This window comes from Rhinoderma darwinii, chromosome 1 (genome assembly GCF_050947455.1).
Source record: "Rhinoderma darwinii isolate aRhiDar2 chromosome 1, aRhiDar2.hap1, whole genome shotgun sequence".
Classification (NCBI taxonomy): Eukaryota; Metazoa; Chordata; class Amphibia; order Anura; family Rhinodermatidae; genus Rhinoderma; species Rhinoderma darwinii.
Window position 1 is genome coordinate 480,649,245 of NC_134687.1, and position 144,179 is coordinate 480,793,423.

The 144,179-nt window shown below is 45.2% G+C and overlaps 2 protein-coding genes and 1 long non-coding RNA gene across 4 annotated transcripts; 2 read left to right on the forward strand and 1 right to left on the reverse strand.

Annotated features, from left to right (window-relative positions):
• Nucleotides 1-32,444: 32,444 nt before the first annotated feature.
• On the forward strand, nucleotides 32,445-80,609 carry ANAPC5 (anaphase promoting complex subunit 5). Of its 2 annotated transcripts, XM_075834437.1 has the most exons (18): nucleotides 32,649-32,714; nucleotides 41,262-41,449; nucleotides 46,698-46,777; nucleotides 47,263-47,372; nucleotides 47,487-47,718; nucleotides 47,974-48,040; nucleotides 50,667-50,768; nucleotides 51,429-51,619; nucleotides 61,721-61,802; nucleotides 62,613-62,705; nucleotides 65,033-65,214; nucleotides 67,385-67,520; nucleotides 67,656-67,730; nucleotides 75,025-75,146; nucleotides 75,231-75,338; nucleotides 76,160-76,307; nucleotides 76,976-77,138; nucleotides 79,602-80,609. In XM_075834437.1, the coding sequence occupies exons 2-18, from the start codon at nucleotides 41,357-41,359 to the stop codon at nucleotides 79,811-79,813; spliced, it is 2,196 nt and encodes a 731-aa protein (XP_075690552.1). In that variant the 5' UTR covers nucleotides 32,649-32,714; nucleotides 41,262-41,356; the 3' UTR covers nucleotides 79,814-80,609. The 2 variants fall into 2 exon arrangements, with proteins under 2 accessions (XP_075690548.1, XP_075690552.1); XM_075834433.1 differs by lacking the exon at nucleotides 41,262-41,449 and having other exon boundaries at nucleotides 32,445-32,714.
• On the reverse strand, nucleotides 46,594-51,844 carry LOC142658833 (uncharacterized). The gene is made up of 3 exons (XR_012850199.1): nucleotides 51,749-51,844; nucleotides 46,970-47,076; nucleotides 46,594-46,807 (listed from the first exon to the last, which is right to left on the reverse strand). It is a non-coding gene; the product is annotated as an uncharacterized LOC142658833 (long non-coding RNA).
• A 32,490-nt stretch (nucleotides 80,610-113,099) lies between the features above and the next one.
• LOC142743757 (anaphase-promoting complex subunit 5-like) lies at nucleotides 113,100-126,323 on the forward strand. Its single transcript, XM_075854767.1, has 7 exons — nucleotides 113,100-113,234; nucleotides 113,370-113,444; nucleotides 120,739-120,860; nucleotides 120,945-121,052; nucleotides 121,874-122,021; nucleotides 122,690-122,852; nucleotides 125,316-126,323. The coding sequence occupies exons 1-7, from the start codon at nucleotides 113,103-113,105 to the stop codon at nucleotides 125,525-125,527; spliced, it is 960 nt and encodes a 319-aa protein (XP_075710882.1). The 5' UTR covers nucleotides 113,100-113,102; the 3' UTR covers nucleotides 125,528-126,323.
• Nucleotides 126,324-144,179: the final 17,856 nt, after the last annotated feature.

The following is a 144,179-nucleotide window of genomic DNA, read 5'->3' on the forward strand; positions in this document are numbered from 1 at the left end:
ATGTGCGCATATAGGTCTATTCGTAATAGGTAAGTTTAATATAATGTGTGGGTAGGTCTGTATGCTTATGTAATTATATACATAGTGTGGCAATCCACACTAAAACATTCTGGACAGGGAATTTCTTTATTTAGAATGCACTTTAATGTAGGGGGTATTTGGAATATCGGAATTGTTTTAGTTTATTATTAGAATAATTTTCAATGGCGCGATACACCGCAAAACACCATGAACCCCGTCTCCCCACGACGCATATGTCTTTGCCACAAAACAGGGAACCTGTTGTTAAAAATTTGACTCCCACCCCTGGGTACGATCCAGTATCCGACCATATGTAGTGACGGTCGGGTACTGGGGCGGCCGCAGGCTGGTATTATTAGGCCGGGGAAGGCCAAAAACAGTGGCCCTTCCCATCCTGGTAATGCTAGCCTGCTGCTGCTATGTTGTATCTGGCTGGTTCTGAAAAATTGCGGAACCCCACATCATTTTTTTTTTTAAATGGAATAAACGTTGTGCGGTCCCCCCCATTTTCATAACTAGCCAGATACAACATAGCAGCAGTAGGCTAGCATTACCAGGGTGGGAAAGGCCACTGTTTTTGGCCTCTCCCAGCCTGGTAATACCAGCCTGCGGCTGCCCCAGTACAAGACCTTCACTACCTCTGCACCGGCTAACACCAAGTTTTGCCTTAGGAATGGACGCTGTCAATCATCCAGCAGACATTACTAAGTTGGTAGTAATAAAGTTTAAAAAATACAAGGCTATAGAAAAAATATTTTATTGAAATAAAAAACCCACACATCCCTGATTAACCATTTTATTGAGAATAAAAATGCCATCATCGAAATAGTCCTTGAATCCGACATAGTCCAACAACGAAACCTGTACAAAAAAAACACAAACACACCAAAAAAATTTGGAACACATAAAAAAGCAAAACAATTATTATTCTTACCTTTCCTGGATCCAGCACTGGAGCCCCAATGTCAGCGACCTGGGCCCTATATCTAATCCTATCATGTGTGATACTGTCTGCTGAGCCACTGTATGTAATCCTATCCATAGCTATAGGGTCAGAGTGATATAGATATGCTGTCTCATATATATATATATATATATATATATATATATATATATATATATATATATATATATATATACACTACCGTTCAAAAGTTTGGGGTCACCCAGACAATTTTGTGTTTTCCATGAAAACTCACACTTATATTTATCAAATGAGTTGCAAAATGACTAGAAAATATAGTCAAGACATTGACAAGGTTAGAAATAATTATTTTTATTTCAAAATAAGAATTTTCTCCTTCAAATTTTGCTTTCGTCAAAGAATGCTCCATTTGCAGCAATTACAGCATTGCAGACATTTGCCATTCTAGCTGTTAATTTGCTGAGGTAATCGTGAGAAATTTCACCCCATGCTTCCAGAAGCCCCTCCCACAAGTTGGATTGGTTTGATGGGCACTTCTTGCGTACCATACGGTCAAGCTGCTCCCATAACAGCTCTATGGGGTTGAGATCTCGTGACTACGCTGGCCACTCCATTACAGATAGAATACCAGCTGCCTGCTTCTTCCCTAAATAGTTCTTGCATAATTTGGAGGTGTGCTTTTGGTCATTGTCCTGTTATAGGATGAAATTGGCTCCAATCAAGCGCTGTCCACAGGGTATGGCATGGCGTTGCCAAATGGAGTGATAGCCTTCCTTATTCAAAATCCCTTTTACCTTGTACAAATCTCCCACTTTACCAGCACCAAAGCAACCCCAGACCATCACATTACCTCCACCATGCTTGACAGATGGCATCAGGCACTCTTCCAGCATCTTTTCAGTTGTTCTGCATCTCACAAATGTTCTTCTGTGTGATCCAAACACCTCAAACTTCGATTCGTCTGTCCATAACACTTTTTTCCAATCTTCCTCTGTCCAATGTCTGTGTGCTTTTGCCCATATTAATCTTTTCCTTTTATTAGCCAGTCTCAGATATGGCTTTTTCTTTGCCACTCTGCCCTGAAGGCCAGCATCCCGGAGTCGCTTCTTCACTGTAGACATTGACACTGGCGTTTTACGGGTACTATTTAATGAAGCTGCCAGTTGAGGACCTGTGAGGCGTCTATTTCTCAAACTAGAGACTCTAATGTACTTGTCTTGTTGCTCAGTTGTGCAGCGGGGCCTCCCACTTCTCTTTCTACTCTGGTTAGAGCCTGTTTGTGCTGTCCTCTGAAGGGAGTAGTACACACCGTTGTAGGAAATCTTCAGTTTCTTGGCAATTTCTCACATGGAATAGCCTTCATTTCTAAGAACAAGAATAGACTGTCGAGTTTCACATGAAAGCTCTCTTTTTCTAGCCATTTTGAGAATTTAATCGAACCCACAAATGTAATGCTCCAGATTCTCAACTAGCTCAAAGGAAGGTCAGTTTTATAGCTCCTCTAAACAGCAAAACTGTTTACAGCTGTAATGGCAGGAAGGAGGTGAAGGGAAAGTGAGCCCTAATTTACCCACCGCCCTGTCCCTGCCTACTTGCAACGACCCGCCCTAGGCGACGAGGTACAACTGGGCGGCGGTCCCTACGCTGTGTAAGTGCACAGGAAAACAAACAGGGAACATGCAAGGGAAGGGGCAGTAGCCACAGAACGCCACGAGGAAACGGAGCGGCGAACGGACAGTCAGGACCAGGACGAAGGGAGTACACCCAAGCGGGCAAGGAGACAGAAGCAAGCCAGGGGCAAAGCAAGGCAGGTCAAGCAGAACTGCAGCAAGGCAGAAGCACGGCAGAAGCAGGCTGGAGCAAGCAGCAGTGGGGCCAGGAATCCAAAAGAATTACAAGCACTGAGGGAGAGAACAGGGCAGGTAATAAAGGACAGCGGGCGGCGCTAACTACGACAGACCAGGCCGCGATAGGCTCTCCCACTCCTGAGCCTGCCACCCTGGTTGGTGGGAGATGGTGTCAGTCGAACAGGTCTGGCCTCAGGTGTGGATTGATTAATCCCAGGAGTATACCTAGATGAAGTACCTGGCAGATCCCTAACAGTACTCCCCCTTTTATGAGGGGCCACCGGACCCTTACTAAGGGGACCCGGTTTAGTGGGGAAGAGAAGGTGGAACCTCCTGATCAATACCCCAGCGTGAACATCACGGGCAGGTACCCAAGTCCTCTCCTCCGGCCCGTATCCTCTCCAATGGACCAGGTACTGGAGGGAGCCCTGGACCATCCTACTGTCCATAATCTTGGCCACCTCGAATTCCACCCCCTCAGGGGTGAGAACGGGAACAGGAGGTATCCTCGAGGGGGACCAGGACGGGGAGCAGCGTTTAAGGAGGGAGGCATGGAAGACGTCATGTATGCGAAATGATGGGGGGAGCTCCAGACGGAAGGATACAGGGTTGAGGACTTCAATGATCTTATAAGGTCCAATAAATCGGGGAGCAAACTTCCTGGACGGGACCTTAAGGCGCAAGTTCCTGGACGACAACCAGACCAAATCCCCGACGACAAACCGGGGGTTAGCAGAACGTCTACTATCCGCCTGAATCTTTTGTGCGCTCTGGGACGCCTCTAGGTTCTTCTGAACCTGGGCCCAGACAGTGCACAGTTCCCGATGAACATCCTCTACCTCAGGATTATTGGAACAACCAGGGGAGACGGAGGAGAATCTTGGGTTAAACCCGAAATTACAGAAAAACGGGGAGACCCCTGACGAGTTACTGACCCGGTTATTCAAGGAAAATTCAGCAAGGGGAAGGAATGAGACCCAATCGAATTGACAGTCAGAGATGAAACACCTTAAATATTGTTCCAGGGATTGGTTGGTCCTTTCCGTTTGGCCATTAGTTTCGGGATGGAAGGCGGAGGAGAAGGACAGATCAATCTCCAACTTTTTACAAAAAGCTCTCCAAAATAAGGAAACAAATTGTACCCCTCTGTCAGAAACGATATTGACTGGGGCCCCATGGAGACGCAGGATGTGTTTCACAAACAAAGAAGCTAACGTCTTGGCGTTAGGTAGCTTCTTAAGGGGCACAAAGTGGCACATCTTGCTGAAGCGGTCGACTACCACCCACACCACCGACTTGCCCTGAGATGGAGGCAAATCGGTGATAAAATCCATGGAGATATGGGTCCAAGGTCTCTGGGGAATGGGCAAGGAACGTAGTAGGCCCGCAGGTCGGGACCTAGGGGTTTTGGACCTAGCGCAAACCTCACAAGCGGCGACGTAAGCCCTAACGTCTTTAGGCAACCCAGGCCACCAATAGTTTCTGGTAATGAGGTGTTTGGTGCCCAAGATGCCAGGATGACCAGATAGAGCGGAGTCATGGTTTTCCCTGAGTACCCTCAGCCGGTATTGCAGGGGAACAAACAGTTTGTCCCCAGGGACGTTCCCGGGAGCTGCACCCTGATCAGCCGCGATATCAGAAGCTAAATCAGAATCCGTGGCAGAGACGATTATACCAGGGGGTAAAATACAAGCAGGATCCTTCTCAGAAGGAGGATTGCCCATGAAACTACGTGACAGAGCATCAGCCTTAATATTCTTGGACCCAGCCCTATAGGTAACCAAGAAATTAAATCTGGTAAAGAATAGTGCCCACCGAGCTTGTCTAGGATTAAGCCTCCGGGCCGATTCTAGGAAAACCAGATTCTTGTGATCCGTAAGGACCGTTACCTGGTGTCTGGCCCCCTCCAGGAAGTGCCGCCACTCCTCAAAAGCCCATTTAATGGCTAGAAGTTCGCGGTTGCCAATATCATAGTTACTCTCCGTGGGCGAAAACTTCCTAGAGAAGTAAGCACAGGGGCGGAGATGGGTGAGGGAGCTGGTACCCTGGGACAAGACGGCCCCCACTCCCACCTCGGAAGCGTCAACCTCCACAATAAATGGCTCCTCTTGGTTGGGCTGAATCAGCACGGGGGCCGAGATAAAGCACTTCTTGAGGGTCTCAAAGGCCTGGACGGCCTCAGGGGGCCAATGGAGGACATCAGCACCCTTGCGGGTAAGGTCCGTAAGAGGCTTAGCGACGACCGAGAAGTTGGCAATAAATCTCCTGTAATAGTTGGCGAACCCTAAAAAACACTGTAACGCCTTAAGGGAGGCAGGTTGGACCCATTCCGCCACAGCCTGAACCTTGGCAGGGTCCATGCGGAATTCATGAGGAGTGAGGATTTGCCCTAAAAATGGTATCTCCTGTACCCCAAAGACACATTTTTCAGTCTTAGCAAACAGATTATTCTCCCGAAGGACCTGGAGCACCTTCCTGACATGCTCCACGTGGGAGGACCAGTCCTTGGAAAACACCAGTATGTCATCAAGGTACACAACAAGAAAATTACCCAGGTACTCTCTCAGGATTTCATTAATAAAATTCTGGAAGACAGCAGGGGCATTACACAACCCAAAGGGCATGACCAGGTATTCGAAATGACCCTCGGGTGTGTTGAACGCAGTTTTCCACTCATCCCCCTCTTTGATGCGGATAAGGTTATATGCCCCCCGTAGATCGAACTTAGAAAACCATTGGGCTCCCTGAACCTGATTAAAAAGATCCGGAATCAAAGGAAGTGGGTACTGGTTCCTTACTGTGACCTTATTCAGGTTACGATAATCAATGCACGGCCTAAGACCACCATCCTTCTTCCCCACGAAGAAGAAGCCAGCACCTACAGGAGAAGTCGAGGGGCGAATGAAACCCTTGGCCAGGCATTCTTGGATATACACCCTCATGGCTTCACGTTCAGGACATGAAAGATTAAATATCCTACCCTTAGGAAGCTTGGCACCAGGCACCAAATCGATAGCGCAATCGTAATCTCTATGGGGGGGCAACACCTCGGAGGCCTCCTTAGAAAACACATCGGCGAAGTCCTGAACAAACTCAGGAAGCGTGTTTACCTCCTCCCGGGGAGAAATAGAGTTAACAGAAAGACATGACATAAGACATTCATTACCCCATTTGGTGAGATCCCCAGTATTCCAATCAAACGTGGGATTATGCAACTGCAACCAGGGAAGGCCTAAAACCAGATCAGACGATAATCCCTGCATCACCAGTACAGAGCACTGCTCCAAATGCATGGAGCCAACCAGGAGTTCAAAAACAGGAGTATGCTGAGTAAAATAACCATTAGCAAGGGGAGTTGAGTCGATTCCTACTACAGGGATAGGATAAGGTAAATCAATACAAGGCATCTTTAGAGACATAGCAAATTCCACAGACATGATATTAGCAGATGAGCCAGAATCCACGAAAGCACTGCCCGTGGCAGACCGGCCAGCAAACGAGACCTGAAAGGGAAGCAAAATTTTATTGCGTTTCACATTAACGGGAAATACCTGTGCGCCCAAGTGACCTCCCCGATGATCACTTAGGCGCGGAAGTTTTCCGGCTTCTTATTCTTGCGCCTGGGACAGGTGTTCAGTAGATGCTTGTCGTCCCCACAGTAGAAGCAGAGACCATTCATTCTGCGAAACTCCCTACGTTGTCGAGGGGACATGGAGGCCCCGAGTTGCATAGGTACCTCCGAGTCCTCCGTGGAGGGGCGAGGAGACGGGACCTCGGGGGGGAATCGCAGAAAAGTCAGAGGGGAGCACACTGAAGCGTTGTAGCTGACGTTCCCTGAGACGTCGGTCAAGTCGTACTGCTAGGGCCATAACCTGGTCAAGGGAGTCAGACGAGGGGTAGCTAACCAGCAGATCCTTGAGGGCGTCAGGTAATCCTAACCTAAACTGGCACCTTAGGGCCGGATCGTTCCACTGAGAAGCTTCGCACCACTTCCTAAAATCAGAACAGTATTCCTCAACCGGTCTCCTACCCTGACGTAAGGTCACCAGCTGACTCTCGGCTAAAGCAGTCCTGTCAGTCTCGTCGTAAATGAGTCCGAGGGCAGAGAAAAAACGATCAACAGAGGAAAGTTCAGGGGCGTCAGGAGCCAAGGAGAAGGCCCACTCTTGGGGCCCTTCCTGGAGTCGGGATATGATGATACCCACCCGCTGGTTCTCGGAACCTGAGGAGTGGGGCTTTAGGCGGAAATACAGTCTGCAACTCTCCCGGAAGGAGAGAAACGTCTTACGGTCCCCTGAGAACCGGTCAGGTAACTTGAGGTCGGGTTCTAGAGGTGAGGTGAGGGGTACTACTAAAGCAGCGTCACCCTGATTGACCCTTTGGGCCAGGGCCTGGACCTGTAGGGAGAGGCCCTGCATCTGCTGGGTCAGGGTCTCAAGGGGGTCCATGATAGCGTCAGCGTAGGAGAAATGGTAGACTAGGTAAAGGCTTGTAATTATGTAATGGCAGGAAGGAGGTGAAGGGAAAGTGAGCCCTAATCTACCCACCGCCCTGTCCCTGCCTACTTGCAACGACCCGCCCTAGGCGACGAGGTACAACTGGGCGGCGGTCCCTACGCTGTGTAAGTGCACAGGAAAACAAACAGGGAACATGCAAGGGAAGGGGCAGTAGCCACGGAACGCCACGAGGAAACGGAGCGGCGAACGGACAGTCAGGACCAGGACGAAGTGAGTACACCCAAGCGGGCAAGGAGACAGAAGCAAGCCAGGGGCAAAGCAAGGAAGGTCAAGCAGAACTGCAGCAAGGCAGAAGCACGGCAGAAGCAGGCTGGAGCAAGCAGCAGTGGGGCCAGGAATCCAAAAGAATTACAAGCACTGAGGGAGAGAACAGGGCAGGTAATAAAGGACAGGGGGCGGAGCTAACTACGACAGACCAGGCCACGATAGGCTCTCCCACTCCTGAGCCTGCCACCCTGGTTGGTGGGAGATGGTGTCAGTCGAACAGGTCTGGCCTCAGGTGTGGATTGATTAATCCCAGGAGTATACCTAGATGAAGTACCTGGCAGATCCCTAACAACAGCAGTTCGAACATAATTGCACAAGGGTTTTCAAGTGTTTTCTAATCATCCATTAGCCTTCTAACACAGTTAGCAAACACAGTGTTCCATTAGAACACTGGAGTGATGGTTGCTGGAAATGGGCCTCTATACACCTATGTAGATATTGCATTAAAAACAGACGTTTGCAGCTAGAATAGTCATTTAGCACATTAACAATGTATAGAGTGTATTTCTGATTAATTTAATGTTATCTTCATTGAAAAAAACTGTGCTTTTCTAAGTGACCCTAAACTTTTGAACGGTAGTGTATATATACATATATATATGTATATATATATATATATATATATATATATATATATATATATATATATATATATATATACTAGTCCTTCTCAATGACTTAGAATATCATCTAAAATTTAGTTTATTTCAGTAATTCAATTCAAAAAGTGAAACTCATATATTAAATAGATTCATTACACACAGAGTGATCTATTTCCAGCATTTTTTTTCTTTTAATGTTGATGATTATGGCGGACAGTTAATGAAAACCCAAAATTTAGTGTCTCAGAAAATTAGAATATTAAATAAGCCCAATTTCAAAAATGATTTTTAATACCGAAATATTGGCCTACTGAAAATTATGTACAGTATATGCCCTCAATACTTGGTCAGGGCTCTTTTTGCATGAATTACTGCATCAATTCGGCATGGCATGGAGGTGATCAGCCTGTGGCACTGCTGAGGTGTTATGGAAGCCCAGGTTGCTTTGATAGCGGCCTTGAGCTCGTCTGCATTGTTGTGTTATATCAAGTCCAGAGTCAACGCCGCCGTCTACGAGAAAATTTTCGCGCACTTCATGCTTCCATCTGCTGACAAGCTCTATGGAGATGCTGATTTCATTTTCCTGCAGGACTTGGCACCTGCCCACACTGCCAAAAGTACCAATACCTGGTTTAATAACCACAGTATCACTGTGCTTGATTGGCCAGCAAACTCGCCTGACCTAAACCCAATAGAGAATCTATGAGGTATTGTCAAGAGCATGGCCGGCCTTAGATACTTTTTACCAGTGCGGTCGCACAGGGCACCAGCTGCCACACTGCAAGAGGGGCGCCAGCGGGTGTGTGTATACCCGCGCCGTTGCAACTACCGGCGGGTCAGGTGCCACTCGCTAACTTCACCCAGGGCCGGCCTTAGGCAGCCGCCTTTCCGCCTGGGCGCTTCTTCACTAAGTGGCCGTCGCTACCGCTGTAGCAGCCATAGCGGTTGTTAGCGGCGATACCGGGCATGAGGGCGGCGGCGCCACTAGAAGTCGCTGCGGCTGCTATAGCGGTAGCGACGGCACCATAGCAGAGCAGGGAGGTATCGCCCTGCTCTGCTATCTACTAGTGCCACTGTAGCTCCCTGAAGGAGCGGAATCCCCATGTGGCCGGGGATTCCGCTCCTGGAGAGCTGCTTGATGTCTCTGTCCATATATGGACAGTGACATCAGGGGAAACTCCTGAAGCGGAATCCACACTGTGAACGGGGATTCCACTCCAGGAGAAGCCAATGACGTCAAGGACACAGATGACAGGAGCTTCTCCTGGAGTGGAATCCCCGGTCACAGCGTCGGCAACGCTGTGGACGGGGATTCCGCTTCAGGAGTTTCCCCTGATGTCACTGTCCATATATGGACAGAGACATCAAGCAGTGCTCCAGGAGTGGAATCCCTGGCCACATGGGGATTCCGCTCCTTCAGGGCGCTACAGTGGCGCTATCTATACTGGAAGGGGGGGTTTGCTATGTACAAAAGGGCTGTGGGCTGTGTGGCACTACCTACAAAAAAGGACAACTGTGCAGGAGCACACAAAATACCCAGCTTTCCCGGCTATCAAATAAATGTGTGGAAATAAACTAAGTTAAAACTTTTTTTTAATCTAGCTAAAAGGATTAATCCTTTTAGCTAGACTAAATAAAAGTTATATCAGTTTATTTCCACAGATTTATTTGATAACTGGGAAAGCTGGGTATTTTGTGTGCTCCTGCACAGTTGTCTTTTTTTGAATGTCTATTGCCCGCCAGCTATCAGGGTAATTTCGTAGTCCTTGCACTACCTACAAGGGGGCTGTGGGCAGCGTGGCACTACCTATCAGGGGGCTGTGTGGCACTATCAACCAGGGAGCTGTGGGCTGTGTGGCACTACCAACCAGGGGACTGTGGGCTGTGTGGCACTACCAACCAGGGGTCTGTGGGCTGTGTGGCACTCCATAGCAGGGGGCTGTGTGGCACTTCCTACAAGGGGGCTGTGCGAAACTTCCTACAAGAGGGCTGTGCGGCACTTCCTACTGGGGGCTGTGTGGCGCACTCTACAGGGGGCTGTGTGGCGCACTTTACAGGTGGCTGTGTGGCGCTATCTACAAGGGGGCTGTGTGGCGCTACCTACAAGGGGACTGTGTGGCACTACCTACAAGGGGTCTGTCTGGCGCTACCTGCAAGGGGGCTGTGTGGCGCTACCAACAAGGGGGCTGTCTGGCGCTACCTACAAGGGGGCTGTCTGACACTAAATACAAGGGGGCTGTCTGGCGCTACCTACAAGCGGCTGTGTTGCGCTACCTACAAGGGGGCTGTGTGGCGCTACCTACAAGGGGGCTGTGTGGCGCTACCTACAAGGGGCTGTGTGGCACTACCTACATGGGGGCTGTCTGGCGCTACCTACAAGGGGGCTGTGTGGCGCTACCCACAAGGGGCTGTGTGGCGCTACATACAAGGGGCTGTGTGGCGCTACCTACAGGGGGAATTTGTAAGTGGTGGGCTGATGGTCATTTTACTGTGAGTGGTGGGCTGATGGTCATTTTACTGTGAGTGGGGGGCTGATGGTCTTCAAGTGGTTTCCACCTCTGACCTCCAATTGAAATTAATAGGAGGCAGTAAATTCCTGCGTCGCCTGTTTGGAGCTTTTTTCCCTGCGACTTTTGCATTCGCTTCAACGGCTTAAGAAAAAACACAAAAAAAGGTCACACAACGCTGTCAGTTCCTGAAGGAATTTTGAGGCAGATTTTTTTTGCCTTACAAAAAACATGTGTGAACATACCCTACGAGTGTAGTGCTTGTTCTTAGCCGTTTTCTGTCTTTCTCGAAACTTTGGTAGGGGTGCCCTGAGGAAATTTTATTTTTCCCAGTGCTGCCTCGAGTCCGAAAAGGTTGGGAAGCTCTGTACTAGGCTACAGGATCACACAGCTCAGGTCGCAGTTGGAGCAGCTCAGTTCATCATGGGAACGGGGCCTAGGTGAGTACAATTTTTGTTTTTGTTTGGGTGCACTGTCTACAAGGGGGAGGTGGGGGACTGTATTGCACGATCTACAAAAAGGAGGTGGGGGATTATGGCACTGTCTACAGGGAGGCTATATGGCAAAATCTACAGGGGGCACTATACTGTGTGGGGGCCACTAAGCGGACATTATACTGTGTAGGGGTACTATAGGTGGCATAATACTGTGGGCACAATTAGAGGACAAAATACTGTGTCCTTGAAGGGGTTGTAATATATTATTAACTATTATTATTATTATACTGTATGGGGGCACTAAAAGGGCATTATAATTTTTTTATGGGGCATTTTTATGGTCAAGAGGAAGATGAGACACCAGACCAAACAATGCAGACGAGCTGAAGGCCGTTATCAAAGCAACCTGGATTTCCATAACACCTCAGCAGTGCCACAGGCTGATCTCCTCCATGCCACGCCGCATTGATGCAGTAGTTCATTCAAAAGGAGCCCCAACCAAGTATTGAGTGCATATACTGTACATACTTTTCAGTAGACCTACGTTTCAGTATTAAAAATCATTTTTAAATTTGGGCTTATATAATATTAACATTTTCTGAGAGACTAAGTTTTGGGTTTTCATTAACTGTTAGCCATAATCTTCAACATTAAAAAAAAATGCTGGAAATAGATCACACTTTGTGTAATGCATCTATATAATATGAGTTTCACTTTTTGTATTGAATTACAGACATAAACTAACTTTTTCATATTCTAATTCATTGAGAAGGACTAATATGTATATATATATATATATATATATATATATATATATATATATATATATATATATATATATATATATATATATGTATATATATATATATATATATATATATATATATACACACACACATACATACAGACACACACACTTTTTTTGGGGGGGGGGGGTGGACATATGTTAGTACAAGGATACTTAATGCTGGGGCCCTGTATCTAAGTATGATGTATGATAATGTCTGCTGGGCCATGTATCTGAGCCTATCATGTGTGATACTGCCTTCTGGGCCATGTGTCTAAGCCTATCATGTGTAATACTGTCTACTGGGGCACTGTATCTAAGTCTATCATGTGTGATACAGACTGCTGGGGCCCTGTATCTAAGAGTATCATGTGTGATACTGTCTACTGGGACCATGTATCTTAGCCTATCATGTATGATACTGTCTGCTGACACAAGGTGGGTATGTGGGACTACCTACAGGGGACTGCATGGTACTGTCTACAAGGGGGATGTATGGCAGGGGGACTGTATATGGAACCATACAGGGATGTTCGTGACACTATATACAGGGGGCATTGTGTGGGAGGGTTAGTACATGGAAACTAACTGCTCGGGCCCTGTATCTAAGGTTACATTCACACGAGCGTGACAGATGTATGTGCGTAAAAAACACACGTAAATCTGTCTGCGTTGCGTTTTGCATCAGTGTGCTTCGCGTGTGGCATATGTTTTTCACGCACTCGCAAGCACTTTTGGGTTTTTTTCAGTGTAATTGATGCATGAAACACGGAGAGCACTCGCATGTCATCCATGAACTGTCCGTGGTTTTCACACACCCATTGACTTTAATGGGCGACTATGTACGTGAAAACGCATTAATATAAGACATGCAGAGAGTTTCACGCAACGCACTCTCGCTGCGTTAAAACTCACGCATGTGTGAATAGCCCCATTGAAATGAATGGGTCTGTGTGCTGTGCGTTGTTTCAATGCACAGCACACGGACGAGAATCACGCTCGTCTGAATGAGCCCTAAGTCTATCATGTGTGATACTGTCTGCTGGGGCCATGTATCTAAGCCAATCATGTGTGATACTGTCTGCTGGGGCCATGTATCTAGGTCTCATGTATGATACTGTCTGCTGAGACAATGCATTCAATTCTATCCACCGGTGTAGCTATAGGAGCCTTAGTCTTATAGATATGCTATCTCCGATATGTATGTAAAAATTTATTTTTTTAGGGGGAGTAAATATATGACTCGGGGCTTGTGCCCCTGATCTTTTAAGACCCTAGCAACGCCCCTGCTAAAGCCCATGTGACCGCTGCAGCCTGTGATTGGCTGTAGCGGTCACAGGGGATGAAACGTCATCCCAGAAAGCCGGACTGGAGGAAGAAGCAGGGAGTTCTGGGTAAGTATGAATTTAGTTTTTTTTCTCTGAGTTGTGATTCCGCCGCGACATTCGCAACACTTTTGCTTTCTGTTGCAGGTTTTGCATCCCCATTGAATTCAATGGGAAAAACCCGCAACATAAAACCAATGAAAACACAGCATAAATTGACATGCTTCGGATTTAAATTCTGCACTGCAGGTCAATTTATGAACATTTTCGCTGTGTGTTTTTTTCTGAAGCGTGGGTATGACATTTTCTAAATCGCATTCACTTTTGCTGCTACTGTAAATGCTGTGGTATTTTCGCACAGAATTCTGTTGCGGAAATTCTGCAGCATTTAGGCTACGTGCGAACCCTGGCCTTATAGACAGCTTTATTCCTTTCCCCATTCCCTCCTTCAACTGACTGCTTTCAACGTAGCTTCTATTCACTTACTAAATTCTGTAATGATCTTTTGGCTGCTGTATCTAAAGGTCATTATGCTTTATTACTCTGCAACAATCTATTACTATTGATGCATTATACCATTGCTTATTCATAAAACACTTTGACTCTTTGGGCTTTAGGAACTTGGGACTTATCCATCATAACTGAGCTGTTCAGAGCTATACTTTCACACGCAGTTTCCAATCTGAGAATGACCTTAAAGGGAACCTGTCACCAGCATTTCACCTATTAAACCGGAAATACCTGGTGGTAGTGGGTGAAGAATAATTTCTATATAACCTATAATTGTCTCCTTAGTCGGCTCTGTAGCTTTAGTATTCAGTTTTTTTGTGTTCCCACTCCTTATGCTAATGAGCAGAAAAGAGTCATATCTTCATTCCTCAAGTCTTTCCGAGTTTACCCCGCCTCCTTACTTTTGATTGCCTTTCCCCAGCACACGCGAAATCCCGGACTTGTGCATTGATATCCTCTTCTGGTGTGTGCGCACAAAGGGACACCGGATTATTACAAAAAAAGACGTGAAATGCTTGCAGACCGTTATTTACAGTCGGAGGAGGAGTTTAGGAGAGGGGATAACGGCAATGAATTTTTTACAGCAGCGGCCAGTGAGGGATATGTAAAGTTCAATAGGTGAAATGCTGGTGACAGGTTCCCTTTAAAGGCATTTACACGCTCCCATCTTCTTACACTATTGATTAAGGCTGGATTCACACGAGCATGTTCGGACCGTAAAGGACGGGACGTATTTCGGCCGCAAGTCCCGGACCGAACACACTGCAGGGAGCCGGGCTCCTAGCATCATAGTTATGTACGACGCTAGGAGTCCCTGCCTCTCCGTGGAAATACTTTCCCGTACTGAAAACATGATTACAGTACGGGACAGTTGTCCTGCAGCGAGGCAGGGACTCCTAGCGTTGTACATAACTATGATACTAGGAGCCCGGCTCCCTGCAGTGTGTTCGGTCCGGGACTTGCGGCCGAAATACGTTCCTTCCTTTACGGACCGAACATGCTCGTGTGAATCCAGCCTAACAATAGTTGACTCCAGTAATTTTTCTGACCGTTCTACAATTAATTATTTTCCCAGCATTTTTTTCTGTTCCGAGTTGATTATCCTAGAAATACTATACTCACATGAGTAGCATAGTTAGCATTGATGGAAATGAGATTTATGTCAGTGCTAGGGAAAACGTTAATGCAAACAAAAGTTAATGGGTTGTGCCAGCTAAAACATCCTTTCTCGAAAGCAAGCTGCCCTGGTGATGCCAAGATGCCACTGTGTTATCATAGGTTAAAGCTGCAGGTGTCCACAAATTGCCCCTGCAGGGTAAATGTAGCATTAAATGGCACTATTCAAATTAGTCAACCAGATTAAGAGGCACTCTTGGCAATGGCTTTTCACTTTGGCTCATAGAGTGGGATCCTAAGCGGGAGACTTCCCTCTATGACGTCCCTAAGCCCTATTATTACATACGGATAGGAATTGTCCACTTTAGGTTTTAGTTAAAGAGGCTCTGTCACCACATTATAAGTGCCCTGTCTCCTACATAAGGAGATCGGCGCTGTAATGTAGGTGACAGCAGTGGTTTTTATTTAGAAAACCAATCTATTTTTACCACTTTCTGAGCGATTTTTTGCTTTATGCTAATTAGTTTCTTAATGCCCAAGTGGGCATGTTTTTACTTTAGACCAAGTGGGCGTTGTACAGAGGAGTGTATGACTCTGACCAATCAGTGACCAATCAGTGTCATACACTTCTCTCCATTCATTTACACAGCACTAGCGATATAGTTATATCGTTATGTGCAGCTACATACACACACTATAAAATTACTGCAGTGTCCTGACAATGAATATACATTACCTCCAGACAGGACGTGATGTTTATTCAGAATCTTGACACGTCTGAATCTTTTCTGTGAGATTTCCAGCAAGGCAAATGTAATCTCGCGAGATTACGATGTAAACTGTCATTTAAAACGTGATTACGTTTGCCTTGCTGGAAATCTCACAGAAAAGATTCAGAAGTGTCAGGATTCTGAATACACATCACTGAATACACATCACGTCCTGGCTGGAGGTAATGTATATTCATTGTCAGGACACTGCAGTAATGTTATAGTGTGTGTATGTAGCTGCACATAGCGATATAGCTATATTGCTAGTGCAGTGTGACTGAATGGAGAGAAGTGTATGACACTGATTGGTCAGCGTCATACACTGCTCTGTACAACGCCCACTTGGTCTAAAGTAAAAACACGGCCACTTGGGCATTAAGAAACGAATTAGCATAACGTTAAAAACCGCTCATAAAGTGGTAAAAATAGATAGTTTTTTTAAAATAAAAAGCACTGCTGTCACCTACATTATAGCGCCGATCTCCTTATATAGGAGATAGGGCACTTATAATGTGGTGACAGAGCCTCTTTAAGTTTGGCTCCCCTAAAAAATGTTCTTTTAAGAACTTTAGTGATGTGCAGTTTTTAGGGTTTCTTTTGGCTTAATTATTCCAGATCATGGCAATTTAGCACTAAGAAGTGTTTTGCTTTTTCTCTCCATGCTATCAATCCACCTGTCATTTCCCTGATATTTAGATGTTCTATGCTTCCATAGAACTGGAGGGTTATGCCCCTCCTTGGACTTGTGTATCTATTTATTAAGGGCTCATATTTAGTTCCTTCTAAATTTGCCATATTTGTTGACACCCATGTACTGGAGTTCTGATTGTACTTGGTACTGGAAACACTCTGAATCATCCAGCAGAGTTCAATGGGTACAGTGTGTATACTGTGCAGCAAGCATCATCTCCTTGGCAACAATCATTAACCAGCAGTGAAAAATGCTTCTAAATGGATACAGAGGGACCAGTAACATAAAATATATTATATTATTGTTCTGTAATAACATGTAAGAAATCGATGAATAACTCATGGGTGATAAATGTGTCTGAAACATAAAAATAGATTGATGACTTTATGCATACAAATGATATCAAACTAACTGAGAAAACAATGATTGCATTTCTTCAGATAAATTAAGCTTCAACAGTGTCCTGCAATCCAGAGATTAACTAATACAGTGCCCTGTGGGGATACCCTGGTGCAGTTTTTATCAGTGGCGATCAGTACCAATCGCTTGTGATCTAGTCATTTAGCTGTCATCTATTGTGGCCTAGTTCTGATCTCCCTAATAATCTCCTGTTTTTAGTGTCTTTTTCTTGTGATTTATTTTTTTTTGTTTCTAACTCTGGTGATCTAGTTAGGCCGGATTTACACGAGCGTGTGCCTTTTACGCGCGCAAAAAACGCTGCGTTTTGTGCGCGCAAAAGGTACTTAGGTCCGTGTGACAGCTGCGTATGATGCGTGGCTGCGTGATTTTCGCGCAGCCGCCATTATTATGACACTCTGTTTGTATGTTTGTAAATAGAAAAGCACGTGGTGCTTTTCTGTTTCCATTCATAATTTTTACTGCTGTTGCGCGAATCACGCGCATCACACGGAAGTGCTTCCGTGTGCTGCGCGTGATTTTCACGCACCCATTGACTTCAATAGGTGCGTGATGCGCGAAGAACGCACAAATAACAGACATGTCGCAAGGTTTTCGCAGCGGACACACGCTGCGTGAAACTCACGGACATTCTGCACGGCCCCATAGACTAACATAGGTCCATACGAGGCGCGTGAAAATCACGCGCGTTGCACGGACGTATTACACGTTCGTCGAAATAAGCCCTTATTGGCGGAAACTTAGTGGTTTAGTTTTCATCCCTTAATTTAGTGGTAATATTTGAGAACTCCAGTTCGCAGTAATGTTTGGCTTCTTCTTCTCGCTCCAGTCTTTGTAGTGCCAAAAAAATCAGTGCAGGAGAGGGAGTCCAGAGTGGCTGTCAGATGACAGACAATCTGTTTCCTATGATCTGCCTGATTTTTACAGAAGAATAGTAAAGAGGCTCTGTCACCAGATTATAATGTAAAGGATCTGCCAGACACAGCTTCTGTGTCGACGCCCGTGGTTACTCACTCTGCACCTGCTCCTAAGTCTGGTTGAGTGACCCCTTCTTCCACCAACCAGCCTGGGAGGCTGAGGAGTGGGAGAGCCTATCACAGCCTGGCCAGATGGAGCTAGCTCCCGCCCTCTGTCTATTTATACCTTCACTTCCTGCTCCTCCTTTGCCTGTGATTCTTTCAGTCTGTTTCCTGGCTTGCTGCTGCTGCTTACTACTTGTCTTCTGCTTCATATTGACCCTGGCTTGACTGACTATTCTCCTGCTCTGCGTTTTGTACCTCGTCCACTCCTGGTTTGACTCGACTCGTTCACTAGTCTCCTGCTCTGCGTTTTGTACCTCGTCCACTCCTGGTTTGACTCGACTCGTTCACTATTCTTGTTGCTCACGGGGTTGCCGTGGGCAACTGCCCCATTTCCCTTAGCTTCTGTGTACCCTTGTCTGTTTGTCTGTCGTGCACTTAGTGAGCGTAGGGACCGTCGCCCAGTTGTACGCCGTCGTTTAGGACGGGCCGTTGCAAGTAGGCAGGGAATGAGTGGCGGGTAGATTAGGGCTCACCTGTCTGTCTCCCTACCCCGCCATTACATAATCACATGCCCATATACCTTTTCTACCCTGGTCCCTGTCACAACTATGGACCCCCTTGAGACCCTGGCTCAGCAAATGCAGGGCCTCTCCCTACAGGTCCAAGCCCTGGCTCTGAGCGGCAACCAGCAAGATGCTACCCTGGTAGTGCCCCCCACCTCACCTCTTGAACCCCACCTCAAGTTGCCTGACCGGTTCTCAGGGGACCGGAAGACTTTTTTCTCCTTTCGGGAGAGTTGTAGGCTCTATTTCCGTCTAAAGCCCCACTCCTTAGGTTCCGAGAGCCAGCGAGTGGGCATAATTATGTCCCGGCTCCAGGACGGGCTCCAAGAATGGGCCTTCTCCTTGGCTCCCAACGCCCCTGAACTTTCCTCTGTTGACCTTTTTTTTCTGCTCTCGTGCTCATATATGACGAGACTGACAAGACTGCCTTTGCCGAGAGTCAGCTGGTGACCTTACGTCAGGGTAAGAGACCCGTTGAGGAGTACTGTTCGGACTTTAGGAAGTGTTGTGTAGCTTCTCGGTGGAATGACCCTGCCTTGAGGTGCCAGTTTAGATTGGGTCTGTCGAACGCCCTGAAGGACCTGTTAGTTAGCTACCCCTCTTCTGACTCTCTAGATCAGGTTATGGCTTTAGCGGTATGACTTGACCGACGTCTCAGGGAACGACGACTTGAACGTTTTTGTGCCTTCTCCTCTGACTTCCCCTTGATGGCTCCCGAAGTTCCGTTGCTTCGTTCTTCCACGGAAAACTCGGATGAACCAATGCAACTCAGGGCCTCCGTGTCTCCCCAACAACGTAGAGGCTTCCGCAGGAAGAATGGCCTCTGCTTCTACTGTGGGGAGGACAGGCATCAAGTGAACAACTGTCCTAGGCGTAAGAATAAGCAGCCGGAAGAACTTCCGCGCCTAAGTGATCATCGGGGAGGTCACTTGGGCGCACAGGTATTTCCCGTAAATATGAAACCTAACAAGATCTTGCTTCCCTTTCAGGTCGCTTTTGGTGGTAGGTCTGCTGCCGGCAGTGCCTTCGTGGATTCAGGGTCTTCTGCTAATATTATGTCTGTGGAATTTGCTATGTCTCTAGCTATGCCATTGATTGATTTGCCTAAACCTGTCCCGGTAGTGGGTATCGACTCCACTCCTTTTGCTAATGGTTATTTTACACAGCATACCCCTGTTTTTGAACTCCTTGTTGACTCCATGCATTTGGAGCAGTGCTCTGTACTGGTTATGCAGGGATTATCGTCCGATTTGGTTTTAGGCCTTCCCTGGTTGCAGTTGCATAATCCCACGTTTAACTGGAATACTGGGGATCTTACCAAATGGGTTAATGAATGCATGACGTCATGTTTTTCTGTTAATTTTATTTCTCTCCCTGAGGAGGTGAACACTCTACCTGAGTTTGTTCAGGACTTCACTGATGTTTTTTCTAAAAAGGCCTCTGAAGCGTTACCTCCTCATAGAGAATACAATTACGCAATCGATTTGGTACCAGGAGCTAAGCTCCCTAAGGGTAGGATATTTAATCTCTCTTGTCCCGAACGTGAAGCCATGAGAGAGTATATCCAGGAATGCCTGGCCAAGGGTTACATTCGCCCCTCTACTTCGCGGGTAGGTGCTGGCTTCTTCTTCGTAGGGAAGAAGGATGGTGGTCTTAGGCCGTGCATTGATTACCGAAACTTGAATAAGGTCACTGTAAGGAACCAGTATCCCCTTCCTTTGATTCCTGATCTCTTCAATCAGGTTCAGGGGGCCCAATGGTTCTCTAAGTTTGATCTACGGGGGGCTTATAACCTTATCCGCATCAAAGAGGGGGATGAGTGGAAGACTGCGTTTAACACACCCAAAGGTCATTTCGAATACCTCGTCATGCCCTTTGGGTTGTGTAATGCTCCCGCGGTCTTCCAGAATTTCATAAATGAGATTTTAAGAGACTACCTGGGGGTATTTCTTGTAGTGTACCTTGATGACATCCTAGTGTTTTCCAAGGACTGGTACTCCCACATTGAGCATGTCAGGAAGGTGCTCCAGGCTCTTCGGGAAAACAAACTGTTTGCTAAAACCGAAAAATGTGTGTTTGCGGTGCAGAAGATACCATTTTTGGGTCAAGTCCTCACTCCTCATGAATTCTGCATGGACCCTGCCAAGGTTCAGGCTGTGGCGGAATGGGTCCAACCTGCCTCCCTGAAGGCGTTACAGTGCTTCCTGGGGTTTGCTAATAATTACAGGAGATTTATTGCTAACTTCTCGGTCATCGCTAAGCCTCTTACGGATCTCACTCGCAAAGGTGCTGATCTCCTCCATTGGCCTCCAGAGGCGGTCCAGGCTTTTGAGATCCTTAAGAAGTGCTTTATCTCGGCCCCAGTGCTGATTCAGCCTAACCAAATTGAGCCATTTATCGTGGAGGTTGACGCCTCCGAGGTGGGAGTGGGTGCTGTCTTGTCCCAGGGTACCAGGTCCCTCACCCATCTTAGTCCCTGTGCCTACTTCTCCAGGAAGTTCTCACCCACTGAGAGTAACTACGACATTGGCAACCGCAAACTCTTAGCCATTAAATGGGCATTTGAAGAGTGGCGCCACTTCCTGGAGGGGGCTAGGCACCAGGTTACGGTCCTTACCGACCACAAGAATCTGGTTTTCCTAGAATCTGCCCGGAGGCTAAACCCGAGACAAGCTCGATGGGCGTTATTTTTTACTAGATTCAACTTTTTGGTCACCTATAGGGCTGGGTCTAAAAATATTAAGGCTGATGCACTGTCACGTAGCTTCATGGCCAGCCCTCCTTCAGAGGAAGATCCTGCTTGTGTTTTGCCCCCAGGTATAATTATTTCCTCTGTTGATTCTGACTTAGTCTCCGAAATTGCGGCTGATCAAGGTTCAGCCACCGGGAACCTTCCTGATAACAAGCTGTTTGTTCCCCTGCAATTCCGGCTAAGGGTACTCAGGGAAAATCATGACTCTGCACTATCTGGCCATCCAGGCATCCTGGGTACCAAGCACCTCATTGCCAGAGACTTTTGGTGGCCTGGGTTGCTTAAAGACGTTAAGGCCTACGTCCCCGCTTGTGAAATTTGTGCAAGGTCCAAGACTCCCAGATCCCGACCAGCGGGCTTACTATGTTCTTTGCCCATTCCCCAGAGACCTTGGACCCATATCTCCATGGATTTTATCACTGATCTGCCTCCATCTCAAGGCAAGTCGGTGGTATGGGTGGTAGTGGACCGCTTCAGTAAGATGTGCCACTTTGTGCCCCTCAAGAAACTACCCAATGCTAAGACGTTAGCTACCTTGTTTATCAAACACATCCTGCGTCTCCATGGGGTTCCTGTCAATATTGTTTCTGACAGAGGGGTACAATTTGTTTCATTGTTTTGGAGAGCCTTCTGTAAAAAGTTGGAGATTGAGCTGTCCTTCTCCTCGGCCTTCCATCCTGAAACTAATGGCCAAACTGAGAGGACTAATCAGTCTCTAGAACAATATTTAAGGTGTTTTATCTCTGACTGTCAATATGATTGGGTCTCCTTCATTTCCCTTGCTGAATTTTCCCTTAATAACCGGGTCAGTAACTCGTCAGGGGTCTCCCCCTTTTTCTGTAATTTTGGATTCAATCCACGGTTCTCCTCCGTTTCACCTGGTGGTTCCAACAATCCTGAGGTAGATGTCGTTCATCGGGAACTGTGCACAGTCTGGGCCCAGGTTCAGAAGAACCTAGAGGCGTCCCAGAGCATACAAAAGACCCAGGCAGATAGAAGACCTTCTGCTAACCCCTTGTTTGCGGTCGGGGATCTGGTGTGGCTGTCTTCAAGAAATTTGCGCCTTAAAGTCCCGTCCAAAAAATTTGCTCCCAGGTATATAGGGCCGTACAAGGTCATTGAAGTCCTTAACCCTGTCTCCTTCCGACTGGAGTTACCCCCGTCTTTTCAAATACACGACGTGTTTCATGCCTCCCTCCTGAAACGCTGCCCCCCGTCCTTGGCTCCCTCGAGGAAACCTCCGGTCCCTGTTCTCACCCCTGAAGGGGTAGAATTTGAGGTGGCCAAGATTGTGGACAGCAGGATGGTCCAAGGCTCTCTCCAGTACCTGGTCCATTGGAGAGGATACGGGCCTGAGGAGAGGACTTGGGTACCCGCCCGGGATGTTCACGCTGCAGTATTGCTCAGGAGGTTCCATCTTCGGTTCCCATATAAGCCAGGTCCACCTAGAAAGGGTCCAGTGGCCCCTCATAAAAGGGGGGGTACTGTAAAGGATCTGTCAGACACAGCTTCTGTGTCGACGCCCGTGGTTACTCACTCTGCACCTACTCCTAAGTCTGGTCGAGTGACCCCTTCTTCCACCAATCAGCCTGGGAGGCTGAGGAGTGGGAGAGCCTATCACAGCCTGGCCAGACGGAGCTAGCTCCCGCCCTCTGTCTATTTATACCTTCACCTCCTGCTCCTCCTTTGCCTGTGATTCTTTTAGTCTGTTTCCTGGCTCTGTTGCGGCTGCTGCTTACTACTTGTCTTCTGCTTCATATTGACCCTGGCTTGACTGACTATTCTCCTGCTCTGCGTTTTGTACCTCGTCCACTCCTGGTTTGACTCGACTCGTTCACTATTCTCCTGCTCTGCATTTTGTACCTCGTCCACTCCTGGTTTGACTCGGCTCGTTCACTATTCTTGTTGCTCACGGGGTTGCCGTGGGCAACAGCCCCATTTCCCTTAGCTTCTGTGTACCCTTGTCTGTTTGTCTGTCGTGCACTTAGTGAGCGTAGGGACCGTCGCCCAGTTGTACGCCGTCGCTTAGGACGGGCCGTTGCAAGTAGGCAGGGACTGAGTGGCGGGTAGATTAGGGCTCACCTGTCTGTCTCCCTACCCCGCCATTACACTCCGTGTCTCCCCAACAACGTAGAGAGTTCCGCAGGAAGAATGGTCTCTGCTTCCACTGTGGGGATGACAAGCATCAAGTGAACAACTGTCCTAGGCATAAGAATAAGCAGCCGGAAAACTTCCGCGCCTAAGTGATCATCGGGGAGGTCACTTGGGCGCACAGGTATTTCCCGTAAATATGAAACCTAATAAAATCTTGCTTCCCTTTCAGGTCTCTTTTGGTGGTAGGTCTGCTGCCGGCAGTGCCTTCGTGGATTCAGGGTCTTCTGCTAATATTATGTCTGTGGAATTTGCTATGTCTCTAGCTATGCCATTGATTGATTTGCCTAAACCTGTCCCGGTGGTTGGTATCGACGCCACTCCTCTTGCTAATGGTTATTTTACGCAGCATACCCCTGTTTTTTAACTCCTTGTTGGCTCCATGCATTTGGAGCAGTGCTCTGTACTGGTTATGCAGGGATTATCGTCCGATTTGGTTTTAGGCCTTCGCTGGTTGCAGATGCATAATCCCACGTTTAACTGGAATACTGGGGATCTTACCAAATGGGGTAATGAATGTATGACGTCATGTTTTTCTGTTAATTCTATTTCTCTCCCTGAGGAGGTGAACACTCTACCTGAGTTTGTTCAGGACTTCGCTGATGTTTTTTCTAAAAAGGCCTCCGAAGTGTTACCTCCTCATAGAGAATACGATTGCACAATCGATTTGGTACCAGGAACTAAGCTCCCTAAGCATAGGATATTTAATCTCTCTTGTCCCGAACGTGAAGCCATGAGAGAGTATATCCAGGAATGCCTGGCCAAGGGTTACATTCGCCCCTCTACTTCTCCGGTAGGTGCTGGCTTCTTCTTCGTAGGGAAGAAGGATGGTGGTCTTAGGCCGTGCATTGACTACCGAAACTTGAATAAGGTCACTGTAAGGAACCAGTATCCACTTCCTTTGATTCCTGATGTCTTCAATCAGGTTCACGGGGCCCAATGGTTCTCTAAGTTTGATCTACGGGGGGCTTATAACCTTATCCGCATCAAAGAGGGGGATGAGTGGAAGACTGCGTTTAACACGCCCGAAGGTCATTTCGAAATACCTCGTCATGCCCTTTGGGTTGTGTAATGCTGTCTCCTTCCGAATGGAGTTACCCCCGTCTTTTCGAGTACACGACGTGTTTCATGCCTCCCTCCTTAAACTCTGCTCCCCGTCCTTGGCTCCCTCGAGGAAACCTCAGTTTCCTGTTTTCACCCGTGAAGGGGTAGAATTCGAGGTGGCCATGATTGTGGACAGCAGGATGGTCCAAGGCTCCCTCCAGTACCTGGTCCATTGGAGAGGATACGGGCCTGAGGAGAGGACTTGGGTACCCGCCCGGGATGTTCACTCTGGGGTATTGCTCAGGAGGTTCCATCTTCGCTTCCCCAATAAGCCAGGTCCACCTAGAAAGGGTCCAGTGGCCCCTCTTAAAATGGGAGGTACTGTAAAGGATCTGCCAGACACAGCTTCTGTGTCGACGCCCGTGGGTAATCAGTCTGCACCTGCTCCTAAGTCTGAGAGAGTGACACGATCTTCTACCAGTCAGGCTGGGAGGCTGAGGAGTGGGAGAGCCTATCACAGCCTGGCCAGATGGAGCTAGCTCCCGCCCTCTGTCTATTTATACCTGCATTCACTACTCTCATTGCTCATGGTGCTGCCGTGGGCAACTGCCCCATTTCCCTAACTTCTGTGTACCCTTGTCTGTTTGTCTGTCGTGCACTTATTGAGCGTAGGGACCGTCGCCCAGTTGTACGCCGTCGCCTAGGACGGGCTGTTGCAAGTAGGCAGGGACTGAGTGGCGGGTAGATTAGGGCTCACCTATCTGTCTCCCTACCCCGTCATTACAGGGGGGCTGTGTGCGGCGCTATCTACAACATGGGGGCTGTGTGGTGCTATCTACAAGAGGGGCTGTGTGTGGTGCTATCTACAAGGGGGACTGTGTGTGGCTATCTACAAGGGGAGGCTGTGTGGTGCTATCTACAAGGGGGCTCTGTGCGGCGCTATCTACAACATGGGGGCTGTGTGGTGCTATCTACAAGGGGGTCTGTGTTTGGCTATCTACAAGGGGGGGCTGTGTGGCGCTTTCTACAAGGGGGGCTGTGTGTGGCTATCTACAATGGGGGCTATGTGTGGCTATCTACAAGGGGGCCTGTATGTGGCTATCTACAAGGGGGGCTGTGTGGAGCACTATTTACAAGGGGGGGCTGTGTGTGGCTATCTACAAGAGGGGGCTGTGTGTGGCTATCTACAAGGGGGGCTGTGTGTGGCTATCTACAAGGGGGTTGCGTGGAGCCATTCTACAAGGGGGAGCTGTGTGGCGCTATCTACAAGGGAGGGCTGTGTGGTGCTATCTACAAGGGGGGCTGTGTGGCTATCTACAAGTGGGAGCTGTGTGTGGCGCTATCTACAAGGGGGGCTGTGTGCGGCGCTATCTACAACATGGGGGCTGTGTGGTGCTATCTACAAGAGGGGCTGTGTGTGGTGCTATCTACAAGGAGGGCTGTGTGTGGCTATCTACAATGGGAGGCTGTGTGGCGCTATCTACAAGGGGGGGGGCTGTGTGCGGCGCTATCTACAACATGGGGGCTTTGTGGTGCTATCTACAAGGGGGGCTGTGTGTGGCGCTATCTACAAGGGGGTCTGTGTGTGGCTTTTTACAAGGGGGGAGCTATGTGGCGCTATCTACAAGGGGGGCTGTGTGTGGCTATCTACAATGGGGGCTGTGTGTGGCTACCTACAAGGGGGCCTGTGTGTGTCTATCTACAAGGGGGCCTGTATGTGGCTATCAACAAGGGGGGCTGTGTGGAGCGCTATCTACAAGGGGGCCTGTGTGTGGCTATCTACAAGGGGGGCTGTGTGTGGCTATCTACAAGGGGGTTGCGTGGAGCCATTCTACAAGGGGGAGCTGTGTGGCGCTATCTACAAGGGAGGGCTGTGTGGTGCTATCTACAAGGGGGGCTGTGTGGCTATCTACAAGTGGGAGCTGTGTGTGGCGCTATCTACAAGGGGGGCTGTGTGCGGCGCTATCTACAACATGGGGGCTGTGTGGTGCTATCTACAAGAGGGGCTGTGTGTGGTGCTATCTACAAGGAGGGCTGTGTGTGGCTATCTACAATGGGAGGCTGTGTAGCGCTATCTACAAGGGGGGGGGGGCTGTGTGCGGCGCTATCTACAACATGGGGGCTTTGTGGTGCTATCTACAAGGGGGGCTGTGTGTGGCGCTATCTACAAGGGGGTCTGTGTGTGGCTTTTTACAAGGGGGGAGCTATGTGGCGCTATCTACAAGGGGGGCTGTGTGTGGCTATCTACAATGGGGGCTGTGTGTGGCTACCTACAAGGGGGCCTGTGTGTGTCTATCTACAAGGGGGCCTGTATGTGGCTATCAACAAGGGGGGCTGTGTGGAGCGCTATCTACAAGGGGGCCTGTGTGTGGCTATCTACAAGGGGGGGGGTTGTGTGTGGCTATCAACAAGGGGGGCTGTGTGGAGCGCTATCTACAAGGGGGAGCTGTGTGGCACTATCTACAAGGGGGAGCTGTGTGGTGCTATCTACAAGGGGGGCTGTGTGGCTATCTACAAGTGGGAGCTGTGTGTGGCGCTATCTACAAGGGGGGCTGTGTGCGGCGCTATCTACAACATGGGGGCTGTGTGGTGCTATCTACAAGAGGGGCTGTGTGGCGCTATCTATGAGGGGGGCTGTGTGTGGCTATCTGCAATGGGGGCTGTGTGTGGCTATCTACAAGGGGGTAGGTGTGTCTATCTACAAGGGGGCCTGTGTGTGGCTATCTACAAGGCGTCCTGTGTGTGGCTATCTATAAGGGGGGGGGGCTGTGTGGAGCGCTATCTACAAGGGGTCCTGTGTGTCGCTATTTACAAGGGGGGGCTGTGTGGAGCGCTATCTACAAGGGGGGCTATGTGTGGCTAACTACAAGGGGGGCTGTGTGTGGCTATCTACAAGGGGGCTGTGTGTGGCTATCTACAAGGGGGGCTGTGTGTGGCGCTATCTACAAAGGGGGCTATGTGTGGGTAACTACAAGGGGGCTGTGTGTGGCTATCTACAAGGGGGGCTGTGTGTGGCTATCTACAAGTGGGCTGTGTGGAGCACTGTCTACAAGGGGGAGCTGTGTGGCGCTATCTACAAGGGGGAGCTGTGTGGCGCTATCTACAAGGGGGTCTGTGGGGCTATCTACAAGTGGGACCGGTGTGTGGCGCTATCTACAAGGGGGGGTTGTGTGCAGCGCTATCTACAAGGGGGCCTGTGTGTGGCTATCTACAAGGGGGCCTGTGTGTGGCTATCAACAAGGAGGCATGTTTGTGGCTATCTACAAGGGGGGCTGTGTATGGCTATCTACAAGGGGGGCTGTGTGGAGCGCTATCAACAAGAGGGAGCTGTGTGGCGCTACCTACAAGGGGGGGCTGTGTGCGGCGCTATCTACAACATGGAAGCTGTGTGTGGCGCTATCTACAAGGGGAGGCTGTGTGGCGCTATCTACAAGGGGGGCTGTGTGTGTGGCTATCTACAAGTGGGGCTGTATGGCTATCTACAAGGGGACTGTGTGTGGCTATCTACAAGGGGGGCTGTGTGTGGCTATCTACAAGGGGGGCTATGTGGAGCGCTATCTAGAAGGGGGAGCTGTGTGGCGCTATCTACAAGGGGGAGCTGTGTGGCGCCATCTACAAGTGGGTCTGTGTGCCGTGTTATATGCAGGTGTCACGGTTACTGAGGGGGCACTTTTATTATGCCAAGCACTGAGGGATCATTATTACCATCTGGGACACTGTGGATTATGAGTTTGTATAGATGATGGTGTATAGGTGGGGAGGGTGCTGGAAAAGCGAGAAACCAACATGTCTGTGCCATGTTCATGGCCGTAAGGCTCACTCACCTCCTGACGGCCGCAGCCATGGGTCTGCGAGCGCTGGCCCCAGTCTCCTCCTCTGGATATGCCAGCGCTCACTTCCGCTCACCTCGGCCGGGTCCCGTAGTAAGTCTGACTTTAATTTAAAATTAGCCCATGAGTACCCTGGACTATAAGAAGGGCCCACCCCCTTCCTCCCATGCCTGAGCGTTGTTGTCGTACCCAAAGTTTGTCTATGCAAATGGTCTCCTCGTGTTTTCCAGTTCACAGTGTTTCCCGTACCTGTATCCCGTGCTATCCTGGCCAAGTGCCGTGCTGAGCTGTAGTCGTCTTGTGCTGCATACCACGCCTGTCCTGCTACACCACGCCTGACGTCTGCCTGCTGCACCACGCCTGACGTCTGCCTGCTGCCTAGTCCCAGCCGAGCCTACCTTGCTACTGTCCGAGCTGCCACACGTACACTATACGAACTATAGACTGTGACCTGCTCCCTGTTGGCCAGCTGCCATACCGTCAAGACGGTACGGCCCAGTGGGTCCACGAACCCAACGTGACAGTCTGTGTGTCAAATTGTGCAGAGACAAGTCGTAGCTGGCATAAGTCGTCACAGTGGTCTGGGCCGGATGGAGAAAAAAGGGGAAAGTGAACGACTCTAATCAGAGAAAACATCACCTAAGTTAGCGGGGGAAAGCTACAAGCGGAGCTATGACTGGTGAGTCACTCCTAGTATACCGCACAGTGCACAGGCAATGATTTTGTAATGTTTTCGTAAAAATTTTGGTCTGTCCGTGAATTTTAGTTTAGTTGTCCAGAAATTTTAGAAGTAGGGGTTGGCAACCCTGCCCACTGCCCTTCAGCCTTTGATTGACACTGTTCTCCCTATGCACAGCAATAGGTAGAAAAGTGTCAACAGTGGCTGGAGCATGAAAATATGAATATACTTGGACTCATGCCTCTGTAGCTAGCTGCAAGCATAAAATGTAAATACTTCTAAACTAAACTACTGGACATTACTAAATAGTGATAGCACGTTAAAATCAGCCAGGGCAGCATAAAGAAGTGATAGATCTGCTTTAAAGGGGCTGTCCACTATCGGACAACTGATGACCTATCCACCTGATAGGTCATCAGTTTACGATCGGTGGGGGTCCGACACCCGGACCCGCACCGATCAGCTGCCTGCGGGCACCGGATGTCAATGCACAGTATAAAATGTACGGAGCCGGAGGCAGTTGGCTCCGTACATTGCATAGTGAACGTGCTACTGAACTGCAGCTCTGCTCATATGCACTTGAACAGGAGCAGAGCTGTAGTACTGTAGCTCGGCCACTATTTCATGACAGGAGCCATCTGCATGGATGTCTTGTGCCCAGAGGCAGCCGTAGCAGCAGATCGGTGCGGGGTCCGCGTGTTCGACCCCCACCGATCGTATACTGATGATGACCTATCAGTTTTCAGGTAGTGGACAACCCCTTTAAGCCAAAAGCCAGGAGTGGTTACGAAGGAGAGAATTAGTCTTTACAATATAATTTTCCTTACTTTTGTATCCACTCCTGACTTTGGCTTAAATAACTAAATCAAAGTTGTATGTGTGAATCCAGCCTAAGGCTTATTCACAAAGTGCAGCTTTTGAAACCCCAACCAGGAGCAGTTTGTAAAGGGAGGGGATGTTAATAAGAAAGATTCTACGTTTCTGTAGCGCCCATGGCCGCGGGCCGTCGGGTTCACTCACCTCCCGACGCCCGCAGCCATGGATCTGTGAGCGCTGGCCTCCGTCTCCCTCCAAGGAGATGCCAGCGCTCACTTCCGCTCCGTCCGGCCGGGTCCCGATGTGCTGGCATCGATCCCAGTGAGAACACCGCCGCAAGACTCCTGCCTTCTTCTGATCGCTACTGCAGTCATCTGCCATGCAGAGCGCCTGTCAGCAGCAATCAGCTGATTTGATACAGCTGCAGCACCCAGCGGGACATTTTGCAGACCGCCCGGGACGGCGGGACCCCGGTGAGAAACTCCCGCCTTCTTCTGACGGTGAGTGACGTCAAAGCAGATTGGAGAGTGGCAGCAGTAGGCTACCTCTACCGCTCTCCGCTCTGGCGGCATTGTGGCACAAAGTATAAGGGGTTGTGTTGCACTATGTATAAGGGGGAGGGGGTTAGTGTGTGGCACAAAGTATAAGGGGGTTGTGTTGCGCTATCTACAGGGGGGGCTGTGTGTGGCGCTATCTACAGGGGGGCTGTGTGTGGAGCTATCTACAGGGGGCTGTGTGTGGCGCTATCTACAGGGGGGCTGTGTGTGGAGCTATCTACAGGGGGGCTGTGTGTGGAGCTATCTACAGGGGGGCTGTGTGTGGCGCTATCTACAGGGGGCTGTGTGTGGCGCTATCTACAGGTGGGCTGTGTGTGGAGCTATCTACAGGGAGGCTGTGTGTGGAGCTATCTACAGGGGGGTCTGTGTGTGGAGCTATCTACAGTGGGGGCTTTGTGTGGAGCTATCTACAGGGGGGCTGTGTGTGGCTCTATCTACAGGGGGGCAGTGTGTGGAGCTATCTACAGGGGGGGCTGTGTGTGGAGCTATGTACATGTGGGCTGTGTGTAGCTATCTACAGGGGGGCTGTGTGTGGAGCTATCTACAGGGGGGCTGTGTGTGGATCCCTCTACAGGGGGGCTGTGTGTGGAGCTATGTACATGGGAGCTGTGTGTGAGGCTATCTACAGGGGGGCTGTGTGTGGCGCTATGCACAGGGGGGCTGTGTGTGGAGCTATCTACAGGGGGACTGTGTGTGGAGCTATCTACAGGGGGGCTGTGTGTGGAGCTATGTACATGGGGGCTGTGTGTGGAGCTATCTACAGGGGGGCTGTGTGTGGAGCTATCTACAGGGGGCTGTGTGTGGCGCTATCTAAAGGGGGGGCTGTGTGTAGCTACCTACAGGGGGGCTGTATGTGGAGCTATCGACAGGGGGGCTGTGTGTGGATCTATCTACAGGGGGCTGTGTGTGGAGCTATGTATATGGGGGCTGTGTGTGGAGCTATCTACAGGGGGGCTGTGTGTGGAGCTATCTACAGGGGGGCTGTGTGTGGAGCTATGTACATGGGGGCTGTGTGTGGAGCTATCTACAGGGGGGCTGTGTGTGGAGCTATGTACATGGGGGCTGTGTGTGGAGCTATTTACAGGGGGCTGTTTGTGGCACTATCTACAGGGGGGCTGTGTGTGGAGATATGTACATGGGGGTTGTGTGTAGCTATCTACAGGGGGCTGTGTGTGGATCTAACTACAGGGGGGCTGTGTGTGGAGCTATGTACATGGGGGCTGTGTTTGGGGCTATCTACAGGGGGCTGTGTGTGGCGCTATGTACAGGTGGGCTGTGTGTGGAGCTATCTACAGGGGGCTGTGTGTGGAGCTATCTACAGGGGGGGCTGTGTGTGGAGCTATCTACATGGGGGCTGTGTGTGGAGCTATCTACAGGGGGGCTGTGTGTGGAGCTATCTACAGGGGGGCTCTGGTGGATGATTTTTCCATTGACCGGTAGCAGAGTTACACAACTGGAAAAATCAAATCCCCATCATGTAACTCTGCTACCTGTCAACAGAAAGTCATCCACCATAGGGGCTCCCTCTTGACTTTCATTGTTCTCAGCCTTTTGGTTTGTCCTGCTGCTGCCGCCGTGATGAGAAAATGTTATACCCAAGATAGGAAAAGTAACACAAAGACGATATAACCGGATCCATAATATCTGTGATATCCAGACAGTCTAGAGATCCGCAGTGGGAATGTGCGCGCGTTATTTGCAGAAGGATCTGGCCGTGATTTGATGTGTTTATGCTGAATATTGGGCGTGGCTTAAAATGTCCCTCTTTTCCGAATTCAAAAGTTGGGAGGTATGCCCAAATCTCTATCCTGTATAGCGAGCGCATTCTTCAACACAATTCATACCCTTTAGCGCAAGTTAAAAAGAACACCAAGTCGTATCTGTTGTTGTTTTCCACCATATGACTGAACCAATGTCCACTTTTTATGACACGTAGCGCGTTCTGAAAAACTTATCGCAGGGGCTTCATAAGTATAATCAGTGCCATTTTATTCCAAAATACACTTCTTTATTACTACTTGCTGCAGTTGCTGGGCATAATACTATTTTAAGTTTCGATTTTTTAGGTCAACATAAAACCGTGAAAGCTAGATATATCTAAACAAAGTACAATTCTGTATTAGCCATTTTGCGCTGATACAAACGAATCAAACCAGTGCATCTTTTAAGGATATTTATTTCAGTCAGCAGCTTTCAATGCAGAACATTTATTTTAGAGCATCTGTTTCCAGGGGAAGGCTTAACGAAAGGGCCGAGCGCCTCAGGTCATGTGACACAAAATATGAGTTTCTATTGGCCTGTTTAATGACGCGCCCGTCTGTGAAGCTGCGGAGTGCGTCGTCGGACAGTGCCCGTCGGACATGGCTTCTGTTCACGAGAGCCTGTATTTTAACCCTATGATGACCAATGGCGTTGTGCATGCTAATGTCTTTGGTATCAAGGACTGGGTGACCCCGTACAAAATCTCTGTGCTGGTGTTACTAAGCGAGATGACTAAAAACACAGAGATCACAGTGGTGGAAAAGCGGCGACTGAACAAGCAGATCCTGCCGCTTCTACAGGTGACTTGCATAGATCACTGCTTGCTGTACAATGGTTCAGGACCAAGTGTTCTCCCGGTATCCACACACTCAATAGGAATCTGCCTGTTATCCATCCAGTATTCTACATGTCCCTATGCGCTGCACGCGGGATCTAGCTGTGCTCAATCACGTGTCTATAAGAAACAATCCCGTCAGCATAGTTGTCAGTTCAGATGAGGTTGCCATGGAAAAAGTTTTTCACATAAGCCACGCCTTCAAATACTTGTCCTAATGATAAAATCTGTGGGGGTCTGTGAGCTGAGATTCCAATTGATTGCTAGTATGAGGGTCTTGTCGAGCAGATTTATGTTTTATTTTTTTTTGAAGCTTTGTTTGGCGAGTAGATGGCAATGTTGGGGTGCAGCTGCTGCAGGGGAGAATGAAGGCACCCACGTAAATGAATAGGGGACCGTAGACTGGTCAAGAGCTGCACTGTAATGACTCTGTAGGCTGTCCGTGTATGTTGGGAGTTGTAGTTGTGAAACAGCTGGACAGCCAGAGGTTGACGACCGCTGGTTTGAAAGGGTTCTCCTGGATTAGAATAAAAGGGCTGCTTTTATTCAGGACACTGCGTCATGTCTGACTATGTGCTCTGGTATTGCAGTTCATTCACATGGCGCCATTTTGGGAAGAAAATAAAGAAGATCCTTGTTTCTAATCCTGGAGATCCTGTCAGTTACCATGATCAGGACCAGTTTTAAGCTCCTGGATGTAATCAGTAAATGTTTCCATTCATTGACAACAAGCAAAGATCTGAAACTGAGGAAATGTTGCACAAAGCTTCTAAGAAAGTTGCGCAACTTTACATTCTACAATGATTAAAGGGTTTGTCCCATTTGGGCACATGGACCATAGAGGGCATCTCTCTATGAGCTGCTAGAAGGAAGGTCTCGCGCTCTGGCACACCCCTGTGACCATGTACCGCATTACATGGCTGTCCATGTAATAATACAACAGCTGGACCTGCCGCCATCAGCTGACTCTTCTGAGAGGAGATTTCTGCATCTTTTAGGGTATGTTCACACGACAGCGTCTGTAACGGCTGAAATTACGGGGATGTTTTCAGGAGAAAACATCCCCGTAATTTCAGCCGTAACGGCATGTGCAGGCGCTTGAACGCCGCGTCCATTACGGATGTAATTGGCGCTGCTTTTCATTGGAGTTAATGAATAACGGCTCCAATTACGCCCCATGAAGTGACAGGTCACTTCTTTGACGCGGGCGTCTATTTACGCGCCGTCATTTGACAGCGGCACGTAAATATATGCCTCGTGTGAACAGACAAACGTCTGCCCATTGCTTTCAATGGGCACATGTTTGTCAATGCTTTCAAGCCGCATTTTTCGGACGTAATTTGGGGCAAAAACGCCCGAATTACGTCCGTAATTAGTGTGTGTGAACATGCCCTTAGCGAGGCTAAGGGCGCTCCCAATGAATTCAGACGTATTAAAAGTTGATGTGCTTTTTCTTACTTTTCTGGAAATCTCTTCCCTGGTGGTGTTTATTTAGGATAATACTCTGCGTTCTTCTCCAGCTGAGGGCCAGCCATATTTTGATGCATTTTTTTGCATGTAGTTTATTTTAGACCAAAGCAATAGTGTTGTGGTGTTTTTTTTTTCTCTAAATCCATCCCTTAACCCCTTCCCTCTTTGGCCACTTTTGACCTTCCTGACAGAGCCTCATTTTTCAAATCTGACACGTGTCACTTTATGTGGTAATAACTCCGGAACGCTTTTACCTATCCAAGCGATTCTGAGATTCATTTCTCGTGAAACATTGGACTTTATGTTACTGCCAAAATTTGCCCGATACATTCAGTATTTAATTGTGAAAAACACCAAAATTTAGCGAAAAATGGCAAAAATTAGCATTTTTCTAAATTTAAATGTATCTGCTTGTAAGACAGGCAGTTATACCACACAAAATTGTTGCTAATTAACATCCCCCACATGTCTACTTTAGATTGGCATCGTTTTTTGAACATAATTGTATTTTTCTAGGACGTTACAAGGCTTAGAACTTTAGCAGCAATTTCTCACATTTTCAAGAAAATTTCAAAAGGCTATTTTTACAGGGGCCAGTTCAGTTGTGAAGTGGCTTTGAGGTCCTTAAATATTAGAAACCCCCAATAAATCACCCCATTTTAAAAACTGCACCCCTCAAAGTATTCAAAACAGCATTTAGAGAGTTTCTTAACCCTTTAGACATTGCGCAGGAATTAAGGCAAAGTAGAGGTGAAATTTACAAAGTTCATTATTTTTTTCCAGAAATTCATTTTGAATCCATTTTTTTTTTTGTACCACAGAAGGTTTTACCCAAGAAATACAACTCAATATTTATTGCCCAGGTTCTGCAGTTTTAGGAAATATCCCACATGTGGCCCTAGTGTGGTAATGGACTGAAGCACCGGCCTCAGAAGAAAAGGAGCACCTAGTGGATTTTGGGCCTCCTTTTTATTAGAATATATTTTAGGCACCATGTCAGCTTTGAACAGGTCTTGTTAAACTAAAACAGTGGAAACCCCCCAAAAGTGACCCCATTTGGGAAACTACACCCCTCGAGGAAGTTATTTACGGTTGTAGCAAGCATTTTGACCCGCCAGTTTTTTTGCAAACATTTTTGGAACTAGGCCATGAAAATGAAAATCTACATTTTTTCAAATAAAATTTAGGTTTAGCTAATTTTTTTTTCATTTCCAAAAGAACTAAAGTAGAAAAAGCACCAGAACATTTGTAGAGCAATTTCTCCCGAGTAAAACAATACCCCACATGTGGTAATAAACGGTTGTTTGGACACACGGCAGCGCTTAGAAAGGAAAGAGCGCCATTTGGCTCTTGGAGCTCAAATTTAGCAGGAATGGTTTGCGGAGGCCATGTCACATTTGCAAAGCCCCTGAGGTGACAAAACAGTGGAAACCCCCAACAAGTGACCCCATTTTGGAAACTATACCCCTTGAGAAAATTATCTAGGGGTATAGTGAGCATTTTGACCCCACAGGTTTTTGGCAGAAATTTTTGGAAGTAGGCTGTGAAAATGAAAATCTACGTTTTTTCAAATAAAATGTAGGTTTAGCTATTTTTTTTTCATTTCCACAAGGACTAAAGGAGAAAAAACACCATAAAATTTGTAAAGAAATTTCTCCCGAGTAAAACAGTACCCCACATGTGGTAATAAACGGCTGTTTGGACACACGGTGAGGCTGAGAAGGGAAAGCGCGCCATTTGGCTCTTGGTGCTCAAATTTAGCAGGAATGGCTTGCGGAGACCATTTCGCTATTGCAAAGCCCCTGAGGGGACAAAACAGTGGAAACCCCCAACAAGTGAACCCATTTTGGAAACTACACCCCATGAGGAAATTATCTAGGGGTACAGTGAGCAGTTTGACCCCACAGGTGTTTTACAGAACTTATTGGAAGTAGGCCGTAAAAATGAAAATCTACATTTTTTCAAAGAAATGGAAGGTTTAGGTATTTTTTTTAAATTTCCACAAGGACTGAAGGAGAAATAGCAATGTAACATTTGTAAAGCAACTTCTCCCGAGTAAAACAATACCCCACATGTGGTCACAAACATCTGTTTGGACACACGGTAGGGCTCAGAATGGAAGGAGCACCATTTGGATTTTGGAATGGTTTCTGGGCGCCATGTCACATTTGCTGAGCCCCTGTAGTACTAGTACAGTGGAAACACCCCAAAAGTGACTCCATTTGGGAAACTGCACCCCCTGAGGAATCATCTAGGGGTATAGTGAAAATTTTGATCCCAAAGGTTTTTTGCTGAATTAATTAGAATTAAGCCATGAAAATGAAAAATTATTTTTTTTTCCAACAAGATGTAGTTTTAGATCAACATTTTTCATTTTTACAAGGAATAGAGAAGAAAAAGCACCCCAACATTTGTAAAGTAATTTCTCCCGAGTACGGTAACACCCCATATGTGGTTATAATCAGCTGTTTACGTATATGGAGCATTCAGAAGAAAAGGAGCGGTATTTATCTTTTAGAGCGTAGATTTTGCTGGAATGGTTTGCGGACGCCATGTTGCATTTGCAAAACCACTGATGTACCAAACAAAAGTGACCCAGTTTTAGAAACTACACCCCTAAAGGCATTTATCAAGGGGTGTAGTGAGAATTTAGACTCCACAGGTGTTTTTCAGAAATGAATACGCAGTGGATGGTGCAAAGTGAAAATTGCAATTTCTCCACTGATCTGCCCATTCACTGCACAATATGTTGTGCCCCTGGAGAATCTTACCCCATAAATTGTTAAGCGGGTTCTCCTGGGTATGGTAATGCCTTACCTGTGGCCATAAATTGCTGTTTGGGCACACTGTAGGGCTAAGAAGGGAAAGACTGCCATTTTGAGCATGGATTTTGCTTGGTAATAGTTCTGTTTGGGGTTTTGCAGGTATTTCAGTTTATAATGTGGTGGCATATGTAATCTGTGCGGAGAACATCAGGGCATAATAAGAGGGTATAATAATGGGGTAAATAATACAATTATCCATAGATGTGTGTTACGCTGTGAAGCAATCCGTTTTCGCACTGATAAACGGTTTTCTTTCTCATTCCCCTTTTGTAACGCTCTGCACCTTTTGGGGACTTTTTCTCCTTCGTAGTTTGGGAAATTTTACTGGGAAAGTGTTGCGCTGGTATAATACGGGCGCCCTCGCTTCCAGCAGATGTGCTTTGTCCCTTCCCTTTTCTAATTCCTAAATACTAGGGCCTTGAAACTGAAGGAATGTTCCCCTCCGGCCTGCGCATTGAGATGTTTTTCATCACCGCATTACTAGTGCCATAACTTTTTTATTTTTCAGTAGATTGAGCGGTGTGCGGGCTTGTTTTTTGTGAGACGGGCTGTAGATTTTATTGGTACCATTTTAGAACACATACGACTTTCTGATCACTTTTTATTTCATTTTTTGATAAAGGAAATTACCAAAAACAAGCAATTCTGGAATCATTTTTTATTGTTTTTTTTTTCGGCATCCACAGTGCGCCCTAAATTACATGTTAGCTTTATTCTGCGGGTCGATACGATTACGGCGATACCAAATTTATATAGTTTTTTATATGTATTGCAGCTTTTGCACAATAAAATCACTTTTTTTATAAAATCATTTGTTTTCTGTGTCGACATATTCTAAGACCCATAACTTTTTTATTTTTGCGTGGACAAAGCAGTGTCAGGGATTATATTTTGCGGGACGGATTGCCGTTTTTATTAGTACTATTTTGGAGTAAATGTGACTTTTTGATCACATTTTATAGCATTTTTTGGAAGGAGATGTGACCTAAAAACAAAGATTCTGGCGTTGTTTTTCATGGTTTTTTTTTTACGGCGTTCACCGTGCGGGATAAATTACATAATAGTTTTGTAGTTTGGGTCGTTACGGATGCGGCGACACCAATTATGTATAGTTTTTTTTAATTTTTACCGTTTTTCCCATAATAAAAGACTTACTATGGGAAAAAAGTCAGTTTAGCTTTATTTTTATTTGAAATGTGTGTGTTTTTATTGTTTTACCACATTTTTTTAATTTTTTTTTTACTTTTCTGACTTGTCCCACTAGGGGACATGAGGGCCTGATGCCCCGATCGCTACTCTAATACACTGCACTACATACGTAGTGCAGTGTATTAGCGCTGTCAGTTATTCACTGACAGCAAGCCTATGAGGACGTGCCGCAGGCGGGTCCTCATCGGCTCCCGTACAAGGCAGACTCGGACGCCATTTTCTGGCGTCCGATTGCCACAGCAACCCATGGATTGCATCACTGGGTTGCCGGTCGCTCTATTGAGCGCAGCATCTGAGGGGTTAATCTGCCGGATCGGAGAATAGCTCTGGTCCTGGCAGTTACAGAAGGGTGCCAGCTCCTGAGCCCGCATCATCACTGCGCCGTATCTATACGGCGCTTTGCGGGAACACCTTCCCGGCAGCGCCGTATATATACGGCGGATGTCGGGAAGGGGTTAATGACCAGCCTATTTTAGACCTTAATGACCAAGGTATTTTTTACGTTTTTCCATCGTCGCATTCCAAGAGTTCTAACTTTTTTATTTTTGCGTCGACATAGCTGTATAAGGTCTTGTTTTTTGCGGGACAAGTTGTATTTTTTAATATCACCATTTTGGGGTACATAGAATTTATTGATTTACTTTTTTGGGGGGGAATAGAAAAACCCAGAAATTTCGCCACACTTTTTCGCGTCCTAAATCTACGCCGTTTACCGTGTGGTATAAATAACACTAACTTTATTCAGCGGTTTCGATCGCAACGATACCAAATTTGTATAGTTTTTGTATGTTTTACTACTTTTACACAGTAAAAACTCTTTTTTTTTCAAAATTATTTGTTCTTGCATCTCCATATTTGAAGAGCCGTAACGTTTTTATTGTTCCTCCCATGCGGTTGTATGAGGGTTTTTTTTTTGCGGGACGACTTGTAGTTTTTATTGGTACCATTTTGGAGTAGATGCGACTTTTTGATCACTTTTTATCACATTTTTTTTAAGTCCGGATTCACAGAAAACAGCAATTTTTCCATAGTTTTTTATTTTTTTACGGCGTATACGGTGCGGGTTAAATAATGTTATAGCTTTATAGTTGGGGTCGTTACGGACGCGGCGATACTAAATATGCGTAACTTTTTTACTTTATTTAGTTTTTTTAATAGTAAAGCAGTTTGTAAGGGGAAAAAGTGGGTTTTTCATTTTTTTTTCATTTTTTTTTCATTTTTTTTTTTCACTTTTTTTTTAAATTAACTTTATTAAACTTTTTTTTTTAACTTTTATACTAGGGGACTTCACTATGCGATCCTCTGATCGCTATTAAAATACACTGCAATAGACACCACACCTGCCCTGCCTGCAGTGCTGCAGTTGGAGGAGCTAGCTAGGAGGCACAGTGAGTACCGAGGCCCTGAGCCTCCCATCACCCAGCTCACCTCACACGCTGTGGGACTGATAGCTCCAGATCTTCCCCTCCCACCCAGGGACCCTGGGCTGGTGGGGGCCTCTCCCTCTTGGTCCTCTGGCTCCGCATGGCACAGCTTCCCCAATGCCCCAACAACCATAGCCTCGACCCTGCCTATGGGAGCTCCCCAGCACCCTGGGGCTATGCCTGCACTACCTGCAAGTGGCCAAGGTCCTCAATTGCACCCACTCCCGTCGCCTGAAGTGGACACCCCAGCCAGTAGGGGATTAAGTTTTACTGACCCGTCGTCTGGATCTATATGTGAAAATCGGCCGGCGACTCTCTCAGATATCCGCCAGCTTGTTCAATTGTTGCCTACTAGGGCTGATATGACGTCCTTTGCCAGACAGATCGTTGAAGAATGCAAGCTGGAGTTTACACAGTTTCGTGCTGAACTTTCCTCACTTTCTACGAGGGTGGACACTCTTACGCAGGACCGGGTGGCTGATAATGCCACTATTGCAGATATCCAATCCACTATTCAGCAGCACTCAGCTCAGTTGTTCACTTTGCAGCAGCACCTTGATGATATTGAAAACCGTAATAGGAGGAACAACCTACGTGTTCGAGGATTGCCCGAATCTGTTCCTGCGTCTGAGCTGTTTTCGACTCTCTCCACCATCTTCAATACTTTACTAGGCCGTCCGCCGAATACCCATATAGAGATCGACCGGGCACATAGAGCTCTCCGCCCTGTAAGTGTTGATGATCCTCGGCCGAGGGATGTCATCTGCCGAATCCATTTTTACGCAATCAAGGACTCTATCCTCCAAAAAATCCGACGGCAGCCCATCATTCTCCACCAAGGCACGCAGTTGCGTATTTTGCCGGATTTATCTCGACACACGCTGGCGCAAAGAGCTGCTCTCAAACCCCTGCTGGAGGTGCTCCGGAACCGGGACATCATCTACAGGTGGGGCTTCCCGTTTGCCCTGATGGTTCGACAGGAGGGCCGTACCTATACTGTGCGATCCCCGGCCGACCTGCCTGGTTTCTTGCGGGACTTGAACCTTCCTCATGTTGCATTACCGGAGTGGCCCTCGTTGTTATCCTCTGCTGGCGGGGGATCGCGGGGGAGACGCCCGTTCTCTGGGCCCCTAGCTGTGGCGGAGGGTCGTCCTCCGCGTGGACCTCGCAGACGATCTAGACGCCGACAAGAACGTGACCCTACTCCACCCATGGAGACCGCCCGTTCGGCATGATGATCCGGACTGTCGCTCCTGGAATTCCTCCTTTTACTTACTTACTTGATGTCTGATTTCAAGATTGCTTGTTGCTCTGAGTATTACCTTCAGATGCCTTCCAATGTCTTCCTCTCTCGTTATTTAAAGTGTGCAAATGATGTTAAGCTGTTAATACTTATATTATTGTACGCTAGGGAGTGCGGATAACTCTTATGCATAGTTGTCACCTTCCCCCTGTAGGTTTTGGACCGAATTTTTGGTCTTCCGCAATTGTGCGCTTAGTTTGTGCGGCAGTTGTTTTCGTACTGCCTTTTTTGTTTGATTTTATGTCTGTGTTTTTCTCTAATGCTCTGTTCTTTACTCCTAGCTTGTTTCCCTCCTCTGCTTCCCTCCTGGTGATCCTGGACTCCGATCCTTCGTGCGCTACCCGGCATACCTCAGTGAGCCGTTTAGTCTGCATCCATGGCTGACCTTAATATTGCCTCCTTCAACGTGAAGGGGCTGAATGTTCCTGAAAAGCGGGCGCAAATCTTACACCATCTACACAAGCGTAAGGTACACATCGCATGCTTCCAGGAGACACATTTTAAGGAGGGACATGCCCCTACTATCAAGCACAAACACTACACTACGTGGCATTTCAGTAATAATCCCCTTTCCAGATCGTGTGGAGTTGCCATAGCCCTCCACAAGTCTCTCCCCCATCAGGTTGTCAATCTTGTTGTGGATCCCGAGGCGAGATACCTCATCTTAGTGCTTAATATTGGTGGGAGGGAATTCACGGTGATTAACGCTTATGCTCCTAACCAGGGTCAGGTGCCCTTCATTCTTCAACTTATAGAAACCGCCCTTCCGGTGGTCCGGGGGACTGTGGTGCTGTGCGGAGACTTTAACCTTACTCTGGATCCGACGGTGGATAATTCTACTGGTCGTTCTAGTGTTGCATACGGTGCTATTAGGCGGGCGAGGCGAGCTCTCCTACAACTTCAACTGTGTGATGCATGGCGCATTCAACATCCCACGGATAAGGATTATAGTTTTTACTCCCATCCGCATGGCACCTACAGTCGCTTGGATTACATTATCCTTCAGCAACATGCTCTCCCCTGGGTAGCCTCTACGTCCATTGGCAGTATCCTGTGGTCTGACCATGCCCCGGTATATTGTACTTTACATCTCCCCTTCATCACTAAAGGCCCCTGGACTTGGAGACTGAATGAGTCCCTGCTCCTGGATGGGGTGTGCCATGCTGATTTGCTTCAAACTGTGGAACATTTCACACTTGATCATGCCCAGGATGACACGTCCCCCTTGGTTCGTTGGGAAGCCCTTAAATGCGTTCTCAGGGGGGTCCTCATAAAACACGGGGCGCGCCTTAAAAGAGAAAGGGCCCACTCCCTTAAAATTGCTCTCCAAAAAATTAGCGCTCTTGAACTGGCTCACAAACGTGCGCTGTCTCTTCCGATTTTACGGGAGTTACAGGTTGCCCGACAGGACGCCAGACGGCTGTTGGACTCTGCCCAGCAGCGCGCTCTCCAAGTCTGTCGCAGTAAATTCTACGAGTTTGGCAATAAGAGCGGACGTATGTTGGCCAGAGCTGTAAAAACTAGAATTGCCCAGTCACACATCCCAAATACTAAGGCTCCTTCTGGCCAAGTTGTTCACACGACCCCAGAGATAGCGGAGTGCTTCCATAGCTTTTTCTCTGATCTTTACAACCTTGACCCTCCCACCCCCGCCCCCTCCCATCCGCCGGACCGGGATTCTTTCTCATCCCCCTTCACACCGTTGTCTGGGGAGATAGCTGAGGAACTTGATTCGGACTTCACTTCCTCGGAACTCCTCAGGGTTCTAACCGATCTTCCAGGGGGGAAGAGTCCTGGCCCGGATGGCTACACTGCCAAGTTCTACAAGGTGTTGGCGGACCGGTTGCTACCGCTTTTGTTGTTAGCTTTTAACTCTATTTCCCCGGAGGTCCTGTTTCCTCCTAGTTCCACCTTGGCTCATGTCGTAGTGATCCCTAAGCTGGGTAAGGACCCTCAATTATGCTCCAGTTATCGTCCCATCTCCTTGCTCAATGTAGACCTAAAAATGTACGCTAAATTGCTCGCCAATAGATTGAATAAATACCTGCCTGAACTAATCCACCCGGACCAGGTGGGGTTTGTGCCTGGTCGGGAGGCCCGTGACAACACCCTTAAAACCTTCGATATCATTCACCACGCCCAGACTAACCGAATCCCGCTCATGATCCTGTCCCTGGATGCTGAAAAGGCATTTGACAGAATATCGTGGCCTGCCCTTTACCAAACCCTTCGGCATGTGGGAATAGGACCTTCTCTCTTGGCAAAAATTATGGCATTGTATCGCACGCCTTCGGCCCAAATAAAAATAAATGGCTCCCTCTCGGCACATTTCCCTATTTACAATGGCACACGACAGGGCTGTCCCCTATCCCCCCTGTTGTATGTCCTGGTTATGGAACACCTCATGGCCTCCATTCGGAGCAACACGGATATTAAGGGTATTAACATTGGAGGGAAGGAATACAAGTGCTCGGCATTTGCTGATGACCTATTGGTCTATCTCACAGACCCTCATGTCTCTCTTCCTTCACTGATGTCCGAGTTGTCTCGTTTTGGAACATGGTCTAATTTCAAAATCAATTTCTCTAAGTCTGAGGCGTTAAATGTTTCTCTTCCAGGCCCGTTAGTATCGCTTCTCCAAAGTAATTTCCCCTTTTCATGGCCCTCCAGGGGTATTACATATTTGGGTGCCCGTATAAGTGGGGACCTTACACAATTGTTTACAAATAATTTTATCCCCCTACTGGCCAAGTTTCGCACTGATCTTAATTCCTGGCATAAGACTGAGTTTTCCTGGTTTGGTCGTATCAATATTATTAAGATGTCTCTCCTCCCCCGCTTACTTTATCTCCTGCAGACGATCCCCATCTCTATTCCATCCTCCTATTGGTTGCGGCTTCAGCGATGCTTCGGCTCCTTCATTTGGCCGACTGGTCGTCCACGTCTGAGCCGGGCTCTGCTGACTCGTTCCAGGGGTACGGGTGGGGTTGGTCTGCCGGATTGTCGGCTCTACTATCTGGCATCAACTCACGCACGTGTTTTAGATTTTTTTCATAACCGAGAATCAAAACTATGGGTCCGTTTGGCTCAACAACTATGTCCCAGTACCCTATCATCCCTGCCGTGGATCCTGCCCGGGAACAGACCGACTCAAGCCTCCTTTGTTGTTTACCATACCCTCATGGCGTTGAGGTCCTTAGGGCCTGGATGTTCGCTTATAGACCCCCTGGGTCCTTTAACTCCTATCACAGATAATCCAGCCTTTCCTGCTGGTAAGGCTGGTCGCTCCTTCCTAGGCAGGCCGCCCACCGGCCCCATGTATTTTGCTCAGGTCCTCTCCGCTTCCTCTCTTCTCCCCCTAACCTCCATCTGCCCCGATGCCGTGCCCCTCACTCGCCATATATATGAATATGCCCAGTTAAAACATTTTTATGGAACAGTTAACCGACGCGCACACCTTCACAGGTTGTTGACGGACTTTGAGCGCCTATGTGTCTCCTCCCAGCCACCTACCCATACCATATCCACAATATATAAATTACTCCTTTCACAGCGTTCCCAACAACTACCCTCCTTCTGCGGGGCCTGGGAGAGAGAATTACATACTACATTTACTGATGCACAATGGAAGCGGTGTTTCTCCCTCTCACAAAAAGCCTCTATAGCCATTAGGGCCCAGGAAACTAGTTACAAAATTGTCTCTAGATGGTATAGGGTCCCGGCTGCGCTTCATAAATGGTATCCGTCTGTGCCTGACAATTGTTGGCGTTGTGGTGCTGTAGGAGGTTCTATGTCTCATGTTTGGTGGAGTTGCCCCTTGTTGAGGAGTTTTTGGGATGCGGTGCTTAAATTAATATTGGAGGTTACTGGAGTCTATGTCCCCAACTCTCCGGAAGCAGCTCTTTTATTCATGTTCCCGATGCCAATACACGTTTATAAAAGCTCCCTAACTAGACATCTCCTTCAGGCGGCAAAGTCAGTGATCCCGCGCAGGTGGAAAACGGCCAAACCCCCAACATTAGATGAGTGGTTTCGGGAAGTTGCCTTGATACAGCGAATGGAACACTTGGTGGCTCACTCCCCGGCATCTGTGGTAAAATACACGTCTACATGGTCTCCTTGGATAGTGTTTCTTTCTTCTCCTTCCTACCTCACGGCGGTAACCTGAGTCGGCCTATACCCCTGTGAAATGTACTATGGCTTTTGCGCGCTGCTGATTTTCATTCATAATACGCCAGAACTGGAGTCCAGGATCCCCTTGTCCTCTCCCCTCCCTCCTATCCCTCCCTCTCTTGGGGCCTTTTTCTATACTTTCTCTTCCCCTGTCTAGGGTAATGTGCCTCTTCTTCTCTGTTTGAATTAAGTGGTCTCGTTGTACATTCTGTTGTTATGCCTCTAGGATTACTCATGCTACTGTTGTATACCGACCATTCTTTTTCATGTTGAGATGTGTTGCACATTATTGATTTTCCTTTTGGTGTTTTGTTTGTTTTTGCTTTGGTCCACTGACCTTGTTTGTTTTTATTTAAGGTGTGGAGGCCTTCCCTCCACTATGTTTTGTAAATTTTGTGTTCTGAAACTCAATAAAAAAATTTTGAATAAGAAAAAAATACACTGCAATACTTTTGTATTGCAGTGTATTAATGCCTGTCCATTTAAAACAGACAGGCATCTTTTAGGACATGCCCCTGGCTGCCATCGGAGACACAGACACTCTGCGATCTTATCGCCGGGTGTCGGTGGGATGAGAGGGAGCTCCCTCCCTCTCTCCAAAACCACTCAGATGCTTTGCACGCTATAGAGCGCCGCATGTGAAGGGTTAAACGGGTGAGATCAATACTTATATCGATCTCACACGTTCGAGCAGGGACGTCCCCAGCTCTCCGCTACATCTGGCAGCTGAGAGCAGGGAGATTTGACGGCTCCCTGCTCTGTTTATTTATCCTGATGCAGCGCCGTAAAAAGGCTTATGCATCAGAATAAAGCCCGTTAGTGGCCGCCGTGAAAAGGCGTATTGGCGGTCACTAACGGGTTAAAATAGGGCTGGTGATAGTTCTGTTTACGTAGTGGTCACTCCTACTTGCTTGGTCCTTGAGTCATGACTGAAGTTAGACAAGACATGGACATTTATATTCCTTTATGGCTGATATGGTTGTGTTACACTATACTAACCAAGCAGATGCTACTGGAATGAATATTGGGTCAGTGTACCTTTGCTCTCCTGCCCGATCTTACATTGGAGGTGGAGCGACATTCGTGCACGCTGGACAGTACAGTCGCCATGGCAACCGTACAACGCTATGATGGGGTCTCGTGCACGGGTCCAATTCAGACAGACATATTATTTTACCAATATAAAATAATTTCCTGGGGCAAAAACTAACGTATACAATGACTTTCTATTATAACAACCTCCGTGTTCTGGATGCGGTTTTGTTCTGGTGTCCAGTAATACTGCATAGTCCTTACCTAACGCCCAAAGATGTAAACTCCTTGAGACCAAAGTTTTGACATTTTTTGGTTGGTAATCCGCCTGATTTCCTGAGGACAAGTTAAACCAAACTTTTCTGTGTGTTAAGTTTAACATTATTTACTCATTAATAATTATCACAATTTTAAAGTAATTCATGCAGTCGCCCAGATATATCCAAATAGTTTTTCTTGACTGTATTTGTTCTATATATTCCTTCGAATAACCTTTCTCTTTGTTATCCTAGGGCCCTGACATGTCCCTTACAAAGCTCCTTAAGATTGTCGGCGATTGCTGTCCAAATGTGGCAAGCTCATTGCAAATTCGGTACGTTCATCAGTTTGGCTGGCTATAGACCTAAAGATTTGGCAATGAGACGAGAAACATTGCGTTTTTTACATAGCAGCAGTTACCTGGATAGTGCTGTAGGAAAACGAGAAGATATTTCCCACGATACATACAATGTTTCCTAAGGAAACATCATTCATATGGTAGAAAATATGCATTTGTATTGCTTACCACTAATGACCAAGAAGCTTGAACCATAAGCAAATTTCCATCGGTCGGGTTCGATTGTTTGTCGCCAGCAAATGTCCTTCATGGGGAAAAACCCCTTTAAATTCCTGCTGAGAGAGAAAGATATGGAAAAAATAATTGTAATGTTTTACCCAAACAGGAAAATGGCATCTTTTTGTGCGTTCCACTGTATCTGTAGCATGGAAGGTTAGCCTGTTACTTCAGACTGCTCTTATATTGCACGGTATTGACCCTGAAAATACGCTGTAAGACCTGATCACATTTTTCTCTCCCAGGATAAAGCTCATGGCAGAAGGAGAGTTAAAAGACATGGAGCAGTTTTTTGATGAGCTTTCAGACTCCTTCTCCGGGACTGAACCTGATGTGCACAAAACAAGTGTTGTGGGTAAGTGTAACGCAGCAAATATGTTACTGGTAGTAGTGTTTATGTACGGTCAAATAAATTAATGCTAGCCAAATCCTGGACAGCGCAAAAATATACCTTGTGTCCGCTTGTTAGGTTTGTTTCTTCGCCACATGATCTTGGCCTACAACAAACTTTCATTCAGCCAGGTGTACAAATTATACACCTCACTGCAGAATTACTTCCAATGTGATAAAGCGAAGAGCACATCAAAGGCAGAGAACGAAGAGGCAGAAATGGAGCTCACCAACACCGAGGAAGATGAGGAGGAACAAGAATTAGGTGAAGAACGACAGATGGAGAAGGAAGACCTTGACTGTCCCATTGGGTAATTCGAAAAAAGCATAGACAATGATAGACTAGTATTTGCACCATTCAATTAGCATTGTTTTTCCATTTAAAATATGTTGGTATGGGTGTATAATATATTTTTTTTAGTATGTACGTTTTATTTGTGTATGTCAAAAGTGTGAAAATTGTCCCGGCAGAGTAAGAGTTAACTCCTCCGTCCGCAATTCTATGAATTGGTGATTGTATATGTTGTATACATGATACAAGTCACCTACTTGTTCTTGTACCATAGAGAGGAAGACTTGGCGTGTAGTGGTCCTCTGTCCCAGAAACAAGCAGAATATTTCCTGTCCCATCAGGTATGTCAATTATTGAATATTAGTTGTTTTGTCTGTCACTTGTCTTGAGTTTTGCTATATCAAGTATCAGACTTAAAAATAGCACTTAGACGTTTGCTTGATCCTCCGCTCACAAAACACACACATCGAGAAAGGGATCATAAAGAAAAGGAAATGTTGTACGTATTCCTGAGTACATTCCTTAATTCATATATACATGTCCTTCCTTTTTCCAGCCTAACATTGATGAACACTAGTAAAATTATTAAAAAGGACCGGTCGCCTCTCCTGACATGTCTGTTTTAGTAAATACTCTTCAAGAAATTACAATTCTTGAACATCTTTTTTCTTATGACTCTGTTATTCCTCCTGAATATTTATTGATGATGAGTTGACAACTGGGTGTTACCATTCCTCTTGTCAATTTATTCCTACATTTCTAGGTGGAATAACAGGAACGGCACAACACAGTTCTATGAAAAGATGTTCCAGAATTGTTATTTTATGGAGAATACTATTCGTTACTAAAACAGAGATGTCCGTAGAGGTGACGGGTCCTCTTTAAATATTACTTCCTTTCCGTATCTTGATCCACTGTTTTGAGGGATTCTTTTTTACAAATAAAGCTAGTGGAACAAACGTTTTGTGATGACCTGTCCTTGTATGTTTAAAATGTCACAGGTTAAAGGCTATGGACGCCTTTTGCACTTTTTCGCTTTTCTCCCTTCTCTGTGTAAGGCTGCATATTGCAAATCTGACACAAATTCCTACATGATCCGCGGCAGAAACCCGAAGTATTTCCGACCGTGGATGTGCTACGGATCTAGCCGATCCTCACAAGGATTCAATGTGACTAATCCTCAGATTTTTCGTGCGGAATACGTACTCTACTTGTTTCTTTTTTTGTATTGCAGACATAAATCCATGCTGAAATTTATGTCAAACCAACAGGGAGGGGAGAAAGTTGTACACCATAGAGTAAACTGTATTCGACAGAGAAGAGTGTCCATAGCCTTTAAGATCACATTCAGGCGTAGCAGATCTCCACCTACAGTAAGATGCTAGTGAATGGGTTTTTACCAAACCGACACGAATTCCCAAAATTGGAAAGCCACAGTAAAGGATGTTGTGGCACAGCTACCCAGAGAAAACATAAATAGAAATAAGGAAATTGTATATTGGAGTTTTAAAGGAACAGTGTCACGAAAAAAATTTTTTTTAGATCAATTTGCTTTGTGTTTTATTAAAAATTTTTTTATTTATTTGTCTGTTTGTGTTTTACTTTTTTTTATTTTTTCACTTTTTCTTGTCCATGGGGGCTGCCATTTTTTTTTCCCATCTCTGTATGTGTCGATTAACGACACATACAGACATGGAATACGGCACATACAGTCCCATAGTGAATGCGAACGGGGCCCGTTCCATCCACTATGCTGTACGCCGTCTGTGTGGGAACGGCGCAGTCCAAATTGAACTGTGCGACGTCCGGTGCCATTTTCTTGTCGACCGGAAGTCACGGCCGGACAGTAAGATTGCGGCTTCCGGACTTGTGCACTTGGAGCGGAGGGAGCGGCGGCGGCAGGAGCAGGTAAGTGATTTCTGTGTATGTAAGTGTTTTAGTGTGTGTTTACTAGTGTATGTAAACCTACTACACTGTGTGTTAGCTCAAAAAATGGCGACACACAGTGTAGGAGGTTACACCGTTCAAACCCCTCGTTTCTTCCGGCACTAGCCAGGATAAAGGAGGGGGGATTCTGAGAGCTCACTAGAGCGAGGGCTTTTTACCCAATTTTGCAGCATAAAGCAATGTGGTTGCTTTACCACATGCAATGCTGCAATTTTGGGAATTGCTCCATCTAGTGACCAGCGCTGGGAAATATTATAAATTAGAATCTAATTTATAATATTTCCTGACTCGTGAAAAAAAAAAAAAATAAAATGAGAACAATGTTTAATCACCTATACACTAACTGTTTAACAAAAAAACAATTTTTTTTCTAGCGACATTACCTTTAAGAATACCACATATATCCCCATTCTACTATGCTATCTGTAATATGCATCATATTATTATGTAATTTAATATGGGAGAAGGGTGTAATCTGTTGTATATTTGTGAAGGATGGAGTGGACAGAAGTTAATGTTTATAATAATTTTCTTTCTTTAATAAAATATAGACTATAGAGTTGTGTACATAATTGTGATGAAGCAATAGTAATAGGATTAGATAAGTATACGTGGCAAGATGGCCCCTGAACAGGGACTACGCACTAATAAAATAACAAGTCACTTCCTGGTATGAACGAACTATGAACTAGGAAGACATATCTAAAGGACCAGATAAGGGTGAACCTATCCATGGATGACACAAGTATCAAGAGGCTTACAGTGATACGTGCTTTTATAAAAGTGTGATAACATGTACCCACCCCCAGGAGAAAGGGGATATATAGAACAAATGTGTCTAATAAATAAGTCAGTGACGCCTGATGCTGAGTGAGGAGCTTTGTACCAGACTCTGTGTGGTGTGATTCCTTTCGTACGAACTCAGCGTATTATCCCTGCCGGTTGAGACTGATTAGTACCCGAACATATTAGTTACTGCTTCATTTCATGTATTTGTCCTTCAATTGCTGTGTATTGCAGGCCTCATTGCTGAAAAACGATGAAAGTAAAGCTCTATCGGCCGTCTTGTTGCAAAAAGAGTTGAACAATCTACTGAAGTTTAATCCAGACTTTGCTGAAGCTGTGAGTTTTGTAGGCGTAATCATTATATTTTTGTGTTTTGTTTTCAATATTTTCCGTTTCTGATTTTTTAATTTTTTTTTAATATATAAAAAATATGATTTGCTGTTCTACTTCTGCAGGCTGGAAGGTTATAATGTTGGTGTCCACAGGTGTAAGGAGATGTGTTATCCTTCACTGACCGCAGCATCTTTTGCTAGGGATTGATCTAAATGTGTTCTGCTGCCTTTCAAACAGTGCGTAAGTCTATGGGTGTGTTCACACCAGCTTTTCCGTCTTTTTTGCGGAAACAATAGCGCAGTCGACTACGCTGTTGTTTTTGCGAAAAAAAAACACACTTTAGAGAACGGAAACAAACAAAAAACTGCTATGGTTTCCGTTCAGAGGTTCCTCCGACGGAAAGGTCGAACGAAACTGATGAACGGACGTCCGACGCTCATGTGAACAGGCCCTAAAGCATTGCTGCTTGTTGGTTGAAGCTTCAGTGTAAAAGGTTGAGAAGCCCAGGTATAACGGACCAAATCAAATTGGACACCCTGGAGCCTCCCCTTTTAGAGCTGTATATATTAACATGCAGTAGTGGTGGGGCTTACTTGCTGCACCACTGCCTCAACCTTTGAACTTGGCCTAATACTTTGTTACAGCAAAGCTTTTTTATTTCAGCATTACCTAGGCTATTTAAATAGTCTGCGTGTTCAAGATGTGTTTAGCTCAACGCACAGCCTGCTGCACTACTTTGACCGCTTAATTCTCACTGGAGCAGAGAGTAAAAGCAATGGGGATGAAGGTTATGGGCGAAGCCTGCGATATGCCGCACTCAACCTGGCTGCACTCCATTGTCGCTTTGGACATTAGTATGTATTTGATTTTTATTTTTTTTCTTCACGATCATAACTTCAAGAGGTTTTATATAAATAACGTTTATTTAAATCCCCCACTATTTACAAGATATTTGTCTGCTGCCACTAGTCACCTGTGCATACCTAGTCCTGATCTCAGCTGAGAGGTGGATACAATTATACAGTGCCTTGCGAAATTATTTTCCTCCCTTGGTTTTCCTGTTTTTTTTGCATTACAACCTGGAATAAAAATGGATTTTAAGCTGGATTTTATGTAATGCACTCGACAAAATAGTCCAAATTGTTACAGTGGAATGAAAAAAAAAAAAAACTTGTTTCAAAAAATAATACAAATAAAACTGAGTGCTTATGTATTTATCCTCATTTCTATGACGCCCTTAGGCCTCATTCACACAATGCAGATTTGCTGCAAATTTTGCATCCATTTTTTAAGGCAAAACCAGTATTGGATCCAGAATAGGAGGCACTTTAAGGTCTTCCTTTTATATATTCTGTTTAGGTTCTGTTCCTGGTTTTGGTATTAGCGAAGTGTCAGGATTCTGAATACACATCACGTCATGGCTGGAGGTAATGAATATTCATTGTCCGGACACTGCAGTAACGTTACTCTGTGTTTATGTGGCTGCACATAGCGATATAGCTATATCGCCATGTGCTGTGTAAATGAATAGGGAGAAGTGTATGACGCTGATTGGTCAGCCTCATACACTCCTCTGTACAACGGACACTTGGCCAAAAAGTAAAACCCGCCCAGTTGTCCATTGAGAAACTCATTAGCATAAAGCTAACATAGGTCATAACTCCGTCAAAAATGATCGTTTTTCTAAATAAAAAACACTGCTGTTACCTACATTACAGCGCCGATTAGATTATGTACAATATAGGCCACTTATAATGTGGTGACAGAGCCTCTTTAAAGGGAATGTGTCACTAGAAATTATCGAAAAATTCTTTTTTTCAGATAAACAATTTGTATTTGTGTGATTACACACTGTTTTCATTTTTTCACAAGTCAGGAAATATTATAAATTAGATTCTAATTTATAACATTTCCATGTGCTGGGCACTAGAGGGAGCAGTTCCCAAAATTGCAGCATGGTCAATGTGGTAAAGCAACCTCATTGATTTATGCTCCAAATTTGGGGTGGACTCTCTCTCTGTCTCTGTCTCTGTCTCTCTCTCTCTGTCTCTCTCTGTCTGTCTCTCTCTCTCTCTCTCTCTGTCTCTCTCTCTGTCTCTCTGTCTGTCTCTCTCTGTCTGTCTCTCTCTGTCTGTCTGTCTCTGTCTGTCTCTCTCTGTCTGTCTCTCTCTGTCTGTCTGTCTCTCTCTGTCTCTGTCTGTCTCTCTGTCTCTCTCTCTCACACATAAATTACCTGCCTCCGCTGGTCTACACTTCTATTCCTTGCGCCTGAACATATGGCTGGAAGCCGCGGCCGGAAGTGGTCATCTTACAGTCCGGCAGTGGCTTCCGGTCCACATGAAAATGGCGACCAATTTCCCTCTGCGAACGAGCTTCGTTTTGGTCTGTGTGGGAGCTGTGCATGTGCCGTTCCCACACAGACGGCGTACGCTTCTGGGAATGGAACGGCTCCCGTTCGCATTCTCTATGGGGTTGTATGTGCCGTATTCCATCTCTGTATGTGTCGTTAATCGACACATACAGAGATGAAAAAAAAAATGGCAGCCCCCATAGAGAAGAAAAAGTTTGAACACAGTAAAAATTAGAGTGTGACAACACTAATAAATACATTTTTTGTTTATTTTATTAAAAGCAATATTCTAAAAAAATAAATAAAAAAATCATGACACCTTCCCTTTAACCCCTTAGTGACCACGAATACGCCTTTTTACGTCGGTCACTAATGGGCTTTAGGCTAGGCTGACGCCTTTTCACGTCAGCCTAGGCTAAGTCCTGCACGGGTCTCCCGTGCAGGCAGGAGCCGGGGCTCTGCTGTCTGATGACAGCTGAGCTCCTGCTCCAACGCCCGCGATCGAAGTTTACTTCGATCGCGGCCGTTTAACCCGTTAAATGCCGCCGTCAATAGCGACCGCAGCATTTAACTTTGTTTACAGAGGGAGTGAGCTCCCTCTGTCACCCATCGGCGGCCCGCGAATGCAATCGCGGGTCTCCGATGGGGTGTAATGGCAGCCGGGGGCCTGATAAAAGCCCCCAGGTCTGCCCTGGACATATGCCTGTTAGGACGCGCCGGAGGCACGTCCTAACAGATTGCCTGTCAGATTTACACTGACAGGCAATAATGCTCTGGTATACGAAGTATACCAGAGCATTATAGCAGCGATCGGAAGATCGCACAGTAAAGTTCCCTAGTGGGACTAATGAAATAAGTCATCAAAGTGAAATAAAGATTATTAATAAAAAGTACAGTAAAAAAATAAATCCATTTTTTTCCATATAAAGTGGCTTTATTTAGTAAAAGTGTAAAAAAATAAAATAAAGTACACATATGTGGTATCGCCGCGACCGTAATGACTCCATTAATAAAGTTAATATGTAATTTAAACCGCAAAGTGAACACCGTAAAAAAAAAACACAAAAAACCATGGCGAAATTGCAATTTTTTTTCATTGCCCCCCAAAAAAGTCATAATAAAAATGAATCAATAAGTCCCATGCACCCCAAAACAGTACCATTCAAAACTACGTCTTGTCCCGCAGAAAACAAGCCCAGAAAATCACTACATTGATGGAAAAATAAAAAAATTACGGCTCTTGGAAAGCAACGATGCAAAAACAAATAATTTTAGTTCAAAAGTGTTTTTATTGTGCAAAAGTCGTAAAACATAAAAAAAACCTCTACATATGTGGTATCGCCGTAATCGTACCGACCCATAGAATAAAGGTAACATGTTATTTACGCTGCACAGTGAACGGCGTCAATTTAAAAACGCATAGAACAATGGTGGAATTTCAGGGTTTTTTTATAATCCCCCCCCAAAAAGGTTAATAAAAGTTAATATAAAAAATATATGTACCCAAAAATGGTTCTATTAAAAAGCACAACTAATCCCGCAAAAAACAAGTCCTCATACAGCTATGTAGACGAAAAAAAAAAAAAGTTATAGCTCTTTGAATGCGACTATAGAAAAACGAATAAAATAGCTTGGTCATTAGGGCCTAAAATGGGCTGGTCACTAAGGGGTTAAAGAAAACACGTTTTGAGTTAGGTTATCAGCATTTGGCAGACTCCCCAAACGCATAAAGCAGGTTTTCTGGTCATCACCCCAAGAACACCATCCTCACAGTGAAGCATGGTGGTGGGGACAGCATTATTCTGTGGGGATGCTTTTCATCGGCAGGGACTGGAAAACTGGTCAGAATTGAAGGAAAGATGAATGGCAGTAAATACTGCGCAATTCTTGAGGAAAACCTGTTTCAGTCTGCCAGAGATGTGAGACTGGGACGGCGGTTCACCTTCCAGCAGGACAATGACCCTAAATATACTGCTAAAGCTACAAGTAACATGTGAATGTCTTGGAATGGCCTAGTCAAAGCCCAGACCTCAATCCAATTGAGAATCTGTGGCATGACATGATGACGCTGTACACCAATGCAACCTGTCTAACTTGAAGAGTTGGAGCAGTTTTTAATTCAAGGTTGTAATGCAACAAAACAAGGCACTGTTTCTAGTCTAGGCAATGCTCTCTGAGCTAAACAACCAAGCTAACCAAAGAGTGGGTCACCTCTGCATTCATTTTCCGTTTTTCTGCTCTGTAATAGGAATAGAGAATCGACAACTATGGCAGTGCCGATCCGTAAAATGACTGACACCAATGGCGCAAGGAAAAATATTTTTTCTGCCATTGATTGCAATTGCGACGTAGGCTTCCCTCACAGCAAACTAATTTGTTTCAATTCTTCATTTTCTTAAAAATAGTGAGATGAAACCTAAAGTATATTAGAAAGTTATGGAACTTTTCATTTAAACCCCTTTAATATTAACACTTGCTTCAATAATTACTGGATCTTTAACCCCTTCCCGTACCTTGGCGTACATGAACACCCAGATGACCAGTAACTTCGCTCACCTGGGCGTGCAGTTACATCCGCGCTTTAACAGTTAACCGCCGCGCGGCGCTACACCGCAGTGGCGGTTAACTGTGCAGGGTGTCTGCCCTGTTCTCCCCGTTGCCGATCAACGGCCTGTCGCCGCTGAAATCGGCAATTAACCCCTTCGATGCGGTGGTCGATTGCGATCGCCACATTGAAGAGGTTTAGAGCAGATCGGCAGCCCCCGACATGCATTTGCTAGGGGCTGGTGATCCTTATCACGGCAACCAGAGGCCAGAAAATGGCCTCCGGGCTGCCATGTACGGAAGCCTCGGAGGAGCAGCCTCCGGCCGGTACTCTGAGACTTCATGTCAGTGTGACTGTCACGTCACAATGACAGTTAGAACACATTACACTACGTGTGTAGTGTAATGTGTTCCAGCAGCGATCAGAGCTGCAAGTCTAAGTGTCCCATAGTGGGACAAATAAAAAAAAAAAAAAAGAGAAAAATGTTTTTAAAAAGTGTCAAAATAAAAGTTATAAGTGACATAAACAAAGAATGTTTTTTTTTCCTATAATAAGATTTTATTATAGGAAAAAAATTAACACATTAAAAAAAGTACACATATTTGGTATCACCGCGTTCGTAACGACCCCAACTATAAAACTGTAATATTATTTTTCCCGCACAATGAACAACGCAAAAAAAATAAACGAAAAACTTTGACAGAATGACAATTTTTTTGGTCACCACCCCTCCCAAAATATACACTAAAAAGTGATCAAAGAGTCGCATGTACGCCAAAATGGTACCAATACAAACTACAACCCGTCCCACAAAAAACAAGTCCTTACACAGGTTTTTTGACTGAAAAATAAAAAAAGTTATCGCTCTCAGAATATGGTGACACAAAAAATAATAAATTTTTTAAATAAGTGATTTTATTTCACAAACGTACATATGATATCGCCGTAATCGTATCGACCCGCAGAATAAAGGAAAATTGTCATTTATAGCCCAGGGTGAACGCCATAATAAAAAAACATTGTCATAATTGATGGTTTTTGGTCACCTTGCTTGCCCAAAAATTGAATAAAAAGTGATAAAAAAAATTTCTGGTACCCCAAAATGGTACCAATGAAAACTACAGATTGTCCCGCAAAGAATAAACCCTCACACAGCTCCGGTGGTGAAAAAATAAAAAATTTCTGTCTCTCAGAATATGGCGATGCAAAATGTGCAGAGTGTTCCAAAAGCAGATAAGATCGGGCGCCATTTATCAGTGCGACACCGGCCACACATCTGCGGATTATTATTTATTTACCCCATTATTACACCCTCTTATTATGCCCTGATGTTCTCCGTGCAGATTACATGTACCCCCACATTATAAACTGAAATACCAGTAAAACGCCAAACAGAACTAACAAGCTAAATCTGCGCGCCAAATGTCGCTCCCTCCCTTCTGAGCCCTACAGCGTGCCCAAACAGCAGTCTACGTCCACTGATATGGCATCGCCATACCCGGGAGAACCCAGTTAATATTTTATGAGGTATTTGTCTTCAGTGGCACAAACTGGGCATAACATGCAGTGAACTAAAATGGCACATCCGTGGAAAATTTTAATTTTCACTCTGCACCATCCGCTGCACATTAACCCCTTCGCGCACCACGACATAGCATGTCGTTAGTGTGTGTGTGGGGGGGTGCTGTATGGAACGTCTTACGTGAAAAATAAAGAATTTAAAATGGCAAAATCGCTGTTTTTTGGTCACCTTGGTTCTACCAAAAAATGTAATAAAAAGTGCTCAAAAAGTTGTATGTACCAATAAAAACGACCGCTCGTCCCTCAATAAATAAGCCCTCACACCACTCTATTGACGGAGAAATAAAAAAGTTATGGCTCTTGGAAAGCGGGGAGGGAAAAACTAAAAAGGAAAAGAAAAAAATGGTTCAGTCCAGAAAGGGTTAATTACTTTCTAATGAAAAACCATTTATGACCACATGTGGGGTATAGCTGTACTCGGGAGAAATTGCTTTACAAATGTTGGGGTGCTTTTTCCTCCTTTTATCCTTTGTGAAATTGAAAAAATTCAACATTTTAGTGGAAGAAATGTCGATATTCATTTTCACGGCCTAATTCTAATAAATCCTGCAAAAGACTTGTGGGGTCTAAATGCCCACAATACCCCTAGATAGATTCTTTAAGTGGTGTAATTTCCAAAATGGGGGTCACTTTTGGGGGGTTTCCACTGTTTTGGCCTCTCAAGGGTTTTACAAATGTGACATGGCATCCAAAAACCATTTCAGCTAAATTTGAGCTCCAAAAGTGGGTCCAAACAGCAGTTTATTACCACATATGGCATATTTCCGTAATCGGGAGAAATTGTTTTACAAATGTTGGGGTGCTTTTTCTCCTTTATTCCTTTTAAAAATGGCTACCTTTTTTTCAGAAAAAAAGTAGATTTTTACCTTTACAGATTAATTCCAATGAATTCAGCAAAACAATTGTGTGGTCAAAATGCTAACTTTACCCCTAGAAAAATTCCTTGATGTGTAGTTTCCAAAATGGGGTCACTTTTCGGGGGTTTCCACAACTTTGTTCCCTCAAGTGCATTGCAAGCGTGACACAGCACTGAAAACTATTCCAGCAAAATCAGAATTTCAAAATCCAAATGGTGCTCCTTCCCTTCTGAGTCCTGCTGTGGGTCCAAACAGCAGTTTATTACCACATATGGGGTATTGCTATAATCGGGAGAAATTGCTTTACATATGTTGCGGTGTTTTTTCTCTCTTATTTAAGTTTTTTCAGAAAAAAGTAGATTTTCATCTGCATATACTAATTCAAATAAATTTAGCAAAAAAACAGTGGTTCCAAAATGCTAACTATACCCCTAGATAAAGTCCCTGAGGGGTGTAGTTTCCAAAATGAGGTCACTTTTGGTCCTTATTGTTTTGGCCCCACAAGACCTCTTCAAACCTGAGACGGTAACTAAAGTATATTCTTAAAAAATCCCCAAAATCCACTAGGTGCTCCTTTGATTCTGAGGCCTGTATTTCAGTAAATTAGCGGACTAGGGCCACATGTGGGATATTTCTAAAAACTGCAGAATCTGGGCAATAAATAATAAGTTACATTTCTCGGGTAAAACCTTCTGTGGTATAGAAAAAAATGTATTACAAATGAATTTTGTAAAAAAAAAAAAAAGTAAATTTGTAAATTTCACCTCTACTTTGCTTTAGATCCTGTGAAACACCTAAATGGTTAAAACACTTTCTGAATGCTGTTTTGAATACTTTGAGGGGTGCAGTTTACAAAATGGGGTGATTTATGGGGACTTTCTAATATATAAGGCTCTTAAAGCCACTTCAGAACTGAACTGGTCCTTGTAAAAATCGCCTTTTGAAATTTTCTTAAAAATGAGAAATCGCTGCTAAAGTTCTAAACCTTGTAACGTCCTAGAAAAATAAAAGAATGTTCAAAAAACGATGCATACAAAGTAGACATATGGGAAATGTAAACTAGTAACTATTTTATGTGGTATTACGATCTGTTTTACAAGCAAATGTAAGGAGAAAGAGGCAGCACTCCAAGGTTAAAAAAAAGCCTTGAGGCTTGACAAAGGCTGCATTGAGCAGTTGAAACGTTGCACCTTTTTCACTGATAGGTGAATAAACTTTCTATTTTTTGAACCTTGGAGTGCTGCCTCTTTCTCCTTACATTTGTATACCATTGGGGATTTGCAAGTCGGATCCCTGGAGGCTTGCACCCTTATGCCCAGGAGGTTTTTGTGCTACTGTTCTGCCCATACACCTCCTGTTTTACAAGCAGATACATTTAAATTTAGAAAAATGCTAATTTTTGCAAATTTTCTCCAAATCTTGGTGTTTTTTACAAATAAATATTGAATTTATCGACCAAATTTTTTCACTAACATAAGGTACAATATGTCACGAGAAAACAATCTCAGAATCACTTGGATAGGTAAAAGCATTCCCAAGTTATTACCACGTAAAGTGACACATGTCAGATTTGAAAACCTCTTCGTCCTGAAGGCCAAAACAGACTCAGTCCTGAAGGGGTTAAAATATGCATCAGTGTTTTGTTTTTCTTTTAAATCTCTTTTAGAATTTATTATATTTCTAGCATCAAGGGGGACATGTACACACTAACTTGGCATGTTGCACCTCCTATTGTAGGCTTTTTATAGTGTTTCTGCAATTGATTATTTGTTTTATCTGAGGTAGTGTTCATTTAAAATATTTAAGTGGGTGTGCTAGTATATAAGACTTGGGCTTAATGCCAGCAGTCGATTGTAACTTTCAACTTTCTTACTGCAAACAGTCATGAACTAATTTTACTGCAGATGTGTTTCTGTAGAGCTATAGCCAGTGGCATATTTAGTAGATCGTAGGCCCTGGGCTGTTCCCCAAACTTGTCCCCCCCCCCTCTTCTCTACCGCCACCGTGCCATGTCTATAGTCAACAACACCTTTCTGTGCGAGCATTAACAAATGAATGTTACAATTCCCCTTGTCAAAGGGCTGTGTCCCTACATACTGACAGTCTCCAACTATCACTGACAGCATCACACTGTGTAGGGACACATCCTCCTGATAAAGGGGAATTGTAACACCCATTTGTCTTATTAGTCCTGGGCTACACACAGACTTTTTGTTGGATACAAGGATTTCCTATAACAGACGTGTCAAGAGAGGTGACAGATCCTCTATAAACCCAGTAACTCACAGGTGATGTCTTCTCTGATGGGAGTCGTTCTCTTTTGTTTTCTTCTCCATCTGACAGACCGTTATGGCAACTTCTCCTGATGACTGCAGAGTTTCCTGATGAGACATCTTTGCTCCTCGCTTCTGCCATTTCCAGCCTTTATAGAAACAGAAACATTCAGACACCAAACCCCCTAAATTTCCATACGCCGGACCAGATCCCTAAGCAAATTCGGACCCCAGACCAGACCCTAAAATACATAAAGACCCCAGACCCTCTAAGCTATTGCAGTCCCCAGACGAGACCACCCTAAACTAATACAGACCCCAGAACAAGCACCCTAAATAAATACATAACCTAGACCAGAACCCCTAAATGCAGACCTGACCCCTAAATAAAGACCCCCAGACCCGACCCACTAAACTAATAATGACCCCAGACCTGACTCCCTAAACGAATACAGACACCCTAAATACAGACCCCTAAATACAGACCCTAGACCCCCTAAACTAATACCCGACCCCTAAATATACAGACCCTGTAAATACACACCAGACCCCCTAAATACAGACTGTTAAATTCAGACCTCAGACCCCCTAAACTAATCCATCCCCCTTGTACTTACATAGCAGCACCCAGTCTGCTCTATGGAGTCCTGCTGCTGTACTAGGACCTGCCTACATGGTCATGTGACCTGCAGGTTTCTCAATAGTAAGGGTATGTTCACACGTAGTGTGTTCAGGCGTTTTTTGGGCCGTAAACGTCCTGAAAAACGGCAGAAAAATTGGAAGCAGAACGCCTATAAACATCTACCCATTGATTTCAATGGGGAATACGGCGTTCTGTTCCGACAGGGCGTTTTTTTTATGCCTCATTTTCAGAAAACGGCACGTAAAAAGACGCCCGCGAAAAAGAAGTGCAGGTCACTTCTTGGGACGTTTTTGGAGCCGTTTTTCATAGACTATAGAAAAACAGCTCCAACAACGGCCGTAAAAAAAACGCAGCGACAAACACGAGTTGCCAAAAAAAACGTCTGAAAATCAGCTCCGTATTTTCAGACGTTTTTGGTTAAGCATGTGAACATACCCTAACAAGAACTTCAAACATAAGGTCATATGACCTTATGTCTGCAGGTTCTTTTGCAGGACATACACAATGCAGGTTTGTCGCGGTTTTTGAAGCAAACGTCAATGTACTTTGGGCGACCATATGCCATCTGGGAGATTTGGGCCCCGGGTGGCCGCCCCAAACGCTCTTGTGATGATTCGCCACTGGCTATAGCCTAAAAGTGTGTGTACATTTACCTTAATGTTTTTTTTTATTTTCATTGTATGTATTAAATGTTTGTTTCCTGTAGTCATCAGGCAGAGCTGGCCCTTCAAGAAGCCATAAGGATAGCACAAGAATCAAGTGACCATGTGTGCCTGCAGCACTGTCTGGTATGTTCAGTGTGCTTTGCCCTTTATAAGGACATCACACCAATCTTTTTGCATTATACTGGTGCTCCAGAAACCCTGCGTAATGCACAAATGTTATGTCACTCTTCCTAAACAAAAATATAGAGAAACGCTTGTGCTTAACATCTCTATGCATTAGCGGATAAGTACATATGTAACTGGTAAGACTACCATTATTGCCTTTATGCTGAGTAATATGGGAATTTTTTGGGTAACAAATTTTGCAGATTATGAATTAAAGTTTTTTATTTTTTAGCTTTGATGGCTAATTAAAGGGGTTGTCTTATCATGAGGACCACCCCTGTTTGGGATCCGCCCTCTATGAGCAATAATGAAGAGTAGATCCCGTTCTGGCTGACTCGAGCAGTCCATATTCATTTGAATTGGTGCCATTTAATACTCAATAGGAAAAAACTTTGTATCCAGCACTCTTGGTAATAAAAATATAGATTTTATCGGTCATCTTAAAAACACGACAAATTAAAATGATCCCGGGAGGACGCTTGCGCGCTTCAAACCACTAGGGTTCTTAATCATGGCTACTAAACCGTCTAAACTATTGCAGTCCCCAGACCACCCTAAACAAATACAGATGTAATACTACATTTTCTGGCTGACCGTGACTTTTCCAGGCAAAATCAGCAGTGGGCCAGAAGTTGTCGCTGATGAATTGATTTGTTGAATTGACCATTGACACTAGATTTATAACTTAACTTCTTAAAGATATGCACTTCATTATTGTTAGCTCTTTACTTTCACATATCAATTATTAAGTTGTCTTTCTTTCGTCAGACTTGGTTGTACATATTGAAGAGCAGAAAAGGGGAGGACAGCAGTATGTTACTGGAACACTCTGTGAAGAAAGCTCTACAGTTTGGGCTGCCCGTAAGTATAGATTTTAGTTATGGACCTTGTGAAATTTAGCTTCAAAATAAATAAATAAATGTGTGGGCAGCATAGAATGGCACCCGTAGCTTTTAAATTCGCAGTATAGTTACCCAGAGTGGGGAAAACTATTGCAGTTAAGAAATTGATCCTGCATGATCTTATCACTGCATACTATACTTGAATACATTTTACATCATTACGGGAAGAATTACAATAGGACATGGTCACACTGCAGTGCAATTTCAAAAACAGAAAAACAAACAAACAAAAATGGAATACATGCCAGTGGGGGGGGGGGGGGGGATATACAACTTCCAAAAAGAAAAACGTCTCCTCCTGCCCTCCTATTTTTTACCCACTATTCTATACAGTGTATTTCACTGTTACTGGCATTAGTTTCCTCCTGTTATTGAGACAACCATATGAAGCAGGAAACCCCACCAACAAGGTCCTAAAACTGGCCCTATATGCGGTCAATGAATCCTGCATATTCCAACGGGATTCGCTGATTGATAATCTGTTAGGCTTAGCAGATCGGCCGACACAAGAATCGATTGCTGGAGGGGCCTGGCTGCCGCTTATCTCCACTGTATTAAAATAACGTGCATGTTCAACAGAGTTGAAGGGTTGATAGCTGTTGGCATGTAATTTGGCTGACCGATATTGGATACCAGTTCTAGTTTAACACATTTTGTTAAACCCCATTAAAACTATTGTTTATTTTTCCTCCTAATATTTGTCACCGCAGAATTTACTTGGTCCCTTAAAACTAAGAACATAACCTGCAATTGTCTGAGTTCCAAATTGAGTAAATCTCACTCTCTGGGGGAGAGAGCGTTTTTACCAGCCGGAAGAGACAATTAGACACACATTGTTGGTGTAAAAATAGAGTCTCTGCCCCAAAGTGGCATGATGTGGCTTTATTTAGGTTAATACAACAGTAGGCGTTGCCCTCATAGTCACACACATACATTTCTTCAATGTATGATATCAATATAGAAACGTCCAATCCTGTATTTAAAGAGGCTCTGTCACCAGATTTTGCAACCCCTATCTGCTATTGCAGCAGATAGGCGCTGCAATGTAGATTACAGTAAAGTTTTTATTTTTAAAAAACGAGCATTTTTGGCCAAGTTATGACCATTTTTGTAATTATGCAAATGAGGCTTGCAAAAGTCCAAGTGGGTGTGTTTAAAAGTAAAAGTCCAAGTGGGCGTGTATTAAGATCGACTTACCTGCAAACGCTGATGCTGCTGCAGAATCAACTGTAGCCTCTGGTGCCGATGTGGCCGTCACGATGCAGGACCTGTGAGTGACGTCACAGATCTGCACTGTCACAAGCTGGGCGTTCTGAAGAGAAGAGGATGTTACTTCTCATCAGAGCGCCCAGCTAGTGAAAGTATTAAAAACGCCCCGATGTACGCACATAATACACGCCCACTTGGACTTTTACTTTTAAACACACCCACTTGGACTTTTGCAAGCCTCATTTGCATAACTACAAAAATGGTCATAACTTGGCCAAAAATGCTCGTTTTTTTAAAATAAAAACGTTACTGTAATCTACATTGCAGCGCCTATCTGCTGCAATAGCAGATAGGGGCTGCAAAATCTGGTGACAGAGCCTCTTTAACATGTATCTTTAGCCTTGTTTTTTAATAGCAGAATACAAAGGTCATTGGGTCAATTACCATATGTCTTGAGGTTTTTACAAACGTGAACAGGACATCATTCTTCTCAGCATTTCACCTATTGAACTCTACTCACCCCTCGCTGGCCACTGCTGTCAAAAGTTCATTGGCGTTATCCCCTCTCCTAAACCCCTCCTCTGACCGTGAATAACGGTCTGCAAACATTTTGCGCCTTTTATGGTAATAATCTGGCAGTCTCGTTCGTTCCTCTTCTTATGCCCGCCGAATACTGGCCCACCCGGAATGCTGTCAATAAAAAGTAAGGCGGTGGGGGTTAACTCAGAAAGGCTTGAGGAATAAAGATATGTCTCTTTTCGGATGAAGATTTGACTCTTTTCTGCTCATTAGCATACGGTGTGGGAACAATAAAAAGCTAAATACTAAAGCTACAGAGCCGACTAAGAAGACAATTATAGGTTGTATAGAAATGATTTTTTCACCCACTACCACCAGGTATTTCCGGTTTAATAGGTGAAATACTGGTGACCGGTTCCCTTTAAGGAAGCTACAGTATGACAGCAATTTGTGTTCACATATTATTTCGCATTGAGCATTATTAAAAATATCTTTGACATATTTATGACAACATTCAGCATTTGGATGCCAACATAAGCAACACTTTTTCTCTTTTAGTACCTCGCTTCCCTTGGCATTCAGTCATTGGTCCAACAAAGGGCGTTTGCAGGAAAGACCGCAAGTAAACTTATGGATGCACTTAAAGACTCTGACCTCCTTCACTGGAAGCACAGTTTATCTGAGCTAATTGACATCAGCACTGCTCAAAAGACAGCTATTTGGAGGTTGTATGGACAGAGGTATTTACAATTATTTTTATAAACCTAGGATTGATATGTAAAAAGTTTATGAAACAATATTTTATTGGAGCATCAGGATTTGTCTAATTCTTGAGTACTTAAAATTCCCCCACTTCAACCACCCCCTAGTGACAGAAGAGCACTATGAACTGCCCAAGTGGAAAATTGTGATTTATGGCAGGGTCATCCTAAAATTTGTTTTATACTGTCATAGCTCTTGATTTGCCAGTTAAACATTTTTCTCAAAATGAGAAGAAGTTAGTGCATATAGTATGTACATGATACATGTATTGCTTAACCGCGGGGATAATGCTGGTATAATAGATGATGTACAGAGCAAGTACATTGCAGCAGGCACAGATGCTCCTCACTATGGACATTGCCTATAGGGTTTGATAGATGCCTGGGGACATAATATTGTCTCTCTCACAGCACTATGGCATTGCAGCAGGCACAGATGCTCCTCACTATGGACATTGCCTATAGGGTTTGATAGATGCCTGGGGACATAATATTGTCTCTCTTACAGCACTATGGCATTGCAGCAGGCACAGATGCTCCTCACTATGGACATTGCCTATAGGGTTTGATAGATGCCTGGGGACATAATATTCTTTCTCTTACAGCACTATGGCATTGCAGCAGGCACAGATGCTCCTCACTATGGACATTGCCTATAGGGTTTGATAGATGCCTGGGGACATAATATTCTCTCACAGCACTATGGCATTGCAGCAGGCACAGATGCTCCTCACTATGGACATTGCCTATAGGGTTTGATAGATGCCTGGGGACATAATATTCTTTCTCTTACAGCACTATGGCATTGCAGCAGGCACAGATGCTCCTCACTATGGACATTGCCTATAGGGTTTGATAGATGCCTGGGGACATAATATTGTCTCTCTTACAGCACTATGGCATTGCAGCAGGCACAGATGCTCCTCACTATGGACATTGCCTATAGGGTTTGATAGATGCCTGGGGACATAATATTGTCTCTCTCACAGCACTATGGCATTGCAGCAGGCACAGATGCTCCTCACTATGGACATTGCCTATAGGGTTTGATAGATGCCTGGGGACATAATATTGTCTCTCTTACAGCACTATGGCATTGCAGCAGGCACAGATGCTCCTCACTATGGACATTGCCTATAGGGTTTGATAGATGCCTGGGGACATAATATTCTTTCTCTTACAGCACTATGGCATTGCAGCAGGCACAGATGCTCCTCACTATGGACATTGCCTATAGGGTTTGATAGATGCCTGGGGACATAATATTCTCTCACAGCACTATGGCATTGCAGCAGGCACAGATGCTCCTCACTATGGACATTGCCTATAGGGTTTGATAGATGCCTGGGGACATAATATTCTTTCTCTTACAGCACTATGGCATTGCAGCAGGCACAGATGCTCCTCACTATGGACATTGCCTATAGGGTTTGATAGATGCCTGGGGACATAATATTGTCTCTCTTACAGCACTATGGCATTGCAGCAGGCACAGATGCTCCTCACTATGGACATTGCCTATAGGGTTTCATAGATGCCTGGGGACATAATATTCTTTCTCTTACAGCACTATGGCATTGCAGCAGGCACAGATGCTCCTCACTATGGACATTGCCTATAGGGTTTGATAGATGCCTGGGGACATAATATTGTCTCTCTTACAGCACTATGGCATTGCAGCAGGCACAGATGCTCCTCACTATGGACATTGCCTATAGGGTTTGATAGATGCCTGGGGACATAATATTCTTTCTCTTACAGCACTATGGCATTGCAGCAGGCACAGGTGCTCCTCACTATGGACATTGCCTATAGGGTTTGATAGATGCCTGGGGACATAATATTGTCTCTCTTACAGCACTATGGCATTGCAGCAGGCACAGATGCTCCTCACTATGGACATTGCCTATAGGGTTTGATAGATGCCTGGGGACATAATATTCTCTCTCTTACAGCACTATGGCATTGCAGCAGGCACAGATGCTCCTCACTATGGACATTGCCTATAGGGTTTGATAGATGCCTGGGGACATAATATTCTCTCTCTTACAGCACTATGGCATTGCAGCAGGCACAGATGCTCCTCACTATGGACATTGCCTATAGGGTTTGATGGACACCTGGAGACATAATATTCTCTCTCTTACAGCACTATGGCATTGCAGCAGGCACAGATGCTCCTCAGTATGAATAGCTTGGATTCTGTTAATGTTAGCGTCCAGCAGAATAACACTGAATCATTTGCAGTAGTTTTGTGCCATCTCGCAGAGCTACATGCAGAACAGGTGAGTCTATTAATGAGCACATTATTGTTTTACATAATTAAAATTGTGGGTTATTGTAAAGCACCATGTATTGTCTTTACATAAGTACATGCTCTCATAAATAAGCTGGTAATCCATAAATTGTTTTTTTTGCAGGGCTGTTTTTCTGCTGCTTCTGAGATTTTAAAACATTTAAAAGAAAGGTTCCCTCCAAACTCCCAGCATGCAAAGGTGAAATGTTACATATCACTACAAATTTGAAATGAGTTTTTCTGCATTTCCTTTGTTTGTTCGTATGTTACATACATACATACATACATACATACATACATGTTTAGACTTTACTGTGGAGCAAATCTTTATGGAAACTGATATTGTTTAATCCCTTCTCACCCACACCACCTAATTTAATGGTTTAATGGCATGGTCCTTGGTCCTGCAACCCACTAATTTATGTGCTGACTTTAATGACACTGTGCGCTGCTTCTTCCTTTTTGGCAATTGCTAGCAAACCCTGTGACATCAGTAATGATGTCACAGGGACTCCCTGTGCAGAGGGGGCTTGTAAGCATACAGAGAAAATGGGATCTGCAACTTCTCTGCATGTCTGTGTATACAGATTATTGTTAACTGTGATCTAATAGACTGATACCATTAGATCACTGTTTTCAGTGATCTGTATATGGGAACACACAGATCATGTGTTCCCTGCTCACCTGTGTCACCACAATAAAAATAATGAAATACTAATTAATACGGTAAAATGCTAAATGTTTGGAAAATGTCGTACAGTAACAAAATTAAAAAGCCCCCTTCCCAAAAAAAGTAGACACCTATCCGAACCTACTTGCACTAATTTTATGTTTCAATAATTTTTATTGCAGGGGTTTAAGGAAAGGTAAACTGTACATCAAACAATGCAAATAGCAGTTGGGGGCATTCCCCGTAAATCTAATCATAACAGACAAATATATTCCAAATATTGCCGTATATCGAAAAAGGAAAGCAAAAATTAAGGAAGTAATAAAAGGGAGGGAGGGAAAAAGGGGGGAAAGACAGGAAAATGAGAGTCAAATGTCTTCCAGGCAAAATGGACCTAAGAGATCATCCCAAGGTATCTGCGCCATGGCTGCCAAACTTGAAGGAAGAGTTCTTCCTTATCTGAGACCATACAGTGTAAACGGTCATTGACCATAATCCAATTCAGTTTAGTCTTAACCAGATGAAGAGGAATCACAGGACTTTTCCAAGATGTAGCTATAGCAATTTTGGCTGCCAGGAAGAGAGAGGATACAAATTTATGAGAGGCTTTAGATAATCCAGGGATGGTCTCATTAAGTAACGCCTGTGACGGGGAGAATGTCAAGTTAACCTGAGTTATAGAATATAATATATTAAAGATTCGTCGCCAAAACTGGCGTACCTTCAGGAACCCCACCATATATGCAGAGGGTCTCCCACACATCCACAGTGTCTGAAGCAAGAAGACGAAGTAGAAGGGAACATCTTGGCCAGTCTGGAGGGAGATAAATACTATCGTAATAATACTTTATAATTGGCTTCGACCAGCGAAGCGTTAATAGAAATTTTCGCAGTACGTTCTGCCATATCCTGCCATTCCCTAACAGTAAGGGATGTGTGTAAGTCCCTCTCCCACATAGACATATATGACCGCTTGTCCGACGGAGAAACCAAAAATGACTAAATATTAGACAATATATAATGACCACTACAATTATTCACTCGCACTAAGTTTAAACATTCTGCATAGCATTAATTCGTTTTGCATGGGTGTCAGGTGCTCAGGCATTGATACGTTCCTGTCTGGCAGAATGTACGTTTCCCCAAACATAAAATTACCCCCATCTACCAATTTTAGTCTTGTCCACCCCCCGTATCTATCTGCTTTTGCGCCTTTATTAAAAAAAATTCTGTACTTGAATGATTATCATCCACACACAGAAGCTGTGTCTAAAAATAATGGAGGTAGATATAGTGGCCTCATACGTTACACAATGTTTACAAAGTTCACATCCTTATGCATAGGAGAATAATAGGATTCGTTTTTGGGTTAAATATTATTAACCCGTTCACGACTGCCATACGGCTATATACGTTCTAACAGCCGATGCCCCGTACGGTTATCACGTGTATAAACGTTGACAGCCTGGAACGGGTTAATGAGTGCAGTGCTGCTTCAGTGTGAGCAGAGCTGCATTCTCATGTCGCCCGGTGCTTTGAGAGCCCCGGAATACACCCCCTACTGTAGATAGTGCCACCCACAACCCCCATGATGGCAGCACAAAACCCTCTGTAGATAGCGCCACCTAAGCTCCCTCTAGCATCTGAATACCCGGCCAGCGCTCTTAGAGGAGCTGTGACAGTTGCTGTCTCGTACAGCAGCTGCCGCAGCTCCTACAGCGGTAACCGATCGCGGTGTCCCCGCTGATTAACCCCTTAAAAGCCGCGTTCAATAGGGATTGCAGCTTTTTAGGAGTTAAGCTGCCATTGCCCGCCTGCTACACGATCGCGGCCGGCGATGGTGACTATGGCAACTGGACACCTAACAATGGCGTCCGGCTATGCCATCGACGGAAGCCTAGTGGGTCCTGACAAAGTCAGGATCCACTATGCTTGCTGTCAGTGAGTAGCTGACAGCTCTAATACACTGCACTACGCATGTAGTGCAGTGTATTAGAATTGTGATCAGGGCCGCCTGCCCTCAAGTCCCCTAATGGGACAAAGTAATACAGTTAAAAAAAATGTGTAAAAATAAGAAAATAAAAGTTTTAGAAGTAAAAAATCCCCCTTTTTCCATCAGTCCTTTATTATTAATAAAAATATATAAACTATACATAATTGGTATCGCCGCGTCCGTAACGGCCTGAACTACAAATTTATTTCGTTATTTATCCCGCGCGGTGAACGCCGTAAAAGAAAATAATAATAAACCGTACCAGAAGCACAATTGTTTGGTCACTTCACCTCCCAAAAAATGGAATAAAAAGAGATCAAAAAGTCGCATGTACCGAAAAATGGTACTGATCGAAACTACAGTTCGTTACGCAAAAAATAAGTCCTCGCACGGCTTTATTGATTGAAAAATAAAACATTCTGGCTCTTAGAATAAGGTAACACAAAAAGTAAATGATTTTTTACAAAACTTATTTTATTGTGCAAACGCCATAAGACATAAAAAAACTATAAACATCTGGTATTGCCGTAATCGTATCGCCCCGCATAATAAAGTGAATATGTCATTTATAGCGCACGGTGAACGCTGTAAAAAAAATAGAATAAAAAAACAATAGTAGAATTGCTGTTTTTTTATTCACCACGCTAATTAAAAATAGAATAAAAACTGATCAAAAAGTCACATGCACCCCATGAAAACTGCAATGGATTCCTCAAGGGGTCTAGTTTTCACTTTTGGGGGCTCACTTTTGAGGGGTTTGCACTGTTTTGGCACCACAAGACCTCTTCAAACCGGACATGGTGCCTAAATAAAGGAGGCCTCATAATCCCCTAGGTGCGCCTTTGCTTCGGAGGCCGGTGCTTCAGTCCATTACCGCACTAGGGCCACATGTGGAATATTTCCTAAACTGCAGAATCTGGGCAATAAATATTTGAGTTGCGTTTCTCGGGTAAAACCTTTTGTGTTATAAAAAAAAATGGTATAAAAAGGATTTTCTGACAAAAAAAAAAAAAGTAAATTTCACCTCTACTTTGCTCTAAATTCCCGTGAAATGCTGTTGTGAATACTTTGAGGGGTCTAGTTTCTAAAATCGGGTGTGTGATAGGGGTTTCTAATATATGGGCCCCTCAAAGCAACTTCAGAACTGAACTGGAACCTAAAAAAATAAATAAATGAGGCAATACTTTGCTTCTTAGATTATACTGATAATGAGCCGTGCCCACCCCGAGATGACCCCAGTTTTGACCGTTTGTATAAACGGAGACCCCTATTAGACCATTTCAGTGCCCGGTTTTCCCAGCATTCACCCCCGAGAAGTGTTTTTCTATTGATGAGTCCTTGGTACATTTTAAATGGAGGCTTCAATTCCGCCAGTACCTGCCGAGTAAGAGGGCAAGGTATGGCGTGAAGATGTATAAGCTGTGCGAGAGTGCATCAGGCTATACCTACAAATGTAGGATATATGAAGGGAAGGAAACCAGTATTCAGCCCCCAGAATGCCCCCCCCTTACTGGGAGTTAATGCAAAAATTGTGTGGGATTTGGTGCACCCACTGCTGGACCAGGGTTACCACCCCTACCTGGATAATTTTTATACCAGCGTCCCAATCTTCAAGTGCCTCGCTTCCAGAAGTTATGCGGCACTGCTAGAAGAAATCTGAGAGGCCTCCCTAAGACTCTGCTTGGGCAAACAAGAAGGGGTGAGAGCAGGGCACATTCTAGCAGCAACATATTGTGTGTCACATACAAGGACAAGAGAGATGCCACACCAGTACCCATGTACCAGGACGAGGTACCAGTACAGAGACCCCCAAACCAGACTGTATCCTGAACTACAATAGGTACATGGGAGGGATGGACTTGTCAGATCAAGTCCTGAAGCCCTACAGTACCATGCGGTGTGGTATAAGAAGCTGGCCGTGCACCTCATACAGATGGCATTGTACAATGCGTACGTGCTACATCGATGTGCAGGCCAGAGGGGAACTTTCCTGGAATTTCAAGAGGTGATTATCAAGAACCTAATCTTTAGGGACCAAGAAGGGGGGGGGGGGCACCCAGTACTTCTGGAAGTGGGGCCACACGCATCGTACCAGGGCAACACTTTCCAGGAGAAGTTCCCCAAACTGGCAAGAAGGGAAAAAGTCAAGAGGTGCAAAGTCTGCTATAAGAGGGGGGATAAGGAAGGACCCAATATAGCAAATTTATCATACATCCCTTGATTTTTAATCTACCCCAGTTTTACTTACCCTGATGTACTCCACACAGCTTATCCCCCTCATCATTCCCCTCTGGGCCCTGCTGCGTGCCCAGGCAGCTGTTAACAGCCACATTGAGGGTATTGCTGTACCCGTGAGAACCCACATTACAGTTTATGGGGTATATGTCTCCGGTCAAAATGCTCACTACACCTCTAGATGAATGCCTTAATGGTGTAGTTTTTAAAACGGGGTCACTTCTTGCGGGTTTCAACTGTACAGGTACCTCAGGGGCCTCTGCATACATGACTTCGCACCAGAAAATCCCCAGTAGGCCAAATGTTGGTCCTTTCCTTCTGAGCCCTCCCATGGGCCCAAACGGCAGTTTATCACCACAAATGGGGTATTGCCGCACTCAGGACAAATTGCGCAACAGAATGGGGTATTTTATTTCTTGTGAAAATAAGAACTTTTGAGCCAAAACTACATATTATTGGAAACATTTTTATTTTGTTTTAATTCCCAGCTCAATTCAAGTAAGTTCTGTGAAAAAACTATGGGGTCAAAATGGTCACAACACCCATAAATGAATTCCTTGAGGGGTGTAGTTTCCAAAATGGGGTCACTTCTGGTGGGTTTCCATTGCTTTGATACCTCTGGGGCTCTGCAAATGCGACATGGCACCCGAAAACCAATCCAGCAAAATCTGGACTCCAAATAACAAATAGCACTCCTTTCCTTCTGAGCCCTCCCATGGGCCCAAACGGCAGTTTATCACCACAAATGGGGTATTGCTGCACTCAGGTCAAATTGGGCAACAAAATGGGGTATTTTTTTCTCTGTGAAAATAAGACATTTTGATCACAAATGACATCTTATTGGAAAAAATAAAAATTTGAATAGGTGCTGTGAAAAAAACTGTGCGGTCAAAATGATACCTCGACACCTCTTCAAACCTGGCATGCTGCCTAAAATATATTATAATAAAAAAGAGGCCTCAAAATGCACTAGGTGCTTCTTTTCTTCTAGGGCTTGTGTTTTAGTCCACGAGGACACTAGAGTCACATGTGGGACATTTCTAAAAACTGCAGAATCTGGACAATACATATTTAGTAGTATTTCTCTGGTAAAAAAAATTGAATAAAATTTAAATTCAGCAAGAAAAATGAAATTCACCTCCACTTTGCTTTAATTCCTGTAGACATATGGGAAATGTGAGCTAGTAACTATTTTGGGTGGTATAACTGTCTGTTTTACAAGCCGATGCATTTAAATTCTGAAAAATGCTAATTTTTTCTAAATTTTCTCTAAATTTTGCAATTTTTCACCAATAAACACTGAATATATCGACCAAATTTTACCACGAACATGAAGCCCAATGTGTCACGAGAAAACAATATCAGAATCGCTTAGATAGGTTTAAGCATTCCGACGTTATTACCACATAAAGTGAAATATGTCAGATTTGAAAAATGGGCTCTGAGCCTTAAGGCCAAAACTAGGCTGCGTCCTTAAGGGGTTAAAGAGAACCTTTCATCTCCCCATACATGTGCAGCATGTAATGGGGAAAGCTGCACAAACCCTGGGGCACTTTACATTTTTTTTCTACCTCCCTCTGTTATTTAGATATCGGTGCCTTTATATTTGGCGCCCGATATTTAAATAACCACCTGAACAGTCAACGGGGTGTGTACTGGCAAGGGGGCGTGTTACTATGGCTGTGACACTGTCCAATCAGATATGGACAGTGCCACAGCATGGGAGTGTGCGATTGCAGTCTTCTCATCTGAACAGCCAAGGGGGCGTGTCAGTGCTACAGACAGTGTGAGCTGGAGAGCTCATCTCCAGCTCTTGTGAGAGATCATGTCTGCCGAACTGGCAAGGGGGCGTGTGTGTGCTACGGATATATATACCATATGGCAGTGGTGAAGGGGTTAAATATGGGAGGGGGATCTATTTTTTTCAAAAGTTTCTTAATATTTTGTGTTTATAATAAAAAATTGCAAATCGTATCGGCCTATTTTTACCACTAATATGCAGTGCAACATGTGACAAAAAAATCAATGTCCTTATTACTTGGATATGCAAAACCTTTATGGAGATATTCTCTGATAGTCATGCATACCAGATTTTCAAAATCTGGCTTGGTCATTAAGCGACAAACCGGCCCGGTCATTAAGGGGTTAAAAAATATAACACAAAAGAAAAAAGTAGTAAACACAATTTTATATATGTACCTGAGAACAAAAATTTTGGGGTAACTATAAGCAATGATCGGAAACTTCCTGTAGCCTGATATCCTAGAAAGATAGAGAGAAATTGATCATTACATGAAGAAGTGTAAGATCAAGATGAAATTAGTTCACTCTAAATAGACGATTACTGGGAATTTAGTAAGAAGAGTCTCCAACAAGTTCAGCTGATCTACCAGTCTGGCAAGATTTCCGGTTGTCGGCTGTCCTGTGCTGAACCATTGACACTCCGCTCTCTATTCTTACAAATAGGATCTATCTTATTTATGACGGTTTAGCCATTGCTTTGCTTTTTAGCAGAGGTCCATTTGTATTTGAATCCATTTGTGTTTCTTGTACAGTTATACAACTTATTTGTTTCCATGATCTTATATTTCCCAGCTTTGGATGCTGTTTGATCAGAAAATACAGTTTGATCGAGCTATGAATGATGGGAAGTATCATATTACTGAATCACTTGTGACTGGAATAACAGCCCTGAACAGCGTTGAGGGATTGTACAGGTATGCCAAACTGTTGTCATTTGTGCTGTTTAATGTGACGTAAGCAGGGACACTTCAGAAGAACGATTTTTATTTTATTTTTAGGAAAGCCATTGTTCTGAAAGCACAAAACCAAACAGCAGAAGCTCATAAAATTCTACAGGTGCTACTGACCCACTGTCAGAAAGTAAAGAACATGGAGATGGTTATAAGGTTAGTTACACTTCATGTAAGTGAAGCGCTGCCAACTTTGTAATGATGTGTTTTGTGACTTTTTTTTTAATATATAAAATTCCCAGTTGTTTAATATTATGTCATGCTTCTTAATGTTTTCCACTGTAAGGGTAAGTTCACACGTAGCGTAAATACTGCAGATTTTCCGCAACTGACTTCGTAAAATCCGCAGCATAATACAGTAGCAGAGTGGATGAGATTTGAACAAATCTCACCCACAAGCTCCGTAAATGTTGAGCGGAATAAACACTGAAACTGACCAGCATTGCATTTTTTATTCCGCTGCATGTCAATTGTATTTGTGTAAATGCTGGTTGTCCCCATTCAATGCAAGGGGAGGTAAAGCCTGCAACAAATAGCAGATGTTGCTTTTTTTTGCAGCAGAAAAGCAGCGATTCTGCCGCAAAAATGCAACTCAGAAAAAAAAATCTTCTACTTACCCAGAATTCTATGTTTCTTCGTCCAGGCCAGGCTTCTGGGATGACGTTTCATCCCATGTGACCACTGCAGCCAATAACCGGCTGCAGCGATTACATGGGATGAAGCGTCATCTCAGGAAGCCGGCCTGCATGACGGCAGAGGGACGCGTTGCCGTGGCTACGTAAGTTTTAAACTTTTTTGTAATTTTCCGCAGCGAACATTCCGGCCGAAAAACTGCATCACAATTTGATGCGGTTTTTCGTCTGTAATTCCCTGCGGCACCCAGGATGGATACGCTTTGTACTTTCACGCAGCGTATCCACCTGGTGTAATTATACCCTAATGGAAATCGTATCACTGTTTTTACTTTGTCTTTGCAGAGTCCTTCTATCCTTAGCAGAGCTGTATTGGAGATCTTCCTGTCATCCCGTGGCATTGCCTCTTCTACTCCAAGCACTAGCTCGATCTAGGGAGTACCGCTTACAGTTCTTGGCCTCTGAGACAGTGCTCAATTTGGCTTTCTCACAGGTAGGAAATTTATAAATACTTCCATTCAGCAAAATCAGTCACTCCTTAGGAAGGTGTGGATATATGTTATAAAGGGGTTGTCTCAATTCATATGGATGTCATAGAGGGCCCCCTTAAGGAATATACATATTTTCCCTCTCCATGCCTGCTGAGTGGGTTGCCTCTTCCTGCTGTGATGCTAGCGCTGTTCTCAGGCTTCATACCCAATCAGATGTCTGCACACTTCTGTTCCCCCTCACCTCTCACAGGATGCAGTCTCAGACACAGAGAGAAATTGCAGCTGCATCCCGCTCCTCTACTCCTTCCTGTCTACTGTTTATTGTATTACTTTAGACAGATTTTTTTCTTGTGGACTAAGGTTTTTAACACTTATAAAGAGCCTACAGGCTGCAGGAAGGTGATAAAGAATGCCTATTTTCCCTAATAAAATTAATTGCTAATTTTTTATGCACAAACATATTTATTTGCTTATCTAGTGATCTCATACACACACCCCTATCCATCTATCTATCTATCTATCCATCCATCCATCCATCCTTCCATTATCCATCTGTCTCTGATAAGCACACTTTATTATTATTTATCAGGCAATTGTTTTTTGATCTCTAATCTCTCCATCCCGTCATCACCTAAAAGAATTTTAATCTATTGTTTTTGTTTTTTTACAGCTGATGCTTGGCATCCCAGAACAAGCATTGAATATTCTGCACATGGCAATAGAGCCCATTCTGGCTCATGGCGCAGTTCTGGATAAGGGTCGTGCAATGTTTCTTGTCGCAAAGTGTCAAGTAGCCTCAGCAGCATCATACACATCCCAGAAAAAGACAGATAGTAAGCATTGCAATTTGCCTAATTTATTTGCCCCATATGCTGCCGGTGTGAGCTGTGTATTGCAGCTGACACCTCGCCCTAATGGCCAGGAACAGCGATCGCTCTGTTCCTGCCCGTTTAACCGTCAACAGGGAGAGCGGCATCTAAGCCCACCGAGGGGGATGGCCCCCTCCGACTCCTTCGGCCACAGCGCAATCGTGGGGTGCCGATGGTTGTCATGGCAGCCTCGGGGCCTACTGAGGGCCCAAAGTTCTGCCTTCTTTCTGCTCCTGTTAAATGGTGCCTCTGGCAGGACTTAAAAGGAGCCTGTAAAAATTACACTATACAGCAATATATTGATGTTTATTGTACCAGTGATCTGACGATCACTGGTTCAAATCCCCTAGGGCAGGGGTGGGGAAATAATTTGATCTGGCCCTGCCAGCATGCACCAAGCTCACTCGGACCACTGCCGTGTCATTTACTGCTTGGCTCCGTCCTCCCTACTCCTAAATGTTAGTGACGTCACTCAGGTTTAGGAGCAGGAGGAGGGCAGACGGAGCCAAGTAGTGTCATTCACTACTAGTGGATGAGGCAGCGGCGGTCTGAATGAGGTCAGGTGACTCAGGTCAGGTGACTGGACTGGTCCACTCCTGGGCCATCACGCATCGACCTCACTCAGTCCTTGTAGTGAATGACACTACTTGGCTCTGTCCGTCCTCCTGCTCTTAAAATGTACAAATTTAGCTGAGACCTCATGTAGAGTTAGGACCTAAATGCAATTGCCACGGCCGCAAAGCAAAATAAACGCGTCGCTGGCGACACACACACTGGATAGTTCTTAAAACGTAAGTGGTTTGACATCCTACAAATGGCGACTACAAAGAAAACTTGATGCAGAGTGTCAATCAACACATTAGGGGTGAGTTAAATGTCTGACCAAATATAGCAGGCTAATTTTAAAGTTGATCATTTTGTATGGCCCATGAATGATGTTATAAATATCCAAATGGCCCATGGCAGAAAAAAGGTTCCCCACCCCTGCCCTAGGGGGACTAATAAAAAGTCTTAATATTTTTTGTACTACTGAAAACTTTATTTAACTTTCCTTTTTCTTAAAACGAACACGTTTCCCATTTTCCCTCTATTGTAATGTAAAAAGGAAATAAAAAAAGAAACAAAATTAGTATCACTGCAACCGTAAAAGTCTGAACTACTATAACCTTATTTAACTCCCACGGTAAACGCCGTAAAAAAAATAATTAACTGAAATGCCAGAATCGCTGTTTTTTGGTCACCTTAGCGGTGAAAAACTATGTAGTAAAAATGTCTCAAAAAGTCGTATGTACCAATAAAAACTACAGCTCGTCCCGCAAAAGATAAGACCTCACATTGGTCCATCAACGAAAAAATAAAGTTATGGGTTTTTTAACAATTTTTTGGAACAAATAGTTTTTTCTTTGTAAAAGATTTAAAAAAAAAACACTATATACATTTGGTAGTGCCATAATCGTATTGACCAGCAGAATATGTAAAGTTAAGAGGACATTTTTACCACACAGTGAAAGCCATAAAACCAATGGAGGAATCAATTTTTTCCCAATTCCACTCCACAAAGAATTATTTTTTCAGTTTCCCAGTTAAATAGTGCCCATAAAAACATACAACTCCTCCCGCAAAAGATAAGCCTACAAAACACTCTATTGATGTAAAAAAAAAAAAAGTTCTAGCTCTTGGAAAGCAGGGAGTGAAAAACGGCTTTGACTATAAGGGGTTAAAATATTATTGATAAACCGTGTAACTAAAGAACGCACTTTGATAACCGCAATGTCGTTCACTATTATATTGGCAAACAACTGGCTCACCACAAGTTTAGCCAGTTGTATATATCCAAGAAAACGAAACGTAACTGTTAATTTAAATATTTTGTCTGTTTCAAAGTATTTATTCCTGCTCTGTATTATGACTTCAGTGAGAAATGGATTCTATAATATTAACGTGTGTCCTATGTACAAGCAATAGCAGGAGTACAGCGGGGCCGGTCACATGACGAAGCGTCGTATCATCATCAAAGAAGGCTGTGGAACTAGACTTCCGGTCCCCCGGCAGCGCTATAAAAATCTATACACTGCTAATAATTTTTGGTCCACACGTAACCCCTTTAACGATCCACAAATTGATCATAGTAAAAATAAAAAGAGGCAGCGTTCCATGCTTTGTGAACAATTCTATTTCTTTTATTCACCCATATGTATAAAATAAAGTGTTTGATCACAGATAAAACAATTGACTAAAATGATTTGACATTTTCACAAAGTATGGAGTGCTGTCACATTTTTTTTTTTTTTTTTTTTTTTTTTTAATGTCATTTTCTTAAATATGACAAAAGATAGAATTGGTCTTTCCACCTCTTCCTTATAGTTAATGGGACAAATCTAATCTCTAATCTAAACAATTAACTTCTTTCTTACCTGTTTGTTATAGCTTTGGAATCCGCCATTCTAAATCTGAATGAAGCTAAAGTTTACTTTTCTAAGGTGGACTGTAAAGAACAGATTCGAGACATCCTGTACTTGCAAGCCAGATTGTACAACAGTTTAGGAAACGTCCAGGAGAGGAACAAGTGTGCCATGCTCTTCCGACAGATACATCAGGAGCTGCCCTGTCATGGGGTCTCATTATTAATCCGCCTATGAATGTTTTTATAATGACAGTCAAGATTTACTACATCTGTTTTTGCATATTCAGATACCAGAAGGTTTTAACATGGCAAAATTCCTCTCTGGGTGCAGAAAAACTCCCCTCTAAAGTTCCTCAATGCCAGACGTGATAACTTGTCCAAGAATCAATGTTCCGATATTTTTCATTATTAAGACGCGGGAGGTTAAAGGGTCATACGTTGAATGGAAATGTTTCCCACTGTTGCACATATTGTTCATGTGCATTCTGTGTCTTCTTCTTTTGTAGCTGACTAAAGTCTTTGATTATAGGGTTTATTCAGGTACAATTCAGCAAAACAAATAAAAAATAATAATATACCTGTTAAACCTAATGGAACATGCCTATACGAACTTTTTTTTATTATATACTTTTTTTTTTTTTTTTTATATGGTGTTGACTATTTATTGTTACATACATGGCCAATTTTATTAATGGTATTGAGGCAATCTTTGTTAAAACCTGTGCATTTCCTAAGTTGCACTGATCATATACTAGCTAGAAGATGTGTAACAAGACATGGTATTTGCCATCCACCTTGATTATGGCATGGTTACTGACAGGAACTAGATTGTCCCAACCCTTTGGATTGTTGGCATTCAATAAATGGCAGCAGTTCAAGTTGTTTCCTGCCAGCTTCAATTGCCTAGTGTCAGATTTTGCACAGAAAGATATGAAATATGTATATATAAATATGCTGTATGCAATAATTTTGGTTTTGTCATAAACATTTGAATGTAAGTGTTGTGTAATAAAGTAATGTGTTCTATTCTTTTTTTTTTTTTTTTTATGAACTACCTACCTGTACTTGCAACGACCCGCCCTAGGCGACGGGGTACAACTGGGCGACGGTCCCTACGCTCAATAAGTGCACGACAGACAAACAGACAAGGGTACACAGAAGCAAGGGAAAAGGGGCAGTTGCCCACGGCAACACCGTGAGCAACAAGAGTGGGGAATGAGTCGAGTCAAACCAGGAGTGTACGAGGTACCAAACGCAGAGCAGGGGAGTAGTGAACAAGCCGAGTCAAACCAGGAGTGTACGAGGTACCAAACGCAGAGCAGGAGAGTAGTCAGTAAACCAGGGTCAATATGAAGCAGGGTCAAATAGTTCAAGAAGCTGCAGCAGGGCCCGGAAACCAAACGAGAAGAATCACAAGCAAGGAGGAACAGGAAAGGCAGGTATAGACAGTGGGCGGGAGCTAGCTCCGTCTGGCCAGGCTGTGATAGGTTCTCTCACTCCTAAGCCTGCCATCCTGAGTGGTGGAAGATGGAGTCAGTCTCACAGACATAGAAGCAGGTGCAGACTGATTACCTATGGGCGTAGACACAGAAGCTGTGCTTGGCAGATCCTTAAAGGGAACCTGTCACCAGCATTTCACCTATTGAACTTTACTTCTCCCTCACTGGCTGCTGCTATAAAAAGTTCATTGCCGTTATCCCCTTTCCTAAACTCCTCCTCCGACTGTAAATAACGGTCTGCAAACGTTTCGCGCCTTTTATCGTAATAATCCGGTGTCCCTTTGTGCGCACACACCAAAGGAGGACATCAATGCACAAGCGCGGGATGTTGTGTGCTGGGGGAAGGCGAGGAGCTGTCAATCAAAAGTTAGAAGGTGAGGTAAACTCGGAAAGACTTGAGGAATGAAGATTTGACTCTTTTCAAAACGAAGATTTGACTCTTTTCAAATGAAGATCTGACTCTTTTCTGCTCATTAGCATACGGTGTGGGAACACTAAAAAGCTAAATACTAAAGCTACAGAGCCGACTAAGAAGATAATTATAGGTTATATAGAAATCATTTTTCACCCACTACCACCAGGTATAGTCGGTTTAATAGGTGAAATGCTGGTGACAGGTTCCCTTTAACAGTACCCCCCCCTTTTATGAGGGGCCACCGGACCCTTTCTAGATGGACCTGGTTTATTGGGGAAACGAAGGTGGAACCTCCTGACCAATACCCCAGCGTGAACATCCCGGACGGGTACCCAAGTCCTCTCCTCAGGCCCGTATCCTCTCCAATGGACCAGGTACTGGAGGGAGCCTTGGACCATCTTGCTGTCCACAATCTTGGCCACCTCGAATTCTACCCCCTCAGGGGTGAGAACGGGGACAGGAGGTTTCCTCGAGGGAGCCAAGGACGGGGAGCAGCGTTTAAGGAGGGAGGCATGAAACACGTTGTGTACTCGAAAAAATGGGGGCAACTCCAGTCGGAAGGAGACAGGATTGAGGACTTCAATGACCTTGTACGGCCCTATAAACCGGGGAGCAAACTTCTTGGACGGAACTTTAAGGCGTAAGTTCTTTGACGATAGCCACACCAGATCCCCGACCATAAACAAGGGGTTAGCAGAACGTCTTCTATCTGCCTGAGTTTTTTGTATGCTCTGGGACGCCTCTAGGTTCTTCTGAACCTGGGCCCAGACTGCACAGTTCCTGATGAACGACCTCTACCTTGGGATTGTTGGAACTACCAGGTGAAACGGAAGAGAACCGTGGATTAAACCCAAAATTACAGAAAAAGAGGGAGACCCCTGACGAGTTACTGACCCGGTTATTAAGGGAAAATTCGGCGAGAGGAATGAATGAGACCCAATCATATTGACAGTAAGAGATAAAACACCTTAAATATTGTTCTAGAGACTGATTAGTCCTCTCAGTTTGGCCATTAGTTTCAGGATGGAAGGCAGAGGAGAAGGACAGATCAATCTCCAACTTTTTACAGAAGGCTCTCCAAAACAAAGAAACAAATTGTACCCCTCTGTCAGAAACAATATTGACAGGGACTCCATGGAGACGCAGGATGTGTTTGACAAACAAGGTAGCTAACGTCTTAGCATTGGGTAGTTTCTTGAGGGGCACAAAGTGGCACATCTTACTGAAGCGGTCTACTACAACCTACACCACCGACTTGCCTTGAGATGGAGGCAAATCGGTGATAAAATCCATGGAGATATGGGTCCAAGGTCTCTGGGGACCTAGCACAAACCTCACAAGAGGCGACGTAGGCCTTAACGTCTTTAGGCAACCCAGGCCACCAATAGTTTCTGGCAATGAGGTGCTTGGTACCCAGGATGCCTGGATGACAAGATAGTGCAGAGTCATAATTTTCCCTAAGTACCCTTAGCCGGAATTGCAGGGGAACAAACAGCTTGTTCTCAGGAAGATTCCTGGGAGCTGAACCTTGATCAGCAGCAATTTCAGAGACTAAATCAGAATCAATAGAGGAAATGATTATACCTGGAGGCAAAATACAAGCAGGATCTTCCTCCGAAGGAGGGCTGGCCATGAAGCTACGCGACAGTGCATCGGCCTTAATATTTTTAGACCCAGCCCTATAGGTAACCAAAAAGTTGAATCTGGTAAAAAATAACGCCCATCGAGCTTGTCTTGGGTTTAGCCTCCGGGCAGATTCTAGGAAAACCAGATTCTTGTGGTCGGCGAGGACCGTTACCTGGTGCCTAGCCCCCTCCAGGAAGTGGCGCCACTCTTCAAATGCCCATTTAATGGCTAAGAGTTCGCAGTTGCCAATATTATAGTTACTCTCAGTGGGTGAAAACTTCCTGGAGAAGTAGGCACAGGGACGGAGATGGGTGAGGGACCTGGTACCCTGGGACAAGACAGCCCCCACTCCCACCTCGGACGCGTCAACCTCCACGATAAATGGCTCCATCTGGTTGGGCTGAACCAACACCGGGGCCGAGATAAAGCACTTCTTAAGGACCTCAAAAGCCTGGACAGCCTCAGGAGGCCAGCGGAGGAGATCAGCACCCTTGCGAGTGAGATCCGTAAGAGGCTTAGCGATGACCGAGAAGTTAGCAATAAATCTCCTGTAATAATTAGCAAACCCCAAGAAGCACTGTAACGCCTTCAGGGAGGCAGGTTGGAACCATTCCGCCACAGCCTGGACCTTGGCGGGGTCCATGCGGAATTCAAGAGGAGTGAGGATTTGACCCAAAAATGGTATCTCCTGCACCCCAAACACACATTTTTCGGTCTTCGCAAACAGTTTGTTTTCCCGAAGGACCTGGAGCACCTTCCTGACATGCTCAATGTGGGAGGACCAGTCCTTGGAAAACACAAGTATGTCATCAAGGTACACTACAAGAAATACCCCCAGGTAATCTCTTAAAATCTCATTTATGAAATTCTTGAAGATCGCGGGAGCATTACACAACCGAAAGGGCATGACGAGGTATTCGAAATGACCTTCGGGCGTGTTAAACGCAGTCTTCCACTCATCCCCCTCTTTGATGCGGATAAGGTTATACGCCCCCCGTAGATCAAACTTAGAGAACCATTGGGCCCCCTGAACCTGATTAAAGAGATCAGGAATCAAAGGAAGGGGATACTGGTTCCTTACAGTGACCTTATTCAAGTTATGGCAGTCAATGCATGGCCTAAGACCACCATCCTTCTTTCCTACGAAGAAGAAGCCAGCACCTACCGGAGAAGTAGAGGGGCGAATGTAACCCTTGGCCAGGCATTCCTGGATATACTCTCTCATGGCTTCACGTTCGGGACAAGAGAGATTAAATATCCTACCCTTAGGGAGCTTAGCTCCTGGTACCAAATCGATAGCGCAATCGTATTCTCTATGAGGAGGTAACACTTCGGAGGCCTCCTTAGAGAAAACATCAGCGAAGTCCTGAACAAACTCAGGTAGCGTGTTCACCTCCTCAGGGGGAGAAATAGAATTAATAGAAAAACATGACGTCAAGCATTCATTACCCCATTTGGTAAGATCCCCAGTATTCCAGTCAAACGTGGGATTATGCAACTGCAACCAGGGAAGGCCTAAAACCAAATCGGACGATAATCCCTGCATCAACAGTACAGAGCACTGCTCCAAATGCATGGAGCCAACAAGGAGTTCAAAAACAGGGTTATGCTGTGTAAAATAACCATTAGCAAGAGGAGTGGAGTCGATACCCACTACCGGAATAGGTTTAGGCAAATCAATCAAAGGCATAGCTAGAGACATAGCAAATTCCACAGACATAATATTAGCAGAAGACCCTGAATCCACGAAGGCACTGCCGGTAGCAGACCTACCACCAAAAGAGACCTGAAAGGGAAGCAAGATTTTATTACGTTTCGTATTTACGGGAAATACCTGTGCGCCCAAGTGACCTCCCCGATGATCACTTAGGCGCGGAAGTTTTCCGGCTGCTTATTCTTACGCCTAGGACAGGCATTCACTTGATGCTTGTCATCCCCACAATAGAAGCAGAGACCATTCTTCCTGCGGAACTCTCTACGTTGTTGGGGGGACACGGAGGCCCCGAGTTGCATAGGTACTTCCGAGTCTTCCGTGGAAGAACGAAGCAACGGAACCTCGGGAGGCATCATGGTGGAGTCAGAGGAGAAAACACAAAAACTTTCAAGTTGTCGTTCCCTGAGACGTCGGTCAAGTCGTACCGCTAAAGCCATAACCTGGTCTAGGGAGTCAGAAGAGGGATAGCTAACTAGCAGGTCTTTCAGGGCGTTCGACAGACCCAACCTAAACTGGCACCTTAAGGCAGGCTCATTCCACCGAGAAGCTACGCACCACTTCCTAAAGTCAGAGCAATACTCCTCAACAGGTCTCTTACCCTGACGTAAGGTCACCAGCTGACTCTCGGCAAAGGCAGTCCTGTCAGTCTCGTCATAAATGAGTCCGAGAGCAGAAAAGAAAAGATTAACGGAGGAAAGTTCAGGGGCGTCAGGAGCCAAGGAGAAGGCCCATTTTTGGGGCCCTTCCTGGAGCCGGGACATAATTATACCCACCCGCTGGCTCTCAGAACCTGAGGAGTGGGGCTTTAAGCGAAAATAGAGCCTACAACTCTCCCGAAAGGAGAGAAAAGTCTTCCGGTCCCCTGAGAACCGGTCAGGCAACTTGAGGTGGGGTTCAAGAGGTGAGGTGAGGGGCACTACCATGGTAGCATCAGGCTGGTTGACCCTCTGAGCCAGGGCCTGGACCTGTAGGGAGAGACCCTGCATTTGCTGAGCCAGGGTCTCAAGGGGGTCCATAGTAGTGTGAGGGACCAGGGTAGACTAGGTATATGGGCTTGTGATTATGTAATGATGGGGGTAAGGAAACAGACAAGTGAGCCCTAATCTACCCGCCACTCAGTCCCTGCCTACTTGCAACGACCCGCCCTAGGCGACGGGGTACAACTGGGCGACGGTCCCTACGCTCAATAAGTGCACGACAGACAAACAGACAAGGGTACACAGAAGCAAGGGAAAAGGGGCAGTTGCCCACGGCAACACCGTGAGCAACAAGAGTGGTGAACGAGCCGAGTCAAACCAGGAGTGTACGAGGTACCAAACGCAGAGCAGGAGAGTAGTGAACAAGCCGAGTCAAACCAGGAGTGTACGAGGTACCAAACGCAGAGCAGGAGAGTAGTCAGTAAGCCAGGGTCAATATGAAGCAGGGTCAAATAGTTCAAGAAGCTGCAGCAGGGCCAGGAAACCAAACGAGAAGAATCACAAGCAAGGAGGAACAGGAAAGGCAGGTATAAATAGACAGAGGGCGGGAGCTAGCTCCGTCTGGCCAGGCTGTGATAGGCTCTCCCACTCCTAAGCCTGCCATCCTGAGTGGTGGAAGATGGAGTCAGTCTCACAGACATAGAAGCAGGTGCAGACTGATTACCTATGGGCGTAGACACAGAAGCTGTGCCTGGCAGATCCTTAACAGAAATGATGTGTTTCTCAGGCCACTGCATTGTGATAGGTGGGAGAAGAGAGAAACATTAGCCATTGAGACCAAGTATCCTTGTACCATCTAGAAGAGGCCGGGGAATGAGCCAGAAGGTGTTCCATTCGCTGTAGCAAAGCGACCTCCTGGAATCACTCATCCAGCAGCGGAGGGACCGCTGTTTTCCACTTACGAGGGATAACGGATTTGGCAGCTTGGAGTAAATGTCTAATTAAGGAACCTTTGTAAATGGTAAGCGGCATAAATAAAAGGACCGCCTCAGGGGAGTTAGGGACCGAAACCCCAGTCACTTCCACTATAATTTTAAGAACCGCCTCCCAAAAACTTTGCAAACTAGAGCAACTCCACCAAATGTGCGACATGGAGGCCCCCGACGCCCCGTACCGCCAACACTCATCAGGGACCGACTGGTACCATCTGTGCAGGGCTGCAGGAACTCTATACCACCTAGAAATAATTTTGTAGCTGGTTTCCTGGGCTCTGACGGCTATGGATGCCTTCTGGGACAGGGTGGAACACCGTCTCCATTGAGCATCAGAAAAGGTCGCGCCTAATTCTGTCTCCCATGCCCTACAGAAGGATGGGAGATGAGGGGATCGCTGGGATAGGAGAAGTTTATAGAGTGTGGTGATGGCGTGCTCCGGGGACCGAGTGGTAACGCACAATTGCTCAAAATCAGTAAGCGGCCAGTGAAGATGAGCGCTAAGCTTAGTGACACTGTAAAAATGCTGTAATTGGGAGTATGCAAATATATGACGGGGCAAGGGAGTATCAGCTGGGCAGATCGTGGCCAATGGGAGCAGGGATACATCAGAGAGAACCTGAGAGAAATACATGGGGTTGGTGGAAGACCTACCCAGGAAGGAGAGACGCGCCTCCCCAGTCGGAAAGGCGGGGTTGTCCGTGACGGGAGTCAAAGGACCCAATGGGTCAACTAGTGAGCCTGACTTCCCAGAGGCCCGCAGTGCCAAGAGGATATGGTAAACGACAAAAAAGGCGGAAGTCGGTCTATTCCCAGGCAGGGTCCAAGGCAAAGTTGAAAGGGTACGAGTACACAACTGTTGGGCTAAACGGACCCAGAGTTTAGAGTCATGATTGTGGAAGAAGTCCAGGAACCGCGCATGAGTGGACGCTAAATAGTAAAGGCGACAATCCGGCAGACCAACGCCACCAGCACCCCTGGAGTGAGTAAGAGTCGTCCTACTCAAGCGGGGACGTCCCACTGGCCATATGAAGGAGCCGAAGCATTTTTGGATACGTGGCCAATAAGAGGATGGGATGGAGATAGGGATAGTCTGCAGGAGGTACAACAGTCTGGGGAGAAGTGACATTTTAACGATATTAATACAGCCAAACCAAGAGAATTCCTTTTTATTCCAGCAGGCCAGGTCTGTGCGAAACTTGGCTAATAAAGGTATTGGGGAACAGTTGGGAGAGATCAGAGCTAATGCGCGTACCCAAATATGTAATACCCCTAGCAGGCCAGGAGAAAGGGAAATTATGTTTGAGGAGCGATAGTGTCGAGGATGGTAGGGATACATTCAGCGCCTCCGACTTGGAGAAATTGATCTTAAAATTTGACCAAACTCCAAAGCGGGACAGCTCGGACATCAATGAGGGAAGCGAGATATGCGGGTCCGTGAGATAAACCAATAGGTCATCAGCAAAGGCAGAACACTTATATTCAGTCCCACCAATGACAACGCCCTTAATATCTGAGCTGTTCTGAATGGAGGCCATAAGATGTTCCATAACGAGGACATATAGCAATGGGGATAGAGGGCACCCCTGCCTGGTACCATTATAAATAGCAAATGGAGCAGAAAGGGAGCCATTTACTTTTAGTTGTGCGGAAGGAGAATGATAGAGGGCCATTATTTTAGTTTGGTCGAGGGCAGGCCAGGATATCCTATCAAACGCCTTTTCGGCATCTAGGGACAGGATCATGAGGGGGATGTGAGGAGTCTGGGCATGGTGGACAATATCAAAAGTTTTAAGAGTGTTATCTCTCGCCTCCCGACCCGGCACAAACCCCACCTGATCCGGGTGAACTAATGCAGGGAGATGTTTATTCAGCCTGTTAGCTAACAACTTGGCATAAATTTTTAGGTCGACATTGAGCAAGGAGATGGGGCGATAACTGGGACAGAGCTGGGGGTCTTTACCCGGCTTAGGGATAACCGTCACATGGGCCAGGGTGGAGCCGGGGGGGGGGGGGGGGAACAAAACATCAGGTGATATCGAATTAAAGGCCCGGAGAAGAAAGGGCACTAGACCGTCAGTCAATGATTTATAAAATTTGGCCGTATATCCATCCGGCCCGGGACTCCTTCCCCCTGGGAGGTCCCTTATGACAGCAAGGACCTCTGGAGAGGTAAATTCCGCCTTTAACGCCTCCAACACTTTCCTGGATAAAGGAGTGAAAGGAGAGGGGAAAGAGGCCCGATCCGGGGGTGAGGAGTCAGTGGAAGGCCTAAGATTATAGAGGTCAGAATAGAAGGCGTGAAAACAGTCTGCAATCTCAGGGGTCGTATGAACCACTTGGCCAGAGGAAGATTTAATACTGGGTATATGGGATTGTGCCAATCTAGCCTTTAAAGCTCTTGCCAACATGCGTCCGCTTTTGTTGCTAAATTCGTAAAACTTGCTCCGACACACCTGGAGGGCCCGCTGTTGAGCCGAGTCCAACAGACGACGGGCATCTTGTCGGGCACTTTGTAGCTCCCATAAGAGTGGCAGAGAAAGCGCACGCTTGTGAGCCAGTTCCAGGGAACTAATTTTTTCAAGAGCAAGTTTCAAGGAATGGGCCTTTTGAGGCGTGCTCCATGTTTTATAAGGACCCTTGGAGTACACATTTAAGGGCCTCCCACTGCATCATCGGAGATGTGGTATCATGAGCGTGATTGGATGTGAAGTGCTCCACTGTTTTCAACAGTTCCGCACTGCAAACCCCATCAAGGAGCAGGGACTCATTAAGCTTCCAGGACCAAGGACCTTTAGTGAGGAAAGGCAGGTGGAGGGTACAATGCACTGGGGCATGATCAGACCATAATATGTTGCCAACGGACGTGGAATCGGCCCATGTGAGAGCATGGTGTTGAATTAGGATGTAGTCCAGGCGACTGTAGGTGCCATGCGGATGAGAGTAAAAACTATAATCTCTATCAGAAGGGTGTTGTAGACGCCATGCATCACATAGTTGAAGCTGACCAAGAGCACGTTTCACCCGTTTGAGCGCGCTATATGAGAGACTGGAACGACCAGTAGAATTGTCCAATGTCGGATCTAAAGTGAGATTAAAGTCTCCGCATAACATCACAGTCCCCCGCACCACCAGGAGTGCAATGTCGATGAGACGAAGGAGGAAAGGGACCTGACCGATGTTAGGGGAATAGGCATTAATCACAGTGAACTCTCGCCCACCAATATTTAGTACCAATATTATATACCGAGCGTCCGGGTCAGTGACCACAGTGACAACCTGATGAGTGAGGGATTTATGAAGTGCTATGGCCACTCCACAAGATCGGGCAAGGGGATTATTACTAAAATGCCAGTGTGTGTAAGTTTTATGTCTAATAGTAGGGGAATGACCTTCTTTAAAGTGTGTTTCCTGGAAACATACAATCTGTACCTTGCGCTTATACATGTGGTGCAGGATTTGCGCTCTCTTTTCAGGCGTATTCAACCCCTTCGCATTGAAGGAGGCTACTGTGAGGTCAGCCATAGACGCATGCAGCACCGCACTCTGAGACGCTCCAAAAGGAACAGGAAAAGCAGGAATCCAGGATCGCCACAAGGAGAAGAAAAGGAATAGGCAGGCTAGGGAGAGAAATCACAGCATTAAAGAAAAACAAAAGCATCAACAAAAAAGGCAGCAAAATGGAGACTGCCGCACAAACGAAACAAAAAATCGTGAAGGACCCAAAGGCGTCAATTGCACGCCTCGGTGGTCCCGTGCCTACAGGGGGAAGGTGACAGCTACGCAGAAAAGCAACTCGTGCTCCCCAGCGTGCGTATGATGACTGAAATATAACAATAAACGGCTATTATTATAAACATGTAAAATAGAGGGAAAGGCATGTTAATACCCCAGGAAAAACAAAACCCAAGGCATAGAACCATTGTGACATCCTACAATATATTGTAGACAAGAGATGACTTCCAAAACCTAGCAAATCACTGACAGGTAACCAGGGAAGTCCCATAATGTATAATCAGAACCGCGCACGACCCAAACTATCAGGCTGAACGGGCAGGATCTCTAGGCGGCGTAGGCTCACTGTCGCGTCCACGACCAGACCGTCTTCTGGGGCACCTCGGAGGGCGACCCACATCCCGCGGCGGGTGCGAAGCAGGAGGGCGTCCATTGTAGGAACCTCTGTCAGCAGATGATAGCAGCGAGGGCCATTCATGGAAAGCGATGGGAGGAATGCCTAGATCCCTCAGAAAGGCAGGCAGGTCACTCGGAGCTCTCAACGTGTAGATATGACCTTCTTGTCTAACCATGAGGGCAAAGGGGTAGCCCCATCTATAGATGATGCCTCGGTTACGTAATACCTCCAGAAGAGGTTTGAGTGCTGAGCGTTGCGCCAAGGTGTGTCTGGACAGGTCGGGCAAGATACGAATCTGTGTACCGTGATGGAAGATGATAGATTGTTGTCTGTTTTTTTGCAGAATCGATTCTTTAATGGCGTAGAAATGAATCCGACAAATGACATCTCTGGCCGGCTGATCATCCAGATTCAGTGGGCGTAGGGCTCTATGAGCACGATCAATCTCAATGTGCGTATTTGGCGGACGACCCAGTAAGTTATTGAAGATTGTAGACAGAGTAGAGAACAGGTCCGCTGCAGGGATAGATTCAGGCAGGCCCCGAACCCGAAGATTGTTCCTCCGATTACAATTATCAATATCATCCATATGTTGTTGCAGCGTAAACAGATGAGCCGAATGTTGTTGCAGGGTGGATTGCATAGATGCCAGCGTGGCAGAATCAGTAACACGATCCTGAGCGAGAGTATCAACTCTTGTGGAGAGTGAAGAAAGTTCAGCACGGAACTGGGTGAACTCCGCTTTACATTCATCCACAATCTGCCTAGCAAAGGAAGACATATCAGCCCTGGTGGGTAACAGTTGAACCATCTGACGAATATCCAAGAGAGTGGCCGGGCGGTTTTCACATACAGGTACCAATGAAGAGTCTGGATGACTTAATCTAAAAACCGCCGGAATGTCGTCCGGAGCGTGAGCAGAGTCCAGAACCGAGAGACTAGAGGATAAAAGGTCTTGACGTGGTCCATGGGGGGAGGACAGAGGCCGCTGAGATGGGGGGGGACCTCTGGGGCAACAAGGGCGAGGTGGACGGCCGGCCAGGCAGGGGGCCACCCCACGAGGAGCCTGAGGGCCACGAGGGGTCACTTTCTAGGGGCATGGGGCTCTGATGCTTCTGCGGGGAGACCCGGACCTGGGAACCTGAGGTCGCAACAGTGGGCACAGGGCCGGGAGGTCTATGGCCTCCGTACTCACAGTTCATGTGGAGCTGGGATGAGGCCTCCTGGGAAGGAGCAGAAGCAAATGCAGGCAGGTCCTGTTAGGCTGTGTTAGCGGATCCAGAATCCCCCCACCTGGAAGAGTCCGGTCCAGGTGCAGGCAGCAGGCAGGTCGCTGGTGACAGTGTGGAGATCGCATGCAGTGGAGGCCAGGTCGGCAGGGATTCGTCTAGCAGAGAGGGCCTAGCATTTATTTCCGGGTGCTGCGGCCCTGAGGAGTAGTACCATCTTGAAACGCCTCACACGAGGCTGGAAGAGGAGCGGCGGCTCCCGAGTCAGGCCCAGCGACTGCAGGGCTATTCAGGGGGGTCCCCGCACTGCAGGCTACCCCCGGAGGAAAGGACGTCCGGAGTACTGCAGTAGGCCCGTGAGAGGCTGCGACGAGATCCTGGCGACCATCTTGGAGAACGGCTGGCCGCCCGGAGCCCAGCTTCATCTGCGGCCTCAGCGTCATCAGCGGCCCCAGCACGGAGTGAGGTGCTCGCCTGCCCCTGCTTTTCCTCCCGACAGACCAGGGAGATGTCTGCCAGCGCAGGCGATTCATCCTCAGAGCCCTGGAGCAACCTAGGTGGGGACGGCAGTCGGCCAACTTGCCCACGTGCGTCTGACCGGAGGACAGCCCGGGGCTGCAGCGGGGTCTGTCTCCCGAAAAACGCCCTGATGCCCCCTTGTGGGGATGCGGGACGTGAAGAGGATGCTGCCTTGGGCTTCTTGGATGCCTTCCCCATTGAACATGCCAGATGAGAGCCGATGCAGGTAAGCCGGTGGAGGAGCTCTGAGAAACACGTCCTCACTCTCCCATAGCTGGCCACGCCCCCTCAATTTTTTTTATGTTTGAACGAGCTCATAGAATCCCAGCAGGTCCACCAAAAGTCTGATTCCCCCCTAGGCCAATATTCCTTAAATTACTCGCTATTGGGGACCGAGAGTTAAAGGGACACATGTTTAATTCAGAAAGAATTGCTATTTATCCAGACTTTCTCATGGGAAACACAGAAAATAAGGAGTACATTTATCTTCGTCAACAAAAGACTGCAGCAAAATCAGATTAAGTACTCAGTTATATCCTGCTAAATTGCGTATAGTTTGGGAAGGAACCACAACGTTTTTTGAAACGCCTGAAGATATTCATAGCTGGATGAATAGTTTAGCTCTTAAATAGAGAAACTTAGGGGCAAAATCTGATATTAAGGCTCCTAGAGTAAAATGAAGAGGGGGTGGCGGGGGATAATGACCATAGGGAAAAAAAAAAAAGTAAAGGAAGGAGAAAATGGAGTTGCTTTCCAGGGTAAAAAGGGGGGGGGGGTGAAATGAAAACCACAGGGTGTGTTTTTTTTTTGTTTCTACTCTTTCTGAAATATGGCGGTTAATCCTATTTTCCATCCTTCTCATATTCCACTATATACTTTTAACCCCTTTTCACGGCGGTCATTAATGGGCTTTATTCTACAGCGCCGCCATTCCACGGCGCTGCTGTAGAATAAAGTAAACAGAGCAGGGAGCTGTCACATCTCCCTGCTCTCAGCTGCCAGACGTAGCTGAGAGCAGGGGACGTCCCTGCTCTGCCGGGTGAGATCGATATTAGTATCGATCTCACCCGTTTAACCCCTCCGATGCGGTGTACAATAGCGTGCACCGCATCTGCGTGGTTTTGGAGAGAGGGAGGGAGCTCCCTCTCATCCCACCGACACCCGGCGATAAGATCGCCGAGTGTCTGTGTCTCCGATGGCAGCTGGGGGTCTAATAAAGGCCCCCAGGTCTGCCTGTAATGAATGCCTGCTAGATCATGCCGCAGGCATGACCTAGCAGATGCCTGTCCGTTTTAAACGGACAGGCAGTAATACACTGCAATACAAAAGTATTGCAGTGTATTATAATAGCGATCGGAGGATAGTGAAGTCCCCTAGTGGGACTAGTATAAAAGTAAAAAAAAGTTGACTAAAGTTAATTTTAAAATAAAGTGAAAAAAAAAAATGAAAAACCCACTTTTTCCCCTTCCAAAATGCTACTATTACTATTAAAAAAAACTACAATAAAGCAAAAAAGTTACACATATTTGGTATCGCCGCATCCGTAACGACCCCGACTATAAAGCTGTTACATTATTTAACCCGCACTGTGAACGCTGTAAAAAATAAAATAAAAAACAATGGAAAAATTGCTGTTTTCTGTTAATCCTGACTTAAAAAAAATGTCATAAAAAGTGATCAAAAAGTCACATCTACTCTCAAATGGTACCAATAAAAACTACAAGTCGTCCCGCAAAAAACAAGACCTTATACAGCTATGCTAAAGCAAAAATAAAAAAGTTATAGCCCTTCGAATGTGACAATGGAAAAATGTAAAAAATGGCTTGGACATTAGGGCCCGGAATGCAAGCAGGGGGAAGGGGTTAAAGGGAACCTGTCACCAGCATTTCACCTATTGAACTTTACTTCTCCCTCACTAGCTGCTGCTATAAAAAGTTCATTGCCGTTATCCCCTCTCCTAAAGTCCTCCTCCGACTGTAAATAACGGTCTGCAAACGTTTCGTGCCTTTTATCGTAATAATCCGGTATCCCTTTGTGTGCACACACCAAACGAGGACATCAATGCACAAGCGCGGGATGTTGTGTGCTGGGGGAAGGCGAGGAGCTGTCAATCAAAAGTTAGAAGGTGAGGTAAACTCGGAGGCTTTTTTCTAAAAAGGCCTCCGAAGTGTTACCTCCTCATAGAGAATTCGATTGTGCTATCGATTTGGTACCAGGAGCTAAGCTCCCTAAGGGTTGGATATTTAATATCTCTTGTCCCGAACGTGAAGTCATGAGAGAGTATATCCAGGAATGCCTGGCCAAGGGTTACATTCGCCCCTCTACTTCTCCGGTAGGTGCTGGCTTCTTCGTAGGGAAGAAGGATGGTGGTCTTAGGCCGTGCATTGACTACCGAAACTTGAATAAGGTCACTGTAAGGAACCAGTATCCCCTTCCTTTGATTCCTGATCTCTTCAATCAGGTTCAGGGGGCCCAATGGTTCTCTAAGTTTGATTTACGGGAGGGTTATAACCTTATCCGCATCAAAGAGGGGGATAAGTGGAAGACTGCGTTTAACACGCCCGAAGGTCATTTTGAATACCTCGTCATGCCCTTTGGGTTGTGTAATGCTCCCGCGGTCTTCCCGAATTTCATAAATGAGATTTTAAGAGACTACCTGGGGGTATTTCTTGTAGTGTACCTTGATGACATACTTGTGTTTTCCAAGGACTGGTCCTCCCACATTGAGCATGTCAGGAAGGTGCTCCAGGCCCTTCGGGAAAACAAACTGTTTGCTAAAACCGAAAAATGTGTGTTTGGGGTGCAGGAGATACCATTTTTGGGTCAAATCCTCACTCCTCATGAATTCCGCATGGACCCTGCTAAGGTTCAGGCTGTGGCTGAATGGGTCCAACCTGCCTCCCTGAAGGGGTTACAGTGCTTTCTGGGGTTTGCTAATTATTACAGGAGATTTATTGCTAACTTCTCGGTCATCGCTAAGCCTCTTACGGATCTTACTCGCAAAGGTGCTGACCTCCTCCACTGGCCTCCAGAGGTGGTCCAGGGTTTTGAGGTGTTTAAGAAGTGCTTTATCTCGGCCTTTATTTTTTACTAGATTCAACTTTGTGGTCACCTATAGGGCTGGGTCTAAAAATATTAAGGCTGATGCACTGTCGCGTAGCTTCATGGCCAGTCCTCCTTCGGAGGAAGATCCTGCATGTGTTTTGCCTCCAGGTATAATTATTTCCTCTGTTGATTCTGACTTGGTCTCCGAAATTGCGGCTGATCAAGGTTCAGCTCCCGGGAACCTTCCTGAGAATAAGCTGCTTGTTCCGGCTAAGGGTACTCAGGGAAAATCATGACTCTGCACTATCTGACCATCCAGGCATCCTGGGTACCAAGCATCTCATAGCCAGAAACTATTGGTGGCCTGGGTTGCTTAAAGACGTTATGGCCTACGTCGCCGCTTGTGAAATTTATGCTAGGTCCAAGACTCCTAGGTCCCGACCAGCGGGCTTACTATGTTCTTTGCCCATTCCCCAGAGACCTTGGACCCATATCTCCATGGATTTTATCACCGATTTGCCTCCATCTCAAGGCAAGTCGGTGGTGTGGGTTGTAGTAGACCGTTTCAGTAAGATGTGCCACTTTGTGCCCCTCAAGAAACTACCCAATGCTAAGACGTTAGCTACCTTGTTTGTCAAACACATCCTCCGTCCCCATGGGGTTCCTGTCAATATTGTTTCTGACAGATGGGTACAATTTGTTTCATTGTTTTGGAGAGCCTTCTGTAAAAAGTTGGAGATTGATCTGTCCTTCTCCTCGGCCTTCCAGCCTGAAACTAATGGCAAAACTGAGAGGACTAATCAGTCTCTAGAACAATATTTAAGGTGTTTTATCTCTGACTGTCAATATGATTGGGTCTCCTTCATTCCCCTCGCCGAATTTTCCCTTAATAACCGGGTCAGTAACTCGTCAGGGGTCTCCCCCTTTTTCTGTAATTTTGGGTTTAAGCCACGGTTCTCCTCCATTTCACCTGGTAGTTCCAACAATCCCGAGGTAGATGTCGTTCATCAGGAACTGTGCACAGTCTGGGCCCAGGTTCAGAAGAAGCTAGAGGCGTCCCAGAGCATACAAAAGACTCAGGCAGACTTCCGGTTCCGGCCCTGGCATGTAGAGATGCACGCCTGAGAGCGCTCCTGCCTCCGTTCCACATATCTCCCTGTCAGATCGTACTTACACTCTCTGGGGAAGCACAGATCACCCAACCACCTTCCGGGCGCTGAACCCAATCGACCGGTGAGTGCATGGACAGATTTATCTCAGTAATGGGGAAATCCAAGACGCAAAGCAAATCAGGCTGCGTGGCTGAACAACCGCCCAATATGGCGGACTGGCCTAACCCGCCTAGTGTCTTGCCTGAACACTTGGAGCTCAGCTCCTCACAAGTACTGGGCATAGGCGACACATCCTGTGTCATTGATTATAAGCAACTGGCGATACAGGTGGCACAATTAATTATCCCGGATTTGCAGGAATCCCTATCTAAAACGATAAAAACCTCATTGTCACATCTGCATACCTCTGTGACACAGCATGAGGAACGTCTAGATAAGCTGGAAATGGCGATTCAGAATATGGATTCTGGACTTGTGGAGTTACAACAACACGTACGAGATACCCGGTTGGAAAACAAGAAATTGTGGGAGCGGGTAGAAGATCTAGAGAACCGCTCTCGGCGCAGTAATCTGCGTATCGTCGGCTTACCAGAATCGGTGCCATCTAAAGATCTGAGACGTCTATGTGAGCTGGATCTGCCGGCAGCTTTGGGCATCCACCATCCATGTAGGGTGGAAAGAGCACATAGAATTGGCGCTGATCTGCGTGCGGCAAAGTTGGATAACTGCAGTGATGTGAATACAATGAGAGATCGCCCGAGGCAAGTAATTGTAAAGTACCTAGATTATTCTGACAAGATGTCTGTGCTAAAATCCTTCAAGAACAGAAAAAATGGTTTAGACTACAAAGGTCATCGTATTCTTATTTTTGGAGACTTCTCGGCGGAGGTTACTAAGAAAAGGCGAGCATTCTCTCAAATTTGCTCAGATCTGTACTAACGCCAGATGAAATTTGTTTTACTGTATTCCGCGGTTCTAAAAATTTTCCAATCGGATGGATCATTCGAATCGTTCCAGTCTACGGAAGAGGCCCTTGCAAGCTTGAAGTCCTCGACTTCGAAGGATTCTCCTACGCCCCCTCCTCACTCTGCCCCTGGATTTCTGAGGCAGAGTGTAGAAGACAGTCGGGACATTACTACAATTCCTCCATCTTCTCCGAAGCCCCAGCGGGTGGGTCGTCTGGTTTCAGCTGATACCTGACAAAATTTCGATGGCTAACACAGACGGACAGAGCCGTTCTTTATTCACCGATGATTGCCTGATTTGAGCCGTCTTTTCTATTACCTGCCAGATCAAATGAGAATGGTCTGGATGGCGGGTCTTCACTTCTTTTGAGCCTTGTCGATATGGAAGATGTGGTATGGACATACTAACTGTTTCATGTTGTTCTTTATTCAGCTACCCCAGTTGATTCTACTTAGGTAGGGGGGAATGGAAGGCTACTGAATGTAATTGTTCTATGATACATAACCTATATGCTTTTTTGGTAATGTATTTCTGCGTGTCGGAAATAAGCGAAGTCTTATTGCACCAATGGGTGGGAGTTAAGGTATTAATCCACACTCTCAGTGCGGGGATTGTTATATTGTTTCCAGTTAAAAGGTTGATCTTGCAGTTTATGTTGTGGGAATCCATGCTCAGGGGCACCTATATCCGTACCGTATATTTAATCGCTCTTATGTGAGAATTATATCTTGGAACGTCAAAGGACTCAGGTCTCCACATAAACGCATGATGGTACTGCGCCACCTGAAGCGTTTGCGTGCAGACATAGCGCTCTTACAAGAAACGCATCTGTCAGAGGCAGATTTCTTTAGGATGAAACGGCTATGGGTAGGCCAAGTATTCGGATCCCCGGCTGTCGATTCGAAAGCTGGAGTTCTTGTTCTTATACACCAAAAGTTCTCCTCTACAGTGTCACAGGTGTCCAGGGACTCGGAAGGTCGCTGGGTAAATGTGCTACTTACTAGCTCCACCGAACAAATCAGTCTGTACAATGTCTATGGCCCAAATACACGTAGCTCATCCTTTTTTCATAATTTAAGCACTACAATTGGAGCAGATCGACATCCGCATATAATTTTAGGAGGTGATCTGAATGTCGTTTTACACCCGAGTGAAGATAAGACCAACGTAGCTCAGGGCGGGAGGGTCCCCTTGCTCACAAGTGAAACTTTATTAAAAAAATTCCTTACAGCCACCGATTTGACCGATATCTGGAGATTACATAACCCAGACGGTAGGGAGTACTCCCATTATTCACATCCTCATCAATCCTGGTCTCGCATTGACTATATGTTAGCATCTCCACTTTTATTGCAACGAATGCGAGGGTGTGCAATAGAGCAGATGCTTATCTCGGATCATTCTCCTGTATTATTGGAAGTACATGATTGCTTCCCCCATGGTACTGATTACTTATGGAGATTTCCGTCTAATCTAGCAATGGAGGAATCCTTCCAAATCAAACTTAAAGGATGGTAGCAGGAGTTTGAATTGACAAATGGAGCTCATGCAGTTAACACTCAGCTTTATTGGGATACAGCAAATGCAGTCATGCGGGGTCACATTATGGCGTATGTCACTAATTTTAAGAAAGTTACTAAGCAAAAATTTGAGACTTACAGTGCAACTCTCAGGGCATCTTACACTTTTTTCCAGAATTCGCCTTCTCCAGTTAATAGAGAATCCTGGAAAAAAGCCAAAAGTGACTACGAGTTATGGTTAGATAATGGTGAGAAACTGAAGCGCTCGGCCTTAGAGGCGAAATTGTTTCGATTTGGCAATAAGGCAGGCAGTCTCCTGGCTAGACTCTCAAAAGGTCCATGTTCACACTCTGTTATTGCTAGGTTGAAAGATCAATTGGGTCAGATGCAGAGTCACCCCAAACAGATCAATTCCATCTTGAGGGATTTCTATGCCAACTTATACGCTAGTCGCCAGAACACACCTGGTGTGACTCCTCTTTCTTTAGACTCCCTAAATTTACCTGTTCTTACTGAGGAAGAGAAAGTCTTGTTAGATTCCCCAATTACGGAAGATGAGCTCAAATCTGCTATTAATTCCTTGAAACTCAATAAAGCGCCAGGTCCCGATGGGTATACTGGGGAATATTTCAAAGCTCTGAGGGATCAAATGGCTCCAGGTTTGCTTCAACTATATAATGGCTACCTGTCTGGACAGCCGATTCCACCAGCCTCTAATGTCGCATATATAAAGGTTTTGCCGAAACAGGATAAGGATCCTGCTCTAGCATCCTCGTACCGACCAATCTCGTTAATTAATTTAGACCTGAAATTGATGTTTAAAATAATGGCAGATAGACTTGCCTTCATTCTTCCCAGGTTAATTTCTCCTAGCCAGGTGGGCTTCGTTAAAGGGAATGTGTTGCCAGAAAAACATGTTTTGTTTTTTTTAATTAAACATTTAGTGTGTAGGTGATTAAACATTGTTCAAATTTTTTTTATTTTTTTCACGAGTCAGGAAATATTATAAATTTGATTCTAATTTATAATATTTCCCATTGCTGGTCACTAGATGGAGCTATTCCCAAAATTGCAGCATTGCAAAATTGGGTAAAAAGCCCTCGCTCTAGTGAGCTCTCAGCATCCCCCCCCCTCCTTTATCCTGGCTAGTGCCGGGATAAACGAGGGGTTTGAACGGTCTAACCTCCTACACTGTGTGTCGCCATTTTTTGAGCTAACACACAGTGTAGAAGGTTAACAAACAGTAGTAAACGTACACAAACACGAACATACATTGAAATCTCTTACCTGCTCCTGCCGCCGCGGCTCCCTCCGGCCCGTCCGCTCCGTCTGCTGCCGCTGGTCCAAGTGCACAAATCCGGAAGTCTCGACCGGAAGTAGTAATCTTACTGTCCGGCCGCGACTTCCGGTCCACAGGAAAATGGCGCCGGACGGCGCCAATTTCAAATTGGACTGTGTGGGAGCGGCGCATGCGCAGTTCCCACACAGACGGCGTACACAGAAGTGGATGGGACGGGAGCCGTTCGCAGTCCCTATGGGACTGTGGCTGCCGTATTCCATGTCTGTATGTGTCGTTAATCGACATATACAGAAATGGAACAAAAAATGGCAGCCCCCATAGGGAAGAAAAAGTGTAAAAATAAGAAAAATTAAAACACAAACACACAAATAAATATAAACGTTTTTAATAAAGCACTAACATCTTTAACATATGAAAAATAAATTTGTGATGACACTGTTCCTTTAAGGGCCGTTCAGCAGTGTCAAACATACGGAAAATCCTGAGTGTCCTAGACGACGTAAATCGTAATACTTCTGCTCATCCATTCCCAGCGATCCTTACCGTGGATGCCGAAAAAGCTTTTGATATGGTGGACTGGGGCTGTTTGGGTAGGACTTTAGATTCCATGCACATAGTGGGCCCTTTTCGCAGATACTTGACCGCACTTTACACAGAACCGTCAGCACGGGTATATACTCCTGGTTTCCTGTCATCCCCTATTCCTCTATTTAAGGGCACCAGACAAGGCTGTCCGCTTTCCCCTCTTCTTTTTAACATTGCCCTTGAACCTTTTATTAGGAAATTGGAGGCTGATGGGGATATTCATGATATAACGGTAGGCTCGACAGTAGTTAAGGCGTCATATTTTGCGGATGATGTTTTGGTCTTTTTATGAGACCCGCTTGGGGATCTTCCTCGGGTTTTTGACCTGCTGAGGGCTTTCGAGGCCTCCTCCGGATTTAAGGTGAATGTGGCGAAGTGTGAACTCCTAGATTTGTCTCAGACACGAGCCTCATCTAACTGGTCCACTCTAAACATCCCGGTGACCATTGCCAAAAGTTCGATAAAATATCTGGGAATCCATATAGGCCGTACTCCATATATACTCTCAACTACCCTCCCCTGTTGTCTAAAATGGTTAATGAATTAAGGAGATGGCGCAGCTTGCCATTATCTTTTATGGGAAAATTTCATTTACTTAAGATGATAAGCTTTCCCAGATTGCTGTACCCGATGCAGACTATACCCCTTCTCCTTAGACACACTGATATTCTGAAACTTGATGCTGCCTTTACTTCCTTTATTTGGTCTCAAAAACGACCAAGGATAGCGCTGAGGAAGCTTATGCTACCCAAAGACTTGGGGGGCCTTAATTTCCCTGACCTCCGTAGGTACAATTTAGCATGCCTTGCTCGTCATGGGATAGATTGGTTGCAGCGATCTAACTACTATTACAACTATTCTAAAGAGGCAGGATTGGTATACCCGCTGCAGTTATCATCGTTATTACATACAGCTTTTGGTATGCTTCCTGACAATGTGAGACGACGCATATTATTACGAGATACTATAATGGCATGGAAGTCCCTTAGGTCTTCATTTAGGCTCCCTCAGCGCCTATCCCCACACATGAATCTATGGGGACACCCGGGTTTCTCACAGGGGAGAGAAAACTCTGATTTTCGGCATTGGCACGCTTTGGGCATCACAACACTTAGGCACATTCTACACCCTTCTGAAAATCGTGTAATGAGCTTTCAGGAATTGGTAGATACTTTTAATGTCCCTTTGCATCATTATTTGGCTTATTGTCAGTTACACTCTTTTATACGCTCCCTAAGCCGAGATGTGTCACTGGCGTGTTTGGAAAACCCTATTGATTATATGATTGGTTCTCCTCCATCAAAAACCTCCTTATCACTTCTTTATAAAACATTTCAGGATCAACAGGGGAGGTCTACAGCAGCACTTTTGTTTAAAGCATGGAACAGAGAGTTCCCGGTCTCAGAATTATCTCAACAAATTCTGGAAGGGTGGTCAAAAGTGAGAAAAGCGGTAGTAAATGAGCAATGGCGTGAGACACATTTTAAGTTTCTATATCGTGCTATTTATGGTTTCAATATACCTCCACACCCAAATGCGCCCGATAGATTGGAGGCTTGCCCAAGATGTGCCACTCCCAAAACCGATCTTCTACATGGATTATGGAAGTGTCCTAAACTCGTTCCGTATTGGACCGAGATAGTGCAAATTATAAAGGATACTTGGGAAATCTCACTTACCCTGGACCCTCTATCTTTGCTGTTCCATGTCTTTCCCGATCTTCCTCGTGTACCACAAGCCCTTCATGTATTTTTGCTGATTGCTAAAAGATGCTTATTGGCACAATGGCTTACGCCCCTTATACCCCCACTTACAGATCTAATGTACCAGATGAAGAAGGGTATACATATGGATAAGTTAGATATAGAGCGTACACCGGAGGCCAAAGCTTCCAAATTTTTCCAGAAATGGAAGATCTTTATCTGCAAACACTATCAACAAAGTGAGATTGTGGAATTGATGGCACCATTTCATTACACGTCCTGGTATTTGACCAGAGCGGTTGCGGGGACGCTAGGTAACTTGGGGCCTCAGTGAAGGTCTACTGCAAGGAGAGGGGGTACACGATGATTGAACATGTAGTTACATATGACTATTAGATCTGTTGTCCTATTTTCGTCTATTGGTTTCTATTGGAGATTAATTGAAAACTGATGGGTCCTTGAGCTATGGTGGGGGGGGGGGGGGTTACGCTTGATTGTTTAGTTACTTTGTTCTAATGTTATTTGTAACAACAAGTACCTTAATGCACATTTGTGATACTGTGAATGTTGCAGAATACTGTATACTCTGTCATCTCCTATGTAATATGTTGCTGTTATTGTACATCTCCTTTTCTCATATATCAATTCTGATATATAACATTTGTTTTTTTGTAATAATGCTATAAAACTCAATAAAATTTGTTTACAAAAAAAAAAAAAAAGACTCAAGCAGATAGAAGACGTTCTGCTAACCCCTTGTTTGTGGTCGGGGATCTGGTGTGGCTATCTTCTAAAAATTTGCGCCTTAAAGTCCCGTCCAAAAAATGTGCTCCCTGATATATAGGGCCGTACAAGGTCATTGAAGTCCTTAACCCTGTCTCCTTCCGACTGGAGTTACCCCCGTCCTTTCGAGTACACGACGTGTTTCATGCCTCCCTCCTTAAACGCTGCTCCCCGTCCTTGGCTCCCACGAGGAAACCTCCGGTCCCTGTTCTCACCCCTGAAGGGGTAAAATTCGAGGTGGCCAAGATTGTGGACAGCAGGATGGTCCAAGGCTCCCTCCAGTACCTGGTCCATTGGAGAGGATACGGGCCTGAGGAGAGGACTTGGGTACCCGCCCGGGATGTTCACCCTGGGGTATTGCTCAGGAGGTTCCATCTTCGCTTCCCCAATAAGCCAGGTCCACCTAAAAAGGGTCCAGTGGCCCCTCTTAAAAGGGGGGGTACTGAAAGGATCTGCCAGACACAGCTTCTGTGTCGACGCCCGTGGGTAATCAGTCTGCACCTGCTCCTAAGTCTGAGAGAGTGACACGATCTTCTACCAGTCAGGCTGGGAGGCTGAGGAGTGGGAGAGCCTATCACAGCCTGGCCAGAGGGAGCTAGCTGCCTCTCTCTGTCTATTTATACCTGCATTTCCTGCTCCTCCTTTGCCTGTGATTCTTTTCTGTTTCCTGGCTCTGCTGCTCCTGCTATGATTATTGACCTTGCTTCATTTTTGACCCAGGCTTTACTGACTACGCTCCTGCTCTGCGATTTGTACCTCGTGCACTCCTGGTTTGACTCGGCTCGTTCACTATTCTTGTTGCTCGCTGTGTTGCCGTGGGCAACTGCCCCATTTCCCTTAGCTTCTGTGTACCCTTGTCTGTTTGTCTGTCGTGCACTTATTGAGCGTAGGGATCGTCGCCCAGTTGTACGCCGTCGCCTAGGACAGGCCGTTGCAAGTAGGCAGGGACTGAGTGGTGGGTAGATTAGGGCTCACCTGTCTGTCTCCCTACCCCGTCATTACACATTTGTTGGGAATTTCAGCAGTTCACATCAAGGGCTCCTTGAACCACACTGCAGATTTCCTCAGCCGCAATATCCTCCATCCGGGAGAGTGGAGTCTCATCCCTCAAGTTTTCAGCAGCTTAGCTGCCACATGGGGAATGCCAGACTTGGATGTGATGGCATCGGACGAGAACAACAAAGTCCTCGGCTTCTGTTCCCTATACCATTCCCGCCATGCAGTAGCATTGGATGGCCTGTCTGTCAGCTGGAGAGAAAAATTAATCTACATCTTTCTTCCCCTCCTCTTAATACCCAGGGTATTGAGAAAAGTTTGGGACGAAAAAGCGGAAATCCTGCCATTTTGGCCTGCAGAGCCTGGTTCTCCCTAGCCTTGCCTCTCGAAAGGCAGGTTCCTGAAACTACCAGTGTCACCGGACCTTCTCTCCCAGAAAGGGGTGTATCACCCGAACCCTCGCAGTCTACATCTCACAGCCTAGAGACTGACCGGGAGAATCTGACAGAAATGGGGCTCTCATCTGAGGTCATTAATACTTTACTATCAGCCAGACACCCCTCAACGGTCAAAGTATACAACAGAGTTTGGACCCTGTTTACTGCCTGGTGCTCTAAAAATTCAGCAATCACAGTTTCCCTGAATACGATCCTGCAATTTCTTCAGGAGGGCTTCAATAAAAGGTTGAAGCTAAAAACCCTTAAGGTGCAGTTCATGGTAATCAATGCCCAATTGCAAAATCGGTTCTCCAACCAACAGTTGGTGAAGACCTTCTTCAAGGCTTTAAGAAACCTGAGCCCAATCTCTCAGGTACCTTCTCCTTCCTGGGACCTTTCAATAGTGCCGTTGGCTCTAACAAAGCCACCGTTTGAACCCATGCAAGAGTCGTCCATCAGATTTCCCTCCTTCAAGGCCTTCTTCCTGGTGGCAATCACGTCGGCCAGGCGCATAAGCGAGCTTCAGGCCCTCTCCTTCAAAGAACCTTATTTGAGAGACCTGGGAGATTGTCGTCTTCTGCGTACCATGCCTGGATTCTTGTCTAAAGTTCCTTCCTTTAGGAATATAAACCAAGAGATATTATTGCCAGTTATCATTGTCCAGTTTGGCATACACTGGACGTGAGAAGAGCAGTTCTCACTTATATTCAAAGGATAAAGGCTTTTAGGTCCTAATAAGTGACAAAAAGCAAGTAAAGCCACCCTAGCCAGGTGGATTAGGTCAACAATTGAAAAATGCGATCATCTCAGTAACTTTCAATCTCCTCTGCAGTTTAGGGCACATTCCACATGCTCTACAGCTACCTCATGGGCAGAAGTCGGGCATATTCCCCTGGGTCAAATCTGCAGAGCTGCTACGTGGGCATCAACATCAACCTTTGTCAAGCACTACAGGCTTGACTCACTGGCATCAGAGTGTTCTCTATTTGGCAAAAGAGTTCTTGAAATGGCATCTGCTATCCCGTCCATATAGCTATTGCTTGGCAAGTCCCATATGTGTTGTGCTGCCAAGGACAATCAGGAAAACGAAAATTTTGGTGAGTAAATTTTCGTTGTAGTAGCACCTATATATATTCCACCGCCCTTTGAGTACGAGGTGATTTATGAGTTTCAGGAGTTTCTTGTGGGTAGAGAGAACTATGCTTTCTTCTTGTTGGGAGACTTTATCAATATTATAGATTTGTATAAAGATTAATTTTATGTAGGGGAGAAAAATGATTCTAAATTCACTATATTTGGGAAATTTTTAAAACAAATTAAATGGCTTGACTTATGGCGGCTTAAAAATCCAAATGGAAAAGAATTTACCTGTTTCTCTAAAACACAAGTCTCACTAACTAGGATAGATCTAGTTATAGGGAACCAGGGCGCGTATAATTTCATGAAAAACACGTTTCATGGGTCTAGAGGGGTGTCAGATATTATTGGTATAAATATTGTCACAAAAAATTGTCCTAAAATAAGAAATTGGAACCTAAATCCACAATTGTTAAATTATATTAACACCCACGATAAACTTGAGGAAAAACGAAAACATTTTTATGAACTTTTAATAAGGGGACGGCATCTCAAAATATTATATGGGATGCTAGTAAAGCACATTTAAGGGGAGTTTTGAATAGGGAAATATGTAGACAAACACTTATTAATGTAATTAAAAAATAAATGAAGGATAAAGCTCAAGAAAGTAAAAATATATTCTTGGACCATCCTAGTACACAGTTTAAAAAAAATAATTTAGAATCACAAGAGGAAATGGAAAGTTTCTATTAGCCAGAGCACAAAAAAAATATTAGTTTGAGAAACATAATTATTTAGTAGAGGGGGAAAAATGGGACGATGGTTAGCAAACAAAGTTGGGGAAAAAAGGGATAATAAAAACATTAAATGTATTAATTCAGAAACTGGTAAACTCACAGACCCCCAGTAGATTAGAGATAATTTTTTTCACTACTATGAAAGTTTGTATCAATCTCAAACCTCATATACAGAGGAAGATTGTAGAAAATATCTGGAGTCCTTAAGCCTCCCTTTGCTAGTGTTGAAATGTTGGAGGCACCAATATTATTGCAGCAATTACAGCAAGTAATAATGGAAGCACCAAGTGGGAAGGCATCAGGGATGGGTGGACGGACTTCCTTTTGAGGTCTATAAAAGATATAAGGAGACTCTTCTGCAAATGTTATTAGCAATTAATAATGCTCTTTCATCTGAAGAACTCCCAGATTCTATGTATGAGGCAGCGGTGGTGGTGATCCCAAAACCAGGAAAGAATCTTGAAGAGATTACTTCATATAGACCAATTTCTCTGCTTAATGTAGATGTTAAGATATTGGCAAGAATATTCGCTAATAGAGTTGCAAAAATAATTGGAGAAGTAGTGAATAGAGACTAGGCAGGATTTATGCCCAATAGATCTACTACAGAAAATATACGTTGATTATATCTGAATATACAGGGCACCCCACTTGATCTTGCTGATCGCCTGTTGGTTTCATTAGATGCTTCCAGGGCCTTTGACACGGTCGAGTGGAGGTTCCTTCAGGAGGTACTTGGGAGGATGGGTTTCGGTCCAGTATTTAGAAAGTGAATAAAAATGATATATCTTAGGCCACGGGCACATGTTCTAATAAATGGGGAAAAAAACACAACTTTCTGCTCGGTAGAGGCACCCGTCAGGGGTGCTCTTTGTCCCCTCTTTTATTTGCTCATGCAATTGAGCCTCTTGCTGCGGTAATAAGCAGAAATTTGAGTATTTGTGGATTTAGACAAGGTGGGATGGAGGAAAAAATTATGTTATATGCAGATGATGTAATGTTGTTTTTAGAGGATAGGGGGAGATCACTGCCCCGAGCTATGGAAAAAAATATATGAATTCTCTGGTTATTCTGGTATACAGATTAGTCCTGATAAAAGTCTAATTATGACTCTCAATAATTTACGAATAGATGGTGCTTTACCGCTTCCTCTTTGCAATGCTTCGTTCAAATATTTGTGGATAAATGTCTCTAAAAATATTGACTATTATGTTGAACTAAATATAAGACCTTTAATAACCAAATTTAGAGAGAAGGTTAAAATTTGGTCAAAACTCCCACTTTCTCTACACGAGCGGTCTCCATTGGTTAAATCTGCGCTTCATCCTCCGCTATTATATTTTCTGGTAAATAGCCCAGTATGGTTGTACCCCAAAATATTCAAAACAATAGATGCAATTTATAGGCATATAATATGGAAAGGTCGCAATGCAAGAATTAGATTGAATACCCTGCAGAGAAATAAAGAGGGGGGTTCAGCCATTCCAAACACTCGGATGTACTTCTTGGCAGGCCAAATGTCTCAGTGGAGAGGCTGGGGCTTAAATAACTGTGAAGATATCCCTGAAAAATTAGTAACTTTTTATGGAGCTGGGAATCAAGGCTATGGTAATATTATAAGCCAACTCAAAAATCTTCTCTGGTAAATGCCCCACTGGGGTGATGTTTCAGAAAGCATGGAGTAAAGTAAAGAAATTGGTCGGTATTGGAGATCACACTGAAATGTTGGTTTTATGGAGAAATCCGATAATGGAGGAATGCTATAAATTAAAGAACTTTCAAAATTGGGAAGGTAGGGGTATATAGAGGCTGGGGCAGGTGATGGAAGCAGGGAAAATTAATAACTTTCAGACTTTGTCAGGAATTTGGTACGGTTGGCCTCGGCACTTAAAGCACAAAATATAATACAGTTGAAAAGTGGGAAATCCCTTAAAGAATTGTTTTGAAATTCGAACCTTAAAAAAGGGATAAGAAAAATCTAATGGAGAATTGATTAATGAAACAGTGGTGAATTGTGGACCCCTAGTGGATAAATAGGAGAATGAAGTAGGGAAAATAGAGGAAGCCCAGTGGTTAAATATATGTGAGGTAATTCCTTGGTTGTCCATATTTTCCTCCCAAAGAGCCCCTCAGCTTTTTATATTACATAGAGTTCATTATACACCAACTAGATTAAAAAGAATGGGCTATAGAGAAACTGATAGTTGTCCAAGATGTAAGGGTCTGCAGCGAGATCTGATCCACTTGATCTGGAATTGCCCAAAGTCGAGAAGATATTGGAACAGGGTTATAGAAACTATGAATAGAATATACATCTTGAGGGTGTCATGTAAAAATATGAAGGCAACTAGAATTTTTTTTAGCGATGGTTTACTGAGTTACATTCTAATATTAAAAAAAAAAAACCTGTTTCATTGAAGCAGGAATTGAATGAATTTATTTTTTCCTTTCTCCTCTGCTCTCAATTTGTATACCCTGGTAGGGTGGGTTGGGGGGGGGGGGATCTGATTATCTGTATTGTGATTTATTTATGTATGAAGTAATTTTACAGATGGAAATAATAATATTGTATTGTAAAATATATAATAAAATGCTTAAATAAAAACTAAATAAAAAAAGTTATTGCTCCTGTTCCTCTAGGTCAAGAATTTAAATAGTTTTAGTCAAATCTTTTTATTGCTCCCAAAAGGGATGGTTTAGTTCATCCCATCCTGGACCTAAAACAGGTGAACGCCTTTGTCAAGATCTGTCAATTCCACATGGAGTCCCTCCGGTGGGTGAGCACCTCCATGGAACAGGGGGACTTCCTCTCCTTAGTGGACATCAGGGATGCGTACTTGCACATCTCCTCTTGCCCGTCCCACCAGCGCTTACTGTGATTCTCTGTTCTTCCTCACCAATACCAGTTTGTGGCCCTCCCGTTCGGCCTGCCGACGGGCCAGCGGATTTTCACAAAAATTCTTTGAAGTCCTGGAGCTTCTTTGTTCCAAGGGGATTTTGGACTTATCCTATCTGGATGATATCATCATGAAGTCCCCGTCCTGGGAGGATTACCTGACCAGTCTTCAAATTACTCTGACTCCCTATGTGAGACTCACTATTCTGGGAATAGTAGTAGAGACCAATTTGGCTTGGGTGTCCTTTCTTCCAGGGTAAACTGCCCACTCTGCAGCAGGGAGTCTTGGCCGGGGCACTCCCACCTCCTTCCGCTTTAGTATGAAGAATCTGGGCACCATGATGGTATCCATCGAGTTTCTTCCCTTTGCCAATTTTCACACTCCTCTGCTTCAGAAGACGATCCTCTCCGGGTGGAAGTGCTCTCTGGATTCCCTAGACAGCAGAATCCTTCCCTTGACCTTCTATCAGTCTCTCTTTTTTGGTGGCTCTCCTTTCTGGCTATCCCTCATGGTTGCCCCTTCCTCCCTCTCCACTGGCAGGTCCTCTCCACCGAGGCAAGCATCTGGGGTTGGGGAGGTGCCAATCAGAAACTCACGGCCCAGGGCATCTGGTCCCACCAGGAAGCCAATCTACCTAGCAACATTTTGGAACTAAGGGCGATTTTCCTCTGTCTCAGTCTCTGAGCAACTCTTCTGGCCGGCAGTCCAGTTCACGTCCAGACAGGCAATGTCGTGACAGTCGCCTACCTTAATCCCCAAGATGGGACATAGAGTTCCACGGTAATGGGGAAAGCTTTCATGATTCTGGAGTGGGTGAAATTGCTCTCTCGGCAGTCAGATGCCCAGGGGAGTGGACCCCTGAACACGAGGTGTTAGAACAAATCTGTTACAGCTGGGGCACACCGAACGTGGATTTGCTGGCATCTTGAATCAATTGCCGGGTCCCCCTCTTCATACACAGTCGACGCTCTGGTGGCACTTCATCCTGATTTACACGTTTCCCCCACTGCCTCTTCTTCACAAGCCACTTAAAAAGAACAAGGCTGAGAGGATTCCGACCATCCTCGTCGCTCCAGACTGGCCGCACTGTTTTCGATACGCCGACGCAATGGCTCGACTACCGGATGTTCTCTGGCAGTAACCTATTCACCGCGATCTGCTCTCTTAAGGGCCTCTCTTCTACCCACGTTTACAGTCGCTTCGCTTAATGGAGCAGCTATTGAAGCTGCAGTGCTGAAAGCTCGAGGCTTATCACAACAGGTAATCAAAACCATGTTGAAGGTCTGGAAGTCTTCTTTGACCTGCATTTATCATCGTACTTGGAAGACGTATCTGCATTTGTGTGAGGATCGACATCTTTCTCCCTTAATTTTCTCCTTGCCCAGGCTCCTGACCAGTGGAGTAAATACCGCTGTGGCAACCATAGCACGCTGCTATGGGGCCCGCGGCATGAAGGGGCTGCATAGCAACATTATGTGCCGGCACGTGCCCCCTCATTCCCTGTGGCGTGGCTAGCACTAGGCGCCACGGGCTCCTTTGGACGCAGATACAATTGAACACTTGCATCGCAGGGAGGTAGCTCGCTGCTTTGCTGTTTACTAGGCTACAGGCCATGTTAGGCCTGCAACCTATAAGTCGCAGGGACTGTATCCCTGCACAGGCTGGCGTGATGGAGTGATCATCACGCCGGCCTACGCAAGGGTCCCATCTCAGGATGCTGAAGAGGCTGTGGAGCAGCTTCGTTCGTCGCGGGAACGGGGCTAGGAAAGTATAAGTTGTTTTTTTTATTTGCTTGGGGTGGCACTATCTAGAAACGGGGGCTCCCGGGGCTGTGTGGCACTATCTACAAGGGGGGTTATGTGGTAAGTGATAATAAGTGTTAAAACATCAGTGCTTAAGTGTTTGTTACAATTTTCATAATCCTATAAAAGTTAATAAGAGTACACTGGTGGCCTGGCTGTATTTTTACATTGCACACAAAACTGATAAATGTTTATTGTCAGGAGGGCGTGGGGAGGGGGCCCAATCAAAAGTTTGCTATGGGGTCCAGTCTTTCCTAGTTATGCACCTGCTCCTGACCTTCCTCCAGGAGGGGTTGGATTGTGGGCTTGCCCTCAGCTCTCTTAAGGGGCAGGTATCCACGTTGTCTGTTCTTTTGTTCTACAAACCCCTGGCATTTAAATCCGATGTCACAAATTTTTTGCAGGGAGTTGCACACGCGATGCCCCCCTCTATCGGCCCACACTCGGTCTTGGGATCTGGCTATCATTCTCTCTGCATTGCAGTTGGCTCCTTTTTGTGAGATTTCATTGTGCCTGCTAAGCTGGAAGGCGCTGTTCCTTGTAGTGGTTTCTGAGCTGATGACCCTATCTTGTCATCCTCTGTATTTGACTCCAAGATCAGGTAGGGCTCTGCACAGTGCCCTCTTGTTTGCCCATGGTGGTCTCCTACTAACAACAATATCTCTTTGCTGTCCTTCTGCCGTCACCAGTGCATCCTTAGGAACGCTCTCACAATTTGAATATCGTCCATGCCTTGCGGGTCTACATATTGGTTGTTTCCTTCTTTTGCCTCCAACTCCATGCCTCTCCAACTCCTTGCTCCAACGAAGGACTTGACGGACTCTAAGGCCACAATTGATCGATGACTGCAGTTGGCTATTTGCAAGGTCTATCAGCTCAAAAGGAAGGAATTCTCATTTCGGATTACGCCCATTTCACTGGCTACGTGGTCATCTTTGCACGCGTTCACCAAACTCTATAGGGTGTATACCTCTGATTCCGCTGATGTTTAAATTGTTTGCAAAGTAATTGGGCAGCCTATAGGGTTTGATAGATGCCTGGGGACATAATATTCTTTCTCTTACAGCACTATGGCATTGCAGCAGGCACAGGTGCTCCTCACTATGGACATTGCCTATAGGGTTTGATAGATGCCTGGGGACATAATATTGTCTCTCTTACAGCACTATGGCATTGCAGCAGGCACAGATGCTCCTCACTATGGACATTGCCTATAGGGTTTGATAGATGCCTGGGGACATAATATTCTCTCTCTTACAGCACTATGGCATTGCAGCAGGCACAGATGCTCCTCACTATGGACATTGCCTATAGGGTTTGATAGATGCCTGGGGACATAATATTCTCTCTCTTACAGCACTATGGCATTGCAGCAGGCACAGATGCTCCTCACTATGGACATTGCCTATAGGGTTTGATGGACACCTGGAGACATAATATTCTCTCTCTTACAGCACTATGGCATTGCAGCAGGCACAGATGCTCCTCAGTATGAATAGCTTGGATTCTGTTAATGTTAGCGTCCAGCAGAATAACACTGAATCATTTGCAGTAGTTTTGTGCCATCTCGCAGAGCTACATGCAGAACAGGTGAGTCTATTAATGAGCACATTATTGTTTTACATAATTAAAATTGTGGGTTATTGTAAAGCACCATGTATTGTCTTTACATAAGTACATGCTCTCATAAATAAGCTGGTAATCCATAAATTGTTTTTTTTGCAGGGCTGTTTTTCTGCTGCTTCTGAGATTTTAAAACATTTAAAAGAAAGGTTCCCTCCAAACTCCCAGCATGCAAAGGTGAAATGTTACATATCACTACAAATTTGAAATGAGTTTTTCTGCATTTCCTTTGTTTGTTCGTATGTTACATACATACATACATACATACATACATACATGTTTAGACTTTACTGTGGAGCAAATCTTTATGGAAACTGATATTGTTTAATCCCTTCTCACCCACACCACCTAATTTAATGGTTTAATGGCATGGTCCTTGGTCCTGCAACCCACTAATTTATGTGCTGACTTTAATGACACTGTGCGCTGCTTCTTCCTTTTTGGCAATTGCTAGCAAACCCTGTGACATCAGTAATGATGTCACAGGGACTCCCTGTGCAGAGGGGGCTTGTAAGCATACAGAGAAAATGGGATCTGCAACTTCTCTGCATGTCTGTGTATACAGATTATTGTTAACTGTGATCTAATAGACTGATACCATTAGATCACTGTTTTCAGTGATCTGTATATGGGAACACACAGATCATGTGTTCCCTGCTCACCTGTGTCACCACAATAAAAATAATGAAATACTAATTAATACGGTAAAATGCTAAATGTTTGGAAAATGTCGTACAGTAACAAAATTAAAAAGCCCCCTTCCCAAAAAAAGTAGACACCTATCCGAACCTACTTGCACTAATTTTATGTTTCAATAATTTTTATTGCAGGGGTTTAAGGAAAGGTAAACTGTACATCAAACAATGCAAATAGCAGTTGGGGGCATTCCCCGTAAATCTAATCATAACAGACAAATATATTCCAAATATTGCCGTATATCGAAAAAGGAAAGCAAAAATTAAGGAAGTAATAAAAGGGAGGGAGGGAAAAAGGGGGGAAAGACAGGAAAATGAGAGTCAAATGTCTTCCAGGCAAAATGGACCTAAGAGATCATCCCAAGGTATCTGCGCCATGGCTGCCAAACTTGAAGGAAGAGTTCTTCCTTATCTGAGACCATACAGTGTAAACGGTCATTGACCATAATCCAATTCAGTTTAGTCTTAACCAGATGAAGAGGAATCACAGGACTTTTCCAAGATGTAGCTATAGCAATTTTGGCTGCCAGGAAGAGAGAGGATACAAATTTATGAGAGGCTTTAGATAATCCAGGGATGGTCTCATTAAGTAACGCCTGTGACGGGGAGAATGTCAAGTTAACCTGAGTTATAGAATATAATATATTAAAGATTCGTCGCCAAAACTGGCGTACCTTCAGGAACCCCACCATATATGCAGAGGGTCTCCCACACATCCACAGTGTCTGAAGCAAGAAGACGAAGTAGAAGGGAACATCTTGGCCAGTCTGGAGGGAGATAAATACTATCGTAATAATACTTTATAATTGGCTTCGACCAGCGAAGCGTTAATAGAAATTTTCGCAGTACGTTCTGCCATATCCTGCCATTCCCTAACAGTAAGGGATGTGTGTAAGTCCCTCTCCCACATAGACATATATGACCGCTTGTCCGACGGAGAAACCAAAAATGACTAAATATTAGACAATATATAATGACCACTACAATTATTCACTCGCACTAAGTTTAAACATTCTGCATAGCATTAATTCGTTTTGCATGGGTGTCAGGTGCTCAGGCATTGATACGTTCCTGTCTGGCAGAATGTACGTTTCCCCAAACATAAAATTACCCCCATCTACCAATTTTAGTCTTGTCCACCCCCCGTATCTATCTGCTTTTGCGCCTTTATTAAAAAAAATTCTGTACTTGAATGATTATCATCCACACACAGAAGCTGTGTCTAAAAATAATGGAGGTAGATATAGTGGCCTCATACGTTACACAATGTTTACAAAGTTCACATCCTTATGCATAGGAGAATAATAGGATTCGTTTTTGGGTTAAATATTATTAACCCGTTCACGACTGCCATACGGCTATATACGTTCTAACAGCCGATGCCCCGTACGGTTATCACGTGTATAAACGTTGACAGCCTGGAACGGGTTAATGAGTGCAGTGCTGCTTCAGTGTGAGCAGAGCTGCATTCTCATGTCGCCCGGTGCTTTGAGAGCCCCGGAATACACCCCCTACTGTAGATAGTGCCACCCACAACCCCCATGATGGCAGCACAAAACCCTCTGTAGATAGCGCCACCTAAGCTCCCTCTAGCATCTGAATACCCGGCCAGCGCTCTTAGAGGAGCTGTGACAGTTGCTGTCTCGTACAGCAGCTGCCGCAGCTCCTACAGCGGTAACCGATCGCGGTGTCCCCGCTGATTAACCCCTTAAAAGCCGCGTTCAATAGGGATTGCAGCTTTTTAGGAGTTAAGCTGCCATTGCCCGCCTGCTACACGATCGCGGCCGGCGATGGTGACTATGGCAACTGGACACCTAACAATGGCGTCCGGCTATGCCATCGACGGAAGCCTAGTGGGTCCTGACAAAGTCAGGATCCACTATGCTTGCTGTCAGTGAGTAGCTGACAGCTCTAATACACTGCACTACGCATGTAGTGCAGTGTATTAGAATTGTGATCAGGGCCGCCTGCCCTCAAGTCCCCTAATGGGACAAAGTAATACAGTTAAAAAAAATGTGTAAAAATAAGAAAATAAAAGTTTTAGAAGTAAAAAATCCCCCTTTTTCCATCAGTCCTTTATTATTAATAAAAATATATAAACTATACATAATTGGTATCGCCGCGTCCGTAACGGCCTGAACTACAAATTTATTTCGTTATTTATCCCGCGCGGTGAACGCCGTAAAAGAAAATAATAATAAACCGTACCAGAAGCACAATTGTTTGGTCACTTCACCTCCCAAAAAATGGAATAAAAAGAGATCAAAAAGTCGCATGTACCGAAAAATGGTACTGATCGAAACTACAGTTCGTTACGCAAAAAATAAGTCCTCGCACGGCTTTATTGATTGAAAAATAAAACATTCTGGCTCTTAGAATAAGGTAACACAAAAAGTAAATGATTTTTTACAAAACTTATTTTATTGTGCAAACGCCATAAGACATAAAAAAACTATAAACATCTGGTATTGCCGTAATCGTATCGCCCCGCATAATAAAGTGAATATGTCATTTATAGCGCACGGTGAACGCTGTAAAAAAAATAGAATAAAAAAACAATAGTAGAATTGCTGTTTTTTTATTCACCACGCTAATTAAAAATAGAATAAAAACTGATCAAAAAGTCACATGCACCCCATGAAAACTGCAATGGATTCCTCAAGGGGTCTAGTTTTCACTTTTGGGGGCTCACTTTTGAGGGGTTTGCACTGTTTTGGCACCACAAGACCTCTTCAAACCGGACATGGTGCCTAAATAAAGGAGGCCTCATAATCCCCTAGGTGCGCCTTTGCTTCGGAGGCCGGTGCTTCAGTCCATTACCGCACTAGGGCCACATGTGGAATATTTCCTAAACTGCAGAATCTGGGCAATAAATATTTGAGTTGCGTTTCTCGGGTAAAACCTTTTGTGTTATAAAAAAAAATGGTATAAAAAGGATTTTCTGACAAAAAAAAAAAAAGTAAATTTCACCTCTACTTTGCTCTAAATTCCCGTGAAATGCTGTTGTGAATACTTTGAGGGGTCTAGTTTCTAAAATCGGGTGTGTGATAGGGGTTTCTAATATATGGGCCCCTCAAAGCAACTTCAGAACTGAACTGGAACCTAAAAAAATAAATAAATGAGGCAATACTTTGCTTCTTAGATTATACTGATAATGAGCCGTGCCCACCCCGAGATGACCCCAGTTTTGACCGTTTGTATAAACGGAGACCCCTATTAGACCATTTCAGTGCCCGGTTTTCCCAGCATTCACCCCCGAGAAGTGTTTTTCTATTGATGAGTCCTTGGTACATTTTAAATGGAGGCTTCAATTCCGCCAGTACCTGCCGAGTAAGAGGGCAAGGTATGGCGTGAAGATGTATAAGCTGTGCGAGAGTGCATCAGGCTATACCTACAAATGTAGGATATATGAAGGGAAGGAAACCAGTATTCAGCCCCCAGAATGCCCCCCCCTTACTGGGAGTTAATGCAAAAATTGTGTGGGATTTGGTGCACCCACTGCTGGACCAGGGTTACCACCCCTACCTGGATAATTTTTATACCAGCGTCCCAATCTTCAAGTGCCTCGCTTCCAGAAGTTATGCGGCACTGCTAGAAGAAATCTGAGAGGCCTCCCTAAGACTCTGCTTGGGCAAACAAGAAGGGGTGAGAGCAGGGCACATTCTAGCAGCAACATATTGTGTGTCACATACAAGGACAAGAGAGATGCCACACCAGTACCCATGTACCAGGACGAGGTACCAGTACAGAGACCCCCAAACCAGACTGTATCCTGAACTACAATAGGTACATGGGAGGGATGGACTTGTCAGATCAAGTCCTGAAGCCCTACAGTACCATGCGGTGTGGTATAAGAAGCTGGCCGTGCACCTCATACAGATGGCATTGTACAATGCGTACGTGCTACATCGATGTGCAGGCCAGAGGGGAACTTTCCTGGAATTTCAAGAGGTGATTATCAAGAACCTAATCTTTAGGGACCAAGAAGGGGGGGGGGGGCACCCAGTACTTCTGGAAGTGGGGCCACACGCATCGTACCAGGGCAACACTTTCCAGGAGAAGTTCCCCAAACTGGCAAGAAGGGAAAAAGTCAAGAGGTGCAAAGTCTGCTATAAGAGGGGGGATAAGGAAGGACCCAATATAGCAAATTTATCATACATCCCTTGATTTTTAATCTACCCCAGTTTTACTTACCCTGATGTACTCCACACAGCTTATCCCCCTCATCATTCCCCTCTGGGCCCTGCTGCGTGCCCAGGCAGCTGTTAACAGCCACATTGAGGGTATTGCTGTACCCGTGAGAACCCACATTACAGTTTATGGGGTATATGTCTCCGGTCAAAATGCTCACTACACCTCTAGATGAATGCCTTAATGGTGTAGTTTTTAAAACGGGGTCACTTCTTGCGGGTTTCAACTGTACAGGTACCTCAGGGGCCTCTGCATACATGACTTCGCACCAGAAAATCCCCAGTAGGCCAAATGTTGGTCCTTTCCTTCTGAGCCCTCCCATGGGCCCAAACGGCAGTTTATCACCACAAATGGGGTATTGCCGCACTCAGGACAAATTGCGCAACAGAATGGGGTATTTTATTTCTTGTGAAAATAAGAACTTTTGAGCCAAAACTACATATTATTGGAAACATTTTTATTTTGTTTTAATTCCCAGCTCAATTCAAGTAAGTTCTGTGAAAAAACTATGGGGTCAAAATGGTCACAACACCCATAAATGAATTCCTTGAGGGGTGTAGTTTCCAAAATGGGGTCACTTCTGGTGGGTTTCCATTGCTTTGATACCTCTGGGGCTCTGCAAATGCGACATGGCACCCGAAAACCAATCCAGCAAAATCTGGACTCCAAATAACAAATAGCACTCCTTTCCTTCTGAGCCCTCCCATGGGCCCAAACGGCAGTTTATCACCACAAATGGGGTATTGCTGCACTCAGGTCAAATTGGGCAACAAAATGGGGTATTTTTTTCTCTGTGAAAATAAGACATTTTGATCACAAATGACATCTTATTGGAAAAAATAAAAATTTGAATAGGTGCTGTGAAAAAAACTGTGCGGTCAAAATGATACCTCGACACCTCTTCAAACCTGGCATGCTGCCTAAAATATATTATAATAAAAAAGAGGCCTCAAAATGCACTAGGTGCTTCTTTTCTTCTAGGGCTTGTGTTTTAGTCCACGAGGACACTAGAGTCACATGTGGGACATTTCTAAAAACTGCAGAATCTGGACAATACATATTTAGTAGTATTTCTCTGGTAAAAAAAATTGAATAAAATTTAAATTCAGCAAGAAAAATGAAATTCACCTCCACTTTGCTTTAATTCCTGTAGACATATGGGAAATGTGAGCTAGTAACTATTTTGGGTGGTATAACTGTCTGTTTTACAAGCCGATGCATTTAAATTCTGAAAAATGCTAATTTTTTCTAAATTTTCTCTAAATTTTGCAATTTTTCACCAATAAACACTGAATATATCGACCAAATTTTACCACGAACATGAAGCCCAATGTGTCACGAGAAAACAATATCAGAATCGCTTAGATAGGTTTAAGCATTCCGACGTTATTACCACATAAAGTGAAATATGTCAGATTTGAAAAATGGGCTCTGAGCCTTAAGGCCAAAACTAGGCTGCGTCCTTAAGGGGTTAAAGAGAACCTTTCATCTCCCCATACATGTGCAGCATGTAATGGGGAAAGCTGCACAAACCCTGGGGCACTTTACATTTTTTTTCTACCTCCCTCTGTTATTTAGATATCGGTGCCTTTATATTTGGCGCCCGATATTTAAATAACCACCTGAACAGTCAACGGGGTGTGTACTGGCAAGGGGGCGTGTTACTATGGCTGTGACACTGTCCAATCAGATATGGACAGTGCCACAGCATGGGAGTGTGCGATTGCAGTCTTCTCATCTGAACAGCCAAGGGGGCGTGTCAGTGCTACAGACAGTGTGAGCTGGAGAGCTCATCTCCAGCTCTTGTGAGAGATCATGTCTGCCGAACTGGCAAGGGGGCGTGTGTGTGCTACGGATATATATACCATATGGCAGTGGTGAAGGGGTTAAATATGGGAGGGGGATCTATTTTTTTCAAAAGTTTCTTAATATTTTGTGTTTATAATAAAAAATTGCAAATCGTATCGGCCTATTTTTACCACTAATATGCAGTGCAACATGTGACAAAAAAATCAATGTCCTTATTACTTGGATATGCAAAACCTTTATGGAGATATTCTCTGATAGTCATGCATACCAGATTTTCAAAATCTGGCTTGGTCATTAAGCGACAAACCGGCCCGGTCATTAAGGGGTTAAAAAATATAACACAAAAGAAAAAAGTAGTAAACACAATTTTATATATGTACCTGAGAACAAAAATTTTGGGGTAACTATAAGCAATGATCGGAAACTTCCTGTAGCCTGATATCCTAGAAAGATAGAGAGAAATTGATCATTACATGAAGAAGTGTAAGATCAAGATGAAATTAGTTCACTCTAAATAGACGATTACTGGGAATTTAGTAAGAAGAGTCTCCAACAAGTTCAGCTGATCTACCAGTCTGGCAAGATTTCCGGTTGTCGGCTGTCCTGTGCTGAACCATTGACACTCCGCTCTCTATTCTTACAAATAGGATCTATCTTATTTATGACGGTTTAGCCATTGCTTTGCTTTTTAGCAGAGGTCCATTTGTATTTGAATCCATTTGTGTTTCTTGTACAGTTATACAACTTATTTGTTTCCATGATCTTATATTTCCCAGCTTTGGATGCTGTTTGATCAGAAAATACAGTTTGATCGAGCTATGAATGATGGGAAGTATCATATTACTGAATCACTTGTGACTGGAATAACAGCCCTGAACAGCGTTGAGGGATTGTACAGGTATGCCAAACTGTTGTCATTTGTGCTGTTTAATGTGACGTAAGCAGGGACACTTCAGAAGAACGATTTTTATTTTATTTTTAGGAAAGCCATTGTTCTGAAAGCACAAAACCAAACAGCAGAAGCTCATAAAATTCTACAGGTGCTACTGACCCACTGTCAGAAAGTAAAGAACATGGAGATGGTTATAAGGTTAGTTACACTTCATGTAAGTGAAGCGCTGCCAACTTTGTAATGATGTGTTTTGTGACTTTTTTTTTAATATATAAAATTCCCAGTTGTTTAATATTATGTCATGCTTCTTAATGTTTTCCACTGTAAGGGTAAGTTCACACGTAGCGTAAATACTGCAGATTTTCCGCAACTGACTTCGTAAAATCCGCAGCATAATACAGTAGCAGAGTGGATGAGATTTGAACAAATCTCACCCACAAGCTCCGTAAATGTTGAGCGGAATAAACACTGAAACTGACCAGCATTGCATTTTTTATTCCGCTGCATGTCAATTGTATTTGTGTAAATGCTGGTTGTCCCCATTCAATGCAAGGGGAGGTAAAGCCTGCAACAAATAGCAGATGTTGCTTTTTTTTGCAGCAGAAAAGCAGCGATTCTGCCGCAAAAATGCAACTCAGAAAAAAAAATCTTCTACTTACCCAGAATTCTATGTTTCTTCGTCCAGGCCAGGCTTCTGGGATGACGTTTCATCCCATGTGACCACTGCAGCCAATAACCGGCTGCAGCGATTACATGGGATGAAGCGTCATCTCAGGAAGCCGGCCTGCATGACGGCAGAGGGACGCGTTGCCGTGGCTACGTAAGTTTTAAACTTTTTTGTAATTTTCCGCAGCGAACATTCCGGCCGAAAAACTGCATCACAATTTGATGCGGTTTTTCGTCTGTAATTCCCTGCGGCACCCAGGATGGATACGCTTTGTACTTTCACGCAGCGTATCCACCTGGTGTAATTATACCCTAATGGAAATCGTATCACTGTTTTTACTTTGTCTTTGCAGAGTCCTTCTATCCTTAGCAGAGCTGTATTGGAGATCTTCCTGTCATCCCGTGGCATTGCCTCTTCTACTCCAAGCACTAGCTCGATCTAGGGAGTACCGCTTACAGTTCTTGGCCTCTGAGACAGTGCTCAATTTGGCTTTCTCACAGGTAGGAAATTTATAAATACTTCCATTCAGCAAAATCAGTCACTCCTTAGGAAGGTGTGGATATATGTTATAAAGGGGTTGTCTCAATTCATATGGATGTCATAGAGGGCCCCCTTAAGGAATATACATATTTTCCCTCTCCATGCCTGCTGAGTGGGTTGCCTCTTCCTGCTGTGATGCTAGCGCTGTTCTCAGGCTTCATACCCAATCAGATGTCTGCACACTTCTGTTCCCCCTCACCTCTCACAGGATGCAGTCTCAGACACAGAGAGAAATTGCAGCTGCATCCCGCTCCTCTACTCCTTCCTGTCTACTGTTTATTGTATTACTTTAGACAGATTTTTTTCTTGTGGACTAAGGTTTTTAACACTTATAAAGAGCCTACAGGCTGCAGGAAGGTGATAAAGAATGCCTATTTTCCCTAATAAAATTAATTGCTAATTTTTTATGCACAAACATATTTATTTGCTTATCTAGTGATCTCATACACACACCCCTATCCATCTATCTATCTATCTATCCATCCATCCATCCATCCTTCCATTATCCATCTGTCTCTGATAAGCACACTTTATTATTATTTATCAGGCAATTGTTTTTTGATCTCTAATCTCTCCATCCCGTCATCACCTAAAAGAATTTTAATCTATTGTTTTTGTTTTTTTACAGCTGATGCTTGGCATCCCAGAACAAGCATTGAATATTCTGCACATGGCAATAGAGCCCATTCTGGCTCATGGCGCAGTTCTGGATAAGGGTCGTGCAATGTTTCTTGTCGCAAAGTGTCAAGTAGCCTCAGCAGCATCATACACATCCCAGAAAAAGACAGATAGTAAGCATTGCAATTTGCCTAATTTATTTGCCCCATATGCTGCCGGTGTGAGCTGTGTATTGCAGCTGACACCTCGCCCTAATGGCCAGGAACAGCGATCGCTCTGTTCCTGCCCGTTTAACCGTCAACAGGGAGAGCGGCATCTAAGCCCACCGAGGGGGATGGCCCCCTCCGACTCCTTCGGCCACAGCGCAATCGTGGGGTGCCGATGGTTGTCATGGCAGCCTCGGGGCCTACTGAGGGCCCAAAGTTCTGCCTTCTTTCTGCTCCTGTTAAATGGTGCCTCTGGCAGGACTTAAAAGGAGCCTGTAAAAATTACACTATACAGCAATATATTGATGTTTATTGTACCAGTGATCTGACGATCACTGGTTCAAATCCCCTAGGGCAGGGGTGGGGAAATAATTTGATCTGGCCCTGCCAGCATGCACCAAGCTCACTCGGACCACTGCCGTGTCATTTACTGCTTGGCTCCGTCCTCCCTACTCCTAAATGTTAGTGACGTCACTCAGGTTTAGGAGCAGGAGGAGGGCAGACGGAGCCAAGTAGTGTCATTCACTACTAGTGGATGAGGCAGCGGCGGTCTGAATGAGGTCAGGTGACTCAGGTCAGGTGACTGGACTGGTCCACTCCTGGGCCATCACGCATCGACCTCACTCAGTCCTTGTAGTGAATGACACTACTTGGCTCTGTCCGTCCTCCTGCTCTTAAAATGTACAAATTTAGCTGAGACCTCATGTAGAGTTAGGACCTAAATGCAATTGCCACGGCCGCAAAGCAAAATAAACGCGTCGCTGGCGACACACACACTGGATAGTTCTTAAAACGTAAGTGGTTTGACATCCTACAAATGGCGACTACAAAGAAAACTTGATGCAGAGTGTCAATCAACACATTAGGGGTGAGTTAAATGTCTGACCAAATATAGCAGGCTAATTTTAAAGTTGATCATTTTGTATGGCCCATGAATGATGTTATAAATATCCAAATGGCCCATGGCAGAAAAAAGGTTCCCCACCCCTGCCCTAGGGGGACTAATAAAAAGTCTTAATATTTTTTGTACTACTGAAAACTTTATTTAACTTTCCTTTTTCTTAAAACGAACACGTTTCCCATTTTCCCTCTATTGTAATGTAAAAAGGAAATAAAAAAAGAAACAAAATTAGTATCACTGCAACCGTAAAAGTCTGAACTACTATAACCTTATTTAACTCCCACGGTAAACGCCGTAAAAAAAATAATTAACTGAAATGCCAGAATCGCTGTTTTTTGGTCACCTTAGCGGTGAAAAACTATGTAGTAAAAATGTCTCAAAAAGTCGTATGTACCAATAAAAACTACAGCTCGTCCCGCAAAAGATAAGACCTCACATTGGTCCATCAACGAAAAAATAAAGTTATGGGTTTTTTAACAATTTTTTGGAACAAATAGTTTTTTCTTTGTAAAAGATTTAAAAAAAAAACACTATATACATTTGGTAGTGCCATAATCGTATTGACCAGCAGAATATGTAAAGTTAAGAGGACATTTTTACCACACAGTGAAAGCCATAAAACCAATGGAGGAATCAATTTTTTCCCAATTCCACTCCACAAAGAATTATTTTTTCAGTTTCCCAGTTAAATAGTGCCCATAAAAACATACAACTCCTCCCGCAAAAGATAAGCCTACAAAACACTCTATTGATGTAAAAAAAAAAAAAGTTCTAGCTCTTGGAAAGCAGGGAGTGAAAAACGGCTTTGACTATAAGGGGTTAAAATATTATTGATAAACCGTGTAACTAAAGAACGCACTTTGATAACCGCAATGTCGTTCACTATTATATTGGCAAACAACTGGCTCACCACAAGTTTAGCCAGTTGTATATATCCAAGAAAACGAAACGTAACTGTTAATTTAAATATTTTGTCTGTTTCAAAGTATTTATTCCTGCTCTGTATTATGACTTCAGTGAGAAATGGATTCTATAATATTAACGTGTGTCCTATGTACAAGCAATAGCAGGAGTACAGCGGGGCCGGTCACATGACGAAGCGTCGTATCATCATCAAAGAAGGCTGTGGAACTAGACTTCCGGTCCCCCGGCAGCGCTATAAAAATCTATACACTGCTAATAATTTTTGGTCCACACGTAACCCCTTTAACGATCCACAAATTGATCATAGTAAAAATAAAAAGAGGCAGCGTTCCATGCTTTGTGAACAATTCTATTTCTTTTATTCACCCATATGTATAAAATAAAGTGTTTGATCACAGATAAAACAATTGACTAAAATGATTTGACATTTTCACAAAGTATGGAGTGCTGTCACATTTTTTTTTTTTTTTTTTTTTTTTTTTAATGTCATTTTCTTAAATATGACAAAAGATAGAATTGGTCTTTCCACCTCTTCCTTATAGTTAATGGGACAAATCTAATCTCTAATCTAAACAATTAACTTCTTTCTTACCTGTTTGTTATAGCTTTGGAATCCGCCATTCTAAATCTGAATGAAGCTAAAGTTTACTTTTCTAAGGTGGACTGTAAAGAACAGATTCGAGACATCCTGTACTTGCAAGCCAGATTGTACAACAGTTTAGGAAACGTCCAGGAGAGGAACAAGTGTGCCATGCTCTTCCGACAGATACATCAGGAGCTGCCCTGTCATGGGGTCTCATTATTAATCCGCCTATGAATGTTTTTATAATGACAGTCAAGATTTACTACATCTGTTTTTGCATATTCAGATACCAGAAGGTTTTAACATGGCAAAATTCCTCTCTGGGTGCAGAAAAACTCCCCTCTAAAGTTCCTCAATGCCAGACGTGATAACTTGTCCAAGAATCAATGTTCCGATATTTTTCATTATTAAGACGCGGGAGGTTAAAGGGTCATACGTTGAATGGAAATGTTTCCCACTGTTGCACATATTGTTCATGTGCATTCTGTGTCTTCTTCTTTTGTAGCTGACTAAAGTCTTTGATTATAGGGTTTATTCAGGTACAATTCAGCAAAACAAATAAAAAATAATAATATACCTGTTAAACCTAATGGAACATGCCTATACGAACTTTTTTTTATTATATACTTTTTTTTTTTTTTTTTATATGGTGTTGACTATTTATTGTTACATACATGGCCAATTTTATTAATGGTATTGAGGCAATCTTTGTTAAAACCTGTGCATTTCCTAAGTTGCACTGATCATATACTAGCTAGAAGATGTGTAACAAGACATGGTATTTGCCATCCACCTTGATTATGGCATGGTTACTGACAGGAACTAGATTGTCCCAACCCTTTGGATTGTTGGCATTCAATAAATGGCAGCAGTTCAAGTTGTTTCCTGCCAGCTTCAATTGCCTAGTGTCAGATTTTGCACAGAAAGATATGAAATATGTATATATAAATATGCTGTATGCAATAATTTTGGTTTTGTCATAAACATTTGAATGTAAGTGTTGTGTAATAAAGTAATGTGTTCTATTCTTTTTTTTTTTTTTTTTATGAACTACCTACCTGTACTTGCAACGACCCGCCCTAGGCGACGGGGTACAACTGGGCGACGGTCCCTACGCTCAATAAGTGCACGACAGACAAACAGACAAGGGTACACAGAAGCAAGGGAAAAGGGGCAGTTGCCCACGGCAACACCGTGAGCAACAAGAGTGGGGAATGAGTCGAGTCAAACCAGGAGTGTACGAGGTACCAAACGCAGAGCAGGGGAGTAGTGAACAAGCCGAGTCAAACCAGGAGTGTACGAGGTACCAAACGCAGAGCAGGAGAGTAGTCAGTAAACCAGGGTCAATATGAAGCAGGGTCAAATAGTTCAAGAAGCTGCAGCAGGGCCCGGAAACCAAACGAGAAGAATCACAAGCAAGGAGGAACAGGAAAGGCAGGTATAGACAGTGGGCGGGAGCTAGCTCCGTCTGGCCAGGCTGTGATAGGTTCTCTCACTCCTAAGCCTGCCATCCTGAGTGGTGGAAGATGGAGTCAGTCTCACAGACATAGAAGCAGGTGCAGACTGATTACCTATGGGCGTAGACACAGAAGCTGTGCTTGGCAGATCCTTAAAGGGAACCTGTCACCAGCATTTCACCTATTGAACTTTACTTCTCCCTCACTGGCTGCTGCTATAAAAAGTTCATTGCCGTTATCCCCTTTCCTAAACTCCTCCTCCGACTGTAAATAACGGTCTGCAAACGTTTCGCGCCTTTTATCGTAATAATCCGGTGTCCCTTTGTGCGCACACACCAAAGGAGGACATCAATGCACAAGCGCGGGATGTTGTGTGCTGGGGGAAGGCGAGGAGCTGTCAATCAAAAGTTAGAAGGTGAGGTAAACTCGGAAAGACTTGAGGAATGAAGATTTGACTCTTTTCAAAACGAAGATTTGACTCTTTTCAAATGAAGATCTGACTCTTTTCTGCTCATTAGCATACGGTGTGGGAACACTAAAAAGCTAAATACTAAAGCTACAGAGCCGACTAAGAAGATAATTATAGGTTATATAGAAATCATTTTTCACCCACTACCACCAGGTATAGTCGGTTTAATAGGTGAAATGCTGGTGACAGGTTCCCTTTAACAGTACCCCCCCCTTTTATGAGGGGCCACCGGACCCTTTCTAGATGGACCTGGTTTATTGGGGAAACGAAGGTGGAACCTCCTGACCAATACCCCAGCGTGAACATCCCGGACGGGTACCCAAGTCCTCTCCTCAGGCCCGTATCCTCTCCAATGGACCAGGTACTGGAGGGAGCCTTGGACCATCTTGCTGTCCACAATCTTGGCCACCTCGAATTCTACCCCCTCAGGGGTGAGAACGGGGACAGGAGGTTTCCTCGAGGGAGCCAAGGACGGGGAGCAGCGTTTAAGGAGGGAGGCATGAAACACGTTGTGTACTCGAAAAAATGGGGGCAACTCCAGTCGGAAGGAGACAGGATTGAGGACTTCAATGACCTTGTACGGCCCTATAAACCGGGGAGCAAACTTCTTGGACGGAACTTTAAGGCGTAAGTTCTTTGACGATAGCCACACCAGATCCCCGACCATAAACAAGGGGTTAGCAGAACGTCTTCTATCTGCCTGAGTTTTTTGTATGCTCTGGGACGCCTCTAGGTTCTTCTGAACCTGGGCCCAGACTGCACAGTTCCTGATGAACGACCTCTACCTTGGGATTGTTGGAACTACCAGGTGAAACGGAAGAGAACCGTGGATTAAACCCAAAATTACAGAAAAAGAGGGAGACCCCTGACGAGTTACTGACCCGGTTATTAAGGGAAAATTCGGCGAGAGGAATGAATGAGACCCAATCATATTGACAGTAAGAGATAAAACACCTTAAATATTGTTCTAGAGACTGATTAGTCCTCTCAGTTTGGCCATTAGTTTCAGGATGGAAGGCAGAGGAGAAGGACAGATCAATCTCCAACTTTTTACAGAAGGCTCTCCAAAACAAAGAAACAAATTGTACCCCTCTGTCAGAAACAATATTGACAGGGACTCCATGGAGACGCAGGATGTGTTTGACAAACAAGGTAGCTAACGTCTTAGCATTGGGTAGTTTCTTGAGGGGCACAAAGTGGCACATCTTACTGAAGCGGTCTACTACAACCTACACCACCGACTTGCCTTGAGATGGAGGCAAATCGGTGATAAAATCCATGGAGATATGGGTCCAAGGTCTCTGGGGACCTAGCACAAACCTCACAAGAGGCGACGTAGGCCTTAACGTCTTTAGGCAACCCAGGCCACCAATAGTTTCTGGCAATGAGGTGCTTGGTACCCAGGATGCCTGGATGACAAGATAGTGCAGAGTCATAATTTTCCCTAAGTACCCTTAGCCGGAATTGCAGGGGAACAAACAGCTTGTTCTCAGGAAGATTCCTGGGAGCTGAACCTTGATCAGCAGCAATTTCAGAGACTAAATCAGAATCAATAGAGGAAATGATTATACCTGGAGGCAAAATACAAGCAGGATCTTCCTCCGAAGGAGGGCTGGCCATGAAGCTACGCGACAGTGCATCGGCCTTAATATTTTTAGACCCAGCCCTATAGGTAACCAAAAAGTTGAATCTGGTAAAAAATAACGCCCATCGAGCTTGTCTTGGGTTTAGCCTCCGGGCAGATTCTAGGAAAACCAGATTCTTGTGGTCGGCGAGGACCGTTACCTGGTGCCTAGCCCCCTCCAGGAAGTGGCGCCACTCTTCAAATGCCCATTTAATGGCTAAGAGTTCGCAGTTGCCAATATTATAGTTACTCTCAGTGGGTGAAAACTTCCTGGAGAAGTAGGCACAGGGACGGAGATGGGTGAGGGACCTGGTACCCTGGGACAAGACAGCCCCCACTCCCACCTCGGACGCGTCAACCTCCACGATAAATGGCTCCATCTGGTTGGGCTGAACCAACACCGGGGCCGAGATAAAGCACTTCTTAAGGACCTCAAAAGCCTGGACAGCCTCAGGAGGCCAGCGGAGGAGATCAGCACCCTTGCGAGTGAGATCCGTAAGAGGCTTAGCGATGACCGAGAAGTTAGCAATAAATCTCCTGTAATAATTAGCAAACCCCAAGAAGCACTGTAACGCCTTCAGGGAGGCAGGTTGGAACCATTCCGCCACAGCCTGGACCTTGGCGGGGTCCATGCGGAATTCAAGAGGAGTGAGGATTTGACCCAAAAATGGTATCTCCTGCACCCCAAACACACATTTTTCGGTCTTCGCAAACAGTTTGTTTTCCCGAAGGACCTGGAGCACCTTCCTGACATGCTCAATGTGGGAGGACCAGTCCTTGGAAAACACAAGTATGTCATCAAGGTACACTACAAGAAATACCCCCAGGTAATCTCTTAAAATCTCATTTATGAAATTCTTGAAGATCGCGGGAGCATTACACAACCGAAAGGGCATGACGAGGTATTCGAAATGACCTTCGGGCGTGTTAAACGCAGTCTTCCACTCATCCCCCTCTTTGATGCGGATAAGGTTATACGCCCCCCGTAGATCAAACTTAGAGAACCATTGGGCCCCCTGAACCTGATTAAAGAGATCAGGAATCAAAGGAAGGGGATACTGGTTCCTTACAGTGACCTTATTCAAGTTATGGCAGTCAATGCATGGCCTAAGACCACCATCCTTCTTTCCTACGAAGAAGAAGCCAGCACCTACCGGAGAAGTAGAGGGGCGAATGTAACCCTTGGCCAGGCATTCCTGGATATACTCTCTCATGGCTTCACGTTCGGGACAAGAGAGATTAAATATCCTACCCTTAGGGAGCTTAGCTCCTGGTACCAAATCGATAGCGCAATCGTATTCTCTATGAGGAGGTAACACTTCGGAGGCCTCCTTAGAGAAAACATCAGCGAAGTCCTGAACAAACTCAGGTAGCGTGTTCACCTCCTCAGGGGGAGAAATAGAATTAATAGAAAAACATGACGTCAAGCATTCATTACCCCATTTGGTAAGATCCCCAGTATTCCAGTCAAACGTGGGATTATGCAACTGCAACCAGGGAAGGCCTAAAACCAAATCGGACGATAATCCCTGCATCAACAGTACAGAGCACTGCTCCAAATGCATGGAGCCAACAAGGAGTTCAAAAACAGGGTTATGCTGTGTAAAATAACCATTAGCAAGAGGAGTGGAGTCGATACCCACTACCGGAATAGGTTTAGGCAAATCAATCAAAGGCATAGCTAGAGACATAGCAAATTCCACAGACATAATATTAGCAGAAGACCCTGAATCCACGAAGGCACTGCCGGTAGCAGACCTACCACCAAAAGAGACCTGAAAGGGAAGCAAGATTTTATTACGTTTCGTATTTACGGGAAATACCTGTGCGCCCAAGTGACCTCCCCGATGATCACTTAGGCGCGGAAGTTTTCCGGCTGCTTATTCTTACGCCTAGGACAGGCATTCACTTGATGCTTGTCATCCCCACAATAGAAGCAGAGACCATTCTTCCTGCGGAACTCTCTACGTTGTTGGGGGGACACGGAGGCCCCGAGTTGCATAGGTACTTCCGAGTCTTCCGTGGAAGAACGAAGCAACGGAACCTCGGGAGGCATCATGGTGGAGTCAGAGGAGAAAACACAAAAACTTTCAAGTTGTCGTTCCCTGAGACGTCGGTCAAGTCGTACCGCTAAAGCCATAACCTGGTCTAGGGAGTCAGAAGAGGGATAGCTAACTAGCAGGTCTTTCAGGGCGTTCGACAGACCCAACCTAAACTGGCACCTTAAGGCAGGCTCATTCCACCGAGAAGCTACGCACCACTTCCTAAAGTCAGAGCAATACTCCTCAACAGGTCTCTTACCCTGACGTAAGGTCACCAGCTGACTCTCGGCAAAGGCAGTCCTGTCAGTCTCGTCATAAATGAGTCCGAGAGCAGAAAAGAAAAGATTAACGGAGGAAAGTTCAGGGGCGTCAGGAGCCAAGGAGAAGGCCCATTTTTGGGGCCCTTCCTGGAGCCGGGACATAATTATACCCACCCGCTGGCTCTCAGAACCTGAGGAGTGGGGCTTTAAGCGAAAATAGAGCCTACAACTCTCCCGAAAGGAGAGAAAAGTCTTCCGGTCCCCTGAGAACCGGTCAGGCAACTTGAGGTGGGGTTCAAGAGGTGAGGTGAGGGGCACTACCATGGTAGCATCAGGCTGGTTGACCCTCTGAGCCAGGGCCTGGACCTGTAGGGAGAGACCCTGCATTTGCTGAGCCAGGGTCTCAAGGGGGTCCATAGTAGTGTGAGGGACCAGGGTAGACTAGGTATATGGGCTTGTGATTATGTAATGATGGGGGTAAGGAAACAGACAAGTGAGCCCTAATCTACCCGCCACTCAGTCCCTGCCTACTTGCAACGACCCGCCCTAGGCGACGGGGTACAACTGGGCGACGGTCCCTACGCTCAATAAGTGCACGACAGACAAACAGACAAGGGTACACAGAAGCAAGGGAAAAGGGGCAGTTGCCCACGGCAACACCGTGAGCAACAAGAGTGGTGAACGAGCCGAGTCAAACCAGGAGTGTACGAGGTACCAAACGCAGAGCAGGAGAGTAGTGAACAAGCCGAGTCAAACCAGGAGTGTACGAGGTACCAAACGCAGAGCAGGAGAGTAGTCAGTAAGCCAGGGTCAATATGAAGCAGGGTCAAATAGTTCAAGAAGCTGCAGCAGGGCCAGGAAACCAAACGAGAAGAATCACAAGCAAGGAGGAACAGGAAAGGCAGGTATAAATAGACAGAGGGCGGGAGCTAGCTCCGTCTGGCCAGGCTGTGATAGGCTCTCCCACTCCTAAGCCTGCCATCCTGAGTGGTGGAAGATGGAGTCAGTCTCACAGACATAGAAGCAGGTGCAGACTGATTACCTATGGGCGTAGACACAGAAGCTGTGCCTGGCAGATCCTTAACAGAAATGATGTGTTTCTCAGGCCACTGCATTGTGATAGGTGGGAGAAGAGAGAAACATTAGCCATTGAGACCAAGTATCCTTGTACCATCTAGAAGAGGCCGGGGAATGAGCCAGAAGGTGTTCCATTCGCTGTAGCAAAGCGACCTCCTGGAATCACTCATCCAGCAGCGGAGGGACCGCTGTTTTCCACTTACGAGGGATAACGGATTTGGCAGCTTGGAGTAAATGTCTAATTAAGGAACCTTTGTAAATGGTAAGCGGCATAAATAAAAGGACCGCCTCAGGGGAGTTAGGGACCGAAACCCCAGTCACTTCCACTATAATTTTAAGAACCGCCTCCCAAAAACTTTGCAAACTAGAGCAACTCCACCAAATGTGCGACATGGAGGCCCCCGACGCCCCGTACCGCCAACACTCATCAGGGACCGACTGGTACCATCTGTGCAGGGCTGCAGGAACTCTATACCACCTAGAAATAATTTTGTAGCTGGTTTCCTGGGCTCTGACGGCTATGGATGCCTTCTGGGACAGGGTGGAACACCGTCTCCATTGAGCATCAGAAAAGGTCGCGCCTAATTCTGTCTCCCATGCCCTACAGAAGGATGGGAGATGAGGGGATCGCTGGGATAGGAGAAGTTTATAGAGTGTGGTGATGGCGTGCTCCGGGGACCGAGTGGTAACGCACAATTGCTCAAAATCAGTAAGCGGCCAGTGAAGATGAGCGCTAAGCTTAGTGACACTGTAAAAATGCTGTAATTGGGAGTATGCAAATATATGACGGGGCAAGGGAGTATCAGCTGGGCAGATCGTGGCCAATGGGAGCAGGGATACATCAGAGAGAACCTGAGAGAAATACATGGGGTTGGTGGAAGACCTACCCAGGAAGGAGAGACGCGCCTCCCCAGTCGGAAAGGCGGGGTTGTCCGTGACGGGAGTCAAAGGACCCAATGGGTCAACTAGTGAGCCTGACTTCCCAGAGGCCCGCAGTGCCAAGAGGATATGGTAAACGACAAAAAAGGCGGAAGTCGGTCTATTCCCAGGCAGGGTCCAAGGCAAAGTTGAAAGGGTACGAGTACACAACTGTTGGGCTAAACGGACCCAGAGTTTAGAGTCATGATTGTGGAAGAAGTCCAGGAACCGCGCATGAGTGGACGCTAAATAGTAAAGGCGACAATCCGGCAGACCAACGCCACCAGCACCCCTGGAGTGAGTAAGAGTCGTCCTACTCAAGCGGGGACGTCCCACTGGCCATATGAAGGAGCCGAAGCATTTTTGGATACGTGGCCAATAAGAGGATGGGATGGAGATAGGGATAGTCTGCAGGAGGTACAACAGTCTGGGGAGAAGTGACATTTTAACGATATTAATACAGCCAAACCAAGAGAATTCCTTTTTATTCCAGCAGGCCAGGTCTGTGCGAAACTTGGCTAATAAAGGTATTGGGGAACAGTTGGGAGAGATCAGAGCTAATGCGCGTACCCAAATATGTAATACCCCTAGCAGGCCAGGAGAAAGGGAAATTATGTTTGAGGAGCGATAGTGTCGAGGATGGTAGGGATACATTCAGCGCCTCCGACTTGGAGAAATTGATCTTAAAATTTGACCAAACTCCAAAGCGGGACAGCTCGGACATCAATGAGGGAAGCGAGATATGCGGGTCCGTGAGATAAACCAATAGGTCATCAGCAAAGGCAGAACACTTATATTCAGTCCCACCAATGACAACGCCCTTAATATCTGAGCTGTTCTGAATGGAGGCCATAAGATGTTCCATAACGAGGACATATAGCAATGGGGATAGAGGGCACCCCTGCCTGGTACCATTATAAATAGCAAATGGAGCAGAAAGGGAGCCATTTACTTTTAGTTGTGCGGAAGGAGAATGATAGAGGGCCATTATTTTAGTTTGGTCGAGGGCAGGCCAGGATATCCTATCAAACGCCTTTTCGGCATCTAGGGACAGGATCATGAGGGGGATGTGAGGAGTCTGGGCATGGTGGACAATATCAAAAGTTTTAAGAGTGTTATCTCTCGCCTCCCGACCCGGCACAAACCCCACCTGATCCGGGTGAACTAATGCAGGGAGATGTTTATTCAGCCTGTTAGCTAACAACTTGGCATAAATTTTTAGGTCGACATTGAGCAAGGAGATGGGGCGATAACTGGGACAGAGCTGGGGGTCTTTACCCGGCTTAGGGATAACCGTCACATGGGCCAGGGTGGAGCCGGGGGGGGGGGGGGGGAACAAAACATCAGGTGATATCGAATTAAAGGCCCGGAGAAGAAAGGGCACTAGACCGTCAGTCAATGATTTATAAAATTTGGCCGTATATCCATCCGGCCCGGGACTCCTTCCCCCTGGGAGGTCCCTTATGACAGCAAGGACCTCTGGAGAGGTAAATTCCGCCTTTAACGCCTCCAACACTTTCCTGGATAAAGGAGTGAAAGGAGAGGGGAAAGAGGCCCGATCCGGGGGTGAGGAGTCAGTGGAAGGCCTAAGATTATAGAGGTCAGAATAGAAGGCGTGAAAACAGTCTGCAATCTCAGGGGTCGTATGAACCACTTGGCCAGAGGAAGATTTAATACTGGGTATATGGGATTGTGCCAATCTAGCCTTTAAAGCTCTTGCCAACATGCGTCCGCTTTTGTTGCTAAATTCGTAAAACTTGCTCCGACACACCTGGAGGGCCCGCTGTTGAGCCGAGTCCAACAGACGACGGGCATCTTGTCGGGCACTTTGTAGCTCCCATAAGAGTGGCAGAGAAAGCGCACGCTTGTGAGCCAGTTCCAGGGAACTAATTTTTTCAAGAGCAAGTTTCAAGGAATGGGCCTTTTGAGGCGTGCTCCATGTTTTATAAGGACCCTTGGAGTACACATTTAAGGGCCTCCCACTGCATCATCGGAGATGTGGTATCATGAGCGTGATTGGATGTGAAGTGCTCCACTGTTTTCAACAGTTCCGCACTGCAAACCCCATCAAGGAGCAGGGACTCATTAAGCTTCCAGGACCAAGGACCTTTAGTGAGGAAAGGCAGGTGGAGGGTACAATGCACTGGGGCATGATCAGACCATAATATGTTGCCAACGGACGTGGAATCGGCCCATGTGAGAGCATGGTGTTGAATTAGGATGTAGTCCAGGCGACTGTAGGTGCCATGCGGATGAGAGTAAAAACTATAATCTCTATCAGAAGGGTGTTGTAGACGCCATGCATCACATAGTTGAAGCTGACCAAGAGCACGTTTCACCCGTTTGAGCGCGCTATATGAGAGACTGGAACGACCAGTAGAATTGTCCAATGTCGGATCTAAAGTGAGATTAAAGTCTCCGCATAACATCACAGTCCCCCGCACCACCAGGAGTGCAATGTCGATGAGACGAAGGAGGAAAGGGACCTGACCGATGTTAGGGGAATAGGCATTAATCACAGTGAACTCTCGCCCACCAATATTTAGTACCAATATTATATACCGAGCGTCCGGGTCAGTGACCACAGTGACAACCTGATGAGTGAGGGATTTATGAAGTGCTATGGCCACTCCACAAGATCGGGCAAGGGGATTATTACTAAAATGCCAGTGTGTGTAAGTTTTATGTCTAATAGTAGGGGAATGACCTTCTTTAAAGTGTGTTTCCTGGAAACATACAATCTGTACCTTGCGCTTATACATGTGGTGCAGGATTTGCGCTCTCTTTTCAGGCGTATTCAACCCCTTCGCATTGAAGGAGGCTACTGTGAGGTCAGCCATAGACGCATGCAGCACCGCACTCTGAGACGCTCCAAAAGGAACAGGAAAAGCAGGAATCCAGGATCGCCACAAGGAGAAGAAAAGGAATAGGCAGGCTAGGGAGAGAAATCACAGCATTAAAGAAAAACAAAAGCATCAACAAAAAAGGCAGCAAAATGGAGACTGCCGCACAAACGAAACAAAAAATCGTGAAGGACCCAAAGGCGTCAATTGCACGCCTCGGTGGTCCCGTGCCTACAGGGGGAAGGTGACAGCTACGCAGAAAAGCAACTCGTGCTCCCCAGCGTGCGTATGATGACTGAAATATAACAATAAACGGCTATTATTATAAACATGTAAAATAGAGGGAAAGGCATGTTAATACCCCAGGAAAAACAAAACCCAAGGCATAGAACCATTGTGACATCCTACAATATATTGTAGACAAGAGATGACTTCCAAAACCTAGCAAATCACTGACAGGTAACCAGGGAAGTCCCATAATGTATAATCAGAACCGCGCACGACCCAAACTATCAGGCTGAACGGGCAGGATCTCTAGGCGGCGTAGGCTCACTGTCGCGTCCACGACCAGACCGTCTTCTGGGGCACCTCGGAGGGCGACCCACATCCCGCGGCGGGTGCGAAGCAGGAGGGCGTCCATTGTAGGAACCTCTGTCAGCAGATGATAGCAGCGAGGGCCATTCATGGAAAGCGATGGGAGGAATGCCTAGATCCCTCAGAAAGGCAGGCAGGTCACTCGGAGCTCTCAACGTGTAGATATGACCTTCTTGTCTAACCATGAGGGCAAAGGGGTAGCCCCATCTATAGATGATGCCTCGGTTACGTAATACCTCCAGAAGAGGTTTGAGTGCTGAGCGTTGCGCCAAGGTGTGTCTGGACAGGTCGGGCAAGATACGAATCTGTGTACCGTGATGGAAGATGATAGATTGTTGTCTGTTTTTTTGCAGAATCGATTCTTTAATGGCGTAGAAATGAATCCGACAAATGACATCTCTGGCCGGCTGATCATCCAGATTCAGTGGGCGTAGGGCTCTATGAGCACGATCAATCTCAATGTGCGTATTTGGCGGACGACCCAGTAAGTTATTGAAGATTGTAGACAGAGTAGAGAACAGGTCCGCTGCAGGGATAGATTCAGGCAGGCCCCGAACCCGAAGATTGTTCCTCCGATTACAATTATCAATATCATCCATATGTTGTTGCAGCGTAAACAGATGAGCCGAATGTTGTTGCAGGGTGGATTGCATAGATGCCAGCGTGGCAGAATCAGTAACACGATCCTGAGCGAGAGTATCAACTCTTGTGGAGAGTGAAGAAAGTTCAGCACGGAACTGGGTGAACTCCGCTTTACATTCATCCACAATCTGCCTAGCAAAGGAAGACATATCAGCCCTGGTGGGTAACAGTTGAACCATCTGACGAATATCCAAGAGAGTGGCCGGGCGGTTTTCACATACAGGTACCAATGAAGAGTCTGGATGACTTAATCTAAAAACCGCCGGAATGTCGTCCGGAGCGTGAGCAGAGTCCAGAACTGAGAGACTAGAGGATAAAAGGTCTTGACGTGGTCCATGGGGGGAGGACAGAGGCCGCTGAGATGGGGGGGGACCTCTGGGGCAACAAGGGCGAGGTGGACGGCCGGCCAGGCAGGGGGCCACCCCACGAGGAGCCTGAGGGCCACGAGGGGTCACTTTCTAGGGGCATGGGGCTCTGATGCTTCTGCGGGGAGACCCGGACCTGGGAACCTGAGGTCGCAACAGTGGGCACAGGGCCGGGAGGTCTATGGCCTCCGTACTCACAGTTCATGTGGAGCTGGGATGAGGCCTCCTGGGAAGGAGCAGAAGCAAATGCAGGCAGGTCCTGTTAGGCTGTGTTAGCGGATCCAGAATCCCCCCACCTGGAAGAGTCCGGTCCAGGTGCAGGCAGCAGGCAGGTCGCTGGTGACAGTGTGGAGATCGCATGCAGTGGAGGCCAGGTCGGCAGGGATTCGTCTAGCAGAGAGGGCCTAGCATTTATTTCCGGGTGCTGCGGCCCTGAGGAGTAGTACCATCTTGAAACGCCTCACACGAGGCTGGAAGAGGAGCGGCGGCTCCCGAGTCAGGCCCAGCGACTGCAGGGCTATTCAGGGGGGTCCCCGCACTGCAGGCTACCCCCGGAGGAAAGGACGTCCGGAGTACTGCAGTAGGCCCGTGAGAGGCTGCGACGAGATCCTGGCGACCATCTTGGAGAACGGCTGGCCGCCCGGAGCCCAGCTTCATCTGCGGCCTCAGCGTCATCAGCGGCCCCAGCACGGAGTGAGGTGCTCGCCTGCCCCTGCTTTTCCTCCCGACAGACCAGGGAGATGTCTGCCAGCGCAGGCGATTCATCCTCAGAGCCCTGGAGCAACCTAGGTGGGGACGGCAGTCGGCCAACTTGCCCACGTGCGTCTGACCGGAGGACAGCCCGGGGCTGCAGCGGGGTCTGTCTCCCGAAAAACGCCCTGATGCCCCCTTGTGGGGATGCGGGACGTGAAGAGGATGCTGCCTTGGGCTTCTTGGATGCCTTCCCCATTGAACATGCCAGATGAGAGCCGATGCAGGTAAGCCGGTGGAGGAGCTCTGAGAAACACGTCCTCACTCTCCCATAGCTGGCCACGCCCCCTCAATTTTTTTTATGTTTGAACGAGCTCATAGAATCCCAGCAGGTCCACCAAAAGTCTGATTCCCCCCTAGGCCAATATTCCTTAAATTACTCGCTATTGGGGACCGAGAGTTAAAGGGACACATGTTTAATTCAGAAAGAATTGCTATTTATCCAGACTTTCTCATGGGAAACACAGAAAATAAGGAGTACATTTATCTTCGTCAACAAAAGACTGCAGCAAAATCAGATTAAGTACTCAGTTATATCCTGCTAAATTGCGTATAGTTTGGGAAGGAACCACAACGTTTTTTGAAACGCCTGAAGATATTCATAGCTGGATGAATAGTTTAGCTCTTAAATAGAGAAACTTAGGGGCAAAATCTGATATTAAGGCTCCTAGAGTAAAATGAAGAGGGGGTGGCGGGGGATAATGACCATAGGGAAAAAAAAAAAAGTAAAGGAAGGAGAAAATGGAGTTGCTTTCCAGGGTAAAAAGGGGGGGGGGGTGAAATGAAAACCACAGGGTGTGTTTTTTTTTTGTTTCTACTCTTTCTGAAATATGGCGGTTAATCCTATTTTCCATCCTTCTCATATTCCACTATATACTTTTAACCCCTTTTCACGGCGGTCATTAATGGGCTTTATTCTACAGCGCCGCCATTCCACGGCGCTGCTGTAGAATAAAGTAAACAGAGCAGGGAGCTGTCACATCTCCCTGCTCTCAGCTGCCAGACGTAGCTGAGAGCAGGGGACGTCCCTGCTCTGCCGGGTGAGATCGATATTAGTATCGATCTCACCCGTTTAACCCCTCCGATGCGGTGTACAATAGCGTGCACCGCATCTGCGTGGTTTTGGAGAGAGGGAGGGAGCTCCCTCTCATCCCACCGACACCCGGCGATAAGATCGCCGAGTGTCTGTGTCTCCGATGGCAGCTGGGGGTCTAATAAAGGCCCCCAGGTCTGCCTGTAATGAATGCCTGCTAGATCATGCCGCAGGCATGACCTAGCAGATGCCTGTCCGTTTTAAACGGACAGGCAGTAATACACTGCAATACAAAAGTATTGCAGTGTATTATAATAGCGATCGGAGGATAGTGAAGTCCCCTAGTGGGACTAGTATAAAAGTAAAAAAAAGTTGACTAAAGTTAATTTTAAAATAAAGTGAAAAAAAAAAATGAAAAACCCACTTTTTCCCCTTCCAAAATGCTACTATTACTATTAAAAAAAACTACAATAAAGCAAAAAAGTTACACATATTTGGTATCGCCGCATCCGTAACGACCCCGACTATAAAGCTGTTACATTATTTAACCCGCACTGTGAACGCTGTAAAAAATAAAATAAAAAACAATGGAAAAATTGCTGTTTTCTGTTAATCCTGACTTAAAAAAAATGTCATAAAAAGTGATCAAAAAGTCACATCTACTCTCAAATGGTACCAATAAAAACTACAAGTCGTCCCGCAAAAAACAAGACCTTATACAGCTATGCTAAAGCAAAAATAAAAAAGTTATAGCCCTTCGAATGTGACAATGGAAAAATGTAAAAAATGGCTTGGACATTAGGGCCCGGAATGCAAGCAGGGGGAAGGGGTTAAAGGGAACCTGTCACCAGCATTTCACCTATTGAACTTTACTTCTCCCTCACTAGCTGCTGCTATAAAAAGTTCATTGCCGTTATCCCCTCTCCTAAAGTCCTCCTCCGACTGTAAATAACGGTCTGCAAACGTTTCGTGCCTTTTATCGTAATAATCCGGTATCCCTTTGTGTGCACACACCAAACGAGGACATCAATGCACAAGCGCGGGATGTTGTGTGCTGGGGGAAGGCGAGGAGCTGTCAATCAAAAGTAAGAAGGTGAGGTAAACTCGGAAAGACTTGAGGAATGAAGATTTGACTCTTTTCAAAACGAAGATTTGACTTTTCAAATGAAGATCTGACTCTTTTCTGCTCATTAGCATACGGTGTGGGAACACTAAAAAGCTAAATACTAAAGCTACAGAGCCGACTAAGAAGATAATTATAGGTTATATAGAAATGATTTTTCACCCACTACCACCAGGTATAGTCGGTTTAATAGGTGAAATGCTGGTGACAGGTTCCCTTTAATGACCGGGCCCATTTGTACCTTATGTACATGTCTGACTTTATCAGAGAATAACTCTGCGAAAGCTTTGAATATCCAAGTAATTTTGACATTGTTTTTTCGTCACACGTTGTACTTTATTATAATGGTAAAAGTAGACTGATACGATCTTCGTAAATTAATTAAAAAATAGAAAAATGTAAGAAATTTTGTAAAAATTAAAATTTTTCCCTATTTTTAACTGCAATATGTCACATGTACATACATACTGTACAATTTTTTTTATTAAATGTATATTTCCATCTCTTTACTCTATTTTGGCAGCACTTTGGACAAAAAAAATAATTATTTTTGAGCAATTTAGAAGACTTACAAATGTAATAATAATTAAAAAAAAATTTGAAGTACATTTTGTTTTCCTGCACCAAACCAGGTTTTCAGAGACTCATAGGTGTTAGAATGATGGAAACCCCCACAAGTGACCCCATTTTGAAAACTACACCCCTTAAGGTATTTATTAAGGGGTGTTATAAGTATTTTGACCGCGTATAAAATATAATTAAATTTTTTTCACAAATGTGTCATTTTTAAGACAGATTTATTTTAAAGCGAACATAAGAATGAAGAAACACACCACAAAATGTATCACCCTGTTTCTCCTGTTTTCAAAAATACCCCCATTGTGGCCCTAATGCGTTGCCTGGACACACGGCAGGGCCCGAAAGGAAGGGAGCAACCGGAGGCTTTCAGGACTCATATTTTGCTTGAAAATGTTGTAGGTCCCACTGTACATTTGGAGAGGCTTTGAGCTGCCAGAAGGATAGAAACTCCCCATAAACGACCCCATTTAGAAAACTAGACCCCTTAAGTTATTTATCTATGGGTGTAGTTAGCATTTTGACCACACAGGTTTTTCACTAAATATATTGGAATTAGTCTGTAAAAATTAAAATCTACTTTTATTCTGAAACAACATTAGAAATTTTTAATATTTACAAGAAAATGCACACCAACATTTGTAAATTTTCTCATTTTCACAAGGGATAAAGGAGAAAAAAAACAACCAATTTTTGTAAAGCAATTTCTCCCGAGTACGGAAATACCCCACATGTGATCATACATTTTTCATTAGAAATGAATTAACCCTTTCAAGACTGATACATTTTTTGCTTTCTTATTTTAGATTTTCACTCCCCGCCTTCCAAGAGCCATAACTTTTTTATTTTTCCATCAAGAGTGGTGTGAGGGCTTATTTCTTGCGGGAGGAGCTGCAGTTTTTATTGGTACCATTTATTGGTACATAAAAAGTGATTAAAAAGTTGTATTACATTTTTTTTTTAGAGCTAAGGTGACGAAAAAAAAAAACAGCAATCTTGTTGGTTTCAATTATTATTTTTTTTGAAGGGGTTCACTGTGCGAATTAAATAATTGTATATTGTAATAGTTTGGACTAGTTAGTTACGGACGTAGCGATACCAATTTTGTTCATTTTTTTACATTACTTTAGAAGAAAAATGGGAAACGTTTTTTTTTTTTTACTTTAAAAAAAAAAATCTCACTACTAATAACTTTAATTCTACTACACATTTTATTAATCCCTGTCGCCACATTTAAGGGGTTAATTGCCGAAAGCAGCGGCGATGGTCTGCTGACCGGCAAGACTGATGTGTCAGCCGTCTAGGACAGCTGTCAGCGCGGGCTTTTCACTCTGTGTTTACACAGAGTGACAGTTTGAAATACTGACGAAAATGAACGTCATGGGGCGCGATCTAGCAGCCGACCATGACGTTCATTTTCGTCATAGGTCGGGAAAGGTTTAAGAGGACCGCAATTTTTGACGTCTTAAAGAGGCAGAGATTTGCCTACAGGAAATACCAGGACTTCTTGATAGTATGCGGAAAAACTGGATAGAGGTTCTGTTTCATTCTATGTACTCCTCTTTTTCAAGAGGAGTATCAATACTTGTTTGTAAAGGAGTACAATTTGAGTTGATAAATTGGATAAAAAGGACGATATGTTCTTCTGCACTGTATCATAAATGGTATTGAATTTTCCTGATCGTCCTTGGCAGGACAACACATATATGGTTTAGTCCCCTAGGTACAATTAAGCAGAGACAAGTTAATTAGCAATAAGCATTAAAAATGAAGGACTTCCCCTATAAGTATGTATTTTTTTTCTTTCTCTCTAGGATCAGTTTCGGAGACGGTTCCCTATCCTACCACTGAGGAAAATATTTGTTCCGGGCTGTATACAGGGCTGCGTCTCTGTCCCTCAGTCACAAAGGTGTACCAAGATGGCGGACATCTTCTTGGTACACGGCGTCGGGGCACCTTAACTTATCCTGGTAACGGTAGCAGGGAAGGAGGACCCCCTGTTGGAGCATCCCCCGTTCGTCTAGGTCCGAGGTGGATTTCCGGACCGACCGCCCGCTCTCTCCCGATACCCAGAAGTGCTGCTCGGCGTTATAGAGGCATGGATGGGGCGGAAGTGATGTCAGCTTGACCCCGCCCCTCAGATGTGACGCGCTGACGCAGTGGGCTCATAATGCCGGCGTCTCCTTTAAAAGATTGCGCACTCTGCCTCTGGACAGACCTCTGCTTGCTAAGGTCAGTATGGCTGTTTACATTGATGGATCCTGATGTGTCTCTATGCTGATGGCTATGCACATTTCCTACCATGCGTTTGTTTCTGCCTCTTCTCTAGATGTCTGCCAGAAGAGAAGGTAGGAAAAGGACCCACAAATCCAGGCACAGGCTTTGCAGGGAATGCCTCCAGCGTCTGCCTGATGACACTGTATCAGATCTGTGTGTATCATGCTCCACCCCAGTCACCTCCCTTCCCAGGGAGGATTCTAGGGGATTTATGCAATGGTTCAAACAATAGTTATCTGTAGTTTTTTAAGATGTCAAATCATCACACCATGCTAAGAGGGCCAGATCCTCTTCCTCTCCACCTCAATACCAGGAGGATTCCTCCTCAGCAGGAGGTTTACATTCAGAGGTGGTCTCTGACTCCCCAGACTCTGACGACGCCGAGGAATGTTAAATCCTGAGTAAGGATAAGCTCCATGATCTCCTCAGAGCGGTGAAGGATACATTGGAGATGGGGAAAGAGGTTGAGCATAAACCTAGAAAGGACAGACTTTTCTACTTTCCCGTTACCAATTGGAAAAAATTTCCCAGCCATTCTGTCCTCACAGAATGGATGAAACAGGATTGGAATAAGCCTGAGAGGAAGACTGAACTAGGCTCTCTGTTTAAAAACCTCTACAGGCTGGATAAAGTTGGCTCCAAATATTGGGAGAATGTACCAAAACTCGATTTGCCAGTGGTTAAATTGGCAAAGAAAGAAATTTTTCCAACTGATGAATTAGCCCTGCTGAAAGACCCTATGGACCGCAAAGCAGATTCCCTTCTGAAGATGGTGTATACCTCAGCAGTGGGCTCGTGCAAAGCCTCCTTGTCTTCAGCACCGGTGGCTAGGGCAC

Bases quoted from the DNA above. Each gene is read 5' to 3' on its own strand.
- ANAPC5 (XM_075834433.1), top strand. From the start codon at position 32,514: ATGGCTTCTGTTCACGAGAGCCTGTATTTTAACCCTATGATGACCAAT. The intron at 50,769-51,428 runs GTGAGTTTTGTA...TTTTTATTTCAG, and splicing joins ATCCAGACTTTGCTGAAGCT to CATTACCTAGGCTATTTAAA. The intron at 67,731-75,024 runs GTGAAATGTTAC...TATATTTCCCAG, and splicing joins CAAACTCCCAGCATGCAAAG to CTTTGGATGCTGTTTGATCA.
- LOC142743757 (XM_075854767.1), top strand. From the start codon at position 113,103: ATGGCATTGCAGCAGGCACAGATGCTCCTCAGTATGAATAGCTTGGAT. The intron at 113,235-113,369 runs GTGAGTCTATTA...TTTTTTTTGCAG, and splicing joins CAGAGCTACATGCAGAACAG to GGCTGTTTTTCTGCTGCTTC. The intron at 121,053-121,873 runs GTTAGTTACACT...TTGTCTTTGCAG, and splicing joins AACATGGAGATGGTTATAAG to AGTCCTTCTATCCTTAGCAG.